The sequence below is a fragment of the Cavia porcellus genome, unplaced genomic scaffold (genome assembly GCF_034190915.1).
Source record: "Cavia porcellus strain 051 isolate PalLab524CR breed Dunkin Hartley unplaced genomic scaffold, mCavPor4.1 scaffold_5, whole genome shotgun sequence".
NCBI classification, from domain to species: Eukaryota; Metazoa; Chordata; class Mammalia; order Rodentia; family Caviidae; genus Cavia; species Cavia porcellus.
The window spans coordinates 80445053-80589231 of record NW_026947488.1 but is presented as its reverse complement, the minus strand read 5'-3'; the positions used below and the strand labels follow the sequence as shown (position 1 = coordinate 80589231).

Sequence of the window (144179 nt, the reverse complement as noted above, 5' to 3'; positions counted from 1 at the left end):
TTGTGTAAACCCCAAATAGTCTGTTTACTGTTCACATGAATGAGTCTATATTTGGTAACTCCTGGGGCTACCTCAGTAATTAAAAAACCACAATGTTCAAACTGTCCTGTGAGGGAAAGATTAATAGGAACAAAGAGTTAGCTAATCTTGTTTAATTGGGCCAGCATAAGAGGCTGAATAAAAATGGAAAAGATGAGTTTAGTAGCAGACAGGGATGCTAAAGTGGTGAGAGTGCAGATTGTGTATTGTGTTCCCAGAGCTTTAAATGAAAATGGGTACGATATTTGGCAATAATCCATGTGTCTTTAGGAACATGAAAGATACACTGCAATGAGGCCACAGTGAAACAAAAGTAATGGAAATACCGAAGCTTCACATACTTTAAAATTGTGACATTGTTCATGGGCACATTGGCAGATGGGGAAGAATTTAGTTTATCTAGTTTGATGTCTGGAAAAAAAACATAATCACAGATGAAAGTAAATTTCTCCTCAAATGCAGAATTCTTTCCTCTTTCATTTTGATAAGTCACAATTTTTAGTTATGTTTCAATTTTCCCTTTAACTTTGTTGTTTTACTTTTTGAAACGTTGTATCATGTGAAATGAATTATCCTTTGTGTGTTCATGCAAAAATATATTAAAGCCACATTGTGGCTTGGCATAGCCTGTTGCTTACTTTGAGGGGGTGGGATATCTATAGTTTATAATTTTAATAATCAAATACTCAATATTTGAGTTTTAGGAAGAAAGATCAAATTATGTTTTCTTGTGTTTCTATCCTTCCCTTAACCCCTACCACATCGACCACAAAAATTTTCAAGAAACGTTGCCTTGAATATTTACCAAAGCTACTATATGAGATAATAACACATCCCCAAATACAGTCCTTGCCACCACAGGATGCACAGTTTCTTGGTGTATCCCACATATATCAGATATCTACCACAGCAAGGAAGACTGGTAAATGTTCTGATGGGGACAGGAAACTTGAGACCCAGAGAAAGGAGAACTGAACTCTGCTTGAGAGTAGCAGGGAATAATAGCACAGAGGCAGTAACATCTGAAAAATTTCAGTCTTAAAAGCTTAAATGAAAAAGGAGTGATGGGGTTTTATGGTACTTAAAAGTTACATACCCAGTTAAAAGCATACAAATCTAATTGAAAAACCAAACAAAACACAGACACACTGTTTCAGACTCAGCCTGTGGGCTGGCATTTTCCAGTCTTTGGGTTAAAGATCAAAGGACATGAGATCACAGTCAACAGGCCCCATCCACCACTCAGAGCTTTAATCTGCTTTTTAAATTGCTTTATTCTTAAAATGAGCAGACAATCAAATACCTCGGGGAAACCTCTCACATGAAAGTTGAAGACTAGAACACATACAACAGACAAAATGTGGAGGAAACCAAATCTATGCAGAAAACATGAAAACCTGGAGAAGAAAACTACCATTAACATCCTTAGGGAGACAAGAAACAGTATGTGTCCTTGAAGCCTGAGAAAGATGCTATTACAAATGGAACGCTAAGAAATTTAAAAAGAGACTTTTAAAAGTACAGGATGTGATAGTAAGTATGAAAAAAATTTAGGGCAATTGATGGAAAGTTGAGAAAAGCTCTTATAAAACACATTGTACCAGCATCCTAGGGCTTACAGAGCAAAGAACTACTGCCTGGGTGTCTTTTTTATATTTTTAGTTTTTTTATTTTTAAGCAAAAAAGGATAGAAATAATACAGAATTTCAAAAAAAAACTAAGAAATCAAGGTTAGTTAATATATCACATATTGTTATCTTAGAAATAGTTGTTCAAGTTAAAAATTCTAAGCATAAAAAAACAGATAATTAAAGAAGGACAGCAGAAATTATTTTTTTAATAAGTTAACAGAATTGGTAGTATGGTTATCTATTTTGCATACTTAAACATATATACAGTAGATTTAGTGTTGTTTTTTCCTTTCTTTCTCTTTCATTATTACAATAGCTATTGTATATTTTTGTTCTTATTACTTTGTTTTTTAATTATGATTATTTTTTTTTACACTGGGAGATAAAATGATATTTACATATGTGAGTCTGATCTATTTCACTTATGAGTATAGTCTCAAGTTGCCTCCATTTACCTACGAAAGCCTCAAAATAATCCTTTTTTATAACTGAGTAACATTCCATTGTATAAAAATACCGACTCTTTTTTATCCATTCTGTGGTTGATGGGCATTTGGGTTGTTTCCAAGATTTTTAGCTATTACAAATTGTGCTGCTATAAACATGGATGCATATGTATTGCCGTGACACGCCATTTTCAATTTTTCTAGGAAAACACCTAGGGAATGGCTGGATTGAATGGGACTGCCAATTCTAGTTTTTTGAGGAATCTCTACACTGATTTCCCCAGTGACAACACCAGCCTACACTCCTACCAACAGTGGAGAAGTATGCCTTTTCCTCCATAGCCCGCCAACATTTGGTATTGGTCAATTTCTTGACGGCAGTTGTACGTTCTGGAGTGAGATGGAATCGAGGTTGTTTTAATTTGCATTTCTCGGATGACCAGTGATCGAGAACATTTATTCATGGAATGTATTTGCCCTTTGTATATCTTCACCTGAGAAATGTTTATTCATCTCAGATGCCCATTTTTGAAGTGGGTCTTTGAATTTGGGGGACTTGCTGTTTTTCAATTTTTTATATATTCTGGATATAAGTCTTTGGTCTGAGGGACTGCTGCCTAAAATTCTTTCCCATTCTGAGGCTTTTCTTTTTCATCTTGTGTTGCACTTTCTTTTGAAGTGCAAAAACTTTTTAATGAGATCCTAGTTGTTGATTCTTTGAAAGTACTTTGTGTGTGGTTTGCACTTTGTTCCTGAATTCTTGGCCTATCCTTATGTCTTCAAGATTTCTACCTCTTTTGTCTTCCAGTAGACTTAGAGTTTCTGTTTTAATATTTAGATCTTCGATACATTTTGACTGTAGTGTGTGGTGATAGATATGGACCTAGCTTCAGTAGTTTCAGACTTCAACATGTGGAAAGCCAATTTTTCCAGCATCATTTATTAAAGAGGCTATCTTTCTTCCAGTGAGCAAGTTTGGCACCTTTGTCAAAGATGAGGTGGCCAAATGCCTTTATAGTTCTGTTTGCATCTTCTAATCTGTTCCATTGATCCTCAGGTCTATTTCTTTGCCAGCCATGCTGATTTTATCACTGTAGTTTTGTAGTATAATTTCAAGTCAGAATTGAGATATCTCCTGCCTTGATTTTGTTGCCCAGAGCTGACTTTGCTATTCTAGGTTTCTTCTGTTCCCAAATGAATTTTACAAATGTTTTCTCTAGATCTGTAAGGTATGTTAATGTTATTTTGATCAGGATTGCATTGAATCTGCATAACAGTTTTGAGAATATGGCCATTTTCACAATGTTGACTCTTTCTAACCATGAGCAAGGGATATCCTTCTATTTTCTAATATCTTCTTCCATCTCCTTTTAGAGGGTAGAATAATTTTCAGCATATAGGTCTTTTACATTCTTGGTTAGATTGATTCCTAAGTATTTCTCTTTTTTTGGATGCTTTGTGAAAGGTGTTATTTTCATAATTTCTCTCTCATTGAGTTTGTTGTTTGTGTACAAGAATGCTATTTATTTTTGAGTGTTGACTTTGTACCCAGCTACACTGCTGAATTTGTTTATTAACTCTAGTAGTCTTTTGATGGAGTGTTTAGGGTTTTCCATGTAGAGTATCATGTCATCTGCAAATAGTGATAGTTTAACTTTTTTCTTTCCTATCTTTATTCCTTTTATTTCACTCTCTTGTGTCATTGCTCTGGCTAATGTTTCCATAACTATATTAGATAAGAATGGTGATAGTGGACATCCTTGTCTTTTTCCTGATTTTAGAGTGAAAGCTTTCACTTTTTGACCATTTAATGTGATTCTGGCTGTTGATTTGTCAAAGATAGCCTTTGTCAGATTGAGGTAGATACCACCTATTCCTTTCATGATCACTAGCTGCAATCCTTTTGTAACTATTCAAGAGTTCCTTAAGGGATTTCTTGTTTTAAGTGAGAGGGATCTCTAACCTGGGCCATGCATAGATATCCATCCATTTCCTATTAGGAACTGGGCGGAAGACTAGGAGGTGAGTGACAGACAAGAGACTGAAGTTACGCTTTACACTGCATTGCTTGAATAACTATCTGAACTATAGTCACTGTTAGCTCAGTGGCAGTGTTAGATTTTCAGAGGGCCAAAAACCCTGCTGTAAACTGTGCATGCAATGAATCTAGCTTCCTTACAAGAATGATGATGATCTGAGCTGGAGTTGAAGCAGTTAAATCAGTGCTGGGGAAGTGCTGCAAGTATAGGGTAACATTAGCAGACAGATCTCATGCTCAGAGACCATACTAAAGCAAATTCTCATAGACTCAAAACCCTCTCAGTATGGCTTCAAGTTGCATCCATTTACCTGTAAAAGTCTCAAGTTTATCTTTCTTTATGGCTGAGTAGTACTCCATTGTATAAAGAAGAGCACGTCTTTTTTATCCATACCTTGATTGAGGGCATTTGAGTTGCTTCCAAGTTTTGGCTATTACAAATTGTACTGTTATAATCATGGGTGTACATATATCACTGTGATATGATGTTTTTAATTCTTATGGGAAGAAGGGGAGTATTGGATAGAATAGATCCTCTAATCTTAGTTTTTGAAGCTCTTAGTTTGCAAAAGATTTAAGTATAAATATGTTCATGGTAACATATTTTCTTTCTCCTATTTTTAATAATAAGGTATAATTAACTTACTACGATGTACACAACTGTGAAAGATACGTACTGTCACTATACCAAGACACAGAAAGTTTTTATTGCACAGCATGGTTTGTAATAAAGAAAAAAATGAGATCAACTTAAAGTAGGGTAGGAATAGCTTACATAAATATTTATACAATCATAATACTTTACTGTGTGGACTTTTAAATATTAAAAAAACTTAATGCTATAGAAATATACTATGATGTATTTAATGAGAGGAGAATAGTATTATCTCACTTTTCTTACATATATTTATAGAGAAAGGGAGAATATATTCAGATATTTTGATTATGTCTACAGAATTTTGGATGGAGAATATATTCAGATATTTTGATTATGTCTACAGAATTTTATTATTTAATTCTTAATTCTGTTTTCTAACTTTTTTAGAATAAATGTTGATTATTAAAAAAACGCTATCAGTAAGTGGTAAGTAATGATAATCTATCCTACCAGTAATGCTGTATCTGGTGGCAGGATTTATAGTGGCAAGTGAGCTGATGTACTTTAATTGTACAGTTGTTTCCAACACTTATTTTAATCCATGTGTAGCCTACTCACTGCTTTATTTACTATTTCCACTTATCCCTCTTTCTAGGGGAAAAAGAATCTTACAGGTTTGGTAAGCCCACAAGCTCATCTTAGGCAAAATGAATAAAAAATATACCTCACTGCAGAGAATCTTTGCAAAGGAGGAAAGACCCAAAGGTGAAACAACAGAAGATTCTAAGTATACTAAAAAAAAGACTGCATTTACAGCTGCATTTAAAGGAAAATATCATGTCTTACATTGTGCATTCATTGCAACCTACAATTCACATTCGCTAAGCCTGCTTTGTATAATAAAGTGGCCAGCTGTCTGACAAAGCCATAAAACCTTCAAAATATCTTTGCCATGTGGAGACTAAGCATTCTGCATCAAAAGGCAGGTCTTTGGAATTTGGGGAAGAAAAATGTGAACACACAGAGCAGACCAGTTATTGAAGTCAACCACTTCATCCAATGTGTCTGCACTGAACCCATCGTTCTTAGTGTGTAAACACATTGCTGAAGCTAAGAAGCTCTTTAGTACTGGTGAAGAACTGATTCTGCCTGCTGCTAAGGAGACTTGCTGTGGACCTGTAGGAGAGGCTGCAGTTCAACTAGACAAATTAATTACATAGCAGAGGATACTGAGGCATAATTGTGAGAGGAGATTAATGAATCACTCTGCTATGAAATCCAGGTTAATAAGTCTATTGAGGTTGGCAATGCAACAAGACTTGATTTTTTTTTTTTTTTTTTTTTTTTTTTTACTATATAGTGTTCAGGAGGAGGTACATGAGGATATGGTGTGTGTACTTTTGTTGCTAATGTCCTAGCTACAGAACTATTCAAGTATTTGAATCATTACATATTAGGAAAATGGAACTGATTATTTTATGTTGGCATATGCACAGAGCAGTGTGTAGGACTGGACAGCTTTCTGGTTTTATTATTCTGGTCAAAGGGGTTCATTTCTGAATGTGAATTTACACACTACATTATTCAAAGAGAAATGCTGACTAGTCTCAAAGTATCCCTTGACCTTAATGTTTTGCAGGATATTATAAAAATTATCAACCATGTTAAAGTGCAGGCCCTTAATTCATGTCTGTGAACACATATAGATTCAGAGCACACATGCCTTCTCTTACACACACAAGAGAGAGAGCTTTCTAAATATAAACCATAGGTCAGATTTTGAGTTATAAGAGCAACTTCAGATATTTCCTTTAAAAAAACAGTCACCATGGGCAGCACATTTCAGTGACACAAAATAGGTTTTGAGATATTTAACTTGTCAAATAAACTCAATCTATCTGTTCAGCAGAGAGTGACAAGTGTGTTCAAGTCAGCAGATAATGTGGCTGCATTCAAAGCCATAATTGAATTATAGTGCTAGTGAACATAGAATTTTGACATATTTCAACATTAGCAGAGCATTCAAAAGAAATTTAACCAGAGCCTTCTTTTCCCCAGTTGATGCATGATCACCTGGCTCAGCTTTGAAGAATCTGAGAATTACATTCCCGCCACAAAAAACCCTTGAACAGAGAAGAGATAGATCCACAAGACATTTGTGAGTAAGTCAGATAAATGGCCTTTGTCTGTGCTAGAAGAGGATCAATGACTTGAGATTACAGATGATAGTAATCTTAAAAGTATATATGAAACAACTTCAAATCTCTACATGTTCTATATTAAAGTCAAGACTGGATCTTGGGATCAAGATCCCCCACAAAAGCACCAAAAATCCTATTTTCATTTCCAGTAACCCATCTTTGTGAAGTAGAGTATTCCACAGCGTCATCAACCAAAATGAGATTATGGAGTAGACAGACCATAAGTAACACACATTGAGAGTTACTATTTCCTGGTGCCCCCAGATGGGACTGTCTAGTTGAAAGAAACCATGCTTGGGCCTCCCAATAATTTTGCATTGTGGTGAGTTTTAGAACTATTTTATTGTATAGTAAGTTCCCAATTTACAAACATTTGCATTGTTAACTTTCACAAGAGTACCTTATAAAAGTCACTATTGGCTTATGAATGAATCCAATTTAGGAACATTTTTCCCAGAGTGGAACTTGTTCATAAGCCTGAAAGTTGCTGTATATTAAATGTAATAATAGAATAAAATACACAATAAGCATAATGTACTTTAACCATCCTGAAACCGTTCCCCACCTGGATCCATGGAAAAAAATGTCTTCTGTTAAACTGATTGCTGATGCCAAAAAGTTGAGGACTGCTGTCTTTGGATGACAAAACTCTGGGAATGCTATACATGTAACTAAGTTTCATTCTAGTTGGCACATGTACTTAATTTTAATTTTTTTAGAAAATTTAACATTTTTTTAGAAAGTTGAAAGTGACAACTGAGACCATCTGTGCCAACAAGGCTATCAGACAACCTAAGTCAACATAATTTTATTGTTTGTTCCAGAAAATCTTTGTCTTGGGAACAAAATTTGCAAGGCAAGCTTGTATTTATTTTAGAGAATTCCTAGAAATTAATTCATTGGAGACAGCAATCGGCTCACCTGTGCAAACTCTTGTGTCTCAAACTTTTACATATCAAGCTGTGCTTCAAGACTCTTGCTTTTCTGAGCCCACCAATGTCTAAGTATTACATATAAAGTTTGCTGAATCTCAACTTTCCTCCCACCTTGAAAGACCCCCATACTTGTGTTATTTGAGCCCAAAACTGCAACCCCTATAAAATATTCGAGTTCTGATTTTAACTTCTTAAACTCTGCTAAGAGTCCAAAGTTCACATTCTGAGGATGACCACAAGGGAAAGTTCAGAATTTTAGTACAAAACGCATATTGCAATTCAGAATTTCTCAACAGTTCTTAGCTATAAAATATCTCCCTCGAGGACCATGTTCAACTATTTTCAATTCTCCAAACTTTCCTCTACCCTTCCTTGATAGATAGTTCATTGTAGAAATTGTTTCCTTCTAAATATTTCTTATGCGAAATCTCTCCTCTTTCACCTCAACCCCCATAAGAACTCAATAACTAACATCTATTTGATTATACCGCATAAATAATTGCCAGGACCATGTGCTTTTATCATCACCCCATGGATATGTGCAATGCTGTCACATTCTTCTGCCAGTTATTCCAAGTGGTATCCACAGCATTTTTCTCATGGGTCACAATATTTACATTCCACATGGATGTTAATGAAAAAGTCCGTTGTGGTTTGGGGGACGTAGGCTGAGGTCCTGGCCACTGCAGTTCCCTCCTCATTGACTAAAGACTGAAGACATCAATATCCTGATGGATGTACAGATGCAGGTAGTATTTCTTTCCTGGTACCCCAGAAGGAAAGCCCTACCCTTAGATTTTTCCAAAATATCAGCATTGTGAGCACTTATTTATCTTAAATTATCAATTCTTAGTAATATGCTTATTGGATACTAAGTAGCAACTATGTGTTGAATTGGCATAAATTCTTAGAGTAGATATCTTAAAATACAGACTAGTTACCTCATGAAGAGTAAAAATATTTGGGGATTCATAGTATGCAACCCTGTGCAAACTCTTGTGTCTCAAACTGTTTACCTTATTTCCATGCATCATATTTCAAGTCCTTCTCTTTCATTCACCACAATATTACTTCTCAATCTGACCTAAAATTCTACTTGAGGTATTCTTGGAAAATGTCACTTATGGGTCCTGACCATAACTTGTATTAATTATTATATATTTGCTCTTTAAAAAATTTTTTTTGAAATTTTATTTTAAAGAGAAAAAAGAAAAAAAAAAAACCCAGAAAATCAAGAAACAAACAAACCCAAACAACAACAAAAGCAAAATGACAAAAACCCAACAATAACTATATAGGTTTTCAAAACAGGATGATAGGAATTTAACAATGGTTACTATATTGCCTGTTGTTACCTCCAAAATAGTTGCTCAGGTTACCAGATACAAGAATACCAGGTAGAGGAATAAAACAAAACAGTAAAATGGAACAAAACATTGGATTTAAAAAAACAAGACAGAAGGAAATCCTCCACAGTTGCCAGAGTGCATACTGCCATCCTCCAAATGGATGCCCAGACCACCAGCCCTAGGCCTGCAGAGTCAGTCAAATAATACCAGCATCAAACTTGTATTCCTTTCTCCTCAGTTGCTATCATTCTTGAGCTCCTCTGGATCACTCAATTGCTTGGTGAGTGGGAAGAAGGGTGAAGAATGCTCTTCTGGTTTCCCAGCCTGGGCACCAGCAGGCACACAGGAAGAAGTGGTTTGGCTTTTTGCTGAGTCTCTTCCTGTTCTCTATAGTGAACCCTGGTTTACCCATATTTTCTTATGAGATAATTTTCACTAAGCATGACATTCATCTGTCAGAATGAGTCTAAGGAAAATGTGTTAAACTTTAGTAACCCAAGTTAATACTGCCTGCTCACTTACGTCTCCTTCACATGACTATTTCCTTTTTATATTTTTCCAAAGTTCTTGACTAGGAGTCTCTTATAGAAAAAAACCCGACTTTATCAACAGATAATCAAAGGTTTCCTAGGGAAGAAATTTCTCTTGTTTAAGAAAAGATCTTATAGTCTTGCAGGCTAGTACTAGCTTAGAAAAGATCCGGTAATAAAACAAAAGGGCCAATTGTTGTGCATGCAAAATGGATAGGAAGTGACAAGGGCAGAGAATAGAGAGAGGGTTGGGGAGAAGCAGCTGCATGACATGGCAGACTAAATTTTAGACTTGGAATAGAGATAACTGCTGTCCAGTTTTAGAGTGTTGGTGTCATTTTGGTAGCTGTCCAGTCCGTAGCTTTCAGTGAATTATGCCAACTATTTAAAAGCCTCATAAAAATAAAGTCATTTTATTTATTTATTTCTGAGAGGCACATTTGGTTTGAAAATGCTGGAAATTAAGTTACATAAAAAAGGCACAGAGTATACAATAGTTTAGCAGGGTGGGAAGTTGAGGCTGAAAATGTTGATGAGTCACAGGCAAAAAACCGGGGTTTATGTTGTCAGTCTTTTCTGGATCTTAAGGGACAGAAAGACCTTAGCTGTTATGTGGATTTTGTTTCAAGTATTGCAGTTATTATAATTTATGTGGATTTTAAATGATTATACGTAATGTGCTTGCTCTTAGTGGTAGGGTCACTTTGAAACAGCTGCGTCTACTATGGCCATGAATGTGAGAGAGGGCCTGGAAAAATTCATAGAAGAAAGGGTTCTAGGCAGAGAAGCAATGGGCACCAGAGGCAGACAGTTTTCATTACTTAGCTCAGATGTAATTGTTAAGGCCATGATTGGACTCTTAACCCTGTGTCATATACATTTTGTGATTTGAGATGTTTTGCATAGACCTGGCCACTATGATGCACCATAACTTCATATGGGAATACTGAATTTCTAAGCATTTCCTGTGCATCAGACAAAAGCTTCCACATGAGTCCAAGCACAGTTATATGAGAACAGAAATTATACCTGGTCTGTTTAGTACTGCATGCTAGGACAGCATCTGGCCTCCACTAGAAGCAAAATAAATGTCTGTTGAACAAATGAAAAATTAATAGATGTGTAGTAAATTTTTAAATAGTTTCTTGAATAATGCATTCCAATGAGCTGGACCTAGAAGGAATGCTGGTTGGTAATTAATGAGAAATAGATACAGAAAAATTCAAAATGTACAGATCTATGTAGCCTATTATCATGGTCTACTTTTCTTTTCTTGGTGCCAACTACTCTCTTGTGATATACAATGGAAGCATGATTATCTCGACTGTCTGGCTAGAATTAGTTGCTAACAATGAATGAATATTTGCCAATAAGCTAAATTGGGGTGATTAAAATGTAGTCTTACATGTTTTTGAATTTTTTCTTTTGAGCTTTTAAGCAAACTAGTAGTAGATACAAAATATTAATTACCATGTATGGCTCTAGGTTGGGTTGTTGGAAACTACTAGGGATTCTAGAAAAGTTACTCGTGAAGTCTATATCACTATTCCCCTGATTGACAGTGTTACAACCTGTTTTTAAACTTATGACTGATTTTTATTCGTTAAACATCTTTCAGTTTCTAGGTAGTATCAATTTCACCTGTGAATTGAAAATAGGCTTGTTAGTATCTCATGGATGAATCTTAGAGCATATAGTTCTAGAAGGTTTTAAAATTACTTACTAGGCTATGAGATTTTATATTTTGACCAATTCATGTAATTAAAAATACTTGGTTATATCTTAAATGGCTTTGTTTTCTGAATATGGTAGTGATTTGAGTAGAATAAGTTTATATTGATCAAATATTGGATATTTTAACCTTCTGAATTTTTATTTGATTTTCTGAATAGTTTTGTGTCATATAATTTTTAGCTTTTTTTTTTTAATCGCTACTGGGGATTGAGCTATACTGGGGATCGAACTGTACTGAGGATCAAACTGTACTGGGGATCGAACTCACGACTGCCTGCTTGCAAATCAGGTGCTTATGCTGCTGAGCTAAATCCCCAGTCCCCAATTTTTAGCTTTTTTATGGTTGTATATATTATAGTGTTTACCAAATGGCAGTTGTCTTAGTTTCCTGTGGTTACATTAAAAGAAGTAACTGAGCAGATTAAACTTCAGAAAATTATTATCTCACATTTCTGCATGTCAAACATCCAATCACAAGGTGTCTGTAAGATTCTAGGGGTGGTGAGGGAAGACTTTATATCTGATACCCAGTTTATTTCAGTGTTTGCTAACATCTTTGGTGTTTCATGGCTGGAAGAAGAATCATTCATACATTATGTTTGTATGTTCAACTTTGCTCTGTTATAAGGGCATCAATCATACGATATCAAGGCCATTCCAATGATCTTAACTTGAACATGTGCAAATGTTCTATTTCAAAATAGTATCTCATTTGTGGATACTGGGGGTTTAGGAAATCATTGTCTTTTGGGTAGATATGATTCAACCATAACAATGGCATATCTTTGTCAAGAAATAGTGTGAAGTAAGGTAAATAATAAATAGAAATTCTTAGGAGTGTTGACCCAGGTTTCAAAGAGGCAGAATCCAAGATCTGGTGGAGAAAAACCAAATACTTCATGAACCAAGTGGATACAGATTTACTGTGATTCTTTTTATTGTTGTTTAAATCTGAGTCAAAATAAATGAAAAGGCTTTTACATAGCAAAAAAGCTAAAAAGACCTGGATTTTAGTCTCATCTTCGTAAATTATCCAGATAAGGAACTGTGTATAAGCAAATCGACTTCTGCAAACCATATTTTTCTTGTCTGGAAATGGAAACTAACAGCTTGTGGTTTCAACGAGACAGTCTAAGTAAAGTACTCAGAACTATACCTGTAATTTAGCAGAACTAAAACAAATGGCGATTATCTTTTCTTAGCTCCTTTTCCAGTCTCTTTTGTTCTACTCTGTACATCTTAAACTATATTAATGCCTTTAAATAAGTGAAAAAAATCTATGGCATCATAGTGTAATTTTACAAGATAAATTATTGAAGGGTGACGCTGCATGTGTAGTAAAAACTAGGGTCTGAGATTTTCTTCTGACTCCCATTTTGAGTCTAGAATTTAGATCTGAAATATTTAGACTTAGCAATTTCTTCTCAGATGTTTTCCTTTGACACAGGGTACTGTCACATGAACACAAGGGCACCCACTGGCTTTTAGGGAAGGTTATTTTTTGGGTGTGTCAATATTGTCCTGCAGTCTTTAATAAGTTTAGTTTTGTTAGGTTTAAAAATTGTGGAGTCTTCCACCTAGAATTCATTAAGGTTTTCCTCTGTGCCAGGCATTGTAATTGATGCAGCTGGTCTGCCTTTGAAAAGCCTGCCTCTTCCTCCTAGGGACCCCTGGGAGGAGTGGGGAGCTGTCTCCCAGGTATCTTCCTATATGTATATATAGGACGGGGTGAAGGCAGAAAGAAGGTCTGAGGGAGACATGCTGCTAAAATGTGGGTGTGTCCCCAAGAATCCACTTCACTTATATTTAAGTATTGGTTCTGAAAACCAAACCAAACCAAAACAAACCAAAACATCTGCTCCTTAGACAGTAATTACAGGGATAAAGTAAGGGTAAATTTTCTTGTTGTTGTGGCTGTACAGTGAAGATTCCACTGAGAAATTACTAGGGACTTTTGCACGGTGTCATTAAGTCTGCCATATTGTTCAGTAGACACAAGAAACAATGTCCTATAAGGAAATTAGGAAAGCACTATAAATTTAGGGCCTACAGGTTAATTAAATGATTAAAAAATATAGAACAAGCATTGGCTTTCCTCAGGCTCTTGTTCTTATTGTGCATAGTAACATACCATTCCCTCGATTTAGTCATGCTGAGACTTCAAAAGAGTTTTAGTGAAAATGTGATGTTGGAACTGGAACAGATTTTAGATGTCTTCTAGTCTAAGTCTCTCAATTTAGAGGAGAAATTAAAGATGAAGGAGGCTAAGAAACTTGTTCATCTTCCTTACTTCCTTTTGCAGTCTTTAATGTGAAACAGCAATAAAGTCATTTAAGGTTTTAATGGTGAATTTCTGTCTGTATGCTTATACGTAGGACTTAGATTTTCTATTTTGTCTCACACTATAAAACTCAGGTAAATATTGGTGCTTGGATTGTTTGAGTTAGAATTTATTAGTTTAGCTGAGTTCTTTCCTTCTTTGCAGGGTTCCTTCTTTTTCTGTAAATAGTTGTCTTGACACATCACTCTGTGCTTCAACAATTTCTCTAGCTATTCTTACCATTTGATTTTGGTTTTCATTAACTACCAGGTGTTAGGCAGCTGGTATCCTCTTTTGGGTTCATTCTAATTTCTGGGTTCTTCGTTTATTAGCTTGGATTGTTTTGTATAGGCTATCTTAATGGCTTGGCCTAATTCCAAATTCCAAAATAGGTTTGTAAATGGTTAGATGCTTGCCAAATCCAGTTGATTTCAGAATGGGGCCATGGTTTTTTAAAAAATATGTTTCACTGATTTTTAATGCTGTCCTTACGTGACAACTTTATGTAAAATCTTGGATTAAAAATAATTATACCATAAAGTTCAGGGCTGGAAATGTCAAGTAATTCTGTTAGCTCTTCATGGTTCATAAATCAGCATTTAAACAAAGGGATTATTATGTTGGTTTTGTATTTCTTAATAAAGTTGGTATCTTGCAGGCATTTATTGCAGTAAAAAAACCAGTTTGATTAGTTTACAGTGAAAAGCAGTCTCTATTTTCCATCTAAAGACAGGATCAATAAATGAGCTTATCAGCCACCAGGTCAACTAGTGGCGACAGACAGTTTGGCAGCCTGCATTGTCACAAATGTTGATGTACTTTGACTGTTGCATAGCCCAGCAAATCTAGTAACAAGAATTCCTTGATTGCCAAGGAATCATCTGCATTGAATTCCTTGATTGCCAGGTCAGATCATCTGCATTGACGCCAGGATGATTTATCAAGGAAGAGCTGGAGTTTAAAGATGTGAGTACAAATGGATGATTGCTAGGTCAGTCTGGGTTTACCAGCTGTGGCTTTCCTGCTCTCTGATCAGAGTCAGGAGAAGATATCAGAGGAGAAATTCCTCTGTTTTTCTTCTTTCACAAGTCTCTTGATAGTGTCTCCAGCTGGAAGCTCTCCTGGGTAATATGGCAGCTCTACATTTTGGTAACAATTTCTCTGAAAAACTAAAAGAGGGTCGGTAACATAGAGTATTGATTGAGCAAGCTGCTTAACTTTTTGTAGGGAAGTTTCAACCACTTAATGTCTTCATATCAGAGATCATGTAGTCTAGTAGCCTACACTTCACAGTATTTGTTTCCCATTCTCTTGCAGTACAGCTACTATCAATAATGCTTCTACATAAAACCAAACTCTCTGTCAAATCTTTAGACCTTTTTATATATGATACACCCAACTGTTTCCATGGCTATGTTTGAGAGCACATAAGAGTCATCAAGGCTTGAAGAGCTCTGGGCTTCTGCATCATGAAGCTGACCTTCAGTCAATCTATACTCCAGCTCCTTTGGTTTCCCAGATGAGTGTAGTGACTCATGTGAGGTTTAAGGGAAAAGTACTTCAATATGTGTTCCATTTTGTAGGAACTCTGGAGAGCAAAATCTATTATTAAGCCATACTGAGAGCCACTTTGTGGGAATCTGGAAAGTAGTTGTTTGGAGAACCAGTGTATCACTGAGGCCTATAGAGACAGTGTTAAGATGCAAAGTTGGTTTAGATTTGACAAGAAAGTTATCAACTGTAAAATATGAAAACTTTTGAATAGTTACACATAGTTATATTTTGTGTAGAATCTGAGTGTATTTTAAAATGTTTAATGTGAAGTATGTTGGAGCGTCTAAATGTAAGAATACCCAAGATCAAGGGTGTTCTTAGTGTGCCCTGCTTTCTAGGAATATCAACAGTATTGACGGCATCAAATTTTAAGTTACATATCCATTATATACTAAGTATGGCAGACATTTCCCAAATCATCTAGTTATATTCCTGCATTTCTAGTATTTGGTGTTTTGCGTGCTTGTTTACTTTCAGAGGAAGAGATGTAGCCTACAGTGGTGATTCGCCCAAATCCATGCAGCCAGTGGGGGATTCAGCCTTTATGAGAGCTCAAGTCTTCTGTTTACTGGCCCAGATTTTTTGAAGTGGTTTATTACTGACCACAATATTTTATGAGTATATCTCAGACAGGACAACTAAGTTCTGGGCTGAAACTAAATTAAGGATGTATTATAAGTCCTTTCATAAAGGATTCCAATAACATAAAAAAGTGAATTGTAACCTTTCAAAGTCCATAAACTTAGATTTAATGTTGTAGTGTGAGGACTAGTCTAAGTCCTTCACTTTGGGGTGTTATAAGTTACACTTTAAGAAAAGGAGCAGGAATTAAAGAATCAAAAAATTATAAACAACATATTTAGGTATGTTGCTTTTCAGAGTTGTTAAAATGCTGCTGCAAAAGATATTCTAAAGAGTAATGAATATCCAAGAGCTCTTTACATTTCTCAATCTTTCATGTGTCTAGTTCTTATTAAACCAGTGTGAGTGAAAAATTTGGCTCCAGCTTCTAGGCCTTAGGTGACAATATATAATCTGTGTCTCCTGCAGACACTTTTTACCTGCTCTTCATTCATATGGTTGGAACATAGAACTGTAACAAAAATACTGGGAAAAGCCCATGTATTATAGATTAGAGAATAACCAAGGAATTCTGATTAGTCTGCATCAGATTTTGTGTGAATAAGAACAAAACTTCTATTATGTTCCCAAATATTTGAGTGCTTCTTACAATGGTTTGTAAATGAGCCCTTTGTGTCCACAGGTTCAGCGTCCACAGGTTTAACTGAACACGGGTTAAAATATTTCTGATGTTATGCTTACGAAGGCTGTACTTAACATGAGTAGATTTTGTTCCTGAGAACCCAGAAACAATACAGTCCAAGTATTTACATGATGTTCACATTACATTAGGTATTACATGTAGTCTAGAAGTGATTTAAGATAGACTGGAGGATATATCTTAGTTATATACAAATGTTGTTTATTGAAGGGACTTGAGCATCCTTGGATGTTAGTGTGCACTGGGTCCTGGCACCAATCCCCATGGGTACAGTAATGCCAAGGAATGAATCACCTTGACAAATCCAACCGCTTTAAAAGTTTTATTTATTTATTAATGGTATTATGATGGGATGGGAATGCATATAAGAGAAGTAGGTACAGGCCAGGGATGGCTCAGCAGCATAAGTGCGAGATTGTGAGTTTGATTCCCAGTACCAACAGAGAGAGGAGAGGAGTCGGAGGAGAGAGAGAGAGCGCGCGCTACGAAGAGTATTATCAAGAAATTGCATTAATATAATTCTCTTATGCCACATTTAAATCTTGAATGGGGTTCATTTTTAGCCTGCCATGTAGTTTGTAATGTATAACATACAAATTTAAAGCCTACAGTTTTTCTTCCCGATAGTCCATAATGACTTGAGGTTCTACCATGCATTTGCCTATCACTCACATCAACATATTTAAACTTTTGCTTCTTCTTTTCAGAGACTGAAAGCATTACAATGCTTTTTTTGTGTTTGTTAGCACACAGACTAAGCTGCTATAACAGATACCCCCAAAACAAAATAATGCTCAGACTTAAACAAAATAGGAGTTTATTTTTCTTTCCTTCAATAGCCCAGCATGAGACTGACTGGGCACCAGTGATCTTTGTATGTTGTTACTTCTCACACCAGCTTGAGTGTGAACACTCCCATATCTTTCCTATCTGATGTGACTTACAGTTGTATATGCAGCTTCTTTTCTCATTCTAGTGACTGAAACACAATTACATGCTTATCCCTGCCTGGAAAATGTAGCCTCCAGCCAGGTGATCAGTGCTCAGGTAAAACTTGGGAATTTATTTACAAAGAGGAGTAGGGAAATGGGTGGTACTTACCTGTTTTTTTGTTTGTTTGTTTGTTTTATTTTCTCAAAGTACCATACTGAGACTGTTCAGTCACATTTTGGTATCAGAAAAGATGAATTTTGTCATATGCTGTACTATATACTACAGTATATTTACTTGTAAATGAGACACATTGATATCTTCTCAAATAATAAAAGCTTTACTAATAATATAGCATTTTCACGTTTTACTGTCTTTAAATAATTAAGGCATGGAAAAATCTTCCTTTGTGATACTTTCTGGTAACTTTTTTTCTAAACTGCAGCTCGTGGAGCCTCAATTTTGTTTTCTCCTTGGGTGAGTGTGGCTTGGAGACAGCAGATTCCAATCACGACGGATGCCAGCTATAAACTCCTGGCACAACCACGCAGGCACGCTGACTGGCTGAGGACCAGCCCTACGGGGTGCAGCATGTACAACAGAAATTTCAGACTGAAGTGAGGCGTCTCAGGAGAAATAATTATCCTAAGGGACACGAGCATTGATATGCAAAAGTTTTTGGGGTGCAGAAGGAGATTCTGAGTTCAGTGCCTTTTCTGTCATTCAGAAAGTCACTGTGAGTTAAAATGTGAGCCCTAGTTCAAGGGGTCTGCAATAAGACAGATAGAGATATGCTTGTTTCCACATATGTATCTCTGTGGGATATGAGAACAAAAGATTTCAGTAACATCGCAGTTGATGCAATGGAAAAAATTTATGCTGGAATCCTTGGCAGTAATAAGAGACAGCGTCCTTGGGTCAGATGACAGTGTCCTCAAAGCCTGGCAACATCACACTCAGAACTGTGTCACTAAGAAGTAGGAGGGATGGTCTCTGATGAGGATTAGTAGCAGCAGCCTCAATCTGTAGCATTAGGGACTAGCATGAATAGGAAAAACTTCTGTGAAAACTAGAGCCAGAGCACAGGGAATTCTTTAGTGATCAGAGTCCAAGGATGTTGGTTGATACGGCCTCAAAACCATAGTAGGAAGCTGAGAGACTGGACACTGTGTCCGTGTGACAAATGGAAGTTACGACAGTTTGATGGCATTTCCTGCAGTACTTTCTCCACTGACTCTTTCTGCCTGTCTTGTTGCTTGTTTGATGAACATGGTTAATACTCTTTCATCTACTGCTTGCAGCCATATCAAAGCTAGTTATGTTTACTTCCCACCAGTTTAAACTGGCATTGATTCATCAGTATTCCCAGAAGAAGGGAAGGTACTAGTGTAGCACATGATCTGTTCAGGAACAGGGAACCCCGAGGTTGAAATCAAACGACACTCTTCAAGGTAGTACCTCTCAATTTCCCTTAGCTTCACATTTTCTATTTCGCTGCCTTGATCTCACTTTGAGTAGCACTTGGGGCATTATACTCGAGGGCCTAAGAACGGGAAGTACACTATTAAGCAAGTCTCCCTTGCTTCAGTCTTTTGTTAGTAGGTAGAAAGAAAATTTATTAATCTATTCACATTTTGTTTGTTATTAATCTTGCCTCTTAACATTTCAGTCGAGTAAGATATCATATCGTATGAAAGGATATGGAAGGAAAATGACTCAAGAAGTGATTTGGGGTGCGGTTAGTTGGCATGTCCTGAAAATATTTTAATAGGTATATTTTGTGATATGTGTATCAAGGACAATTGTATAACTTTAGCTCTTAGTTTCTAATGAGGAATAAATGAAGCACTTAGAGATACAAGGGTGAAGAAAACAGTCATAAACTCTGTTCTGGTGATTATTTACTAGACCTTTAATGTCATGTTAGTACACTTCTCTTTTTGATTGAAAATCAGGCTTTACAATTTCAAAGATACTTCCAGAATTAAAACTTCTCAGTTTGGAATTCAAAAGGCTCACAGTTTGGCTTGAAATTACCACAAGAAGTAATTTTTTTCTTTTCTGGTTAGCTTGTGGTACCTGAATTGGCTCTTTGATGAACTATCTCATTGGCTGGTGTTATTTCAGATACTTTGCTCTTAGAATTCTCATTTTAATATTTTTCACTTGAAAAACAATCTGTCCAGACTTAAACATCTGTGAAAACTTTTGTAAATGTTCACAAATGAAAATAACTTCATTTGAATGCTTTCATCATTTGTAAAATGATTAGATCTGTATCATACTCTAATTCTCAGTACAGTCTGCTACTATAGAATAAGCAACACGATTTTTTTCAGTAGTGGGTATTAGGAAGCCCAAGATCAAAAGCAGATTCAGTGTCTGGTGAGACCCTATTTCCTGGCTCGGAGCTGGCCCATTTTCCATTGTGTCCTCATACAACAGAAGGAGTCAGTGTGCTCTCTGAGGTCTCTTCTATAAGGCTATGCAACCAAACATGAAAGCTCCATACTCACGACTTAATCACCTGTGAAAGGCCCCTCCTAATACTCTATCCTTAGGTATTATGTTTCAACATATGAACAAGATAGGGCAAAAACATTTTTTCTGTAGCTCTGACTTAGGTTACCCCCACACCAAGTTTGGATTAGTCTGTGTGTTGCTAAAGAATAAAGAGGAAAAAGCATCTCTCCCTCCACATACTTGGCTTTCACCTTTTGGAAAATTGCAACATATTATTTCTGGTAAAATAGGAAAACTCCAGCCATCTGAAGGAAAAGTTACAAATATGCAAAGGTATTATATGTAGGAGATTTAAAAAGCGCCCATTAGATTAACTATAGCTTTAGAATGGTGACCCTGGTTTCAGTTTTGGGATTGTGGATGCCCTAGATCAGGGCTAGCATTGTGTTAGTAAATGCTGAACAGCTGCTTTTCTGAGAAAAAATAAACACCAACCCTGATTTGTAATGTTGGCAACTTGAAGCTACCAATCTGACATCACGAAATTCCTGAAAATTTGACAAATAACTCTTGATGAACTGTTGTGAACTGATTTCAGCACACTGAGGGTTGGATTTTTCAAATTCATTTCGCTACCTACAGTACATAATAAATATTGAAAAAGCTCTGAGCAATGTAAACATGCAATTTAGGGACATTGTACATTAAAAAACCCAGAAATGTTCTCTATGTTGCTACCAAAAACAGCACACACTTGCCAGTGCGGTTGTCTCTATTTTTAATGTTTAAGCATTTGGGTAATATATCTTTTTATGACATACCCCTCAAAGTTGAAGTGCAAAAGTTACTGGGAACATAGCAATTCATTATTAGCTTGCCTAAGGTAAAAATAACACCTATGAATAAACTTTCAGGGAAATTTAATGTGCCAAGAGCAGAGAAATCTCAAGGCTCATGGTCCTTGGTTTCTATTTTCTTAAAGCTTTACTTAAACAATTTATGTTTTAGCTACATTAGTGGATAATGTCATAAACATTTTTGACACATTAGTGCTTATCCAAGGAAGGCCTTCCTGATGCTTGGCTTATATGTTGAGATGAAAGGTGGCTGACAGGCAAGGCTTGTTAATTGCCAAATACTTAACTTCTGCATGATGAATTATGTTTATTTTATAAAGGGCAGTGTTTATCTCTGCATAAGTGAGTCACTTATGACTACTTTTTTATTTTAAAATAAAACCAACTCATATCCAGTTATCTCAAATTGATGCTCTATCCATATACTATGTAATAAAAGATAAGTGAAGAATAGTATGTATTTTGGCTGAAATTTTTTAGTGGTGTGAAGATAATGTGAGATTAGTGTAATGTGAGATAAACATAATTTTCAAAAGGTTTAGGTGACTTCAAAATATAATCTACTAAGTATTTACTTATGTTGCATATTTTCTATAGCTTCTGTAACAACTTACTATAATCTTAGTGACTTAACACAGGTTTGTTATCTCACAGATCTATAGGTCGTAAGTATGACATATATCTTACTGAGCCAAAGTCAAACTGCTTAAGGGGACATGCTCCTTTCGGGGCTCTAGGAAGAACCCATCTTGTTATCTTCTCTGTCCAGCTTCTAGAGGTGCCTACATTCCTTGGCTTATGATGCTCTCCCTACTTCTGTCTTCAAAGTCAGTGAGGACCTGTCTAGTCCTTCTCACAGCATACCACTCGGCTACTCTTCTGCCTCTCTTCCACTTTTAAGAACTTGAGTGGCTGGTATGGGGTCCACTAGTGTAACTTAGGATAATTTTGCTTTCTTAAAAGCAAACTGATGAGCAAATTTAATTTCATTCTGTAACCTTTAATTCCCTTTGCCCTGAATCCTAACATTTCCATAGGTTTTGGGAATTAGCATGTGGACATGGCTGAGGGAGGGGCTCTATTCTACGTAACACACAGCTGACTGACCAAGACAGCTGTACCCTTTACTTCTGCAGAAATGAAGCTTCAAAGCAGGTAAACAGTTTTCCCAGTATCTTCGGTGTCAGTGACTCTGAGTGAGGTGAAGATACCTGCACAGTGAGCTATAAACTGCCCCCCAATCTTTACTTTTCTCAATATCCAGTTCTGTTTTGACTGCCTCCTCATTTTTTTTCTCTTTTTACCTTTGAAAATGTCTTTTACTATTTATAGGACTGCACTTTTTGTCTTTTCTTTTTCAAGATGGTATACTGAAAATGCAAAAGACTCAAGAGTGATCAGGTAAGCGCCTCATAGCAACGTGAAAAGAAAAACATCATGGTGAAAAAAAAAAGTCTACCTTTTTAGCCAAACAGTCTTGTGTTTTTAAATATCTGCAGAATTTCATTATTACCAGGGAAATAAAAGTGTGCTAAGTTTCGATGCAGTTGAAAGCACAATTTGTCGGTGACTGGTTCAGCATCTATCCCCAAGATGTGCATGTGAGAATGACCACTTTGTGGAAGAGGAAACAGGGCTTAGATGAGCTGAATGCTTCCTATTTACCCATTGAGTTGCTCTGTGCTTTGACTCGGAGTTTCCTAGATCTATTTGGCTGCCTCTAGATTCAGATTTTTCTATGACTCTGTACCCTTTCCACACTATGCTGACAGAGTTTGTTATTTTTGAGGAATCTGGTGAAACATTCCATCTGTCTACCTTCTGGTTTTTGAGAAAGCCTTGATCCTAACTCTGATTTTTATTCTGACACAGTAAAAACCCAGAGAACTTCATTATTTGCTTAGTGCAGTGAGCTAGCAAGAAGACCTAAAATAGAACACAGTTCGAAATTTCCAGGAATAGGATAAAATGTTATCTTTATCACACAACTGCTTGCAAATCCAAGAAATCACACGATATCTCTTAAAGAAGAAAGACAAAAAATAGACTTTGAGAACAGTATAAGATGCTAAATGAATGAATAAGGATGCATTTGTTGTTACAAGGCGTCAGAAAGCCAACGGGGAATCCGGAGTAACCGTGCTTACAGTGCGCACGCCCTTTCTGCCCTGCTCTTCTGAAGCCAGCATTGCTACAGGGCTTGTGAATTCTTACTCTTGTCTAATTTTAAACCAAAATATTTCTTTATCTCCTTTAATGGTCAAAATCTTAGCCATAAACAAACAAAACTTAAGTACAATTTCTTTCAGGGTCTCTGTAGCATGAAAGAAATGCCTCTGAATTCTCAAATTTAGTTTTCTATACATGTTCGTGTATACTTGCAGTGTCTATATCACATGAAAAAGGCAGCTATTCTCATTACTTTTTATCTTCTAATGATCCTGGTGCAGTGTATCACATGCAGGTGGTACCTAACATTTGATCCTGTGAGAACGGCTCTGTCTCTTCACCAAAATCCATGCACTGGGTCTAAATGGCCTGAAACACCAAAGTGAATATCACCTTACATAACCTAACAAATGTAGGGAAATCATATTTTTTCCCTTTGATCAATATTTGTCCTGATTTTGTCCCCTTTCATATTGTCTCTTTTCACTTTTAGGTAACATTGTGAAAAATGATTTTTCAATACTAACATTTTCTCATCACAGAAAAGTTTAAAATTTAGACTCTTCCAAAAATTTTTGAAAATAGGAATCACCTATCACACAACCATCTATAGATAATTCTAATTAACTTTTGGCATATATTCTTTCAATTCATTTTCTGTGTGACAGTATTTTAATGAAATGGAAATGATAACACATATTTAACATTGTATATTTTTACTTAACAAACCTAAACATTTTCTAATATTTAGCTTTTTGAGATCCCCGTTTCTTTGACTGCCACAAAACTGCTACAGATATTTTAACATTACACTCAGATGCTGCATATCAAGGGACATAGAGCATTCGTAGCATGTGTGAAGGATTTATACCAAGGTATAGATAACTCAAGTACTTAAACCTGGTTGAGTCTTCCTGGATGCAGAGTAAACTTCTAAAATATACATAACTTGAAATGATCAGCTCTAAGATGATACAGTAAGTGCAATTATAGGAATGCAGTAAGATGTTAATATGTCTGATACCTGCAGAATTTTTAGTTTCTGAGTAGAAAGGAGGTCCTGGAGTATAAAAATTAGACATACTGGAAAGGCTTTCCAGCCTTTCTAGTCTTCCTAGCTGAGAGCTCATGATTACTTCTGGCAAGAAGTTTATTTTTCTGCCACACTTCTTTTATATTACTCAGATCTGTTTTGTCAAACAGAAAATAAGCACAACACTTTGTCTATCAGGTTGAAAACGACAAGAGTGTTCCTTACTATTTTAGAGAAAATGCACAGCACAAGGGAGCTGCAACTAAGTAAACAATGTTTAAAGAAAACTGACTCGAATGAAATAAAAGTGCCATTGGCAGCAGATATAACCTGATAAACCAACCGGCCAACTTCCTGAGCCCAGAGGCACTGCACTGCTTTATGCATGTTACCCGATTGTATCAGTGATTCCTTACGACATTTTGCAAACATTTTATTTATTTTTTGAAAAGAAATTTCATCAGAAAACTAGTTATCTTTGGAAGTGGGAGTGATGAAAACAAGAAAGTATTAGTGAAAGTTTGTCATTCATTTTTTCACAAAATTCATTTTGAAGTAGGCAGAAAATATAAGACTGTGTAGAGATAAAAGCTCTATCTAGTCTTAATATTTTTAAGATGTATGTGGACATATTTGTAAGGGTTTAAATGCAAAACAGGAGTTTGAAATAGAATGTACTAGGTATAAAAATGATAAATGGTTATTCTGTATTCTTGAAACTTGAATCTGATTTTAAAAATGTTGATTATGGTTCCTTGACAGAATAGAATCTTTTCTTCTTTCCAAACCCATAGATGTTTTTATTTTAAGGCTGGCCGTGGCAAGAAGGAAGATTTCCTTATCAAATGCGTAATATTAACGAGAGCACAGACCCAAACTGAAAAAATCTTGGTCCTTGTTCTTTGGGCTAAACTGTGGTCTAATGGAACTCAGGAATTTAATCGGGGATTTGAGATTATGTTCCTCAGGGGTTCTTAACAGGGACACAGGCTAAGGGGAAGGAAGCAATGAACACATTCTTTCTTGCAGTGAGAATGAGTTGAATCTAATTCACTTTTATTTGGGTGGCAGAAGCAGAGACCCAAAATAGCACACGAGTGCCCAAGGTCACCTTGCCAGTAGTAGAGGAGGGCTAGAACAAAGACATTTTCCAGGTTAACATCTGTTCCACCTGTACTTAGAAATCACACAGACAGTGAGGCATGGAGGTAGATTCCTTACTAACATGTGCTACATAGAGCTTCTTCCAATCTTTATTACTGAGTTGTATCAATTCCCAGTCCTGGTGTCTTGGCTGCCAAACACCAAACTCTTTCCTTGACTAGAACTCAGTAATTGTGGATATATATATATATATATATATATATATATATTCATATTCTAATGTGGCAATTCCACATGGTTAGGAGTGGTTGAGAGAGATCATAAGGCTCCATATGACTAAACAAGAGCACCAGTGTGGGAGGGAGAAAGAATTGATATTTTGACTTTTATCTATCTCTTGGCTCCAGAGAATTCTTACTTATACATACAGCAGGTATCCAAGCCCTGGACTGGGTCCTCCATAGAGATGCGAGTCTACTGTTTTAAAGAGTTAGCAGTAGGAATACTAATTTGCTTTTATAATCTATACTACTCCCTATTTCTGACTTTTCAGTAGTTTTGAGAAGATAGAAGTAAAATAACTCAGTGACAGCTGTTTTATTAATCACTAGGAGCTCCTATTACTTCAACTACAAATGTCACTGAAGTATATTTATTTTAGAGAAATATAGACATAAAATATACTTTGAATTACCCATAATGATGGAGATTGTGTTAAAAGGAGAAAAGATAAATATAGTCATGCTTAGCTGAAACTATATTTTCAATATTTGTAAAAAGTCTTGGAAAGATGTGGAGAAATAGCCCACTAAAGCTTCAAGGAAAAATATTAATATGTAGACATAGTTTGTAACTCATAGGTACATTATTTCTAAGGGTCTGAAACAGGAAATTTCTCAAGGTGCCAATAATAATAGGCTGTATGAATCACATTAAAATAACACAGCAGAGTATTATTCAGCAAGAAATAATGATCCCTAATGAATGTAACAATATAGTTGACTTTCACAAATGTAAGGCTGAAAGATCACACATGAAAGAATGTACGCTGACTGATTCTATTTATCTAAAGGACAAAGATAGGCAATTTAGTGTATGCTGTTAGAGATCCAGGTAGTTGTTTTTGGAGGACTGAAGTGAAGGGTGGGCTTCTAAGTCAATCTTCTGTTCTTTATAGGTGTTAGCTATAGGTTTTGAATGTTCTAAGGGAGTGATTTCAGTGACCTCTATACTTCTGCTGTATGCACTTTTTAAGAACATGAGAGGATGCCATATTTTAATAACATTTTTTAAAAAGGAAAATGGGAGTTTTTAAGAGGAAAAAAACCCCAACACCTAAATTGTGGATACAAATTGTCTTAGATTTTACCATTTGTTAGAAAAATTAAAGATTATGGAACTGTACCTTTTTTGTAACATATTCACCAGGTAGTGAAATGAGCTAAGCTAGCCAATAAGACAGGGAAAGAGAAGAAATAAAAGCTCAAGAGACGAATCCTTCTTACACACTAAATATACTCCCTTCCCAGAAATCCGTCTGACTCAGAATTTCAGAAGCAGGTCTACCAGAGGCCTCCCATTCCTTGTTAGAAATAAATGCACTTTCTAAAGCTGAATGTCTTGTACACAGGCTTAGTGAGTAAAGGGCTCAAACTTCAATTTATTATCAAAATATTTTCATCTGTGACAAACCTGAAAAGATAAGAGGTCACAGAGCTATATGCCACTTTGCCTTTATATAACAGTCACTGTTAAGGACAGATTGTAAACCGTAAAATTTACTCTACACAAGTGTTCAATGACAATTTTTACTCCAAAGTTTGTGCTTAAAGCTTTTCATCAATATGATTTATAAGTTTAAAAATATCTCAAATTTTCATCTGTACATCACTTTACAGATCTTAGTTCATGACAATATTTCTTGGTCTGAAACTTCAATACTTAATGATTACCTATAATTACAGTTATTTAGTTATAAGTGTAGTTAATAGTTAAATATAAAAATCATTTTTATACATTTCTAAAAATCCTTTAAAAAGACCAAGTTTTGAGAAACAGAGCAAGAATTGTTAGAAAATTGTAGGGGTCTTAATATCAGTGAAGCACTACAACACAAGTTTTAGGCGTTTGTTTTTGTCCTAATAGTGCCTAAAATAAAATGATGACAATAAACCGATGTGTGGCAAATGAGTTTAAAGCTATGTAAGCCTGAAGGCCCATTATGTATAAGAGTTCTTTGGAAGAGATTTGGAGGATAATAAATATTGCAAATACAAGTAAAAACAAGTATTTCTGGAATGTGTTTAAAATGATCATATAACCACTGTGATTTTGGTGCCCAACTGTATGAATGCAACATTTTCATTCATTCCTTGAATAGAAATCCTGGTCAACCACAAGTGGTTAACACTATTTTCTAGGGAAAACATCAAAGTGACAGACCATATGAGATAGAAATGAATTGAAACAATGTCCATGAGAATTAATGATTATTTACGAGAAGTGACTGATTTGACAGAATTTAGGTCCCCTCTTCTTTCCATACTCTTTGTAGAAAACCTAATTTCTCTTATATTATGGTGCTTTCATCTGTTATTTAGTCCATGGAACTGCCGTGACATCTGGGGCTCATTTTCTTTGGGTCAGAGAGTTCCCCATTTCCATAGTGTTGGCAAGTCCAGCCGAGGGATGTGCTGCCTCCTGAGAAGATCACCAAACCCGGCATTTCTTTTCTGGATTCATATATGCATTCTTTTGGCAATTAAAAGCTTCTGAAAACTCGGCAGAATTTTGCAAAGTCCCAATAATCCTTTGAAATAAACAGACAAAAAAAGGTTACCATAAGCATTTGATATGATGTCCATATTATGCTGAAGCCCTGAAAACTTTCTCAGTGCTGGCCAAGTGAGTGGATCTGGAATTTAACATTTAAAAGGAAGAAGAGAAGGCTGGGATAATGAGTCAATTTCTTTTCATCCACAGAATTTTAAAATAGAGAGTATCAAAGTACAGCAGTTGACAGCAGAGATTTTGGAGACAAACGGCATGGTTTGAAAGCTGATTATAAGGCTTCTCTGTACCTCAGTTTCTTCATCTATAAAATAAATATATGAATAGTGCCTGCTTTTAAGTGCCTGCTATTAATGGAGAATTAATAACTTACAAACACTTTATGTATGTTTTAAAAAATAATCAACAATTCACATTGGGAATTGCAGTTTTTGTAAAGAGTTTAGTCAAAGAATAAAATGATTTCTTGCTCATTTTAAAAAGACTCCCACAATAACTTAAGTGCAAGTGGTTTTTAATAGATATTTATTGATTTAATTTAGTACGGAAGTTACAGAAAATTTTTATTCTCAAAAGACTCCTTAAATATCAGAAATTGGATTCAGCCTGAGTAACTGGAAAGGACTGGAAAAGTGCCCATTTCTTCTTATCTCTGACCCCAGTGGGCAAAAACAACATCATCTAACTCACTATCAGCACAGTGCAGTGTTGGAGGGGAGAGACAGGTCAATATGGTGATGCAGAGGGGATGTGTTATGCCAAGCTGAGCCAGCTTTCCCCTGCTTCTCTTGCTGGGACCAGAGCCACACCCAGCTTGGGTTGAGATGAATGTCCTGGAGTCAATGGTACCAGAGTGACAGGAAGACCAGGAGCATGAGTTGGGAGTCCTCTCATTTTTAGAAACTGCGATGGGTACCATGGGTAGAACTCAGCGTTTGAGGTGAAGTGGTGTCAAAGCCAGGAATATTTTCCTGTTAGTTCACTTGAGGGGGACAGAATTAGCTTCCATAGGTCTGGACTGCAGCGAGACTGCTGTGTGAATGAAAAGTGCCAAACCCAGAGAGGACTGCATGTGCCTGTTGGTGAACTTGACAGGAGGAGCGGAGGCTCTGGAGACCTTGCCAAAGCCCACCAGAAGGAAACAGACATCAGACTCAGATGGAACCTCAGACTGTGAGGATCCAGTGTAAAGGAAAAGAGGTTTAGTTTGGCTCATGTTTTCTTTAAAGTTGCCGTTCATAGTCTTCTTCAAGGCAGAAATAACAAGATGGAAGGGTGGAGGTGGAGGAAGGCTGTTCACCTACGATGGACAGGAAGTAGAGAGAGACGGAAGGAGCTGGTGAAGGAGACGTACCCCTCCAGGTCTCTTAACAACAAAAAGCTACGAACTCATCAGTGTGTTAATTCGCTGATGAGTGCAGTGTGAACACAAGCCAGTAACCTTCCAAACACCCCAAGTTTTGGGGGAAGATTCCTATGTAACCCTAGAAAGTACTAGAGGACATTGGAAAACTACTGAAAAGTAACTTCTTACCTTCTAGCTTAGGCTATGAGCTTGGAGCCTGGCTTAATTTGATTTGATTAAGTGTCCATTTCCTGTATCTGAAATGTTCAAGAACAAGTTTATCCTTTGATCATGTGAAGACATAGAAATATGTAGTTTTTACCTGGGAAGATAGTGCTCATCAGAACCTATCTATGCCAGGGCCTTCATCTTGGACTACTATATCCATATCTGTGTGAAACACATTTCTGTTATTCATGGGCCAGAGAAACCAGTGTTACTCCTATAAATGTAGCCAAAATGACTGTATACATAGGAATCAAAACACATTAGTAATTTTTATTGGGCTTTAGTGTCTTAGGTTCTAGGTTTAAGACACTAAAACAGAAAGATTTTTTGATTCATTTCCACCAATCTTCATCCCAATTCAGGAAGTATCTATCTGTCCCCAGCTACATACTGGTTCGGGACAGTCATCATGGTGGCTTGGACATTCCTCGTCCTAGGGAACAAGTTCCCTGCTTTATAGTTTATTAAAATTTTATTAAAAGATTGTCTTTGACTTAGTTATATGAGAGCAAATATTTTGTGCCCAAACTCATAACTTAATTTTACAGTTCTCTTAAATTGAAAACAAAATGAATAGACCAAAAAAAAAAGTTTCTGGAAAACATCACTGGAAATTATGGACACGGAAACCCTCAGCCTAATATACACTCAGCTATCCATCTCTATTGTATCTCATTTCCATCCAAAGACTTCACTTAGATAATGTGATTCTGAATAATTAGGTCAACAGCACACTAGGGCTTCGCTTACTTTCCTAGGTTTCCAGTTAATGTTTGACGTTAATAACATTAAAGCTTTGGATGGTGATACCAATAGTCATTTGAAAGTGGATACATTATTTATACAATGAATCCCTTCTCAAAAAATGAGATAATGTTTCATTAATATTACATACAATGCTGCATGAATTTCAAAACTTTGTAACTCTTTCATTTGCAAGTTTAATAACAAAATTAAATATTTTCACTATTTCTTAAGGTGATTTACTTGAAAATTTTACTTCAATATATAAAATCATGCGTTATGCCGCTGCTGTTTATTTCCTTAAATAATGAATTGCATTAAAAACACTTAAAAGATGAAACTGAACATGCACTGGCCAAGAACAAATATTTTGACCTCTGAAATATTTGATTATTTCTGTCTACAAGTAAATGGTTATTTGAATTAGTGAATAAACTTTTTGTAATTAATAGATCCTCTGACAGCTTACTACTTCTTTAAAGCAAATGGCACGACTACAAAATTTAACTGGCTTCATCCATGAATAAATCACTAATTTTTATCATTAACTAAATCATGATTCTTTCAGAGCAGTCACATTAATGAGTATGTGCTCATCATATCGTCTTAAAGAGATTAGGGCTGGCAGTGTAGCTCAGTGGTAGGGCACTTGTCTAGTATGTGGAGGTCCAGGCTTAATACCCAGTTATGGAAGGCACAAGTGAGGCTGGGAGATGTGGCTCTGTGGTAGTCCACGTGCCTAGCATTTGCCTCGCATGTGAAAGTCCCTAGATTTGACACTCACCACCATGGAAAAGGGGAAAAAAAAAAAAAAGGTGAGAGAGGTATTTAGGTAAATAAGAAGCTAACAAGAATTTAAAAAGTTCACCAAAATATCAGGCATCAGTGTTAATATTTAAGGAAAGCAGAGAAAACATGAAAAGTTAGCTTAATCAAGCTTTGTTATTATAAGAAACATGATAGTTGTCTACTTTGTTGGGAGATATTTATATAAAATACAATAAAGAATATTCTTTTAAAGATACTGAAAATTAAGCTGGGAAAAGCATTATTTGACAAGTTAGTGGTGTTAGTTTTTCTCTTCTTTGAGACAGCAACTCAGATTTTATTTTTAATTTTTTTCCAGCTTTTATTTTTTTATTAGTACATATTTCTAGTACATACCAGTCACACTTCTCATGGGAAGCTGGAACATGTACATAACACATCTTAATTCTTTTTTTTTTTTTTTTTTTTTTTTTTTTGGACCTGGAATTGAACTCAGGATCCCACACTTGCCAGGCAGGCACTATGCCACTGAGCTGTATCCTGGGGTCTACAATTTAATTCTTTTTATCCAAGCCTTCCCTCTCCTTTTCTCCACCTCCCTTTATCTTTTGGGCCCTTTCCTAAAGGATCTCTCTCCGTCTTTGCTATTATCTGCTTTTTACTTTGCTCTTTATTTATATTTTGGGTTTCTAGCAAGTGCTTTCCCTCCCACGTGTGAAGGGTAATCCTGGGCAACAGAACCATTTAAATAACTTTTGCTTACTTTAACTTGCTTTAAAAAATCATCAAACATGCATATAATGTAGAATTACATCTAAATAATTTCAGAAACACATTTCCTGATTACAGAGTGTTATTATGTGATCATAATAAAACTAAAAAGTAGGTTTCCAAAAAGAAAGCAATGTTTAAATTACAGATTTAATATTCATGAGAATATTCATGGGAAAATGTTTTGTGTTTTTTACTCTTGGAGGTTTTAAGGGCTTATATTAAAATAGGTAAGGTTTTTGTTAGGAAGAATGAAATAATCATAGGGAATGCATTTTAAACTCTTAAAATTTATAGCTTTATAGTTTTCATCTTTACATCAAGTATATTTTGGTTTTTGTTTTTAATATTATTGCTATTTAAGTGTATCATTACAAGTCTCTTTCTGCTTTGGAAATATTTTATATATATACCCCTAAGCACAATTTTTGCTTGGTGAATGTCTATTAGTTTTTTAAGTTCCTTAAAAACTGTTTCACTTTGTATAGCCAGGAAATAGCCTGTTTCCAAAACTAAATGTAACCTTAGCCTTTTGCCAAGGAAATTGTTTTACCTCCAGGGAAAATAATAATTTCCTTAACAAAAGGTTGGCATTCATTCACCCTTAAACAAACACACACACACACACACACACACACACACACACACACACACTTCTGCTATTATCAATGAAAAATAGTCAAAGAGTTATCTTTAGAGTCAGAACCAAAAAAATTTTAAAACATAAATAATCTCATATATTTATAATCTGTATTGTTTTCAGTTCAGATCTGAGGGTAGAAAACAGTTACATGTTTACCTGTGCATCACTAACCACTAATCAATTATTGGTATCATGAATCATGGTGAATACATGAAATGAACAAGAAAAAGCACTTGAGTTTTAGGTGATATGGAAATACTTTAAAGTCTATAACTCTTTTCCACAAAGATTTTTATTTTGCTCAGTCTGCTGATCTAGAAATAATCTTAGTACTATTTTCAAAAGTGTATTTCTAATAGGGACTTCACATGCATTAGTATTAATCCTCCAGCAACTCTCACAATAATTTAATTAGCATTTTATATATCAAGAAACTGAGGCACAGAGGTTAAATTATATTTAGTATCAGGGAAGAAATAAACTTACAAGAAACTCCCCAAAAAGTCAGAAAACAGCATCCCCACTGGTATGAGAATAAACAGTTATACATACAATAACTTTATAAGATTTCACTAAATTAATAAACACCAGCATCATTAATAGTCAAAATAATAGCCTGTCACATCAAAAAATTTAAGTATGATTCAAGATACCATGTTCAGAAAGTAGGGAATGCATTTTAAACAAAGAAATTTGTAATACATACTAGCAGAACTAAATGTAGTTTATATTATGCAGAGAGCAGGTCTACAATAAACAGTTTTCAGATGAATAACTTTTCTTTCTTTCTTTCTTTTTTTTTGTAGTATTGAACCCAGAGCCTTCGTGTTGAGCTACATGTCCAGTCCTTTTATCCTTCATTTTGAGACAGTATCTTGCCAAGTTGCATCAGACTCTCAAATGCTAATCAGACTACAAAAGGCCAAATTCCAAATGTGGAAGCAGTGGAGTTAATCCTAAAGCACCCTGGTTCATAACAACGTACCTGAAATTGCCCGGACTGTGCACATCTGTTTTAATGGAGTTGACGGCATACTCTGGTCTGTAGATCCCACACCACACCTAGAGACAGGTTCGGGAGAAGCACAGCAGTGTGTTCAGCTCTAGTCAGGGTAATTTAGGATGGTTGGGGGCAAGTAGAATTAAATTCCACAGCCATTGTTCTTCAAATAATGTTCAATGAAAGGCATTAGGAACATAATTATTTATCATGAATACGATCTGACATTGTGATAAACAATGAAAGTCACTCAAGTCAAATGTTCTGGCACAACTGATTAAAACAAGAAAACAGCACATAATACCTAACTTACAGTGAAGTTATAATTCAAAATGATTTTCAGGTTTATCAATCAAGAAGGATGTAGTACCTGGGCAAAGTTCAAGAAGAATAGTTGTTTGTGATTTAGGTCAAGTCCAGGAAGTAACTTTTCTTCACCATTCTTTTTAATATAATTCTGATAGGCCTAGGAAGTTAGTAAAATACATATACAATGTTTATAATTTTTAAATTTATATAAAAACCTACACAGAAGAACATGTTAACTAAGTAATCTTTTATACCAAAATCACCATAATAATGCATTTAGATAATGGCAACCTACAACTATTCTCTGAATTAGGAATAAAATTAATATTTACAAATGCTCTAAAAGAACACGATTTTGATTAGTGAGTAACAAGAGTCTGGCATATTGTCAAATGGTCAATAAATGTCAGTTGAATGAATGAATGTCTTACAAAAGTGATGAAAACCTTATGTAAACATTGTTCTAAAGATAGACTGAACCAGCCAGCTGGAGAAAGAGATGGCCAAGGAAATCATCTGCAATTGCTATATTTAGCACAGTTACTACTGTTACCAAAATAGACTCAAACCAGACTTGGTTTGAATGACTGTTGCCAAAAGTCAAGTGATTCTCTTGGGATCCCTTAGGGACTTTGGTAGTAGTCTACGAATCTAAGGTAAGGATAAGCAACTAAGAATAGTTGCTTATCTATTCTGGTCCTCTAAAGTTAGACCAAAGTAAATAGAATCTTATTTACATTAGAAGAAAGGAATTTAGATAACTTGATGTCAGAAAAATGTTCTCAATCCTATAGGATTTCTGGGTATTACTGAATAAAATCTAGTTGTGCATTACTAAACCTATTTAAGAAAGGGACCAACAAACTTTCTCTACCGTGTTACTTTTAATTTCTTACAGAGAAAAGTGGTCAATTGGGTAAGCAGTAAGTACATTTCTTTTCTTTCTACTTAGCATCCACAGAATTTTATTGAGCATGTTACTGTATAAAGATTCTGTAAATACAACGAAAGCTTACACTGGCTCCTTCTTAGAGAGTTCATAGCCTAGCAAAAGGACAAAGAATTACATGTAAAGAATTCATGTTGTTTCAAAGTGTAATATAATATTTACACAACTGTAATTGCTTCATTATTGTAATTATGTGTTAGCTCTAGATGAGGATCTTTATGGACATACCATCAACCCAAAGTGGAACATTTCTGAGCAGTAATTCCTGATTTTTCAGTATATCAGAATCACAAAGAGACTAGGGAGGGTGTTAATGCTGCCACTTCCAGACAAGACAGAGTGACAGAGAAGGATTTACCCTTCTGTGGAAATCATAAAAGGATGGACAAAATATATGAAACAATGCTTTTCCTAACATTGGGCATCAAACAGAAAGAAAACCATCCCTGAGAGATGGTAATTAAACAAAGCAAACCCCATGATTGCTGGAGCTTACTGTCCTTGAATTTTCAGGTGAAAATGTAAGGAAGGAACAGTGCAAGCCCTCTGAGAAGGTGATGGCTCAGGGACACTAGAGATAGAGGGGAAATTCTCAAAGACAGAGAACCTCAGTGATTACAGCTGAATAATCAGTATTCATGTTAGTATTAGGAGTGTGAGTAAACTATTCAAGGCGAGGGAAAGACTCCCCCAAAAGATCAAAGAGAACAGGGTTGGAGCTTACACGGGACAAGGATGGAAAGTGTCCAGCTTCACACCTTAGAGTTCTGCCTCAGGAGTGGGCTAATAGTCCCTACACTGAGAACTACTCCAATGCCACGTGACATGCTGCAAAAACCAAGAGTCAAAAGATCAAGCTATTTCTAAGGCATTTAACTGAGAATGAAGCTCAAGAATATTTGTACAAAAATAACCATTCAGGACACAAAGAGACAAAATGCACAATGTCTACCATCTACTTAAAAAAGGAATCTTAGCATTCAAAATAGTGGCAGTTGACCATCTCCCAGGACCGGGTTGGGATTCATGCTTTTAGAAACTTTTAGATGCTTTAATCTCTCAGGCATCAAATGCTCATCAATTTTGCTTCCTGTCCCATCTGTCATCTCTCTGTATGATTCCAATGCTTCTTCTCTGATACAGTCACCAGTGTGCTCCTTCTTGCTTTTAATTCAACATTTCTGTGGTGAACGAATCACACCATATCCTCACACACTCCACGAACATTCTTTGAGACATCTGGTTCTATCCCAGGGGCACCTCGTTCCTTTTATATCCTCAGGTAGTTTCTGGTCATTCTTCTCTCACATGTGAGCTACTTCATGGTTGAGAGAAGCAACCCAATCTGATCTTCATTGCTACTTGTTACTTCAAGAGTTTCCTCTATGCTTATAAATCCCTGTTTTCTCTTGTTCATCTGGTATTCACTAGACATTTTACATTTGCTTATTTTTATTAGTACTTTAATGTTTGCAGTCTACAATGGTTACATTCCTTGTGTGGAGGTGGCACATGTGCATAACTGATCTTAATTCCTTTTCTATCCCTTTTCCCTCCCTACTTTTTCCTCTCTCTCCATCTCTTGAACCCCTTTCCATTTGAGAAAGATCTATCTTCCTATTTTCTATTATCTGTCTTTCATTTTTCTCTCTACTTATAACTTGGGTTTCTCATATAAAAGAAATCATGTGATAGTTAAGCTTGTATGTCTGGTTTAATTTACTTAATATTGTGGTCTCAAAATACAAGCATTTTTGTACAAATGACTCAAATTTATCTTTCCTTATGGCAGAATGGTACTCCATTGCGGGTAAACACAGTTAATTCTTACTCAGATCATCAAATAAGGACATCTTTAATGAAAACTTTGTTCTTTTATCTGCAGCAACAGGAATAGTTAAACTCATAGCAGAGCTCTCACACGCACAAAAATTTGCTGAATGTAAGGATGAGTGCAAGAGCAAATGAGATTCTAAGGCATGCTCCGCTGGTGACACTTCTGTGAGTGTGCTATCTGGGCGAAGGACAAAGCCACGTCACTTCCAGATCATAACTATATCATGGTGACAGAGTATGGTTTAATACGCTAAACTTGTGGTTTATACTGTCCCCCCAAAACTACCTCTCCTGTGGGGGAACTAAACTGAGGGTCCTGTTCATTATACTGACCAAAAACCTCCTTTCATGGGACATGTTTTCGAATAAATTGAGTTCAGTGATTCTTTCTTTCCTTTTTCCTTTTATTTCCTGGCTCTCCCTACCAAAGTGTCACTAAGTTACTAAATTACCCTCACTAGACTGAACTTGGATGAAATAGATTCTCCTGCTTCAGTTTCCCAGAGGTTGAGATTGCATGCACACACTACAGGACTTGTATATATCCTCATTTCTGTTGATATAATATTCATGTTTCCTCTTCTTGGCTTCTTTTAAAACTTAAAGAGAATGGTATTTGCTCTCTCAACTATGTTAAGCCTATGGTTACATATTTACAATGTAATTTCCTCTTCACTTTTAATTTTCTATTCCAATTTACTGCAAATATTACTAAAATGTCCTTTTTAAAAAGTATTTAAATGAATGATTAAGTATAATAATCTGATTACTAAAATGGAAAGAAAATTACTCACTCTATATGCTTGGCCAAGGCCACCATTATCGGCAATGTTTTCTCCCAATGTATTAATTCCATTGAGCTGTTAGAAAAAGACCTTCATTAGATTGTTGAAAACATCAGCAGTGAACTTATAATTGAACACGTCTACAACTTTTCCAGAAACGGCCAGTGACATACATGCTGTCCACCTGCTAGGTCCCAGGTGAAATTCCCATACTGGTACACCATGCACTGGGATTGGTCCTTGAAGTTATTTGCAGACTGTTGAGTCCACCAGTCAACCAGGTCTCCATCCTTGTTAAAATTTCTGCCTACGATATATTTATTTAAGTAAAATGGAAACTCATTACAACAAGAATCACAGATATCTTTCACTAAGGTACAAAGACTAAGATACTGCTAACCTGGAAGAACATTAAATTGGACAGGTGATGAGAGAAACTGGTATCATCTAACCACTGGGAGAGACTGAACTGCCAAAGCCGCCTTTGCTGATACATCCTTAGTATTGATTTAGATATTACAGGCACTTGGTTCTAAGTATCTTCAATGAAGCCACCAGATAAGACAATCGTGAAATTATACCTCATTCTGTTGGATGGTTTTATCTGAATAATTTGTATTCTGGGACTTGACAAGGTCAACAGTTTTATACTGAATCTCATTTTGTATTTCTAGGCCCTTGATGAGACACCAGGATCATAGCTTCCCTTTATTTCCGTCACACACACACACACACACACACACACACACACACACACAAACACACACGTGTGTGTGCACAGACATAAAGTTTCTTTTTTCTCTAGGAGCTTTGGAGCTTTGTTGGTAAACTACATACATCTTCCCACATTGAGATGTGGTTGCAGAGGTATGTCAACAAGTGAAAAAGGTGAGAAAGGAGATCAAGAAAATAAAATAATATGTGATGATTTTTTAAATATTACCTATGATGCCGTAAATAGAAAAGGGCTAGGAAGCCAAACTGCTTGAACTCACATGCAGATTCCATCAGTTCCCAGTGCATAAACATTTTATGTGCCTATATTTGTTCCCATTTGAAAATGGAAATATTGCTAGTACCTATCTGTTAAGAATGTTCTATCATTTAACTGATGTAATAGGCATGTGGAAAAAATTGTACCTTCCTGTTGTCCCTTTATTTCTCTGGCTTTTTAAAATTGGTTATAATCAATGTTTATTTTCTTGATCTCTTTTCTCTTTACTTGTGGACAAAATTTTTATTATAGATTCAACTATTACCTCTTAATTCATTTATTTTTGCTACTGAGGATCGAACTCATGACCTTGCACTTGCCAGAGAACTGAGGGTCCTGTTCATTATACTGCTTATTCTGCTGAGCTAAATCCCCAGCTATCACCTCTTTATAAACCTCATGGCTTTACTTCTATTCCTCTCAGTTTCATCTGAATCTTAAAATTTTCTTAATAGCGTAATTTTCTTAAGGTGAATATGTGTTTTATTCATAGAATACAAGTACACATCACTTAAATATTAATTAAGATTTTTTTTTCTTAAGCAACAGTTTAAACAAATCACAAAGTGTAGTAAAGTTAGGCCTACAGTCCACTCGTGAAAAAGTGAAGTTAAAATACGTTTCAATAAAAAAAAAATACGTTTCAATCAGATTGGTGAGGATATATAACAAAAGGAAAATATCAATTGCACTTTACCATTGTCATCGAAGCCGTGAGTTATTTCGTGTCCTATGACCATGCCAATTCCCCCATAATTTAGAGAGTTTGACTGCTGGGCACTAAAGAAAGGGGGCTGCAGAATGCCAGCTGGGAAGACTACAAGGAGAGAAGATGGTTACAGGTTGTTTGTGGCATTATTCCATGATGGAAGGACTAGAGTTGGCTTCTTCCTTATGAAGCTATTTTCCATTATGTTAGTTTCACTTAGGTCTATATAAAAAATCTTTTATGACAGAAACAAATGAAAAGGTTTTATTATTAATCAAGTAAATTATTATAATGGAATGGCATCATAATCTGTGATTTATTCATCACAGTTCACTTTGCAATATCTTTTAAGATTGTTTTCTGCTGTAAAGAGTTTAGGGCAACAAAAAGTTATAATATACATTCAGAAGGTCCTTTCCCCCTTGAAAATAACTTGGAAGGAATAATATTTCTTGTAATGTCATCTCTAAAAGTTTATTCATCTACAATAGCATCTTTTTTTTTTTTTTTTTTTTTTTTTTTTTTTTGTCTTTTTGAGACAGGGTCTTGCTATGCACTTCAGGTTGACCTTGGGCTCATTTTGTAGCCCATTCTGGTTTTAAACTTGCAAGGATCCTCTTACCTCAGCCTCCTGAGTGCTGGGATTATAGGGGTGTGCTACTATGCCTGGTTATAATAGCATTTTAAGTAAACAGAGCCACTAATTCAAAGATATCTCCTTGTCAGACAACTTTATTTTCATTGAGCATATATGATCACTTATAATCATTTTATTTCTTTATGATTTAATTCCTTCCTTTTCCTATTGCCCTACTCCCACTCTAGCACTTCAAATATTAGTTCTTTAAGAGTAGAAATTTGCATATATGTGCATTCATTTGCTTGTTTGTTTTACTGGTCTAATTTTTTTTTTTTTTTTTTTTTTTAGTTCATTAGCTCTAAAATCTAAAATCAGAGTAGTACCTGGGACATAATCAGTGTTCAGGAAATGCGTTTATTCAACAAATAATAATGATACACTAATTAATAGTAATCTTAATTTACTGTGTCATAACAAGTTTAGTAAACACATGAACAAATTGTCATTTTTATTGTGTCTACCCTGACATTTGCAATAATTTGTCAACTTTCTCCATTTTTAGGTCTCATAAACACCTCAATGTCTCACACATCAAACTGATTGCCCTCTAAATTATCACTTTCTTGATTTTACTATTTCTGCTAATAGCACTTTAAGGGTCCCCACTACCCATAGTGAACTTTTTTATTATTTCAGATGTTCTGTCTCTTGTACAGTCCTTTGTGGTCTACTGAGGCCAAGCCTGGCTGACACACCTTTGTTCCAAAAGCACTCTTCATTTAAGTTCTCATGCTCATCCCTCACTTCAAAAATTATTTGCTTATTGTTCTTCCACCTCTTGTCTTTCCAAACTATAATTTATCCTAAATTACATCTATCCTGTTAATACATTCTGTAGCCAGGTTAAAGTTTAACCAATCATTGCCACTCTCTTACTAAGACACTCTGGATGGATTACCCTTGCTTTCCAGCTAAGTGCATCTTCTTTCTGGCCTTTGTCTCCATCGTCCTTTCCTGCTGCTCCATGGCCCTCCTCTCCCTGCCCTTCTCCTTATCCTCTTACAAGAAACACTGCAGCCCAACTATACCTTCACTATTTGTGAAATATATTAATAATGTGCCTTTATTCTCTTCCCTAGAAATATAGTCCTGTTGTTTAATAAATATTGTTTTGGGACAATGTTGTTTATAGCTGATTAATCTTTGCACTTATAAATGAATTAAAATTATGGTTATGTTTAAGAACTTTTATGTTTCATGTTTTAAAGCTCTAATACCCAGCAAATAACAAAAACATTATGGTCTTTAATTGGGAAAAAAACCCCTAAAGTTCGATCTTTGGGATATCAAGACTGTAAGACAAGGTCCCTGATTATAAGAAACTTAAGATCTGATTAACACACACAAACAAATGTTATTTGCCTTTTAGATAAACTAAATATAAACCAACTTTATGTGGATGTCAGGAATATCAGATGTTTGCAGTGGAAAAACACTATGAACAATTTAATTGCTCCTCAGCCATTTAAAAAATTGGAAACTTGCCATAACATTTAAATGACAAAATAATAAAAAAAAAACTTTTGTCCTTGGAGAATTGTAATAAAAGTTATACCTCACGTGTAACTGCCTGAGCTAAACAGTGCCAAGAAATTATTTTTAGCTTAAAAGATAAAAATTATGTGAAGCACTTTATTAACTTAAAATGAACACTATCTCCCACACTATGTACTTTGTTTAAAACTCACCCATTATGTAAAATGCTCTTATGAAACGTGCTATCAAGACTAAACAACTATCAAGATCCTGTTGATTTAATTATGCCTTCACATGCCATTTTTCAAGCAAATGATAAGATTTTTTATGGCTCATATTAGATACTAGTCTTCAAGTTTAACATTGAAAATGGTGATCTATCTGATCTATCCTTTACATTGTCAGCTAAATTTCGGTAATGAAGATTTTCCCCATCAGCCTTATTGGTGCTACAAGTAAATCTCACAGTTGTTTATAACCAACTGCTTAGTAGTGTGTTTTTTATGTTCATGAACACCAAAAAGTTAATTAAGCAAATCATTAGTCCATGAAGCAAATGTTTGTAGTTCTTCTTTGTCATCTACTTTTTCAACCTTGATCCCTAGTTCGTTTTTTAAGGTTGTACTCAGTTCAACTTTAGCATATTTCATGTGATAGTCAAGTGTGCAACCAGGAAAAAAATTTCTGGAAAATAAAACATTTTCTTTGTATTAAGTAGCAAAATATTTAGAAACATTCACTAACTTTCTCACTCTTAACTCCTAAGAATGAAGAAAGCATTTGAGAATATGTAACTATCTCTAAGTATTCACAAACTATCCAGGTTGAATACACTGGAATGACTCAGACATCTCAGAAATTGAAAAAAATTGCTTTGAGAGTCTTACTACAAATTTAATGAAAAAAGCAGAACACAGAAGTGTTAGGATTTTTTCTATTTGACCTGAAGATTCTTTCAGATTTAATAAGATGATCAAACTGATGGCAAAACATTTGACAAAACAGTCTAGTACAGTTTTCCTAATAACATAGCTATGTCATTAGGAAATAAGTATTCAAGGGAGACGGATATTGAATTAAATTATCTTAGTATGCCTTCTTGTGCTAAAATTGAGTTTTTTGTCAATATAAAGTGGTAGAGGTGCATACAGATTTGAAAGTGGTTCATATGAAGACTTCTGACTGAAGATGGTGATTCAATTAAGAGTCGAAATGACTGACAGGAGTAGCTCAATAATAGGAAAATAAGCTTTTTAAATGTAGCAACATAAAATGAACAGCCTCATGAGAAACTGCATCCAATCTAATGTGAGGTGTTTCATATATCTGTGTCTTTATGTGACACATGTTTCTTTATTAACTCAAATTTCATAATGGGCCTCATACCAAACCTCGTAAGATAATGTCGCTGACAAATATATATTCATGTACTGGATCTCATTTTCTATTTCTAGGCCCTTCATGAGATACTGGATGATAGCTTCCCTTTATTTCCAAGATACACATGCACACACACAAATACACGTGTGCACGTAAGACATAAACACACATATTTCTATCAAGGAGAAAGATGATCTGAATACGTGGTTAGTTTTAGTTAAGACAAACCCCACTTTGAATATTGAAATAGTTCTCAAAGAAACAAAGTGCACATTTCAGAAACTTGTCTTGCATAACATTTACCCTCCTCTGAACTGCTGTTATCAGCAGACAAACACAAAAGAGGTTAGCAAGCTTTTTATTTCATATTTTCATCTGCTGAGTTTACCTTAAAATGTGTTTCTTATATATTAAGAATGTGAATTATTGCCAATTCTTGATTCAGAATGTAACTGTCCATTTTGTTAAGTGGTAGACCATTTTTACTATTTTCTGTATTTAAGGACAAAGTTTTTGTTTTTTTTTTTTTTGGTACCAAGGATCGAACTCATGACCTCGTGCTTGCCAGGCAGGCACTTTTACCACTGAGTTTAATCCCTGGCCCTGTTTTCTGTATTTAAATTCAAATGAGAACATTTCTAGCTCCTCTTTGATCAGAAAATCTCTTATGTGAATCAATTCTGAACCTCCAAGGACTTGTCACAATTAAGAATCATGCAAGTTCCTGTCCTGTGTATGTTTTACTGAAGATCAAACCCAGAGGAGCTTTAACACTAATGCAGTCCTCTTGTCTGTCAGTCTGTCTATCTACCTATAATTCTTGAGACAGTGTCTTGCTAGTTGTCCATGTAGGATATGAACTTGCAGCTCTCTAAAATCAAGGCTCCCAAAACGCAGGAATTACAGGTATGTACTCCCAGGCTGCGGTGCATGCTCCTGTTTTTAGAGTCCCTGGGGAAGGGCTGAAGATAGGAACATGCTATACTGGTCCATAAAAATCTCCCTGCCCCTTTTCATTGAGGATGAATTAGCACTGTCTGACAGGATCCAGGGTCCTCCCTGAGTTGGACTAAAATGAAGGTACATTCTTAGTCTTTCCTGATATAAAAATAAGGGACTATTCCCCTACTTTGCTCAGGGACTACACTCATGTTTAGTTATGATGACTGGGTTTCAGAATAGAATGAACTGGATTTTATAATTACAGAATTACTGAACATTAAACGAAGGTCTCGAAGGGCTGAGGTTATGTCTCAGAGATAGAATGTGTGGTTAGCATGCATCAAGCTTTGAGTTCAATTCCCAGAATCATTTTTTTTTTAAAGAGAGATCTTCAAAGTGAAGATATTCCAAACACAAAAGCATTTCTAAGGAAAAAAGTGTCATTGTTTTCTGGAAATACATAACATGGAACTGATGTCTGAGTTTTGAAAAGGTGATCATTAAGCAGATTTTGTCTGAGTTTAGATATTCTCTGTCTGGAAAATGTGTTAGCTTAGACTTTGAGCTGACTGATTTTAATGTAGGTGTACATCTCTTACTTATGTGATATAAAGGTAACATTTTTGATTACTCTACATAATTCATTTTCCTGTCATGTATATCAAAGTAAATTCTGGATTTATGAAAATTTTACTCCAAAAAATGGAAACCATGAAAATATTAGAAGAAAATGTAAACAACTTCTTAATACATCTCTTTTTAGGCTTAAAAGCAAAGAAGAAAGGGCAAGCTTTAAAATAAAAATATACATAAAAGTTTGTTTTTTAATCAATGATAAATATCCTGAAAGAATTTCATAATTTCTAGGCAAACTAATGACAGAATTTTAAAAAAGATGAGACCCTGAGATAAAAATGAGCCATTTAATCTACCATCCCTCTTGATTCTGGACCACACTTAAAAATAAAGTGGAGACTGAGCGCTGGTGGGATTCTGTCTACTGTACATTCAGCATACCTCTGGCAGTACTGAATCAGTGGGATATTGTTATTGACCAAAAATCCTTTGAAAATAGAGGTTTGATATATAACAAAAGTGAGTTTAAAGATACCCACACCTAATCCATAAAAGAAATACATAAATCTTTGTCATAAGAAGTAATTCAGTTACTCCTTTTATCACTTATATATTGATCTTATGTATATCTCTGAGATGTCATTGTTAGTGAATGTACATTCTTGCTTTTTAAATCCAGACTGATTAAGTAAATATAATTTCTCACAATTTAACCTAATGCAATTGAGTTTTTAAATTTCTGAATTCCGTGGTGGGATTTTGGGTTGAAGATGTTATAAAATGGGACCGCTCTATCAGTCTGCATACATAACTACCAGGAGATTTGGATTTACAAAACTTTGGCTCTTAGAAGCTTGAACCACTTTAAAATGCTGATGCTTAATGAGTCTGAAAGTAATAGTATTTCACAGAAATATATGAAAAAAGACTTTTAAAAGTAATTAGAAATAAACTACGTAGAAATAAGATGAACCATTTTCACTATAAATGAGAATGTTGTAAAAGAAACAAAACTATCTAATACAATTTGTGCTAATTAAAATATTCCCACTATAGTAAAAACATGTACAAGATGTATATTTAATAAGTCAGTAACACAGCCTCAGCTCAAGTTTTGTTTGCTATTATAATATATATAAATTATATATATATATATATATATATATATATATATATATATTGGTCATACTATACATTATGTGTTGGGAACAATAGAGAAATATTAGAGAATTATTTAATCAATATAGCTTACCTATCTGATTTCTGCCTGAAGAATAAAATGCATTAACTACAGCCGCTCCACTTATCCACCTAGGAGAAGCATAAAACCATATTAAAAAAATACATCATTTGATTTAATCAAAGTATTACTATTCCTACGTGGATGTTAACTTTTCATTTGAAACATGGTTAACAAATTAAAAATAGCTTACTGGTGAAAGGTCATCTAAAATTATTTCCATTTTTTGAAAACTGAATATATATATTGGTCCAAAATTTGTTATTTCATTTGCATTAGTTTTATAGAGGCATCTTACAATGCAAAACTTATAATAGTCAATCTCTTCAGAAACTGTAATGAGTTAAGACCATATTAAAATGTGTTTTGCTTTATGTTCTTAACTAAATAACTATATCAATAATTCTGGAGCAGTTGACAAAATATTAAAAAGACTGTCATTAAAGCTTCACTTTCAAGTATCTTTAAAAACTTTGTATTTTCTAGTTTACAGAGTGTCATCTTTGGGTAAAAAATATAACTCAGGCAAGTATCCTGGAGCAACATGCCTTTAATTGTTACTTTGTAAAACTATTTTTTAAAAATGCAACATCCTAATTGATAAAAAGTATATTTTTATATGACTCTAAAGTAAAATCCAGCTAGTCTTACAGAGACTTTGTTTCTTTGTCTACAAAGAATTTGGCACTGTAGAGAATTTAAAGACTTTATAAATTATAGTCCCTGACTGTAAAAGGGTATAGTTTATTTGAGATGAGAAAGATACATATGAAAAAATGAAAAAAAGTAATTCACCAATGATAATCTGACTGAAGTGTAGGAGCTATTTTTCTCATACTTTTGTGCTTAGCTATTATAAAAGTAGCATATCCATAATCATATGCTAACTACTTCTGTGCAACAGGAATAATATTCTCATCTTAATAGACTATAATGTATATACTCAGTGAAAGTGGACACTTTTTCAGACAATTTCTTAAATGTCAGCACATACATATGCACCTAAGACAATAATATATTATCTAATGTTTTCATTGTAGCTATATTCCACTTTCAGGGCCCAAATTAATGAGACAGTTATTATCCTTTTCACAGAAAACCACATAATAAGTACAAAGAGGGTAAATGAAGACTGTTTCTAGAAACGGTTTTGCCAGGTAAGCAGTGCAAAGTCAGCCATCCAAGGCAACACGTTAGTTGCAATGTCAGTAACTACTGTGAATGGCAGATGTAAGCACTCTTTTGATCTCTTAAAAATGCCTGTTAGAGGCTGAAGACTTGAAAACTGACTGATAAACTCTATGTATTTTGTCTCCAATAAAATGATTAAAAATTTTTATGTAAAGGATGTGGAAAAATTTAAAATCCAGTTATGAAGTCTGTGAACTTTTCTTTAGGAAGATAACAAGCTTGGAGAGGAAGAATGGTTGATCTGTGTTTTTGCCTTACTGCCGTTGTTTTTAGTACAGAAAAGCATGTTTTTTAAAAACAGGGTGGAATGAATGATTATTATCAGTCTTCCCTAATATCATCGCAGCCAAGATATCAATATTTCCTGGATGTCGAGATTATGAGATCATAATTTTATTTATTTTAATTAAACTCCACTTGCTTCCCACACAATGTGTGGTGACTAACAAGGAAAATATGTACAATATTTGTAAATGCAGGGATGTTAGACTAAATTGAGAGTTCAAAATTATAATGAATAAGAGGATTTTATTTTTGTGACAATGAATATTATAAAGGAAAAGGTTAATATAAAAAATCATGATTAGAAAGACTATAAACATTCACACCAAGCACTGTGACACAGATCCAGATATGGTTCCAAGAATGTGGGAAAAGAATCAAAATGGAAAATGGGCTTAAAGTACCCCTGAAGAAATACTGTTGCCTGTGTGAGTTTAAGTGGTATTGCTGATGTGTTCACAACACTTTGATAGCAATTATGGCAACAAACTTTATACACAAATAGTTCATATTTACTAAAATTGCTGTAAAAGTTTGTTTAACATTTTACCAGATCTCAGTGGGTTTAGGGTTCAGTTTCTCACTTATGAACTACTGATTTAGTGACAGTGAACTCTGCATGAGTTTTGATGGTAATTACAAATAATACTTGCAAATTGGCACTGAATTGGTGAAAAACTCTGGTAATGCAATAGGAAAATTGCCTATTCAAATTATTTTTAAATTAAATGTTATTGCAGAAGAGAGGAATCAGATACAGAGATACCTCAGTTCATAAACTTAATTTGTTCTATGATTTTGGGAAAGACAGACACTCCTGTTTGTGTGAGAAAGATGGACGTGCTTGTCACCAATGCAGAATTTGCAAACAAAAACAAAAGTTTGCCAAGTGCTTCCATTGGTAAACCAAACTCTGCAAACAAAAAGCATTTGTGAACTGAGGCACCCCTGTACATGAAATTAATTCCTCGGGACAAGAACTGACCTCAAAACTAAAACATAGAGAAATGAAGTTTTACTTTATCCATCTTGTGTTTATTACTTTTGTAAAAAAAAAAAAAAGTCGTATTTTTGTTTTAGAGCTTTTCTGCTCTTTTCTTACATTACTTTGAGAAGCTTAAGACTGCAGTTTGATGAATGTTTATGACTTTCCAGCAGGGACAATTTTACATATTAAAATGTCAATTGTGAATTATACTTTCAGGAAAACTACACTTTCAGGTAACTATTTACGATCATAGAGCACTCTTAGAATTCTGGTATTCAGTTTACGCAGCACGAGTGTATTTTGTGAGATCTTTCATGATGTATCCTCGGACCACACTGGGGAATTATCCAGACTCAAAGGTATGTGGCATTTTTTTCCTGGAAATGTGCAGAACTTGAAGTACTATCTTAATACAAAAACTAAATTAGTAGCAAAGAAAATATTTTTCAAATTAAACACTGATATCATTAAAAACTCTTTAAGTTCTCTTAAGAGTATCTTCCATTTATGAAATAAAGACAAATTTGACCCTGAAGACAGCAGCTCACAGAAAACAAGCACAAAGAAGAAAAAAAAAAAAGATGCTGTTATGCTCCAGAAATAACTGATAGTGTAGGTTACCAGAAGATATCCTTAAAGTGTGAAGGTCACAAACCAATAGCTTCCACAGAGAAGGAGCAAATATCGTCCCATTTCTCCTCCTGTGTGCAAGAATCTGTATGTGCGTGAGTGTGGATATGCGTGTGAGGTGAGGGCCAGTGAATGTAAGCCCTCAGAAAGTAAAATACTTTATTTTTAATTTCTGTGCTGTAACTTGTCAAGTTTATTCTTGTTTGGGGTTATTCTGCAGGAGAACACAAAAGGGTCACTACAAACTACTTGGTCCTCAAAGCCAGAACTAACAATGTAGGTGGAAAATATAACTTGAATATACTTAAGAGAGTGACCAGGTGTTTCTCTTCTATTTCTTATTACTCTGAATAAGTTGAATAGTGATGAAATGAAAGCACATGAACATCATTTTTATAGCAGAGAAGAAAAGCAGATACAGTTAGATTTTGTACACTGTGGATGTAATAAACCCATTGGATTGCAAAAAGCAGTTGGAATAAAATGTCTCTTTCATACTTGTGCAACTCTGAAACTTAAAAAGTTAATGCTTTTCCTTTGCTAGTTCCATTTCTTAGCATCTAGTAGTCTCAAAGCAACTCTTCTGAAATCAGCAATTCAACAGATTTTCTATAGCTTCTTCAGGTATCCCTGGGTGGAATGGAGAATTCTCATCTCGTAGTCAAAATAATCACCATAACATTTTCCACTTATTCATATCCAACCATCAATATTTCATGTTTTCTATATGCTTTCATTCATCTTTCAAATAACTCTTATATTATAGATGATAATCCCACATGCAGCTATAGAAATTGAGGCACATCGTGGTTTCTAAACTATGATATAAATACAGGGATATAACTGGAGAAAGAACATTTAAATGAAAGACCAAGAGGGCTTGTGTAAGGTTTTCCCCACAAAACCTCATGCACTCATAGGTGGGACTTCTGGGAGGTTGGTTAGACCATGAGTGTGTGATACTGGGTTATGGATGTGCTAACTGAATTACTCCATTGATTGTTTTATCATAGTTCAAAGTATGGACAATGGAAAGGCCCACCTTTGCGAATGGGTGGCACCAACTAATAAGCTTGTAGTCTGAATGGAATAAAAAGAAAAAGCAGAATCACAGCTTCTTACCTGCCACATCATAGACTGCTTCCCCTCTGCCATGGCCTATCCTGTACTGATCTGCCTTGGAGCCAGCCAACTACAGACTGAAACCTCTACAATGAGATGAGGTGTAATAAACCTTTCCTTCTTTAACTAGTCGTGGTCTGGTATTTTGTCCCAGCAAGAGAAAGTAACTAAGATAACCTGTCCATCTTCCTGTAAAATTCCCCATATTAATCTTGATATGCAGCATACACAAACCTTTATTAAAATCATTTATACCATTATCTTATAAATCTCTTTAAAAATAAGGATAATAATTTCTAATTACTATTTTGTACTCAGTATCACCCTTGTTTAACAAGTTTAGAATACTGGTTTCTACACTACCCTGACGTAGCATCAGAAGATTCATCATGACCAGGCACATTATAAAACACACAGCATAACAATCATACCATTGTTTACATACCAAGGAAATAAAACTCATTTACAAAGCAAAATCAAGCCTCAGAGGTTATCTTCAGTCACACAACTTTAGTAAGTGGTACAGTTGAATCTACTTTAGTCAGCCCTTTTCCCTCAACTTCTCATGGCCTCTATGACTGCACCCTGATTTACAGAGCATGCTCTTTCCAGTACCCTCCTTCTGACAGAAAGAGAATATCTACTTCTCTTTCAATGAAAAGTAGTAGAAATTCCCTACTCTGACTTTTTCCTAGACATCATTAGCTACTTTCGTGCAATTCTAAATCTGGAAACAAGGCACAATCATTTTAGCCTTTGAGAACTTTATATATGTGTACACACACATGCATACACACACACCAAAGTGCAAATTCAAATACAGAGAAATTTCCAATTTCAGACACATAGGGTTGGACCACTTCAATCAAAATTTTCTTTTTGTGACTTCTCTTGATTCAAAGTAACTCTGGGAACTTGTAAGAAAGAATTAAAATGTCTTCCAGCCATATAGTTTATAACACTTGCTTAACTTGCCAAGAGGCGATGGCCTGACTATCTCCTTACGTGAAAATCCCATGAAGGCAGACATGTCCCACAGATTGTTCATAACTAAATCCCCAATGTTTAGGACATTGCTGGAAACATACTGATGAGTCCTCTGTGTCTCTGAGGGCTGACTCAGCTCATCTGAGACCCAGAGAATGATGGGCACTGCTGTCCAGTGGACCAAAGAAGGCAGTGGCAAATGGACTTATGAGCCACTTGAGCATGGTCCACCCAAGAGATTAACTACAATGAAAGTACCAGAATTCTTGCGGAAATCCTCTCATGCAAATGGAATGTTAGAACCTTTTGATTATGTTGTTTGTGGATGAAAAGGCCTTACAATTAAAAAAAAAAAAAAGAACCTACCTCAAACTACCACCCTTAAATTATTCAGCTTCTCTCTCTGTATCATCTATCCACGCTGAAAACAAAACAGACCAAAAGTCTTTCCTGGGTGCTAATTAAAAAGCAGAACTGTTTTTACACTTAAAATGTTTTGCTTACAGACCGGGAACACACTGCAAAAGCTCTGCTGGCTTAATGAGAATATAAAAGAATCAAATCTAAAGTTTCAATCTATTACAGCATGTGCAGAACACAAGCCGGCCATGCCAGCTACTGCCATGGGAAACAGGTGAGTTGTCCAATGTAGTTTATCTAAGTTTTATTTGACTTTACTGGTGGAGCCTGAGTTAGATAATCTTTTAAATATTTCTTTGCATTTTACATTTGTGGAGACTGATTTCTATCCCAAGTCTCCAGAGCTCTGTATACTCACCCAGGACAGATTCTATCTATTCTCTACTCTGTGGCACCAGTTTTCCTAGTCCTGCCTGACTATTTTTATTTTATCCAAGTTGAATGATGCAGTGATTCATCAGAAAGTGTTTCTAGAAACACAGGTGAAGGGTATCAAGCAGACAGGAAAGTGAGGCACTTTCCTGCCTCTCAGGAATCCACCCTTTTCTTCTTGGGTCACTCAAAGAAGGCAAGGTGAAAATGTTGTCACTGTTATCAAAATTTCATAGCAAAGATCTTAGACTTTAGGGCTAGAAAGAGCCTTCAACACATTATGCAGTGCAGCACAGGCTAGCAGTGGTAAGGACAGAGCAGGGACACTAAAAGAGTCCTGGTGACTCATCACAGGGCAAAGCTATGGTTTCGTTTCCCAGGGTACCAACTGCCTTGCCAGTTTTGGTGCTGCTGACCTTTCAGGAAGACCCACAGAGCCAAAGTTCTTGGGTTCCAGAACCAACAATTCCACACTTTCTGAGGTTTGCCATCACTCAGGTACCTCAGATTAGAAGATACATCAGGATTAAAGCAACTAAGAAGACATGAATCAACTATTTTTGGTTTTGGTTTTAGGGGATTCTCTGTTCATCTCAATTTTTAAAAAATTTTAGACAGAGTCTTGCTATGTAGTTTAAGCTGGCCTTGAACATACTACATAGCCCAGGCTGGCCTCAAACTCATGGTGACCTTCCTGCCCAGCCTCTTGAATGCATCACGATGCTTAGCACCTCATTATCAAATTAAATGATGACATCACATTTCCAGAAAATGTTTTTAGAATGAAGGCTTAACTGTGGTATTTAAAGAAACTGCTATGTTATCACTTTGTTTCCTTCTAATAACACCCAATAAAACTAGTGTTTTCTTGGCTCCTTGGATTTCAGTTTTACTACCTGTAGATTCTACTCCACTGTGTTTAGCACCAGGCTTTGGCACATGGTAGCTGTTTAATAAATATTTACTCAGTTGTATTCTGTCTCTCTTGGTGTGGTTTTATTTTAATGCATAACAGCAGGAAAGATAGAGCAATAAAAAAAAAAAAACCCTTGTAGTTTAGGAGAAATAACTCCAGGTTAGACAGTAATGACTCACAAATACTGGCATTTGGTAAAGTGGTAACTTTACCACAGGAAGGTCTGTCCTGAGAAACTACTAGAAAATCAAGTCCAAACACAATGAAAACGATTCATTTTATTTTGTTCTGGAACGAAGAGCTTTATATTTGCTCCATAAACTCTTAAGGGAATAATCATGTTACTGTAAGTAAATAATTTTATATATATTACTAAGTAATTTTGCCAGTGGATTTTACTATATTTCTAATTCAGCACTATTTTTATCTGACAACCTGACATGCTTGAAATTCTTTACCAACTGGCATCAAATTCCTAGAAGACACAATACTTGAGATAACTCTTGAAAAATATGCTAAGAACTCAGAAGACATATAAACTTTAAAAACTGAAGTCCCTGTCTTTCGTACCAGCTGCTCGTAAGATGCAAGGCAGACTCTTTAGCTAAATAGTTAATTTGGATGTATCACATGATTTTCTAATCCCTTCAGTTTTTTGAATTTGTTAAACAGATAGCAGTAATGATGGTGCTGTATAACTTTACTAACCATGGTGGGAAAATGCCTGGATATAGCATTATTACCGCGGCACCCAAGTTAACTTTATTGGCATTTTTACAAACTGACCATGTTACCATTATTTACCCCATGGACATTTATGAAGGGCCTGCATTCTGCTCATGGGCGTTCAATCTCTAGTGACACAAAACAGAGTTTCTTTTTTCAACAATGATTTGTCCACTAATAAAAAATTTTGGTACTTCTGTGAAAATGTGTGAGGTGTAATTCAGGTACAGGGACCTATGAGTAAAGAGGTAAATTTAGATCGGAATTTACATTACAAAGGAAAATGTGGAGCTTTGTGTTAGATGAAGAAGGGGAAAATGGTTGTCTAAGGTGAGAAAAAGAAAGGAGAAGGATGGAGGAATGATTTGGAGGTGGTTTGGATGGCTAGAGCTTTGGATGATGGTAGCAGGAAGAGTACATCTGATGGAATACTGGAGAGATAATGAGAGCTACAGAGACTGGGATTTCTTTTTAAAAGGTTTGCTCTTCGTGAAGTAGGCCACAGGGATCCATTGAGAGGTTTTCATCAGGAAACAATGTGACCCAGTCTGTGCTTTCAAAATTATCTCTGGGACAGAGAGTGAGGATGAACTGAAGGTGTGTGAATAGCTCTGGTGATCAATGAGAAATGTCTCAACCAAGGAAATGGTGCTGTGGACGATGGGGTGGAGATGCTTCCCTCCCCTGCAATGAGCTGTTTACCGAGTAGCTAGTAGACGTAGACCTTTTCTTTGGATAGAGGCTTGAGTTAGATGTTAATGTAGATGGAAGAGATCAGTATAGGATAATTAAGATGATTCTCTGGTTTTGTCTTGGCAGTAATAAGATGAGGTTTTTAGCAAACAGGCAGATAGAGGGAGAAAACATCACTGGCTTTTGCCTAAGTGATAAACACTGTATGATCACTGAGACATATGGTACTTAATAATCAGATAGACATTTAGGTCCAGAACTCAGCAGATGAATGTGGGTCAGATGTAAATATTTATTTGTGATAATAATTGTAGGATTTATCAAGAAACTATGAGTTTGTCCAGAGAGAATGTATAAAGAAAATATCTAGAAGTTTACTATTGGCTAATTCAGTTGGTACCTTGAAAATTCAGTGTATCATTATTTCTCTAAAGTGCATTCCAATACAATTCTATAGGAGTTAATACCAACTCTATCCCTTCAATTTTGGGTATGGGCATGCATTGTTCCTATAAGATCTTGGGACTAAAGATATTTAAAAACTTGATTCTCTGAAATGTAGCTGCAGGCTATGTAGACAAATTAGAAACAACAGGTATTATTTGTTTCAATATACAGAATGAGAACTTAAACCTGATGCCACATAAAAAAAGGAAAAAAAAAACCCATCCGGTTTTCATTACTATTAAGCAGGTGCAAAATAAGTCAGACATATTCACTGCAAGAAACCACAATAAAATAAGAGGAATTGTATTACACTGTATTCTGTAAGCTCAGTCCTATTTGATGCAAACATTGTTGAAGTGTTTCTGACTGTTCTGAAGAAAATGACACGAAAAGGAACTAACATGAATTCTGAGATTCCCACTTGGAGACTGGTATGTACTTATACAGGAAACTGGGTGCCAGTCAAAGAGCAAATACATCACATTTCTCGCTGCGAAATGTGTTCTGCCCAAGAGATTCCAATATGCAGCGAGCTTTTTTAACCTTTGCATTTAGTACAGACATAGAGTGTGGGGAAAGAACAAAAGCCAGCACTGCGTTGTACAGAAGACCTGAGAAGCCGTAATACAGCTGTGACTTTGAGAAGGTGATGGAAAGGACCCAGAATGTACTACTGAAGAATTCACGTGATTAACCAACCTTTCATTAAAATGTACCCATTTTGGCTTTTGACTATCTATCCTGAAGAGAGGACTTAGAAAACAATCAGCATGGATAAGGACATGGAATGAACAATGTAAACAAAATTACAATATGATCATAAAACTGAGACTGTATTAACCTTAGAAGAGAAAACACCAGATGCTAGCTTAACATTGATCATTAAAATAATAATGTTTTTTCTATGTCTTATGTGTGCAAGTCATTTGAAAAGACTAAAAGTCATTTCAGGAAAACTATCTAGCCATATTTGTTTGTAGATGTTTATATATATGCATACATGTAATATTCAGATGTAAGAAATATCTTGGATGATAAATTTACTCAGTAGATTCTTTATAACTTTTTGTGGATTTCTAGAGACAGGATTTGATAACTTGATCATGCCATTAACCACATATGTCTACACTCAAAGAACAAAGGTTCTTTCCCAGACACTAAAAATGCATTGATATTAGCAGCCCTAGAAAATGCAACATTTACTGTAATATAAATCCAGAAGCCAGTAAGCCAGCCTGTTTTTCAGGACTCTCAGTGCTGCAGGAGTTCAAAAGTTGAGTAAGAACTGCAATGTACTGACAACTAAACTAGTAAGTTCGTCCAAACTGTACTTGATTTACTTGTCACTAACCAGTCCCACTGCATGTTGTACCCTATACCTTTCTTGGCACATTTTTCACTTTGCTGCATCGTTTACAACATTATGTCTTGACTCCTTCGGCTGTTGTTTACTTCTAGTTTTCCCAGGGCTTAATGACTTAGTATTGCAGCATAGAAATCAAATAAGCAAGTGAAAAAAATGATGGATGAATGAAACAATGGACAAGTGCACGAATAATTCCAGCATCTCTCTGCCAATGTGTCATGTTAATACCAAAATCAAATTAGTATATTTGGTTTTCATTTGTTCACTCATTCATTAATTCTGTTTTAACTGAACAGAACTTAACTTTCTGCATGTTGGCGTCTGAGGAGTTAAAGTCAAAATGCATAACACCTGTTCTCCAAGGGCTAGAAGCATACGAGAAAAGCATCAGCACTACTACAGATTAAAGTGCACACCATACAGTTGACAAATGTGTTAGATGTATCCAAGCAACTGACAAGTAGATACTACACTAATAGTTAATGTGAAGCCCTGATGTCATTGGTAAGCAAAGATTAAGAGCATTTAAACACTACTTGTAAGACTGCTTCCTGGTATTTCTTGTTTGGCAACTTCAGAGATAAGAAAATGTTATATGGGGTCATGGTGGCAGGGGATTTAGCTCAGTGGTGTAAGTGCCTGCCTGGGAAGTGTGAGGGTATGAGTTCAATCCCAGGTTAAAAAAAAAATGAAAGAAAGAAAAAAGTTATACAAACTAGGTGGATGCCTGGCTAAGCAAAAAAGGTGAGATTTCAGCAAAAGAAAATCCTGGGTATATGGTAAGGCAGAAAGTGGACTTGAAACTGTGGGCTGCTTAAATGAAGGTGTTCTTAAGAATACGGTCCATGAAATAAGAAGGAACTAAAGAAACAGGTTAAAGAACACCTGAATAAAGAACAATTAACTTTCTTTAGTTTCCTGACCCATGTTATCAGGATAATATAACTAGATGATTTTAGAGGTTCTAGTTTTTTCTTTGTACCAGGAATCGAACTGAGGATTTTGCACTTGCCAGACAGGTGCTGTGTGGCTGAGCTCTAACACCGACCCAAGGTTCTTACTTAAGACATTGTACTTTTTGATATTTCTCTAAAAGCTCTCTTGTGAGAGAACACGTCAAAAAATACGATATACATACTCATTCTTGTCCACCTTTTCACGGAGCTTCTTTAGTTGCTTACTTTGGCTGAATTTTAAATTTTGAATTATGTTCTCAAAGTATTCATCTTCTTTGTAGTTCAACTATATTACATAAAAGATTTTGGGAAAAACATTAAAGCTAGCATCTTCAAAACTTTTAGCAAACAACATACCTTCTTAAATTTTATCAGTTAATAAGGATAGACAGTATTTAATATACACCAAAGAAGGACTTAATTCTAATTAGCCCCATTCTGTACTGTAGGTTAGTAATATTCTAGTTGAATTACAACTTCAGTAAATTTTTTTTAGCCAGCCAAGTGAAACCAAATGTCAGACCAGCCTCTCACAATATTGTACTAATCCTCACATAACAGATGAGTGTAACAGCACATTCCCATTTAGATCCAACTGGAGTTCCTAGTGTTCTTCTCAGCATTATAAATACATTCATGTAACCCTTACTATAATTCTATGGACGAAGGACTATGATCACCATTTCAAAGCTGAAGAAACTATTTAGTCACTTGCCCAAGTTTATGAGAGTGGTGGAAATTAGATTTGGGTTTCAGTCTCTGCTCTTAACCACTCCACGACTATTGTAAGGGTCCCTGGGACTACCAAGGTGTAGAAAGTTCACATAAAAGAAAAATATTTTCTCTGCATATGGGAAGAGGACAGAGCACTTTGACTTGGAAATCTCTGTGTTAGGCTAATAGACAACGGGTTATAAATCACTGTCAGCCTTGGATGTAGGCAAGGGTCACCTTGCTCTCATTAGGGTATCAGGGAGTGGTGGTGGTCACAGTCAGCAGTGAATTGTTAGCTGAGTCTGAAACCAGAGCTACAGTGACATCAGTCTATTCTCCTCTTTTAATTGTTATACTCTCAGGGAAGAATAAAATAAATAAAGCTTTGTGGTTCTCTAATATCAGATTTACTTTTGTTTTTTAAATATAGGAGGCAAGACCAAGTTTCCACAATGGGGGGAATAACTGGAAAGTGAAAGAAAACCAGAGGGTTGGTCTTTCAGACCTGTATAAAGAGATGGCAAGGAGCCCAAGGGTGGCCTGTTGTTGTTCCTCACCTTGATATCTACTCCCCAGTGCTCTTTAAAGGACATCAGATTTTCCTTACTATTCTTCAAATGAAAACCACTCTATGGTTTCCATACACTCAATTTGATATATGGTTCACTCTAATGACTTTGTGACCACCACCATTACCTGATAGACACCCTAATGATAACAAGGTGACCCTTGCCTACATTATACATCCAGGGCTGACAGAAAGCTAAATAAGAAATATCGTTGTAGCACCCATATTAAGATTTTGTGTAAGAAGGCTTACAGTTTTAGGATAGTTTACATAATGTTGGGCATCCTGAAGCTAGAAATGACACCGCCGCCAGGCCAGATATCATTAGCCAGAGCCTTTACAGAGACTTACCTCAACGTATTCATTATTCAGTTTGTTATCATTGGAAACAATGTCATCAGGATAGCCTATCCTTTCTTTAATTGCTAAGGCCTGTGGAAATCATAATATTGAAGATGAGGATGATTATATAAGTTTCAAACACAAGCATTATAATTTGCCCAAGATGGGCAGTTGAGTAACACACTCTACATGAGTTACAAAAGGAATATCCATCAACACTCAATCAGAATTTTTTTTGCAATAGATTTTTCCTGGGATTAAGAAAGAAAAGATTTAAAATTTAGCTTCTAGTGTTGTACTCTTATTGGCTGTAGCTTTCCCAAGAAAACTGAAATCAAAACTGACAAAAGTCATTGTTTCTCATGCATTGTGTTTTTATGAACTTTTCTCTCTGAAGGATTTCTCTATTTAATTTTATAGAGAAGGTAATATTTAGAGCTTCCATTCTTGCAAGATATAATTATCTTTCCACTTCATTGATTTGGTAGAGAAAACAGATAAGGGCTTTCACAGGTTTAGTGGTAATACTCTTTCTGAATATTGGTTCCTGGAGTTTCTGAACTTTTTATATTCAGTTTTATTTTTCCTTCAAAGTCAGTGTACCTATCTATATGGTAAATGAGTGATATTTTAAAGTGGAAAATAGGGTTTTTCTTTTTACTGTGGCTCATGCCTACTATAAGTTTTACTTTTATTACTTCAAAATGATTTCACGTACTTTTATTATTTAGTTATTATTACTGCCTGCCTGGTAAGCACAAGATCATGAGTTAGATCTTGGGTACCAAAAATTAATTATCAATACTTGCTTACTATATACTATTTCCATTTTTTTTATTTCTCTCTCATTTTGGTCACAGATGTTTCACTTTTCAATTATTGCATCCTATTGTTCTCAAATGATCTAATTAATTGAAGATCATAATGGAGAATGAAACTGGTGCTTCTGCCCACTTTCTTGTAAGTTTCTACATTATCCACTCCTTACACATTAGCCCTTTTTTAGTGCAGATTTACATCCTAGAAGATGTTGTCCCTTAACGTGTTCTCAGGGACACAAAATCTACAGAAAGTAAAAGGTACTACATAAAAAGGTTTAGTGTCAAACACTTTGGGTAAATACTACACAAAAAAGACATCTTTCCTTATTGCAAGATTTCTTACAATTTCAAAATGGTTAGATTCTAAGGTTAGAATCTAAATTTTGTGTAAGTCTCCAAGAAGACAAATGAATTTAGCAATTTTTCATTCAACGTATGTTCAAGTGTCCTGCAAAAGCCAGGTACTCTGTCAAGGACTCAGGGAAAAATGCTAGGCAAAATTTTCTGTATCCATATAGCTTGCTGAAAAGAGTCATGGTAGGCAGTGACATAAATATATTTTAAGTCTGGTGCCATTTGATCCCTCCCTAGAAGTGTACTACTTAGCCCAGGGTAGGATCAGACGAGATTTCTATAGTAAGTGTTTCTTAAACTGTTTTGACTATGGTACTCCTTTGTGGAACAATGTGCGGGTCCAGTGTTTTGTGTCACATTGTGGAAATTCAGATCTGGAAGTATTTGGTTGTCTATATCAAACTCAGTTGTGTCACAGACAGCTAAGACACTAAAGAAGCAATATGACCTCCATGTCTGGAGGAACTGGCAAGAATGACAGAAGGACAGTCAGCTCTGGGCCTAAAATCTAGTTCTAACCTTTTACTTGGGGCTCCTTGGAGAGCTGGCAAAGATATCATTTCCAATTGGTTTAAAGCTGAATGAGACCTGGACCAGCGATTGATTATCATAGGTTTATTATGGACTCCTGTTTTAGTCTAGAGAATGTGTGTTCTTTCTTCTACCCTAACCATAGAACAACAGTCAAAGTGGATACTCTGGTCAAAGCAGGTTCACAGACTTCACAGAATATGTTCCCAGAAAGTTTTACATAACTTAAAGGACAAATAGTCATAATAATTTTAAGCCTAATATTTCCATAGAAATCTTACTTTTATTCATGCAGAAGATATTAAAAATCTCAATAAAAGCTGTCCACTAAATGTAGATAAAAATAACAATAAATGGTACCCATTTAACCATAGATCTTATAACACACAAAAAGATATACCACCTTATATTTGCTTGATGAGAAATTTAATACTTTTTTCTTGTCTGGTCATGCAATTAAACTTAATAGAGCATGTTTTAAAGGTTTAACTGGAATTTTATATTACAGACTAAGGGGACAGATTTTGAACCACTGGTAGCAATCTTTTAGGTTATTTTTTGTGGGAAGATAAAATATATGAACCATTAGTATATTAGCCTTTATTGCTTTATTAATTCACATAACATTGCCCTTATTTTATAGTCTTCTTTTAAAGAAAGGAAAAAAGGAAGGTTTTAATTAAATACAGATAGTGCTTCTTGCAGAGATAAAAGATGAAAATCAGAAAAAGTCTTTATCTCACTTATGAGCAGTTTGATTTTTAAAATTTTCTTTAAAGTTAAAAAAATAATAAAAACCAAACAAAAAATGTCTTTATCCATGAAAACTGTTCCTGGACACATTTTTTCCTAAATGTGGCTAAGCTTTTCTCATAAGAAAACTATGCTTTGATGGACCTGCCTGGTCCTTACCTTTTCTTCAGCTTTCTTTTTTGTTTCAGTATCCATCCAGGTGAGCTCATCTAAAGTCTGAATGAAAACTTCCCGAATCTGTGAGATCAAATCTTCAACCTCAAATCCAAAGTACAGGAGCAAATTAGGCCATCCAGTTCTGTGTCACAGTGATTTTAAAAAGTAGAGCTATATGCTATATTTATATGATGCAATATGCTAACAAATATAAAATTATAGACAAACTGAAATGCAGATCAATAAACCTTTGGGCTAATTATAAAGTAATGTTGTTATTATCAACACTTCTTATTAAATGGTCTTAAATATGTTCATTTTAATTTAAAAAATATTCATATATAATGGTCCCTACCATCTTCATAAAAACACGATATTAGCTGTTAGTACCATTAATGGTTTAGTTAAATATGAAGTAGCATTTCAATAAATTCTTCATCATGTTATTAATCTCCACAGTCTTTGTTACAGTAACAATGAAAAATAAGGTATATTTCTTACACTTTAAACCTTGATTTACTTTCTAGCTATTTAAGACAATGTTATTTTTGGCCAGTTGGATAACAAAAGTTTACAAATGACTATTCAATAGAAGATTTGACTAGGTATTCTAAATACGTGGTGTCTGAAGAATGGATAGTTGGTTTTGAAAATAACAAGAGAAACCAAAACCATAATTAGATACACGAGGGATAGAAGGTGAGATTTATTAGTGAACAATTATGTGTTATTATTTGGAGTTTCTCTGTCTAACTGATAAAACTTCAAATTATGGACAATTACAGCTGCCCATCAGTGGAAACAAACTGAGTGTATTGCAGAGTTAATAACGTATTATGTTGAAAACATTACCACGTGTTTACTCTCTCCAGCAAATGCTGCTTTCACATAAAGCCTTCCCACAGCACTTTCCATATTCCCATTGACATAGTTTGCACAACGTCTCCAAGTTGCTGTTTCTGATGTTGTGCCATAAAGGGCCTGTAAAAGAACAAAAAAGAAAAAGAAAATGGCCAGGAGTAGAGGGTAGGAGGACGAATTCTACATGATTCTATTCCTTACGTCTCATTTAAATTCTTGTACTACTCATCACTTCTCACAGAGTAGGTATCCCTAGCTTATGATCAAATGCAACCTGATACTTAAAAGTAGTCTGAAAATAGGGTGTATTTTCAGCAGTATGTCCTGGTAGAGCTTTTGGCTATTACAAGTTAATATCCTTGTAAAAATACCCTTTAGGAAAAAACACAACATTGTACTCACTGCATAAACATAAATGTGAAGCAATGTTCCATAAATGTAACAGGGGATAATTTACACACAAGAAAATGCATTTCTGCTTTTTAATATTTTAAGTGAACTTCAAATACTTTATAAAAACTAAATTGCATAAGTTTAAGTACAGGCAAGGGAACTAATGTAGGTAAGGAAAATTTAGCACAGTAACATTTTTATATTCTTTAATTTTAAAAATATATCTATATACTCTTTTTAAGGTTTAAAAATGGGAATTGTTGACCACTCACAGTTATTTTCTTTCCAGAACATCAACCATTAAATTACTAGAATTTCTCCTTCCTCAACCCCTGCTGCCACTCCCCTTACAATGAGACTAAAATGCTGACTACTTAAATAACATAGGAACAGCCTAAGTAAAGGCTCTCAGTCTGTGCCTCCCTCCATGAGGGTGTTCTTTCAATGGAAAGCTTGTGTCAGTGTAGTCCAAATGTGTATTTCCACTGTTCTATGAGCATCTGAAAATCAAGTTAATTGAGGAAGACACCCCTGAAATATCTTTAAACACAAAAACAATAACAATAAAGACAATAATACATCTATGCAGTATTCTTTCATGAAATGTTCATTTAACCAATGGCAACTCCTTTCAGGGCTTTGTGATCATAATGTCACAGGTAATTATCATAAAATATGGAAGGCCATAATGACTGACCTTCTTCTTAGGTAACATATACCATAAATATGTGCAAAATAGCCAAATACAGCTTTGTGTCTTTTGCAGAGTTCACCACATGCTAATAGTATACATGGCAAGCCTTCATAACCATGTATCTCTTTATGCTTTAAGTCTTAAGAAAAGAGAGATTTTTTCTTCACCTTTCGGAAAGCATTTCTGGACTCCTTGTAGGTTCGGCTGAGGCTGCTTACAAGATCCATTATGAACCTCCAGGACATTAAATTTTGAAGATCTCTGTATAAAAAAACCCACCACCCAGCAACAGAAAAGATGAGGCTGCAAAGCATCTAAAGAGTGATATGAAATGTAAACTTTGAGGACATGGGCACTCTGACATACCTACCTGGCAGAATATTTGGTAAGAATGGGTTTAAGTTTGATTAAATACTCTGGAGCATACACAACCACCTCTTCCTCATTTGGAATACTAATATTCACAGTTGACATGATTTCATTTGTGAAATTTGACCAGCTGAATGGCTGGGGAAAGAAGCAGGCACAAAACATTAAGTAATTATAGATTTCTTTTCGTGGTTCCATGATTTCATTATAGCAAGGTCGGACATTAAAGGGTGTCAGCTGCATCACTAAATAATTATCCCAATATTTAGTTTTGTGTTTGTTTGGGATATTTCCCTCATTTTTCAATCAGCTTTTTAATAAAAATTACTTCTGCAACATGTTGTTTAGATAGCAGAATTATAATAACCATCTCAGAGTGAAAAATAAAGCTTCCAAGCTTTCAGAACATACAAATTAGAAACTAGGCTCAATGTCTTCTTATTCTAAACAATATTTTAAAAAAGAAGAAAAAGTAAATTAGCTTGAAAAACAAAACTTCTTCGTTTATGCAAAAATGAAAACGTATGTCAAGTATTGGACTTTGTAAGTAGGTGTTACTAAACAATTCAAACATAGCATTGAACCACACCAGAGCTCCTGCCACAAATTCAAGCATAGTGTTATGAAGCAAACACATTTAATAATTACTCTTGGTCTATAAGCATACAGTTTTTATACTTCAGAAGCAAAAGTATAAAATCTTGTCTACTACTCTTTACATGAGAATTGAGAGTATTTCAGATTATCAGTATTTTAGATTAATATCTATCTAGATACACAGAGAGATAGTTTATTAAGTAGGAAGTATAATGCTATATTCTTGACTTCTTTTGATGGTTTGGATCAATTTTTCAAAATTGATCCAAAATTTTGTTAAACACATAGTGTATTAAAAAGTTCTAAGTAAGAAATGTCTAATTCAGTAAGTTACATCGTTTTTTAAAAAAGATATTTCCTATTATTAGTGCAAGAAAAATTCTACCACTAACTTTAATAGTTCATATATTTTCTATGAAGATTGTTTCTCCTCCCAGCTTTGTGCATTAACTAATGTGCAAGAATAAATTTGGAGGCCAGAAAGAGAGATTACTAGATAATCAAAAAGAAGTCTATAATTAGAATATATGAGACAATTTCTTATTTTTGTATTCTATTTTTCTGAATGCTGAAGATGTCCTTGATGAGGACACAGAAAGTCCTATGAATATATTATTCTGTTTTACGAGTTAAAAAAATAGTTTTTTATTATTTGACAGTTCAAGTTAAATGAGTTTATAAAGGGCTCAGAATTTTTTTCATTTTTTCCAAACCCTTTTTTACAATAATTTCTGATATTATTTTACATCTGCCTTGAAAAGAATTTTACCATTCATTCTAACTAAATATACATGCTTTTAAATAACCTCCCCACCATCTTGTTATGAAATCAAATGTCTGATGTCATTTAAATTCATTTTGAAATTCAATTTATTTCAACAAATTATTGATGACTTTAAAAACCAGTATTTTAATGTTATAGCTTTAGGAAATGGCAGAGTAATATGCTACATAAAACTTAATACTTACCTTTCCATTGATCTCCAGTGAAAAATTATTTTGGAGCTGAGCCAAAGTCATTTTGTTATAAAGAAGCATTGGGTCATTTCGATCTTCAGATTTAGTTGTCGCCTATGGATATAATTTTTGATCACTAATTTAAAACTGTGAAAAATACAGGTTTATGTGGGTTAAAAAGAAACATAAGAAAAATAAAACACCATTTGACTTAAGTTCTATTTTGTATTTGTTTTGTAATTTATTTGGGCACATCAAAAGAAGAAAAATTTAAGAGATTTAATATATGCAATATGATTAAAAATAGTTAAAATTTTACTATTATTACAGTAAAATATACATTGCCCCAGATAATTTTCCTATATTTGAATACACCTATCTCATCATTTTGCCACTTTTTGAAGGAGTCCTGAATTCCTCTTTTGTGACATTAGCTGTATTGTCATGGTGGCCTCAATGCTCTGAATCTATTTTAAAAGTTTACTATTCATCGTCATTCTGACATTGAGAAATGTCCAGGGATTTCCATAGTGCCAGATCTGGTAAGTAAAGTGGAAAAGGGCGCACTGTAATGTTTTAAGAGTTGTCTTTTTGTTAGATGGTTCTGGGCAGCAGCATTTACTACATTTTTGCTCACATCTTGTAAAGTCACTCAAAAAGGCCTCGTACAACTTCTACAGAAAGTGGCAAGAATGATGGCACAATGTGTTTGTAGGGAGAGTATTTTCAAGACTTATGAAAAAATTTAAATATTTACTATATTTTTATCATTCCATGTATATTCAGAAACAGTTACAAATACTTGGCTTCATGTCAAATTTAAAATTCTTCAAAAATCTTTTCAAATTGGGTATGATGACACATGTCTCTAAAGCCAGCACCCTGAGAGGCCAAGGCAGGAGGATTTCAAGTTTGAATCCTGCCTGCATAACTTAGGAACTTAAAAAGACTGTCTCGAAATAAAAAGTCTGGTACTATAGCTCAGTGCAAAAGCCCTACATTCAGTGCCTCATACCACACACACACACACACACACACACACACACACACACACACACAGTGTTTTCATATTTTCCTATCTGCCACATCACATAACCATGACTGATGGGCAGTTCAACTGCGTCTGTAACTATTTTGTATTATAACCTCTCTTTGGACAGACTCACCTCTGGGTCACCTCTCAAATACTCTATCTCTAATACCCATCTTATCATTCAATGCTCTGATTAAAATTCAGGTGCACTAGTTTCCACAATAATATATAGCAAATAACAGAAAATTTCTAGTATACAGCACAGTCAGGTTGCAGGCTAGCTGAAAAAGAATGATAATGCTTTCTATTTTAGTGAATGCTCTTGAATTCTGCCTAACTAGTTTTGTACTCAACAATATCCAATTGTCGTGTTCTACACTGAATCTAAACAGAAAAGAAAATAGCAAGTCCAGTTTAAGTGATCAAAATGAGTAGGAAGGAACAAAAGATGAAGGTTTAAAGATGGGACTTACTACTTAATGACAATGTTTAAATCAGTACAATATACCCTTTAAGCATTGCATCTGTTTATTTACTAAAACAAAACAATTACTGAAAAACATTTCCTGTGGGCCCTGTTAGAGATATACAGATGATGATGAAGTAGCGAAAACTCTATGCCAATCTCAGACTCGAAAATAGGGGAGAAAATATAATCACAGATAATTCTGAAGTAAAATGAAACCTCTACAGAGCCAAGGATTGTCAAAGGGAGACACAGCCTAGGAAAATAGGAGTGGTGTAATAAACTGTTCTTCAACAATTCTGTTCGCAACACAGAACCACATGCAAACCATCAAACTGCTATTCATCCAGCTGCAGCTCCAAGCAGCCTGGCTATGATTAGGGTTCCCAGTGGCCCCAGGAAAACTAAAGTTGCCCTCCAAGATCTTTACTCTTCAGGATTCTGATGAGGCTAGACAGTAGTGGTGAGCAGATGAGCACCTAGGAGTGGCTGTTACTGTGTGCAATTTCAGAAAATTCTCTGGGTTCTAGACTAAAGCTGTGCAAGAGTTCCATCAGTAACCTGGATGTACTTAGAAGTTTCTTGCTTGGGATTGTGGGTTCTTATCAAAGAACCATGAGAGAAGAACATGCCGATGCAGACTCCAAGAGTTTGTATGGAACAAGAGGAGATGCAGAAACATGTCACTGGCTTTCTGGCTAAGTTCTTCCCATCTGACCCTCCCTGAGCTCGCTAGTTGACAATCTGAACTCAGTGGTATCACACTGCTTTATGACCATCTTCAGGTGCTAATATTGCACAGCACAGGATAGAGATAATCTTGTGATTACTTTAAATTTTAAAATAAACTTACTAGAAAAACTAAAACAATTTTGTATGTGTCATGAGTCTCAAGGATATCTAACAAAAGTTTGACAGCAATGGTAAAAGTTTGATGTAATCTACTTATAAGAGACAATTAGGGATATCCAGTTTAATATTTGGCAAATTTAGTTTGTCAATTGGATGTCAGGATTCTAATTTACTATAAAATTCTATAGTTTTAAAGATTCTTATGAAGTCAATGATCCATTACCACGCTGTGCTTTTTTGTCCCTTAGCTCGGAGTTACACTTTTATCCTTAAAAATATAATAAGAGGCAATTAAAGAAGAGCAGCTGACATTATTCAGTATATCAGAAAAATGTGTTTTACATTGGCAATTTCTTTTTCCAATTCCATAACTTTGTTCATTTCCAAAGCAAGTTGTTTTTCATCAACAGGCAATCCTTCGTCTTGACGAATTAATTTGGCCACAGAAATCATAAAATCCACGTATGCATCACAAGCCTGCAAGAAATAAATAATAAATTGTTGGCTAACGTCTTAAATATTCATAATGGTACCTTAAGATAGAATATTTTTCTCAATTCAATATTAAATCTTGGTAGCAGAGAAAGCACAGTCAAATAGAAATCTTTTACTAAGCACTAAAAGAAATGGCCTCGGACAATCAATGTATATTTTAAGTACAGCATAAAGCAGAGCCGCGGAGTAGCTTGAAAGTACTAAGTAATTTATAACCATTCGGTTATGGAGATTATGGAATTTTCAATTTGCAATCAAGTTGCTTTCCTTTATAAGAAGGCAGTAACAAAACACTTGATAAGTAATTATAATATTTTCCTTAAATAATGCATTCATTCACTAAATCTGTTTTTCTAGGTTTTCTGTGCTCACACATAATTATTTTTTCAACTAATTACAAAGGGATAGCCACAAGTTCATATAACATGATGAGGGCATCTTCATATCTGTCTCCTCAGGTTAAGCAGTAATTTTTTTAATGAGATTGCTCTTGGAGCTGCTCCACACATGCCTGTGGCATTTAGTTAATTCCCCAATGCTCCCATTAATGTTGAATTGTACCACAAGACAGGTTTAGATTTCAGGTTTCTTATGAGAACTTGATTTGTTTATAGTTTAACTTCATATACAGTTAGTGTACAAAAATAAACTACAAACTAGTTACACTACCAATCTCTTACAGAATATATAAATGATTTAAGTTCAGTGACATTAAACCAGCAAGTATCATTCACTTTTAAGTCTCAACCATAGCTAAGTATTAGTCATTATCATCCATCATCAACTAAAATAATAATTTCATCTAACTTTACTCAAAATTTAACATCCTGGCATCAGCTTTACTATTTGTAAAACAAGCAACTATGATTACAAAAAATAGGCCACGCAACTCGGAGATACATGTTTTTGGTATCAGAGAATTTTATATCCCTAAAGCAGAAGGGACAGTCTTATATTCATTGTTGACTGCAAAGACACATCTGAATTTACAGTGGCTTATTACCAAACCTAGACAGATAGAGAAATGAAATATGTTATCAAGCAAGAACCGAATCAAAAGGTTTCAGCTGCCAATTTTAAAGTCTAGAGGTTTACATACTGCCATTTGGTGACCTTTATTAAATGCTATCAGATAGTTCCCTGAAGAGAAGCACTGTTTCTTTTCATGAACATCTGTAATGCTAGAACTTGCTATGTCTCTATCCATGGATCTGCTACTCAATAGGATGAACAATTTTTTGGCTGTGAATACATGTTAAAAACCTAATCATTAAGGTAACAGGAATAAAAAGATAACTTCATATATATTCTTACCAACTATGGTTTTGCCTACTAAACGGTAATCAGAATTCTTGTCTTACTTTGAAGTAAGTAAGTTCATCTGAGTTCATATCTCCTGAGATCAACTATTCCAAAGAATTAATATGCAGCTTTTTGAAGAAACCATATTTCAAAGGATATAAATCTATCTTCTTTCAGTGGGGAATTACTACTACGAAGGATTTCATTTGAATTTTCCAGTATCATCCTACTGAGATTTTCCTTTACTATATGAGATGCCTTATTGTTAATGAGGCAAGAAAACAATAACAAGAATCCTCCTGTGGTACTTTGTTGACTCCACAAACGGGTTCTACTTCAATGTCTTTATCTTTCTAGTTACATCTAAAGCTGTAGAACTTTGGTGCAAGGCAAACCCAAGAACTCTGGATGATACTTCTACCCTGGTCCTGCAAAACTGCTAACACTGGAAAACTGGAAAACTGGTAACATTTTTTGGGAAATTGGTAGCATGTGATGGGATTAGTTTCTGATGTGCTTGAATATTCAATATAGTCACACGTAATACACTTTCTTTTAATGTGTTCCAGCCTGGTAACCATCCCATTGTGACTGATTAAAACACATGGTTTAATATCCTGCAGCTTCCAACAGTATCAGATAGTTGTCAAAAACCAAATTTACAGTTGCAGCTAAATCCATTTTACAAGACAAGGTTTTAATTTTTATTCTTAAGATACTTTTGAATATGTAACATACTAAATGAGTCTAATATTCACTATTTGGGGCAAAAGTAAGTGATACATATTTTAACACTTAAATAGTACACTGGCCAGAATACTTTTAAAACTAAAATTTAAATTTTATTTTTTATGACTGAGAGAGCATTCACTTGTTAGCACAGAGGCTAGATTAAGCTGTCATTCTGACAGTCAGAAGTCAGCTTCTTCTTTGATGGCAGAGTAAACCAGTGATGCTTTGTGTGTGAAAGAACCAACAACTCCCACAACATCTATGCAGCTTTTTTCTTTTAAAAGGAAGTCCTACCACTTGTAAAGCAGCTTCAAAGGGCTGTTTTCAACAGTTACGAAAAATCCATGCAGCAGCAATTTCATGTTATTCTAAATCACATACTATTAAAAGAGATAATATTTATGATTATTAACAGCATGGGCCTTTATTTTTATTGGAACGATCTTCGTTTTGCAAGACTGGCACTGTTATTCATAAATTGGCTCTTTCGAAGAGGGAATACTCCCACCTAGACAAAAGCTAATGACTGTTAAGAGTCACCAAAGAAGAAGACAGCAATGTTTTTTTACTATTTCCCTTCACACTTGAGCATCATTAATCTTCATTAATGAATCACAGCAAGACCCAGAGAAAAAGCGAAAGCTTTCCAGTTGGACTGATGATATCTGAGTACCTTAGTGAGCCAGCTACTTATGGATCAGTGATTTCATTTCTAGACACCCAGCTTTTACTATTTTTTTGTCTTCCTCTTCCTGAAAAGAAAACCAACATAATGTACAGCAGAAAAGTAACTGAGAAGTCACAGAACTGTTCTATTTTTAGCCACCGACACTAGAGGATATTTAAGTATTACACAGGAAGTTTTCTGGGGGAGCACACAGGGACACCAAGCAGGAAAGATATTTCCTGTGAAAGAGGTTTGAGAACCTTTTCTAGTTTAAGCATCATGTTAAACAACATGCAACTGCCAATACAGAAAAACTTGCCCCTCACACAAGTGCTGCAAAAATACACAGTCATATGGCATTCCTAGGGACCCTAAATGAGACACAGCCTGAACCCCACCATAACTACAGGGCAGAAGAAGACTCAAAGGAATCTGCCATGGACAAGCACAAAGGCTGAGAATCTGGAGAGTCAGACAAAAAGTTCTAAGGTTTATTGCATGTATTCTTTCCTACGAATGTCACTAAAACATCTTTATATTTTATGAATCCACATATTTTAGAAGCTGTATACAGACTTGTTCACAAAATGGGTTCAGACAACCTCCAAATTTTCTTGTCATGTTCTCTAGATCGTAGTGAAAGTGGCTCTGTGTGTTTTGTTAAATACAGATACATGAGTTGGGTAAAATCTTGTGGGTTATTGATCACTTGGTAGCCAGAAAGGAGAAAATCAGGTGACTAGTTTCTCTTGTGGGTTATCTCTAATCAAATCATAGCTGTTTTAGACCATGAGGCTTAGTTTACGCATTTATAGACACGCTGGATAGGTAGTTTAAAGTACAGTTAAACTGTACTACAATAAGAGACACTTATAAAAGCCCTCTTAGAAATTCCTTAGAAAGTGTCTTAGAAAACTATCTTAGAAATTTCACACTTCTGTACGTTACTTGCTGCCATCTGAGTCCAGAGTCACTTTTCACCTAAATTAGCACATGGTCTCCGCTGCTCTCTCTGCTACCATTATAACGCATTCTACAAGGCGTAGCCAGATGCTCACCTACTCCTATTCCCAATCATTAGTCATTATACGATTCTTTCATTTCATTTACAACACTATCTCAATTTATCCTACTGCTTTAAGTAATTCACTTGTTTCTTCCTTGTCTATCTCCTCCCTTAGAAGATGAATGCTATGAGAGCAAGGATCTTGTTTCCTTGAAATTTTTTTTTTTTTTTTTTTTTTTTTTTTTTAATGCCAGGAATCAAACTCAGGACCTTGAGCCTGCCAGGCAGGTGCTACATCACTGAGCAATATCCCCCGGCCCCAGCTTGGAATCCTTAATGCCTAGAAAACTCTGTCACATGGTAGACTGTCATTGAATAGCAAAGAATAAACTTAAATTTCAAGTATATAAAGCATTTTTCACTCATTTCCCATTTCTTCAACACTTCTCAACTCCAGGCCTGAGCTGAGTCTTTCAGTTTGTATTTTGGGTGAGCAGAAAAATAAAATTGATACCTAAGGTCTAATCTCAGTTCCCGTTTGCAATCACTCATATAAAGGACTGCCAATCACAGCTTGTACTCTTTTCTAGGTATATCAGCAAAGCATCTTCCTACGTTACGAATCATAGATTTTGGAAGAGCTCTAAATTTACCCATATAGCATGGACCTTCTCCTTTGTCATAGAATGCAGTATCATATCTCATAGATTCTAATCTCCAACTCCCATGTTTCCTCCACAGGCTCCCATCTTCTAACTCCATGGTTTTCTCCCTTTTGCTTTAGCCATGAAACGCTCTGTTCAAGTATATCTTTTGTTAGTGTATAAACAAATAAGTAAAAAGTCAAGCCTTCTTGAAACATGTATGTATGTGTGGATGTCTCTACATGAAGGCCTGCCATTGGCACATATGAAATAGCCCCTGAATTCTGAAACTGCCATATCCTATTTGGCCTTTACAGTTAGACATCAGTACAGAACATAAACATATCTGTAATCTCTCTATAACTATAATCATGCTCAAATATTTTGGATTGCTAATTTCAGATTTCGTTATTATAGAAGGACAAAGTAACATTTAGCCTTGATGAGCTTAGAACGCAGAGAAACCAAAACTTTAAGATCAATTCCAGTTCATTGCCAACACAGAGTTCAGAAGCTCTTCTGAAGATGAATGATATTTTTAACAAATTAGGGTCATCGTTCCTCTCATAAAAACTGTATTATGTGTGATCATTGGTTGGCTGCATTTTAAAATTTCAAGAGTGGCAATGATTATCTTTTAAGGGGCAATGTTTCATATTGCTTTCCTAACCTAGAAATGTATATCTTTGTTTTGAATCTCAATACTTTCATCTTTTGGAAAGTAGTGAGTCATTAAATTATCTTTCAGATAATCAGAATACCTTAGAGCTCTGTCTTTAACGAGGATTCAATATAAGAGTTTTCTTGATGAACTCATTTTACTGAATTTTTCATCAGGAATAGACATGGTGAATATGTGTCCTTTTATGAGACAAAGAGTATTCTGTATCACTTGTCCTTATGCTGATTGTGGTAGTTCATCTATAGATACTATAATTTGGATTCAGTATGTATCCTTAATCTTAAACAGAGAATTCTATCTCAGTGATTTTTGTAACTGGATAAACCTCTTACTATGATCAAGGTACTCTTATAAGGCTGTTCAGGCTATTGAGACAAATAAATGCTCTTCTAGACTTTGGGAGATTGAACCAACTGGGGACTGATGGTACATACACTGGAATGTTAGGTATGGTACAATCCAATGATTTCAAGCTGGACAAGGGGGCAAAAGACTATTCATAAAGATATAGATATGGATCAAAATTTCTAGTGCTTGCTTATTGAATTGTTATGGTCTTATGTTGTACTTTAACCCTAGTCAACTATCTTAGCATTCTCTTTACAAAGGGACCAAAAGGGTAATGACCGAATTAGTCTGTTTTTCTCTTATAGTTGTTCTCTAGATTCTATAACTTCCCTACAATTTTGGTAACAAAATGGCCAATATTACATTATCTGTTTATTAAAAAATGAATTATCACATCTATACTTTTAGAAGATCTATCTGAAATTTTAGGGCACTCAGGAAAAACAAGTTAAAGTATCTCAGTTTTGGTAATTTCATCATTAAATTCTACTAAAAATGTAAAGACGAACCATTATTAGTCTTTCTCAAATTCTTCCAAAAAAAATTGAAGAGGTGACATTTCCAAACTCATTTTATAAGACCAGTCCTAACACCAAAGCCAGATAATGACACTACAAGAAAACTATAGGCTAATATCCTTGATAAATATAGATGCAAAATTCTCAACAAAATACTAGCAAAGTAAATTCAACAGCACATTAAAAAGACCAACAATCATAATCAAGTGGGATTTATGACAGTGCTTCACTCAGTACACATAAATCAAAAAAGGAGGCACAAAAACCTGTTTGAGATCTCAAAAGATGTAGAATAAGCATTTGACAAGTATAAGAATTGACTGCCAGGGCTGGGGATTTAGCTCAGTGACATATGCACCTGCCTGGCAAGCGAGAGGTCATGAGTTTGATCCCTGGTACCAAAAAAAGAAAAAAAAAAAAAAAACAAAAAACCAAAACCAAAACAAAAGAATTGACCAACAGCTATACTTTAATATAAGAAACATAAAACTGTGAAAGATAGTGAGTAAAATCTGGGGAAAAAACCTCATATTTAAGGTGACAATACTAAATATGAAAATATTCCAATTGATAATTAAGATCATACAGTATAAGAAGCCAAATTTTCTCTATCAGTTTCAAATCTGATGTAGGAGCAAGCTGGACATCTTTTAAAACCAATAGCTCCAACCAACACGGTAACTAGGTAACTCAAATATCTCATACCTGTTTGATTACCTGTGATATTAATTTTGAAAATATACAGTATCATCTTCACTTCAATGTTGTATAGCCATTCAAAAAGACATCTTATTCCATATTAATTTAATAATTAGGCATAATAGATGCTAGCAAGACATATTTAGCTAATAGGTTTAAGAAGTAATTTCAGTCATACCACCACAAGATGACCCATTAAGATAGTCTAAGGTAAACTTAACATATGAGAACTATAAAATAACTATGAAAAAAATAATTATGAGGAAAGCATCTGAGAAACAAATATCTTCCCTAGTATCTAATAATATACAACATTACAGTTTTGTCCAACAGTATCAAGAACACATCAGCGTCAGCCTGTGGATGGCATGAGTGTGAGCACTATAAGATACAGTTCTGTGGGGCGTGACACCCATGGGTTCATTGACCGATACGAGAAACAGAAGGTGAATGTTCCTATCAGCATAGTCCTTGGAAAGTGAAATCAGAAAGTTCTTGAAGCGGGTTTCTGAGTCTGTCAATTCCTGATCTTCAGTGCTATTACTCAATATTATAATAAATCAGATTATGTTTAAATGATTCATTTTGCAGATGAATTAAAACAAAGTTGGCTTTGATTGATTGATCATTTTTTGTGTCTACATCTTGTGATTTGAACAACTACTTTTAAAATAACAATATGCAATATATCAACCAGTATTAATTTCCTATTTTTTGAAATTTTGTATCATTTCTATCCTTATTTTTTTGTTTTGCTTTTTAAAATAAAAAGATTGGTCATGTGATTCAAACACTAAAAATCAAGACACACATAAAGAATTTCAGTTTTCCTGTATTTCTTTACCTACTACTCTATGAAGAATGTTCATTCTACTAATGGTAGTCCATTATTATGTGAGATTTTAATTTTTCTGAGAAAATAATATAAAAAGGTTTTTAAAATTTGGCTCTAGTCTTTTCTAATATTTATAGTTTTACACCATATACTTCTATATAGTTTGTTTTTGGTTATTTTTCTTTCTCTCCTTAATTTACCTCTTTATATATTCCAGTGCATTCATAATAGTCTCTGGAAGGAAGTCCAAGTCGAGGTTGGTCAAACTATAAAAAAAAATCAAAGAAAATAAACCATTCAGCAGATATAAAATAGTTGAACAAAACATAAGCATTCTTGTCTGTGAATGCGCAAAGGCCAGTCTTCTCAATATGTATGAGGGTAACAGTCAGAAACTAAGTACATAATTAGGAAATGGCTTTTCTACACTACTTATAAGTGTTAAACTCAGTAGCATTTAAATAATCTGGAGGAATTGTGCTGTGCATATTAAGGGAAATTGGAGGAAATTTAACAAAATACATATTAGGAAGGATTTTTATTGCAGAGCAGAAGATGCAAGTGAACAAAAACACATCAGACTCTAACATTGGGAGGGAAAATTGCACATTTACAGGACTTGCCAGCTTCAGGACATTCCAGTATGCCCTCGGGGAATACTTTAATTTATTCCCACCCTTATTTGGGACTCATTATTATTGGCTATCGTAGGTCATATCCTTCAAGTTTATTCGGATGGGTTCTGGGGATGCCATAGAAAACACATATGGTATCTTGAAGGCTTTTAGCTACCTTAAATATTACTACTAAAAAGTGTACTGAGATCCTCCACCATAAAAGAATGGAGAATATGCCTTTTCAGCACTCTTCGGAGTCGCTCTGCCTGAGAAGGACTTCAGCAAGTGCAAATAGCAACTGAATGAGAAGACTCACTGCTGCTGTAGTAAGTAGATAGCTATGGAAGAGCAAGCTGAGCTCGCTCAACTTTGTGAGCAGCTGTGGGAAGCCTAGACCAATACACAGGAAACGACCCAAGGAACACTGTGGAAAGAGCCAAAAGGCATCTCCACATCAAGGGTTTTGCTCTTTCCTGACCCTCAAGGTGATCGTGGCAGGATGCTGGCATTTGAGAACACAAGGAAAGTGTTTGTAACACGGAAAAGAATTCCACTGCAGGAAAGAGTACAGCTTAACTCCTTTCAGGATTTTACTTAAAAATGACCATAAAGATCCGTTCAATAGTGACATAAATGTGATTTTGTGACCTGTAATTTTTAGTACAATTTCTTCCACAGAAGACTACATGAAAATACTACAGAATATTTAGTTGATTCCAGACTCATTCATTAACTCAGATGATTCCAAAATTAATGGCTTAAATTTCAAGCAATCTAAATATAGCTATTTAAGAAGAATGGTATTTTATTTATCTTAACTAAGGAGAATATACAGATATTCTATAGTGAGACCTAAAATCGTGTTCAAAATCCCTTTTTATTCTTTTTCTAATCAATAAGAAGTTCTTAGCTTACAGACCCACATTAATTAAGTAAATGAAAGCATGATTACCTTCACAAAACATACAGAGAACCCAGGAACTTTTTCTCAGTATAAGGGGCCAGGAGCATCTCTTATTTATTTAACACAAGAAGAAATATCTAAACCAGAGATAGTAAAAGAGGCAAATGTCGAAAATACAGCAGCAAAAAAATACTTTCAATTTTGAGACCCTGGGTATGGGTATTAGAGAGATAGAACATGACGTTATAACCTCTTTGCCTTTACACTTAAAATGAAAATAAACATTACTTCTAAATATCAGTAGCAACAATGTGCATGGATGTTTTACTACAATTTAAGACAATTCTGTCTGACACAGACTTACATGAATTACATGGTAGGTAGAGTTCTTATCATCAGTGCCAACAAAAAAATTAATAAGAACTTTTTTCCCATATTTAGAACTCAATTGTGCCATAGATTTTTCAACTGTCCAAGAGGTACCTGAAGCAAAGAAAGGTGAAAGATGTCTTTAGAAGCTTTGTTTCATGAGTGATTCTATAATAGACTTCATGTGAAAAATTATCTGTTTAAAAATGGAGGAAAATTGGGGCTGGGGATTTAGCTCAGCGGCATAAGCACCTGCCATGGAAGCAGGTGGTCATGAGTTCGATCCCCGGTACCGGTAAAAAGAAAAAAGTGTAAAAAAAAAAAAAAAAACCAGAGGAAAATTGCCTTACCATATGTTTGTTCCCAGTTTTCTGAGGCCACTGGCCACCCATATATATCTGGCAACAGTTTCAGTAGAGGTTGTCCACGTCTACTATCAATAATAGCTTTGAAAACAAAGAAAAAGAATTCAATATGAAGTCTGTGCAGCCTTTGGCTCAAATACATGAACACTCCTACTGCCATCAAAATGAAGAGCACTTACATTCATTTATACAAGACCTGTACAATGTTTTTGCTTTTTGCACTGCAATGATATCTTCAGTTTGGGGTTCCTCGAGGACATCTGAAATAAGGAATTTTGTAAAAAGCATCAATACAATTTTTGACTTGTAGCTGAAATTCGCATTTTCAACATAAGTTCAGTAAAAAACTTGCTTTTATCCCTTCTTAGTACAAAACTCCATCAGAAAGAACAAATTTCTTGCCAGACAGATCAACATCAAGTAGTTAGTTTCATTAGGCAAGTTAGCTTCAAGTCTTTGTGCCTATGTTATCTTTCTGTGTGTGTGTGTGTCCGTGTGTCCGTGTGTAATGATATGCACTGCTCTGTCATAGGTAAGTTAGTTTTCTTTTGAAATTCAGATTATAATTCGGATCAAAACAAAATAAATAACAATTCATAAGAATGTATGATTTCATATGGATAATACTTTCTATGATGGGAAAGAATTAACTTTGTGTGTTCTACTGTTCATATTACAAGTCAACTAAATGAATCATTCTGTTTGATGAGATATTTAAAATAGTAAATATATATATATATAAAACAAAGTAACTTCTAGAGGATGGAGACAGTAGGGACTAGAGCAAACACTCTCAACTTCCCAGGGAAGACAAATCACAGTAATGCGTTACAGCAACTTTAACACAACTTAGGAAACCTGCAGGTGTAGTTTTTAGTATGTTTTTCTTCTGTGTAACAGCACTAAGACACCATCATTGGGGACGAAAGATCTTTATCTTGTATGTTCCTGCAAATGAAAAGAGAACTGCTAATTCCAACATACTCATTTCGGTGTTTACTGCTCTCAGTGACTCAGTGGTGATCTGCCAATCTTGTAGAAATTATCAATTTTTTTTACAATGTTTCCTGCAATGGCTAACAGTTGCATCTTAAAAAATGGATTAGTGAAGCCAGAAATCTTTGACACAATCACCACTAACCTTTCAAAATTACTTCTAGCTCATCTCTTAAAATGTCAAAATTACTGTAACGGGAGCTGGTCTCAGGAATGACGTTGCGTTTTAACCAGCCTCCACAGGCATACTTGAAAAAGTCTGCACAAGGTTCAGCGGTTGGATCCATGTTCTGGATGAGTCGAGCGGCTGTAAGAACAGAGAAAGGGGATATTTCTTAAATAGTTTAGAAAGGGAAAAGAGGGACACAGTGCTGCCTTTTATGATCACATCAACTATACTGATGCTCCTTTTTTAAACCTATATAATTGTAAGTTCCAGTGGTATGAGGATTATTATCTATGTTTAATCCTTTTCTCCTTTACTATAGTTGGTTCATTTTATTCTAGAATGGTCTTTATCCTCTCATCCTAAATCTCTCAGCCCCTCCTTGCCCATGTACATCTCCAGGATCTTTCCACTGCCAAATAACTGAGTTTCTTGCTAGTGGTCATTTCAGAAGGGACAACAATACAGGCCGACATTGCTTTGGTCATTTTGGGCCTAGGGTTAGCATAGTAACATTTGCCACTCTTAAAACCTTTAGTTGTCAGCATTCCTCTTCAAGGTGATTTTTGCAGTATTTCTGAGACTTCAAAGGATAAAGGCTTGTTAATGGATTTTTATCATTCTAGTAAGGATCTGAAGTCAGTTATTACTCCTTGGATCGTGTTAATGAAAATGTTTGCAATTCAAATTTATATCTGATTTACATTTGTTTATGTAGAGTCCATCTTTATAAAATTGGCTGTAAGCCTGTTAGTTTTTCTTATGTCCAGTCTTTTATTTTTGAGAACTATAATAAAAATGCAAATTAACTGTCACTGCTTATGCATAGGGTGCAAGACACTGCCTTTGGACAGTGCTGCACTGACAAAGAAGTGAAATATGTGAATTGTCATGGTTGAAGACCAGGATACGGCATGATCCCCACAAAATTTATGCCTGAACCAGGAAACTCTGCTACAGTCCTCCTATCTTTCTCACAAGCAGTTGAAATGTTTTCCAGTGGAAACAAAGGGTGATTGAGAATTCATCCATATCAAGAGAGCATAAACTCTCTTCTGAAAGAACTATACTTTCTAAATAAATTAATTAATTTAAAAACTTCAATTGCTGAGCTGTGTTGGATTTTTTCAAGTTGGCATGCTCAGTCTGCTCTCCAGCTGAGCTGCATCCCCTCACTTCTAATCGCCTTTTGGACATACTTTTGTGAATATCTCAGGCTCAGCTTCTTCTTCTTTTTTTTTTTGGTACCGGGGATCGAACTCACAACCGCCTGCTTGTAAGGCAGGTGCTTATGCAGCTGAGCTAAATCCCCAGCCCTAAGCTCAGCTTCTTAACATTAATGTTAAAGGAAAGTTGCCTCCAAACCATTCACCTCTCAAGTTTTCTGCTTTGGTGTGCAGCTAAATTGTTACCACAGCCTCCCAGTTATGAAATTTTGAGTAAAAGTCTGAATTTTTCTCTTTCCCTAGGCATAATGATAATTTCTTCACCTCTTTTCTGTAATTTACCTTCCCATAATCAGTGTTAATAGAGTTTGTATCTTCATCCTCTTTCAGTTAGGTCATCCAATTACTCAGCTTGCTAGTACAATCCCATCCTTTTGCATATGCTTTTGCCCTCTGACAGATTAAACTTCCATTTCCCAAAGACCTTTTGCAGGTCACAACCCTGTTCAAAACATCAGTGGATTATCATTTCCCATGTTAAACTGGAAACTCTTTAACTTGACCTTGAAACTTTTACCAGACCAGTCATGGGTCTCTACCCCTTTTTCTTTCTCTGCATTTTAATTGAAGCATTCTGTTCCCAGCGGCATCTCTCATGCCTTTGCTTATGTACTCCTCACACCACGGATTCAACCTCTGCTCCCCTCCTTTCCAAAGTCTACCCATTATTCACGGCTCAGCTCCTACCCATCTCTTTCTGTAAGCTTATAAAGATGATCTCTTTTTCTGAGTTCCTCAAGGCTCATTGCCTGGGTCTTTCAGGCTTACATGAGTCTATTTTGTGTTTTTCATTGTGGACATATGCTCTGTGTATCTAACCATTCTGTGGGTGTTCTTAATCTTTCTGTATGCCCATTACATAGCACGTAGGTAATAAGAGGTAATTATGTTTAAGTGCAATTGAGTCCTCTCATTCTTCCTCCTCCACATCCCTCTCCCATGTTTCCACAGGTCAGATCAGCTCTTGTTTTGTTATCAACAAAGTCCTCTCATTTTCACTGCCTCCTTTGTCTCCAGCATCAAATCTGTGCTCCTGTGCTAACTGGAGCCCAGTGTCTTTCCACCCATTCATCCTGTACTTCACAGATAAATCTATCATGAAGCATTGCAGCATGTTCTTCCCCTGCAAGGGTTTCAATAGCTTCCTTCTATATTCATAAAAAAAATCCAGATTTCATAGCATGTTCTAATCCTGATGTATTTTAACATTGCTATCCTATGCTTTTTTCAATGACAATATCTCAATGAAATGAGTATATTTACTTTCTGTTCAGAAATCTCTTAAGATTTCCACTTTTATAACTGTGACTGTGCTGTCTCAGCCACTGCTAGAGTATCTTTTTATGCTTTTCACTTTTTGACATTTAAGAATTTTTTTAAAGTACTAGGCATTGAATGCAAAGCCTTAGCACTGAGCTATATCCCTAGCCTTATATTTTTTATTTTGAGACAAGGCATCACCAAGTTGCAAATTTTCCCAGGCTGGTTTTGAATTTGCAATCCTCCTGTCTCAGCCTCCCAGAGTACCAAAATTACAGGCAAGTTTGGGTATTTAAAAAACTTGATTCAAATTCTCCTTCTGTAAGACCATCTCATGTCATTTTGTATCTTATTCATTTAAGGGTATAAATTTATTATCTTCCCTCCTGACCTGTGGTTCCTTTAAGGTAGGGAATGCATTGTTTAGTTCCTTCCCAGGGCTTCACCAAAATCTTTTGCGGAAAACTTTAGGGCTTTAAATAAAGAATACAAAACTGAGAGGAAAAGTCCCTTGAAAAATAAAAATGATGATTCTATATACATAGATTATCATGCAGACTAAAAAACAAATCAAAACAACCCAAAAAATTAGTCTTCTAAGAACACAACTTTAGTAATTTTATATAAATTTCTTTGAAAATTTAAAATGAATGTGGTAAACGATGGTACCATTTGAGGAGGATTTTTACTTTCTTTCCCTCTCTAGGGAAAGGGATGATTTATAGCACAACGCCACAGAGCTCGTCAACTCCTACTCAGAAGAGCACTGAACAGGTAATGAACAAGAATGGACAAGGAGAATGAGGAGCACATCTTATTGCCTATGTGGAAATACCACACTCCCTTTAACACATCCTGCATGAAAAAGATGCAGGGTGGTTACAGTTCTGGACTCAGAGTACAAAGTCACAATCACTGAAGGCTACTGCACATCCCACATCCCCAGAAAGAAAAAGGATTAGGTTTCACCTCTTGTGTTAGTTTCCTCACCTGATCCCTAGTCCAGTCAAACGCCTTGCATCTGCCTAATATACCCAAGAAGCAGTGTTCAGGCCATTGGCTGAGCCCAGTCAGGAAGGGCCAACCTTGCTAACTCCTCCTGGCAGTCTGTAAGTTCCCTTGGACCACAGAGCTCATCTGAGCATGGTGCTTCTAATTACTTCAAAGAGAGCTCCTGTTCTGATGAATATTTTGGGGCCATGGGCCAAGGTAAATCTCTGGCTAGCACTTTTATGGTAGGTCTTTGATCAACTTCCCTTTAATCTCTTATCATGGGCTTGATTCTCATTTTGCACCTTATCCTCCGACCTCCTCTAGGCTGACTTTTCTTTGAAGTCAGCAGTAGACTTGTGGGTAGAAGGGCTATAGGAAACAGACACATAACTGTCAAACTAGTTGTAATTGTTTTTCTGTTTTGCACTTTGTTTTGAATTACTCAACCTCTTCTCATGGCCACACCTAGGTTCTTCAGATGTTTCCTTATCTGTGGATTTCTGACTTCTGTGTAAACAGATGTGGTTTAAAAATCAAACAGAATTATTCACCTTAATAAATCAACATAAAAATGATGTAGTAAGGGTAAATGTATTGACATGGGATATTATTAAACAATGTTATAAAGTAAAAGAAAACATGCTACAGTTTTTAAAATAGAGAAGCACAGAAAGTATAAAAAGATATACTAAGACTCAGCAATTATATCTAGGTGAAAGGGTATGGAAATGTTTAATTTTATAGATTCGCTCATCTTTATTTTCCAATTTGTATTAGATAAACATGCTTTGCTTTTTCAATAAAGAAATGTTTATTTTTAATTTCAGAAAATAGTCACATAAAGACAAGAAAAGTAATCTTCTATTAATAATGAGCTTACTTCTTACAAATGACAATTCTGAATGTTCTGGGCTGATAATAAATGACATGCCATTTTTTCCCCAGCTAATCTTCTTGTAACATTGTCCCAACTCGTTTGACTCTAAGAATTTAAAAGCAGGTTCAGCCACCATCTGGGAAGTTATTAATTACTGTATTCATTACTGAGCATATACTGAAGATATAAATTAGAAGATGCTACATAAGCTGGGAAAGCATTTGGATTCTTCAATTAGACAGACCCATTTTGAATCCCAGAGTTATTCCATTTTTACAAGATTAAGTAATTTTGTCATGACCAAACACCTAATAAATGATGAAGGCCCAGAACATGCCCTTGGCTATGTGTGGCTCTGAGCAGGATGGGGTTGGTGAAAAGTAGAGCCTGCTTCTTTCCAATGACTCTTTACTGTCCCCAACCCTACCTTCTTCATCTCTTCTCCTCTGCCACACAGCTTCTGTACTTCCAAAACATCACCCTTACCACCAGAAGTTCATACTGGGCAAAGGCAGGTGATAGTACCGGGACTGAGTGTTCAGGTGACTTCCTCACAGTGGGGCAAGCCAACAGGGAGTGCCATGGAGCCCCCTTGTACATTGAAGAGGGCACATTTTAGAAGTCAGTTGCAGCAGAGTTCTTGCCTGACCTATCTTTGGAGTACACTGGATTAAGAAGAGTGAAAAATCTCAGGAATATGTTTTGGGGGTAGCACTTTTCAATCTTGGCTAAAAATGTGAACCATCTGAAGCCTAGGATCCTCTCTTAATCATCTGGGCATTTTATAAAGGCTTCCATGATAGTTCTGATATACAGTTGGGCAAACCACCCAGATAGACAACAGACAAACATAGAAACAAGGAGTGGAAGATGTACAAAGATGGGTCCACACTTATGTGAAATAGATATATTTTCTCTTGCCTTGTCATCTGCAAGTTCAAATGGGCCACATCAATGCAACATATATTTGCAATGAGTTCACTCTCCTTTAAGGCCTGTGAAAGTACTTCTTGAGCCTCACCCATGTCTGGGGCATAAACCCTCTCCTCTGGGCTTCTACTGCTCCATTAGCTTTATTCTCCATAACCTTCTGCCTAGACCCCATCCAGGACCCAGTCCCCTCTGAGTGCCAGCGCCATCTGCAGGAAAAATATCTGCTTCCTCCGTCTTTCATTTTTCTAGAGGGTTCTCATACTTTCATGGCTCCTTACCCTACAAAACACAAGCACCAGTACGCCTGTTTGGGAACAAATTATAAAGCACAAACTATTCTATTTAGAATTAGTTTTCTGATGGCTGACAGACACTTTTACTGACATCTCAGGAGGCTCCTTGACCTCTCAGAAGAGACCCTAGGCACTCCTTCCCACCCATCTGCCAGCTGTGAGGAGTCACGGTGGAATTTCAGTTACTGGAATTCTGCTTCATGCCTACCTTAAGAAAAGGAAGGGCTGGGGCTATGCTGGGTTACAAATAAATTTTAGTGAGCAAGCAAATTAGCAAACATGGAATTTACAAATAATGAGGATATGTCGTTTGTTTTCTTTGAGGCTTTCTGCAACATCTAAGAAAATGTACAAAACAGGCAACAAAATCAAGTATGAATGAGACACATGATTCCTTTCTAAATTACTACTGTACTTTAAAACTTTCTGTCATTCTATATTGGGCACATTTAAAATAGTTTAGGCATCTATTACAATGGAAGAATCAAATAAACACCGCTATTTTCATGGTAAGATTTCTCCAATGAGAAATGCCACTAAAGTTTAGAAAATGGTACACGAACAAAGATGTTGCAGCTACTTCTCTCTAAATTGGCCTAAGCCCTCAGCTACCTGACCCTAAACACACAGTATTTTGATTTTAGGATCTAAAAATAATTATAATTAGCCTGACTTAGGACTATTCTGGAAGTGACCGGAAGAGGTCAGAGAGTCTTTGGGCACCCAGCAGCAAACGCTGTCATGTGAAGACTTCAGTACAACCATTATTACCAAACCTTCTGTCACAAGCATGTTCAGTATTAATTGACACTGAGCTCATACTACTTGTTAGGCAGCTTTTGACAGTTTAAAACTCTCCAATACCATCTTGAAAGTCCTGCTGATCTCATTTGCCTGATCCCATCCTCCTCGCACCACACCAACCAAAGTTAAGGCGAACTCAAAACATTTTGAGAAAAGCACATGGAAAATGCAATGCAATCCCAACAGGTCACAGCGGATTCCATCCGAAAGGCAGTGATGTGGAAGCTAGAATCTGGGGGACGATTTCTGAAGAGAAAATGACTGAAAATTAGCAAGCACATGGTCTCTGGGGCTAATAAAAACTGAAGAGCTTTCATTACAAACAATCTGCATCTTTCCACTTTTAAATGAAAATCCCTCCCCCATATTACTTTTGTTATGCTTTGGTTAAAGAAACAAAAGGAAAGGAAGCCACTGGATGCTGACTGCAATCTGAACTTCTGGCTTATCATTTAACTCAAATGCTGCCTACTCCGTATCAACCACTGTTCAAGATCCAGGTAAGCAATGACCAAGTCTTATGGTGCCTAGTTGATCAGGAAAAAAAAACCTTCACTACACAACTGTTCCAAAAGCTGTCTGTGGATTTTCATGAGTAATGTGGAGGAAGTTTCCAGGCACTGTAAATTTACTCTGTGTATCTGTGCTCTCAAGTAAAGAGATCTATTACGGTGTGATAGTTTGAAGAGTAATTAGTTTATAACTCTTTCATATACAGAGGCTCCTTGACTTACAATAGCTTGCATCCTGTTAAAGCCATCATAAATTAAAAATATTTTAAGTCACAGATGCATTTAATATACCTGACTTACCAAGGATTATCACAGTGCAACAACACTGTCCAGGGAGAGCACTGGCTGTCACAGGGTAGCTGACTGGGAGCTGCGGCTGCTGTTTCAAGAGTGTGTTTGTTGTTCAGCCCTTTGGCTGCTTGATCAAAATCCAAAACCTGAAGTACGGTTTCTAGTGAATGCTTATTGTTTTGCATTGTTACGAAGTTTGAAAACTGTTAAGTTGAATTATCATAATCTGAGGATCATCTGTAACATGTGACTAACTTATCTTAAATACATAAGCCCATATACACAATAAAAACATACGGCACAAACCTATAGTTAATACGCAATTGCCTATAGTTAATAGGCAATCCATCTGCCATTCAGTAATCAGAGTGTAGGCTTTTCATCTGAGTTTAGGCAAAGATGCTTAAATGTAATAATAATAATAATATAATAATAATAATAATAATAGAAGAAACCAATGTGAACCAATCATTCACTGAGTACTTAATTCAAGTGGGACACTTTTGTAAATGAAATGTTTAGTACTTGTTTTAATTTAAACATGTGATTACATGTATATAACTATATGTGTGTGTGTGTGTGTGTGTGTGTCATAAAAAAGAAAGACACAAAGAGACCCGCACAGAGAGAGAGAGAGAGAGAGAGAGAGAGAGAGAGATGCATATGTACTTGGTACTGGGGGTTAAATGCAGGCCCTTCACACAGGGCCTTTTTCATTTTGAGACAAGGTCTCATTAAGTTTCTAAGTTGCCCAGGCTAGACACAAACTTGCAATCCTCCTGCCTCGGTTTCCCAGAGAGATGAGATAACTGACTTAGGCCACTATGCCTGTGTTGTTACCATTTTTGAGATCTAGAAACGTAAGAATAATCTGAATTGAAGGTCATACAATTAGTAAGCAGCAAAAATGAGTTTGTATTCAAATAGCCTAATTGCCAGAGTCTGGGCTTTTAACTACCTTGCAAAATTGCCTGGTTGGATTTAATTCATTTTCTTCTTTAAAACTGCTGTACAAGGTAGAAAATACTACCTTAATTTTAAGAAAACATAGTCACTGAGTGCTTACATGCCCATAGTCATTAATATGAATTTAGATTGAGTTGAGGTCTAATACTAAACTAGGGCCTTTGCTATAGTATCATACTACCCCAACTCAAAGTCACACCAAAAGGTTTTGAGCTTTGTAGAATGAAGAAGAGAATTCCAGTTAAGTTATAGACCAACCATTGTTTTTACTGACACTCCATTAAGATTTTAATTGCTCTATAACATGCATGAATTTATGCAAATTTTTTCACCTCACTTGGCCCTGGATTTTGGAATTCTCAAACCTAATAGGCTGACAATAATAATCTTTCGTTGGCTCTCTTCAGAGAAATTCTTCAGTCTTATCGCATAGCCCATTTCAATGAATGGCTCACAGCCAAAGCAGGACTGGCAATACTTTCCCAGGAGGAATTCCTCCAAAATTTACAACAAAACCATCCTGTGTTAATAAATAAAAACACTGTAGCAGTGTTACAGTTACATTAAAGTATGTGAGTCTAAAAATATTTCTTTTTTAGGTCCAATTTGCATTTTGAATCCTAAAAGATTCTGTAAGCAAAAAGCTATTTAAGGACTATACTATAATTTAAATATATCACTTAAAATAAGTTATCAGGTTTGTTATTGACTGTAATCGTAATAAATAACAGTATTATTTTTTCTTAAGTTATAGGAAGTTGCGAAAAGGCTACACTGTTCGCTTAGTAATATTCTTTGGGTACATCTGAAGGTCCCTAGATGCTGACGGATGGTTTCTGCAGAGAAAGTGCTGAGATTACACAGCTACCTCTCTCCTGTTCCAGACCCTAGTGTTGGTCAGGAAGCACCAACAGGCTGCATGATATGTAATTACTGAGAGCCACTCAAAGCACTGCGCCTCTGCTTCAATTTTGGTTAGGCAGCAGCATAAAAAGAGGACAAGCTAGGTCAAAGGTGTTTTTTAGAATGCAGCCTAAAACGAAGTCAACTTGTAAAAAGGCTCTCGTGAGCACTACTAAGTGGGATACCTATTAATAAGCCACACAGTTAGGTGACACAAACAGTGTTTGGCTTCACGTTTGCTTTTTTTTTTTTTTTTTTAACTGAGTAAATAACTCTTTTCCATTACAGAAGACTCAGAGGATTATGTTAAGTCATTTGTCTTCTCCAAAAGATTTTCTCCTTGTGAGCCATGAAAAAGACCGAAACTTTTCATTTTATTTTGGCAAACTTTTTTGAGTACCTGTATGTAGTTGATATGACTTGGAACTGAATATACCATAGTGAATAAACATATATAACAATTGTGCTCACAAAATGTGCAAGTTTTCTCTTCAAAAGACCAATTTCTTTGTGATGCAGGTGAATTCTTATCAGGTATATCTAGCTGCAAATTATTCGTTTGGTAATCTCAGGTCTCAGTTTCAATTCTAAAATTTATTTAGTGTTGTGGTAACAAGAAAAGTTCCCACTTTATAAGTAACCCAAAGGTAAGGGGTCACTTGCTAATACTTCCATAAATGATTTAAATGCCTGTATGTATCAGTTGACTAGGAATTTGAATATCATGAATGAGACAACCAAGGAAAGGAATCTTAGAATATGACAGTTGTTGAAAATAGCAACACTTGGCTAAATACTAGTGTCCAAAAAGGAGGAACACAGATATTTAATTAAAGGAGAACAGAAGTAACACTGAGAATGAAGAAATTAAGAGAAAAACAGGTTTCGAAAGAAATCAGACTTGCATAGAGTTTAGTCCTAGAATTGGAAATTCTTACCCAAGTAGGAAATTAGTTGAAAACCCTCCCTAAAATAGGAAATACATATTGAAACTTCTTCCTCATTGACCTAATTCTATTTTAAGATGTGAGAATTAGCAAGGTAAATTAGACAATAAAGATAGAAAGTAATTGACTTTACTGTTAGCAAAGGAGACGAATCAGACTGAAAGGGTCTAAACCTAGGAGTCTTAACAGAAACATGTAGAACTGAGAAATCTGATTTACATAACCAGGTCGAAGTCAGATTGAAAGCATTTCTTTGCTGCTATATTTGTATATTACTTGCTCTGTCAAAGTGCCTTGAATAAGCAACAAAGACATTGTGATTTCAAGACAATAAATCTGAGAATATATTTGCTTATTCAACTAATACTTACTAATAACTTACTACGTGCCAAGAACCTTGCTGGTTGCTGGAAATAGAATGATGAAAAAGAAATAGTAAAAGTTTACAATGTCTGGACACAAAATAAGTATTCGACAATTAATAACAATATATGAATGTGCCAAAACAAAACCTGTTACCTTAAATAACTAATATGCATTAGTAAAACATTTAGAAAAATCCAAGTAGGATTTATGGAGGAGGTGTCAAGGTGCTTTGAGTCAAATGCACAGGGCAGAGCATTTGACTCCTTGATTCATTCATTTTTTCAGCCAATCGACAAACATTCTACTCAGTACTAAGACCTGTTTTCGGCAGAGAAAGTGAGTGACAACCTCGGCAAAAGAGGTAAGCAAAACAAAAGTGGTACATAAAGTGGGTGTCTGTAAAAGTGGAGAAGTAGGCTTTCATCTAGAGTGAGGGATAAAGGGCACAGCTCTCCACAAGTCCTGCCTGCCTTTGACTGGTATCCAAATAAAAGGGGGAGTGCCTGATCACAGAAGGAGGAAGATTTATACTCTGATGCTGAAGGAACTAGCTTGCCCTGTCCTAGAAGCCTGTGTCTTGTGAGCATACTTTTATTTCAGATTATCTTTATGGTCAGTCATAAAGCTCCAAATCTCTTTCACACATGCCCTGCCATATCAATTCATGTTTTAACAATCCAGACTTGGGTACATTCGCTCCATGTGTCCAGACAGAATGCTTGTTGCGTGTAGACAGTCAGCTGCTCTAGGTTCATGCGTCTTGCCATGTGTGTGTGAACACACGGTTAAGAGAAGGGTTGAAACTTTTGACCGTCAACCACACCGTGGATTATCACATCAGCATGGGATGTGTAATTTCTCAAAATAACTCAAACTACATTTTAAGGTGATCCATAGAACATAAAGGCAACGATAATTGTAAACAAACTCCTAGTTCAGGCCAAGGATTCAAATCCCAACACATAATGCAATAGCTGGGCTGCAATGAACACTCTTAGAAGGATCCTTCATTCTCCAAGAAGCCTTTAGTTACAGTAAAGCATCACAATTTGCTATTTACAAAGCAAAATGCACCATGCCTTGTGTCAGAGCCTAAAACATTTTGATATTATTTTCCTTTTCCTGTTACTATTCAACTAGAAATTTAAAAATTTTATTGCTCAATTAAAGTCAGTATCTGAAAATATTAGAAATTTCTACTCATAATTAGATTTTATTTTATTAAATAAAGTGAGACAAAAAGGACTTTCTCTCTCCTTGAAGCTTTTTAAGTTAATAAATACAGTGAAAGACAGAGAAACAGGCAGGGACCTTGGCTTTCTGTGTTGGTGTACATAATTAGAAAAGCTTTTCCTTCCTCAGAAAATGAAGAGACCTTTCCCTTGTGCGTTAAGTAGGTGGGCAGATGGGGTCTGACCAGGCCAGAGACTGAATCCCGTCCAAATCAGCAAGAGGAAGTTCTCAGATCAAAGCACTGGGAAGTGGCGAGGCGAGCAGGGATATGCAGGCAGCTGTGAGGGAGCTGCTGTACCCAGCTGACCCTACATGGAGACCCAAGAGGCTGCAGTTCTTCAGCTTCTGGCCAAAGGTTATGAGGTGAGGAACTAAGCTAAAGTTAGTCCCAAAAGACAGGAAAGAAAAGCAGAAACTGTTTCCAAAATTGGAAAATGAACCAGAAGTGAAGTCCCCAAGGGACAAGCAGAAACCTGGCTACTAGAGCTGGGGTCACAAGCAGATCACCAAGCCCAGGGCGGACCCTAGCCCACTGACCTTATGCCCAGTAAGTGGCAGGCTTGGACTGGGGCTCACCCTGCTCTCAGACCCACATGGAATTCAGCCACAGTTTGTCGACTTTGTAAATCTTTTCACTATTTTTATTGTTTCACGATATGACCCAGTTTGGCATGTACCATGCAAAGATTCATAGTGGCTATTTCTATCTTTTAAAAGATTCATACTGGCATAGGTATAAACTTGTTACAGACACCTTTCAATGTTTCACTTGCACAATTTCTCCTCAAAATAATGTCAGACACTTGCTACAGAATATTACATACATTGTTTTGAGAAATTCACAGTTAATAACTGCGTATATTGCATCTTTATTTGATTCACTCAAATAGGATTAAAATAATTTGTCACAAATGTCTTTATTGCTATTTTGTTTCTTGTCTTCTAAATTAGTGAAATCATTAATTGCTAAACATATGTGGTTTTGCTATACTGAATTCATTTGGACTTTACCCTGACTGATGTATCAAAAACATTTAATTTCATCTAGCTAAATTTGTTATGCCAGAAAACTAAGTTAAACAATGTATCAAAAACTTGGGGAGCGCTATTTGTAAGTAAGTACTTAACCATAGGCACATCTTATCAATCTACCAATTTGAGAATTAAGAATTTCTATGAAGTTCATTTGATTTTAAATAAAACCTACCACCACCACAACAAAGCTGCTGCAAAATATGACCTTATTCACTATCTTATATTTAGCTTAAGCATCAAGTACAGAGAAATTACTGGTTATTGGTTTCTCCCATTTAACTTCTATTTGGCTTCCAAATCACCCAGTCTAGTGGACTTAATCCTCTTTCCATTAGTTTCATAGCTGAGGTGTATTTAGATTCCTCTGGATTGAATAAAATTAAAACAAAAAACGGAAATATTTTACATCGGCATTTTCATGGGAATCTATCCCACTCATTAGTATATTTAGCTCAGTAGGCAATCTAACTTTGGAAATGGGACAACTCTGTTTTACTTAAATTTTAAATTTTGAAGAAAGATTATACCTCTGAGAAATGTCTAAACAAAGCATTTCGTTGTAAGAACTCATTGATTCATTTTGAATTTTTATTTAGGCTAGTGGAAAAATCAAAATAAACCTTAGTAATTCTAACTCTATCACATTAACATAGAGCTCTATAATAGTATGTCAGCTAGGTGACCTTTCTACATCTCCTCTTCCTGGGTACTATTTTACCCTCTTGAATGATATAATTACACATGGCAGCACTTGAGCCAAAACCCGAAGACTTACAATAAACTAAACTCTCGATCAGGTGATATATCCTATGATTCCAGGCTCTTACTCAGCAAACGTACCTTCATTCAGAAAAGCATATCCTGTAAAGCTACCTCTAGAAAAAAGGAAAGAGAAGGGTCTGGGCTGTGAGAAGACCCAGATTTGGAAGAACATTTTGGCATCAGCTTTGGCAAGAAAACGAGAGTATATGAAGTCCTGAGTCTCTTCACCAAAGGCTGTCTCTGCCTCTCGGTTTAACTGAAATGCTTCTACTGGAGCCTCTATTACCACTCTATACAGAATCCAAATTGTTCCTCTTTGAGGTGTACTTCGGCTTCTGTCAGTTGGCCTTTCTATCCTCACTTCATCTCTGTTATCTACTAACTTCCTAGACATTTACTTTGCTTACTGAAGGGTCTGACACCTCCATCCAAGTCTGCCTTTCCACACAAGTGACTGTCTTCCCAGGGATAAGTGGATAATTTCTGCTGCAATCTCACATAACGACTTCTTGATCTTCTCAACTCTCTTGATCTTTACTTTCTATATTGATGCAAGTGCTTTCATGGCAGTCTGATTTTTTCATGAGAAATTTGACATTGTCATCACCCAGGTCAGTATTAGCCTCTGAAATCTGCAACACAAGTAACGCCCTACATGACCTGTGATTCAAAGTTTCTTTCATTTCTTCACTCCCTCTATACTTGCTTTTTAGCTTGAGAGCTTTCATCCTGTGCTCATCCCATGTTAAATGTATCTTTCTTTTATTTCATCCTAGGCTACATTCTATGGTGTCGTCACTGAATAATCCTCTTCATATTAACGCCCTTGCTCTTGCTTATGAACCTATGCAAATTGACCCAGCTGGCTCCCCCTTCCTTTTCAACTTGGGCTAAGATATTTAATAGTATATCTTATGTATTTATCGATTTGTCCGTAGTCTTGCCTCCCATTTTATTGTGAGACCCTTTTCAGCAGAGACTTTGCCATGTTCCCTTCTAGATCTGTAGCAGCATTTAAAACAGTGGTCAGTGATAAACATCTGTTGAAGACACTACCAGTGATGCTGGGGGAACTCCACCCAGACTGCTTCCTATCTTCGTACACTGTGGTCTTCAGCTTCACCACAGCCATCAATTCCGTGGACACAGTCTACCCCTAACACTTTGTAGTATCACACTCTCCTTACTTTCTCTTCCAGCTCATTCCCAGAAGTAGATTTTGCCTCTTCATTTAGCAAACTTATGGAAAGGGCTGATGGCCTGCTCAGCACCCCATCTTTCCTAGACCCAAAGGCATGTGGACTCAAGCTCTTATTGCCTCTTTACCCTTGTAACAGAGGAATAAGAAGCCACTTCTTTCCAAAGGTAGTCTTGGCTTCTTTACTCAACACACAATATCCATCAGTTTTCCCATTTTGCACCTGAAACTTCAACCTCTTCCACTCCGTTTTCAATGTTAGTCTCTGCACCTCTCGGCTGTGTTCAGCTGCAATGATAATTCTGTCTTTTGACATATCTTCTACTTTCCTTGGTGACTTTACAGTTTGCTAATTTTCCTTTAACCTTCTCAATCACTCCTTCTGAGTTTCTTTTAGAGTTTGTTCCATTTCTAATTTTTAAATGTTGATTTGTACAATGTCACTTTGGGCTTTCTTCTTCATTTTCCTCTTAGGAATATCAACCATGTCTTCCAGACATTGATGACTCCTGAATTCTTACCTTCATTGCCAACTTCTCTGAACCCACCAAATAGAAGACATAGTAGGACCTCAAATTTAAGTTGTCTGAGGTTATCCTCCTCACTGTGTTGGCCCCACCAATTACTCCACAAGTCTGTGTTCTCTGTCTTGCTGAATTGGCCACTTTACTACCCTCTTTTCTAACCCAGAAAGTTGAAGTAACTTTGGTCAGTTGTTTTCTCATTCATTTACATAAACACTGTGCCCTATGATTTCTGCCTTCTATGAAATATTTCCCAAATTTATTTTATTCATTTTATATAGTCTTTGGGAGGAATTACCACCCATATACCCTGGAATGTCCTTTTTGACCCGATCCTCATTTATTTCTTTTTCCTCCACTCTGTCTTGCTAGACTTAGTGCATCCTATGCTGTACTCTATCATGAATCACTTGCAGGTCCTGAAGTCACCAACCTCTCACAGGTCTGGCAATTCCCCCATGCCCATCAGAACTCAGTGAACTATGTTTGCTCTTGGAAAAGCCTTACTGACCTCATTGCCATTGCTCTAGCTGCCTACTGCAGTCTGCTTTTGCATAGGCACTTCCCCTCTGAGTGCTGGTAGCACATTCTGTTCATCTCTGTCATAGCACTCACCAAAGCATATGTCTCATTTTACTGATCAGACTGCCATTTTCCTGAGGGAAGAAGACATCTCAGTTCATATTCCTTGTGCTTAGAAAAGGGTTTAGCACTTGGAAGGGCTTGATTAATGTTTTGGAAAAGCAAATCAACAAACAAGTAGATGAATGAAGAAATAAATTAGAGGACAAGTAAAGAAATTGGTTTGAGGTCTCTATGGAAACATTCTTGCCTACATTACACTGAAGGAATCCAGGAGGGTATTCCAGGTTCAACTTCACTCTGATTGGAAAAGAAACAGACCTAGTTTCTCACTTATTCTAACTAAAGTCTTCACTGGACACACAGCCTGAAATTACATCTGTTAAAGCAATCACTAGGTTAACACATACCTTCTTTTAAAAATGCAAATGTACAGGCAATTCCTATAAACCTAAATATCGCTTTACTTTCTAACATAACAAAGAACACTCAACTGAAAAGATAGGAATTTTGTGTGTCTAGGAGGAATGGAGGTCTGGCAATATGGATATATTTTTAAATCTTTCCAAATAATTCTAATAAGTGGACATAGCCAAAAATCACAATTCTTCAGTGCTTCTCAGACTTTACTGTGTAGACCAACCTCTTGGGGACTCTGCTTACAAAACAGCTGCAGATTCAGTAGGACTGAGATGGGATCTGAGAATATGTACTTTTGCAAGTTCCCAGATGATGCTGATGCAACTGTTCCATGGGTCAAATTCTATATAGCAGGAATTTATTCATTCTCCTCTTGCTGTAGGCTTCTGCCTTATCTACTTTTGGAATTTTGTCACTGCTAAGGTAAAGGGTTCTGTCAAGGGCTGTCATATGTTAGTACAGAATAGTAAGGTTTTCAAATCAAAGTGTGCCTGTTGCTATGTTTTGCTTTCCAGGAAACACAAAGTGTGCTCATTTTAACAGCTTCTAAGTCTCAACTTTTACTCTCTATACTAGGATACAACAGAAGTGTGAAAGAAAATGTTAATAAAGAATGACACAATTTTCATCTGATATCTAAAATGTTCTACATTCTTTCTCTTCTCTCTCCACACCTTCCTTCTTAAAAAGGTAGAGTTTATGTTTTGATTTTCAGTAAAAAGTTTTAAATAGTGAAATTTAAATACACAGAATAAAATGTTAAATGAAATATATCTATGTGTTGCACCTGTGAAAGCTCTCCTCGAAGGACAAGTGATGTGAAATAGGCTGTCATTAGTCTTTGCTATTTTTCTGTAAAATAAGACACTTTTAATTCCAGTGTTGTAGATAAGCAAAATGAAATGCTGACTGCTAAAGCGAGTTAATTAAGATCACATACAGGATGTGGCCAAAACTTACATTCTAAAAGTTTAGTGGAAAAAAGAAATAGTAACCTTTCAAAAGGTTGTCCCTTAATTATTCATGACATCTGCATCTTTCTGAAACAAACTTCACACTGTAACAATTCTTTTGCACATTTCTCTTGCTGAAATTTATCTCTATTACAATAATGTAATAATTAACCTATATGGCATCTAAATATATCAATGAAAAATCAGCATCCATCAAAGGATACACAAAAGAAACACTGTGTATTAGGTGAGAAAGAAAAGGGAGGCAGGAAAAATGCTAATCAGTCAAGTCTATAAAGAGGTCCTATAATTACAGATTAACAACAAACAGTTCTTCACTTCTATCAGTGAAGTTGAAAAGGGAAACATTTCACAGCACCTGTATAAAAAAACCAAAACATTTCAAGTAGGATTATCCACAGGTGCTGCTCTGTGGTAGACCTAGCGGGCTGGTACTGACTCAGTTCTCTGGCACACCTGGTCATACAGCTCTCTGACTTCTTCCGAGAGTGAAATCTCAGGGATGCCAAAAATGTTCCCACTACTTAACCCTGAAATAATGTTAGCTTCCTATTTCTATAGATTGTTCATGAATCTAAGCCTAAAACCAGACATATATCACTTAATAGCTAAGACATGTTCCAATAAATGGATGTCTAGGTGATTTCTGTGAATATCATAAAGTGTTCTTGCACAAACTAAGACACCTAGTGACAGCCATAATGTCATTGGGTGACATAATTTTTTAGGATGTAGATGTGTATATGTGGCCCATTACTGAATAAAACATCACTATGCTACACATGACTGTAAGACTAGGAGATCCTTCAAATTAAAGAGTTTGAGTTGATTTTTTAAAGTGAAAATTTGGTTAAATTGAAAACTACATATAATCCTGTGAACTGTGACAATGAAACTCAGTAAACTCAACATTTGATAGCAAAAATGTCACCAAAATAAAGGATAATTAGTTAAACATGGATATTAAAGAAATTGGAAAAATGGAGGTGGCTGATTGGCTTAGTTTTAACAGCTTTGAATGATTAACTTAAAGGTTATTAAATCTACTTAATGATTTCTGCTAAATTTGTATAGTTGTAGAAATTTAATTTTAGAACCTTCCATCACCAGGAAAAGTTCCCTTGTACTAATTAACAACCAATTTGTGTTTTACTCCCTAGACCTGGGCAGCCACTACTTTGCTTTCCGCTTCTATAATTATGGTTTTGTCTTTTCTAGAAATGTAATACAAATGAAATTGTAAACTATGTAGTCTCTTTGTTCTGGCTTTTTTCAATTAGCATAATAGTTTTGTAGTTCATCCATATTACTGCATGTACAGCCAGTCTGCTTCTTTTTATCACTGTGCAGCTTCTCACTTTATACTTATGTCTCATTTTATTTATTCACTTGATAAACAACTTTTGGGTTGTTTGCAGTTATTGGCTATTAGAAATAATGTTATAATGAACAATTATATAAGAGTCCTCAGGAGAATATTTGTTTTCATTTCTCTTGGGTAATACTTAAGTGTGGAAGTGTGGCATAGTATAGAAGCTTTATATTTAGCTTTTGGTAAAAATTGGAAAATTGTTTTCCAAAATTATTCTTATCTTTTAAGCTGGAATGTCCTGAAATTTACATTCCTGTCTGCAGTGTATTTCTCCATACTCTCACTAATACTGGTAAAGTCTACCATTTTTACTATTGCCCACTGTTATGGATAAAAAACTGATGGGCAGCTTACAGCAACTGAGATCCGTAAAACAGACTGGTGTGAGTCCTTCTTGTGGGCTCTAGACCTCCAGTTGGATTCATGGGAAACATTGTCATGGGCTCTGCATTTCCATCTGGACTCATGCAGGATATTGCTGTGGGATCCAGGCCCTTGGCTGAATATTCTGGGTCTTTAGTGTTGTGGACAGATTTCCTGCACTTTCTTTTATTTAACTCTGGGGGACCATCATTAAATAACATAATAAATTCTGTGTCTTGATTCTAATCATTTTCACAACCCCTGACTACAACACCTACAGTAATTAATCTTATGGTCATTGAATGTGTTAGGGATGTCCAGACATTTGATAACATATCTGATTACACATTATCTTTGGATGTGTGTGGGACAATGTTTCTGGAAGAGTATGTGAATCAGTGGATTAAGAAGATTTTCTTCACCAAGATGTGAGTATCATCTAGTCCACTGAGTGCCCAAACTGAATAAAGATAAATTTTTCTCTCTTTTGGAACTAAGACATCCATTTTTTTTCTCCCCTTGGACCTGGACTGTCAGACTTGAACCTAGAACACTGGTTTTCCTGGTCCTCAGACTTTGAACACAGACTGAAACTTGCACCACCTGCTCACTCTCCTTGTTCTCTAACTTGATGATGACAGCTCATTGTGGTACATTTTGACTTTCATAATCTCAACAGCCATTTCCCCTTTCACATATTTATATATCTATAGAGGGACATGGTCTATTGGTTCTGCTTCTCTGGAGAACCCTGACTAATACATCCTTTAACAGGATGCCTTGCATAGAAATAGCATCAAAATAAAAAATCACTGTCCTCCTTACCCCCGGTATCCTTGTCTGAATGATATTAATAATAACTTTAAGATATAAGGGCATGTGCAATTTTCCTCTTATGGTCTTTATAACTGCATATTTTTCATTTTACCTTAATCTATTAATTTTACCAATTTGAGCTTCATATCAAACCAAAAGCCATGCTGCTACCCAACTGTTGAGCAGACAAAGCAAATGCATTCCATTACAGAGAAATCTCTGCACACCTTCCACTGCAAAACATTAAGTATAAAACCAGGTCTTTGTGCCAGGCTGAGCTAGTACAACCTATTCAATCTCTTCACAAACAGTTATTTTTTTTATAGCTGTAAAACAAATCTTTGAACTCCCAGTAACCTTACCCATTGGCCCCACCACCACCACCACCACCACCATTTAAAGTCTTAATTCAACTTACCTCTTTTCTATTCTTTGAATATACACATCAAAATGAATAGCTCTGTATAAACTCTCCATAAGGTAAAAATATACATAACACACATAAATCATATAATCATATACATATCATATAATCATATTTGTCACATATGTAATTATATATATTAACATATATATTATATAATCAATTCTCATTCTTGGATAGGATTTGACTGACTGATGTTAATTTTGACTGAAAATTATTTTAAGGCAAGAATACTACATGATTTTCTTGCAAACTGTGTCAGGAAAGCCACCCACAGCCAATTTGCATATGCCATATTTAAATTAACAAAGATGTGCCTCAGTGGTCTTTTCACTAAACCCTCTGCTGTGTTCCTATGGCCTGAAGGGTTTTTTCAAACTTAATTACATAATGAAATAGCCCCAACTCCTATTCTAAAAGCTAGCAACAGAACTGCCACCCCAAAAGTCAGGCTGCATTCCTCAAAAACACTAAATATAGAAATTTCATCTGGCTCAGCTATACCTGTTTTGAGCATTCCTGAAAGAGTTAAAAGATATCATATAGTGATACATGCACATTCATGTTTATAGTAGCACTATTTGTAATACCCATATTATGGAAACAACCTGTGCCCATCAACAAATGAATGGTTAAAGATAATGTGATATATATGATATATATATATATATATATATGTATAAAATGAAACCATAAATAAGGATAAATATGAGTCATTTGCTAGGAAAATGGGTTCACCTTGAGCTCATAATGCTAAATGAAATAAATCAGAGACAGAAAGTTAAATATTGTATGGTTTTTATATGAAAAACCCCAAATATAAATAATTTAAAGATAAAAAACAAAGATGATAGAAAAGAAGGAGACAGATTTTGTAGAAATGAAGATACAGAAAGGAGAAGAGGGGAAGGGAAAGTAAAAAGGGTCAAGGTACATTATGAGCACTCATAAATTTGCTCTGTTCTTAGGAAAGGGTATGGGTTTAGAGGGCTAAGAGGTTATTTCTGGATTTAACTATTTTAACTCTCAGATCTCTCTTGTGTCTCTTAGCTCTACTCTGCAGTGGGAGGAGAGGCAATGCACTCTCAAACCCTGTACCCAGGCAAAGAATGTCAAAGGTTGGAAAGATTCCTGGTCCCTCTGGAGAAGTGGCTGAGCGCAGCTTCTGGAACCATGCTCCCTGCACTGGAATCACAGTCCAGGTTTATTCACCTGTCAAGATAATGTAAATCAAGTTGTTTCACATGCCTGTAGTCTCAACTACTCAAGAGGGTAAGGCAGGAATACTTAAGCCCAGGAGTTTGCGATCAACCTGAGCTGATAATTGAGTGGAAGAAGAGAAAAAAGAAAGGAGGAGGACAGGAAGGAGAAACAGAGGATGATGATGAGGAGGAAGAGCAGGAGGAGGAAGGAGGAAGGAATAGTAATAATGGTACCTATCTCATAGGTTCCTTGTAAGAATCAAATGTACCAATATATGTTAAGACTTAAAATAGACACATAAATATTCAGTAAGTGTTATCTATTACTATTCTACTCTGTTTTTATTATATTTTATTATTGTATTGATATCCTCCTGTAATCTATTATCATACTTGGATCTTGTCTTTTTTTTTTTTTTTTTTTTTTTTAATCGGTACCGGGGATCGAACTCACGACCACCTGCTTGTAAGGCAGGTGCTTATGCCGCTGAGCTAAATCCCCAGGCCCTGGATCTTGTCTTAATTGTGTTTTGTAAAAAGTTGTTTGGGACTAGATAACTTATACAGAACCAAAATTTACTTCCTCCTAGTACTGGAGGCTGCTGCTTTCTCACCAAGCAGAAGGTGGAAAAGCAAAGAAACTGAATCCCCTCCATCACATTCCTTTATTAGGGCCCTAAAATCTGCTCATACAGGGAGAACACCATAACCTAATCACTTAACTTCCTGACCTCTTAACATACACTGGCAACATCTGAAATTTGGAAGGATACTTTCAAAACTAAAGCACTCCTCTAGAGATCCACTTAATGTTCCTCCCTGTCTTTGTATATTACAAACCTCAATTTAGCAAAAAAAAAAAGTTTAACAGCATATATTGATGTATGTGCGTGTGCATGCTTTAAACTCTTCAATGATTGCCTTAAAATAAAAGAATTATGGTAGGATATTCTGGTTTCCTATTATTGTAATAAATCACCACAAGTTCAGTGGCCTAAAACAAGATTAATCTATTACTGTCTAGTTCTGAAGGTCAAAAATGCAAGAAGGCTCAGCAGAGCTGTGTTTCTTTGGGATGCTCAAGAGACAACTATTCATTCTGCTTTTCAGCTTCTAGAGGAAGCATGTTTTCCCTTCGACCTCTGCTTCTGCTGTCACATTTCTTTCTCTGATTCTGACACTCTGCTCCCTGCTACCCACCCCAACTATATTGGTCTGTCTATCTGTCTGTCTGTCTAACTATCTAGCTAGCTAGCCAGCTAGCTAGCTGTCTATGTTGGTACTGGCAACTGAGTGCCAAGGCCTCCATACTGCACTACATTAGCAATTATTTTTACTTTTTATTTTTGAAATGGAATCCCACCAAAGTCATTAAGTTGTCCAGGTTGGCAATGGACTTGTGATTTTCCAGCCTCCAAAAATACTAGAATGTCAGGCACCATCAAACTCAGGTCTCCTTTCCACTTATAAGGATTTTTGTGATTATAGAAGGCCACCAAAGGCATTAAGGGTAATCTTCCTGTTCCAAAATCCTTAGCTCTTTAAAAGCTCTTTTGTCTTATAAAATAATGTATTTACAATTTCTAGGAATTGGACGTGGACATCTTTGGAACACTATTATATACCACTACAAAAAAGTACAGATAATCTCTTGACATCATTTAGACAAGTGGTACATAGCCAGAGGAGATTCTGCTGCTCTTCAGGGGCATTTGGTAACACCTAGAGACATTTTTTTGGGAGTTATAAACAGAAGGTCTGGATAAAGGACCAGGGATACTATCTCATAGTGTCAGCTCCCACAAAAAGAATTATCTAGCTTAAATTCTCTACCATAATGAGATTGAGAAACTCTCACTTAAAGCATATGATTTCTTCAAATTTCTTAGTTATGAAGACTATACTAAAATAAAAGTTAGCTTCAGGATTTAGACCTACAGAGCAAAGTCTAAAAACTGCATATAAACTCTGCAACTCCAAGTTTTTGACACTCAAAAATGGTAAGTAGTACTTTAATATTAGAGCGTAGAACTCTGATGTCAGTTGTTAATTAAGTACTGCTTGCTCCATTTGAGGTCTGGTCACTGTGACCTCTATTCCTTGACTTCAAAACATGAAGGAAAAAAATACATGTACCATGATTTTCCCTTCTTCTAGGAGAAAATTCAAGTTGGAGCTCTCTTGCACCTCAACTAAGAGCTTAGGTATCAATATTTTTACAAAATTCTCAAGAATTTCTGTGCTCAGGTATGAACTCTCCCAACCTTTTAAAATGACTGCAGAATTGCCAGTAGGATATTTTATGTTTTTCTAAGACACATTTTTTTCCATCTTTATTTTATTTTCCATCTACTCTATTGCTCTTTATTACTTGTTTCTGTCCAAGATTTCCCTCTAGAGTTTTCCTAATTTGCAGCAATTTATAAAAGTAACATTTGTAGTTTCTGTGGTGAAAAGATTTCTAACAGGCCAAAGTTGATGTGTGTATATGTATGTGTATGATGAGAAGAATGCTTCATTTCTTTCCCCAGGAAAAAAAATGTAACTATGAATATAAAAGTGTTCTAACAGCTTATAAGATTATAAAACAAACCAAAGAAAAACACACAGCTATACTACAACTTGGTGAACCACTAATTTCTGCTGTGTACATTTCTTTGCCAAGGTGCAGTTCTGGAAGGTGTTTTATACTTGGTGTGATCTTTAAATTACAATTAAAGGAGGCAGGGTAAATACATTTTCATGAGTTAATTGCCAAATACCATTAAAAACCACATCCCTAAACATTAAGTAACCTACTTTCTGTTGCTTGATGGGCTCCTACTGTCCTTCTCCATCGCTTGTATTTTTAAAATGGAGTATCATTTTCTACTCATTCACATTCTTTGTTTCACATGACGACTCAGGTCTACTGAGCCATCCAGGTCTTCATTCCTGTTCCTCAATTTTTCTGCCAGCCTTTCATGACTACATGTCACTCTCTTAACCTGTATCTCTTTAATGATTTAGTACTGAAAGATATGCTCACTGTTCAACGGTTCATGTTCTTTCTCCAACTACATGGCAAGCACCATAGAAATAAAAGTATAGTTTTTATCACCTCGCCATACAACCAAGGGCAGCCAGTGGATTATTTTTCAGACTATAAAATGAACCTCTTGCTTAAAGACATTTTAAGGTGGGCATGATGGCTTATGCCTATAATCCCAGCATTCAGGAGGCTGAGGTAGGAGAAATGCCATGAGTTCGAGGCCAGCCTGGGCTACATAGTGAGTTTAAAGCTAACATGAATTATACAATAAGACCCTGCCTCAGACAAACAAGGATATATGTGTGTGTGTGTGTGTGTGTGTGTGTGTGTGTGTGTGTGTATTTGAATTTCCTTGACTGTAAAATGAGAACAAATAAGAGTATGAAAAAGCAAAGGCAGAAATCTATTAACAATTGATATTTAAATGGTATATTTTAATTATAGACTTTTAAATGCAGAACAATTTCTCACCTGATTTTATGCAGTCTGATGACTTGCAGATACCATCTAGAAAAACAAAGGTATATGTATAAATATTTGCAATACAAGTTTTCTAATTTCTCTTTATCTTTTTTCCTTAAAAGCTACCAAATAAATAAGCAACCTCATAAAGTAAGAACTAAAAACTAAATACTACATATCACTATCAGTAGTCAGAAAATAATACAGGGGAGAAAAATAGGGAAGTCTTAAATTTGACTTTGATTGTGAAGAAAAACTATTGCTATCATCTCTGCAAAATGGGCCCTGAGCCTATCAAATTAAAATAATCAGTTGTTCCAACCATTATGCAGTAATCACTGTTTCCCATTAAAGAACCAATCTTTACTAATCCCTATTGTGAAAACTTCTAAGCCTCCAATTAGACTTCTTAAATTCCTGCAAAGCCTCTCAGAATTTCAATGGCACAGCAAAAATTGCCTGATGACTATTACTGAAGTTGGCCGTAAAATTGTGTATATTTTAATCACATAAAATTACACACTCGAATCCTCATAAAATAAACACAAGTCAGTAAACATCCTAGGCAATTAATAACTTAGTTCAAACATAAAAGACATTGTACTTTAGTCAAAGTTCACTGTTTTGACCTACGTTTAACATTTTATAAATACATCTTTGTATCATCCATGAGTTTCTATCCTTAACACACTTGTTAACTGGGTGGTGGAAGGATAAGATTTGCTCCTTTTTTGCATTGATGATTGAGCAGATGTGGAAGGAACTCACCATCGTAGGTTGCATAGAGAGCTATCATGGTCACAGCAATGATAGTAAGGAGCAGGACAAGGACTGAGAGACTGATCTCCAGCGGAGTCCATCGCTGTTTCTTCTTTGGCTTTGGAGTGTTGATATCAGTTATATCCATCTGACTTTCAGATCTTCCCATTACCTAATATCTGCAAAAACAGCATACAAATAACAATGACTAAATGGATACAAAGAAAATCTATGCATAATTTTACAAAAGCATAATATGATGGATCATAATAGAAGATTAAGTATTTTAAATTAGAAATAAAAGTTTTAGGCTGAAAAGTCAAAATTTTGACACTGAAAGCAAAATTTATTAAGCCATAAGTATTTGAATAGTCTCAGTCACAACTATTTTTTTTTCTTTTTGATATATCACTGAAAATCCTAACAAAATTAAAAGAATGATTTGGTTATACACTCATGTAATATTACTTCAGAAGATTATGAGCAAGTAATTTCTGTGTTGTTATTAAGAAAGTTTTAAATTCACTTTTTGAACTATGGATAGACGTTAAAGGTTAATTTTGTATATTGCTTCAGTGATTTATGAGCTCAAAAATCAATGAGTAATACACTGAAGTTTTGGCCAGGCAATAATTTGAAATATAAATACAAATAATACTCCAAAAGAATAAATATTTGCAGTGTTTATCTCACTTGTAAAAACATTTGTTTTTAAAGCTCAAGATGATGACTCTTGCTGATATGAGTATCCATTAACTGGTTAGACAACGTTCTAAAATGATTATTCTGTGGTCCAAAAGTCACTGATTTACACCCTGGAGTGAAACTGCCAACTACATCAATGTTTGCGCAATTTAAAGAGCAAAAGAAACATCTGATTAGAAAAAACTCCTACCTTGCAGGTCAAGGTATCAGTTGTTAAGGTGTATGTTTAACTTATATTTAAATTCATAATGTCAGTACTTCTACTACCATACTAACATTTACAGAGCTCTCTCCATGTTCCAGGTGCAGCTTTAATTCCTACACTAAGATTTCATTTCTACATTTTAGAAGCTGAGGTACACAGAAATCTGGTAATCGACTCAAACTTACACAAACATACAAATATAATTACATAATCACACTTAAAAAGTAGTTTTATTGCAGAAATTTAGGATAGAAAATTAAGAGGTCATAAGCCAATATATTAAATTTCATCACTTCTTTTAAGGCCTAATGATTGTATATAGACCACTTACCAGAGCCAAAATAAAAACCTCCCAGAAAACCCCAAAACTTCAGTTTTTCTATAGGACTATACAAAATATCTCAACCAAAAATTTAAATAGATTAGTTATTGATAACTCAATACAAATTAATCATACAATTTAGTTTCTAGATGAAGAGACTGCTCAGAAATACATTTATTGTTAAGATCTTTGCTGAATGCACACAATTTCCGGAAATTGTGTTTTATGAAAACTAAGGCACCAGAGAAAGTAGACTCCAACTCTATATTTGAAGTGTCATCTGGGATATCCAGAGAATAACGAGACACTTGTTCTTTCCAATGAGTTAATAAGTCAGTCACAACTGGACTTTAAGTTACTATACAAACTCTTAAGCATGTGGGCCTCCTGATTGCATAATCCTACAAACAAGAACAGACTATCTAATAAATCTTTTTATTGGAAAATGAAAATTATGTCTGCTCAATAAAAGTGGAATGTCATGTACATGAATGCTTAAATGCCTTATTTAATGATTATGTAACTCATCTTAACTTAGTCTCCCAGATCCTGGGGTTATAATTCAGAACTGCATTGATTTCACTCTTTTTTTAACAGGGTTGGTGGCTGGGTGAAGGACAAACAGTAATAAGTTTAATATTCTGGACATCTTACAGAGAGATAAACAATAAAAAGAAGAATTTACTCAGTCCCCTTAGATTTTGAGATTGATATTTAAAAACATAGAATATTAATTACATTTCCTTAAGTATGTCTCTTAAAAGTATCTTTCCCTGCTCTAGTAATTTCAGAACATAATTTTGAGAAATAGTTTACTGGTATAAAAATCCACTTCTTTTTCTTCTTAAAAGTTCTTTCTTAAAAGTGTGACTTGTAAATTAGAATTGAGGACTGGGAAACCAGGACAGCTCAGGGTTAAATTAGAGTTGTCCGTGGAATCACCAAGCTTCTTGGTGTATAAAGCTAGTAGCCCAGCATTATTTTTTTTCTTCTTGGTACTATTTCTCAGTTTCCTCTCCTTAACTGGAGAGAGGACAGCTAAGGCAGCTGCATTAATAGTTATGAAAAAATTAAGGCAATGATTAAAGCTGCTTAGTTCTTTTACCTGCAGCAAAACAGTATCATCTTTGAATTACCTGCAAAGTCTTTGTCTATCTGCTGGTCTTTTAACTGCTTCATAAATTCTCTAAAGAAGTCTTTTTCTAAGCCGCACTTTGCGATAGTGTCAAAAAAGCAGAAATGCCATAAGTTTAACCTCTTAATTAACTTTATCATTGACTTCCCGTTAATTGTAGATGATTCGTTATTTTCTTTTAAGAGGCCAGAAAGTCTGGTATAGTGTGGAATGTGCCTGTAATTTCCAGTTGGGAGGCTGAGGCAAGGGGATCACTAGGAGTTCAAGGCCAGGAGGAGTTACACTGAGCTCAAGGCACTAGCCTGGACTATGTAACAAGATTCTGTCTCAAGGAAGGAAGGAAGGAAGGAAGGAAGGAAGGAAGGAAGGAAGGAAGGAAGGGAGGGAGGGAGGGAGGAAAGAGGGAAGGAAGGAAGAAAAGGAGAATGGAGGGGTCAGAATACTGAACTTGAAGAGAGAACATAACTCTAACGCTGCAACTTACATGTCCAGTTTAACCACACACATTCAGCTTTAGGAAGGGCAGGGGGAAGAGGGGACAAGAAAACAATAGAATAATTACATTTTTAAGTCCCATATAAAGCAATATATGCAAAATCATCCTACATTTTTAAAACAATTCACCTCAACTGGAAATATGTTGAAAAGTGCAAGCTAAAAAGTAAATAGCACTACAGAAGGGAATAGAGAATTAGGGGGCATAACCCAACAAAAACTCTAAACTTCAACTTTTCACATTATCAGAAGATTAAACTATGATTTTGTTTTAGTATAAACTGAATTTCCTAGGAATGTGAAGCAACAGTTCTATCAGCTGAGCATAAACTTTATCACTTTACCAGATGGTCAAATCGAGAAACTTGTGGGTAAGTGACTCGTTAAAGGCAAAGTTGAGCCTACACATTTTTCATCTTCACAGCATATTACAGTAACTTAAGTGTACAAGTCTCTGCGATTGTGCTCCTTGATTACAATGTGCATAATGGAAACTGAGGCACAGGAAAGCAAAGCAAGCTGCGTAGGACAAATCTGAAGAAATGAGGTGGAAGCTAGCTGCTCAGGAGAAATCATCCTGTTTTCTGGACCTTAGTAGGTGTTTCCCTGGCCTCCAGGAAATGGGCAGCTCAGGCCACCGAGTCCCAGCTACATTACTCCCATGTGTAGTGGAGTCATACAGCCAAATAGACACAGCCAAATACACGAGCTCAGGAAACTATCGAACATGTTTCTAAAGAGCCAGAATCCAGCAAAAATGCAAGGGAGTGAAGTTACACGCCCTCCGAGCCTATTTGCCGATTAGCAGCTTCCAAACGCTGACGCTGCAACTCAGGTACTAGTTTTCGCTTACTAAAATTGCCATTCGAATCATTTACGGAGGAGGAATAGGTTTGATGGAGAAGCGAGAGAGGGATGTTCCGGTGCTAGCACCTCTCCTTTTAAACAGTGCAAATAGACGAGATCGGTTAAGCAAGGAAAGGGTCTTTGGGGGAAAACAAAAACAAAAATAAAAAACTTCCATTTACATGAGAACACCCCCACCCAGCGCCAACCAAGCCTGGTGCGATTTAAGCATAAATTATATAATAGGAAATCAAGGTTCAAAGCATAATGAAGAGGTCGATCATGAAAAGGTCTTCAGGTTAAGAAAAGTAAAAATAGAAAAGTGAGTTAAACCAGGAAAACCCACGACAGAAACCAAAATGAAAACAAACCTGGCTTTAAAAACACCCAGTGTCTGTACAGCGGAATGGCAAATTCCCAGCCCCCAAATCAACCCCGGTGCAATTTGGCAGCGCAGATCTCGGTAACCAAACATAACTCCCGGAGGCAGAGGCTGCAGGGAGCTATGGAAATGAACCGGGAGAGGCGACCTGACATCACTCGCAGAGCCCTCCTCCAAGTCACCCTCTCGGCCCCTGCCCTCCCCTCACTCCTCAGGTCTCACTGGCGGCGCCCGCCCGGGGCACGCCTCCCTCGCCCACAGCCCGCAGCCACCACGAGGCTGGGGCGCTGGCGCGGCGCCGGAGCGAGCCTCGGACCCTGCCCCGCGCCCCGGCGGCGTCCTGCCCAGCGCGTCCCGCGGGCGCCCGGCGCCCTGGAGACCCTCGCGCCCCGGCTCCCAGGTGCCGCCTCGCCCGCCCGCCAGCCCTCCCGGGACTCACCAGTGGGGCTCGGGAGAAGTTGGAGGCTGCCGAGCAGACACATCCCGACCAATGAGCGCGCGGGGCCGCGCGGCGGCGGGCAGGAGGGGCCGGGACCCGCGGAGCGCCCGCGGGCGGTGCGTCCCCGAGCGCGCCCCGAGCAGCGCGCGCTCCGGGTGGACGGAGCAGGCCGGACTCGGCGAGCTTCCCGGCCTGCCTCGGCCCGGGCGGGGACGCCGGGGAGCGGGGCATCCCTGGACCCTCACCGGAGAGACTCACCGTGGCCTCTCAGCAGGTCCCGCGCGGGCACTCGGGCGGCTGCTCCCGCCGGCGCGCGGTCCGGCTTCGCCACTTGCTCATCTCCGCGCCCCGCGCGTCCTGCGCTCCCCCACCCCGCGCGCCGCGGGACCCGAGAGGGGAGCCGTTCCCGGGTGACCTGCAGGTTCCCCGCGGGTCTCCCGAATCCCGTCACAGCATGTGAGGGGGCGGTGAGAAAGTCCCCCGCCCAGTCCCCCACCTCGGCATTCCCGAAAGGGCTTTGCCAAAAATTCTTGGAATTGCTTAGCTTCTGGGCTTTCAAGAAAACAGTGCGCTATCTCTCCGAGATTGGGTCGTGCTGGGGAAGGTTCTGCCTCTCTCCCTAGTGGACCTCCACAATACTGCTTGGCTCTTTCTCACACTCTTGCTTCCCTTCTCGCTCCTTTCCTCCTGCCTCCAAGCGTCTTTCCTTTCTTGATTATTAAATTTTCTCTTTCCTCTTTTATTCGTCTTTTCTTCCCTTTCTCCTTTTCTCTTTTCCTCCATTCTCCTTTTCTCTCCTGCTTTCATTTCCTTCTTTACTCTTTCATTCTTTTCTTCTGGTCAGAGCCCTATGATGTCAGAATCTGTAGTGAAACTCGACTCTCCCACCTCCTGCCTGGGGAATCTTAGGAGTATGGTGTGTGTGTGTGTGTGTGTGTGTGTGTGTGTGTGTGTGTGTGTGTGTGTGTGGTGGGGGTGGGTGGGGACGGGCCGAGAATGGGGAGCAAGGAAGACCAAGCACAGTCAGCTGAAGTGTGTCTACCTACTAAAATCAGCCATAAGTGACTGGACCCTTGTCTCTTTGCAGGCAGCCAAGCAGCACACCATTTTAAGACACTGAAATTCTTTCTTAAGAAGTGAAAAAAGCCCAAGAAAATAATTTATGCACAAAAAGCTGCCTTTTGTAGCTATAATTGTCAAGGAGCCAAGCAACTCAGAATTGAACTTCACTTATTTTTGCTTCTTCCTCCAGGATCTTTCAGTTCAGTTGTTCAATGCTAAATACAAAATAGTTTTGACACCCTTTTCCTCCTTTAAATCATAGGTTGGAAACACCCATAAACACACACACACACAAACACACTCGTGTACCCTAGTGAAACAACACAGCTTGAAATACAACTGGGTTTTTATGAAGTTGAAATTGTTTTTTAATATCAAAATGACTTACTGCTTTAGAGGAGTTCCTTACACTAATGCACAGGTAATATATTCTAATGAAAACGTAAACCACAGTGAAAAGGCATTTCAAGAAATAATTAATCTTTAAATAAAGGATATCTTCATGTTGTGCTTTTTGGGCGTGTTACAAACATTACTCAGTTCTCACAACAGCTCTCTTCACAAAAGCATAAGGAGCTTGGCTCACATCCTTTGAAGCATCCCAATAGGAACTGGAACCCAGTTAATTTTTACTTAAATGCCGAGTTACTATTTTATGGTGGATTGATGCATAGAAAAATGATTTGCTCAAATTTATTTGGTGGGAAATCTGGATCTAACCCTCCAGCACCTCTCAGTCAAATCAGGAAAATGTAATTTTGTTTTACATAATCAACAATGAATTAAAACAAGTTTAAAATTCCTCACTTCTTTTGATATACTTTCTTCATTGAAGTCTTGTGCACTAAAAGTTTAATATATCTCTGATTAGCATAATAATGAATCTGGGTGGAGGAGGTGGCTTAGACAGAATAATTAAAAATTTCTGTAGCAACTGGAAATTCAGACCAAGATCATATGCCTGATCTTAACCCTTTTATTTGAACTTTTTAAGTTAAATTCTGTTTTCTAATTTGCAAAAAAATAATAAAGTTCATTGGAGCATAATATAGTATAGCATAGCAATTTGGTAATACCTTTTTTTTTTCTTTTCTGTGCTGGCAATTGAACCCAGAATCTGAAGCATGCTAATAAGTATTTGCTCTGCCATTGAGCTCTTCTGCCTCCAGCCCTCAGAAGGAAGATCTCATTTGTTTTCATTATAAACTTGTATATGAACACTAAAAATGTAATTTTTTTGTTATTGTTAAAAGAAGCATTAACAAAAACTTTTCAAACTAGCTATGAACTTTCATTGTAGTTGCATTTCAGCTTTGTTTCAATAAAAAGAAAATTTTAGGAATCCACTTGGTGGGGGCATTTACAGGAACATTCAGATTGAATATCAAGAGGAAAAAGGCCTAAAGTTACTTTTAGGCTTTGACTTTCAGCTAATAAGTCAACAGTAGGAGTGAATAACTCCCTTGCTCCAAGTCTTAATCTCACTGAAGTTCATTAGAAATACAAGGGTTTTATCAAAAAGGCTAAATCTTTTCTTTAAGGAGTTAAGCAGTTTTGAGATAATGTGTCATTTAAGGGATCTGATAAAAAGTCCCTATGTTCTGGTCAGTAAAATGGTTGCCAAAGTGAGGATTATTGAGGTTTCCAGGGTCATTCAGTTTAGTCAGTTATAGGAATGAGAAATAGTTTTCCTTATGGCCACATATAACATATCAGTAATGAAATACAATGGTTCTGCCCACAGGCTGACTAAAGCCTTCAAACGGTCCCTATGTATAATATTCACAAATGCTTAATAAACAATTTTTTGAGATTTTAAAGTAGCTAGCAAGAAAATAAAAGACAACTACAAAATCTAAGGATCTAGAAAAAGGTGTGTGAGTGAAAGGTAATAAGTCAGTTCAGAGATTCTTACTTAAAACTAGAACACTGATAAGAAATATATATAATAAAAGGTGATCCAAAAAAAACCAACTCAAACCCCTTCCTACTATGCCCTTCACCCTCTACCAACTAAGAGAAGAATTGTTGGGTTATGATCTATTTGCTTCAACACCTCTACAGAATGTAAACATTTTCCAAAATGGGTGCTAAAGTGTAAGGCTTCTCTTTTGAGACTCTGTTTCCTTTAAAAAAAAAAAAAAGACTCATGTTAGTAAATTTACAACAAATATTTTCTGTTAAAACTCTTGATCAGATCAGTAATCAGTAGGATGTAGAGGCAGAATTTAAACTAATTATGTGACCCCAATGTTGCCCAGTTAAAATCTGTGGTAAAATAATCCTAGTTAAGCTATATCCAATGAAAATATAATTATCACCATCCTACTCTCATTATAAGAACTTCTTGGGAATGAATGTATGAAACAAAATAACAATCAGTGGAAAATTTGATATACAAAAAGGAACGGCAAATAATATAACAACCACCCTACTAAAAAATGTAGTGTTTAACTATTAAAATTATTAGAGTAAACGATGCATTGCCATTAACCTCCCACAAAATACTCCCTCTCACTCCTCATACATTTATCCCGACATTCCTCTACTTTCTGAAGCAGCTCTGGAAATCCTCTTTAGCAAGTGTCCTTGGATACACTGTCCTGGCTACCTCTATGTCCTGAATAGACTGAAAACATTTACCTTTTATGGTTCTTTTGACTTTGGGGAAGAAACAAAACTTCCATGACACCAAATCTGGTTAATGAGGTGCTGGTTAATAAGGTGCATGAGAACACACTTTGATGTTTCTATTTGATTGTACTTGTAAGAAATTTTAATTGATTCATGATATTGAGGCAATCATGAAAGGACACTCATAAAAGAGGACTTCTAGAAGAACTGCAGAAAGTGGAGGAATGATGGCGTGTGTGTTTGCAGGAAGGTAGAGTATGCTGGGGAGAGTTAATGGCAATGTGTCTTTTATTGAAACAAATTGCTTTATTTAAACATCCACTGTGTATTTCAATGGTACATTGTAAATGTAAGTAAACATTGATCATGAAAAAGTGGTGACAAAAAATTGATACACTGCACAGTAATTCTTGGACTTTAATAAACCTGAAGAAAAATAACTTTAAAAAGTGTACATTTAGAAATGCTTAAAGGATTCACACAAATAAGTCAAAATAACAAATGAATACAAGATGAACTCACAGTGGAAGTTTAAAAATATAATTGAATGCCAGTGAAAACATTGCATAGAAATATCATCATTTGAGATGCTTAGAAAAGTGTTTTTAGATTAAGTAATTTTATTTTTGAGGAAAAAAACCAAAATTTTTTGAAATGAATCTCTAACTTAAGAAATAAGAAAAAGAACAGAATAGATGAATTATGAGTACATAAAAGTTGGCCAAAACACACTCTAGAAAGTAAATTTGTTTACACTAAGTATTGTATTAGGGCACCTAGACATTGCAGTTACAAAAAAGAGGCAAAGATGGAAGAAGAAAAATAGAAAAAAAGAAAATTAAATAAATGACAAAACTATCTGAAAATAGTATGAGCAACAATATTCAAAAACTAGAGGAATATACACAAAATTATTCATATTTATGAATAATATGATTTTTTGAGAAAATATCTATATTTTAATATTTTTATATAGTAGAAAATGTAATCTTAAAAAACTTTCACAATAACAAATATATCTATAGATAATGATGTAAACATAAATATAGATATTTTCCAAAAGTAAATCCCTAAAGAGACTTGCTAGTAAGTCTTCCTTCAAAAATACTGAAGACCAGGTAGCTGAACGACACACCAGATATTTGCAATTGAATGTTCAATGTAACAAAAGTAGCAATACAATAAAAATATGTCTTACTCAAATTGATCGATAAATTGTATACCAATATGTGCTCAATAGAATTTTTAAAAATATGGTAAGTGACTTCTATAATACTTATGGAAGAACAAAGAGAAAATTAGGGCCAGAGTAAACCCACAAGCAGAGGGTAGGGAAAAAAAAAAAAAAAAAACAGTGGAGAAGGAATTTAACCTACAAGATAAGAACACAAGCATATAACAATATTCAAAACAAAGCTGTATGTAAAAGTACTTGAAAATGCATGCCAGGGCAACTTCTTATTGTGTTAATAAGAATGCTTCATATATACCATATTGGTTATTTTTTTTTTTTTTTTTGAGGAATGCACTGGAGTTTGCCAGATGAAGGAGGTGGTAAGGATGTCTCTCCCAAAACAGAACACAGCAAATGTTTTCTGTGTTTTGAATATAATACAGGGTACAGAAAAATATTTTGATGACTTGAAGCAAACTACCAAAAAGAAGGTGATGTTTTAATATGTAAGATACGAGGGGAAAGAAGGGCTGGGGGCAGCTTCACGAGAAGGCTGAAATGCAATACAGACCATGAAAGCACTAGTTTGTGATGCAAAAGTGCTTACATTTATTTCATGCAGCTGAAAGCCATGCCGGAATTTTGTGCGAAGGAGCAAAACTGTCAGAATTCTTTATCACAATGCCTATGCTTCATTGATGGGGGAAGGACAGGTGAAGGGGAAGAGTTCAGGAGGTGAGGAAAGCCGCCAGAAAGCTAGTGCAGTAATTCTTATGAGAATTGCTTAAAAATGAATGTTATCTGAAACAAACAGAAAAATAAATTGTTCAGGTGAAATTTACAGTACTTAGTGATTTTCATGTTTAGAATAATGAAAAAGAATCTAGAAAGATTCCTAGTTTTGAATAACTGGCTAATTCTGTCACTTAACTGAGAGACAGAATGATGGTATTTAAAGGATGGAAAAAATGTTGGGTATTCTTTTGACACAGTAGCATTTCTGTCATATGATAGAATGTAACCATAAGAGGTTTGTAATTTCCAATAATCTGACAAATATTATCCATGTGCCAAATACAGTCATCAACTGTTACGATGGAACAGACTCTAGAAAGACTACTCAAGAAAAACTAACCAATAATCACCAAATGATTATTTTGAAAAGTCACTCACAGGTTTGCTTTTCAAATGACCATAACTGGATGATTGAAAATTAAATTGCAAAACATCAATTTGAGCCTGTTCTCAACACAAACTTCTCATGTGCTCTGATATTACCAGAGAGGAAAGTCCCTATGAAACACGCTGAATTTTCCCCTCACAGGAACACAAGACTCAGATCCAGTATGGAGACACATCATTCTGCAGGTCCTCGAGCTTATTTGTCTCATCACTGCCACATACCCAGATCATCTAACTGGAAATGTGGAGAGAAAGAGAAAGAAGGTGATTTCACAGTGCAACTTGTGGACAGTTGGCATTTACAAACCTGGAACCAATTCTAGCCTGGAAGGAGGGCTGGATTTCAGGCCTTGGTCTGCCCAGCACCACATACCAAGGCACATGTGCATCTAATTTACTTTCATTAGACCCCTCTGACACACTTCCTGTGAGCATCTGTTGCCCTGACTGTGGAGGTAAAAGCAAGGAATTGACTATTACAGAACAGCAGCCAAAAGAACACAAATGCCTAGATTTTTGCCACGGGAATGAGTTGTATAGTTTACTTCCGGCGTGGTTAACCTTTAAATTTCTGGTTCTTTCTGATCTTGGGCAGAGGTGCTATCACAAATAGTCAAAATTAGGACAAGCAATATGGCTTCTAAAAAACCTTTGAGTTGGAAAGCTTATATCTTAGATTACATATAGAGTAATCGTACTCCACATGTAATCAATTCTCAATTTTTTGGATCCATAACATTTCCAGGAAAAGTGCCAAGTGAAATAGAAATATCTGAATTTGAGACTCATGTTTTATGCTTCATTTATATGCTTCGTGTCATACCAACCCTTTTGTACAGAGGAAGCCTATCATTGACTCCATCATTTTTAATCCCTTCCATCAGGCAATCATTCCTGCAGCCAGAATTCATATCTGCTTAGTTTATTACATTTAATTTCATTATTTAAGACTTGGTAGAATGACCACTTTTAAATCTTCAACTTAGTTCGTACTTACTGGAGTATGTTCACAGTGGCTTTCGGTGTACTCACGCATTCCTTGGTAACCATGGGGATTTGTTCCAGAACTCCCAGCACACTCCAAATCTTAAGATGCTCAAGTCCCCTATATAAAAATAGCACAATATTTACATGTAACCTATATATAATATTCTGCATACTTCAAATCATCTTAAGGTTATTTATAACAATAAATGGATTGTAAATTTGATGCAAATAGTTGTTATGCTGTACTTTGTATTATTTTTAATGTTTTTGTGTTGTTACCTTATTGATTTTTCTTTCTTTTTTTTTTTTTGTCTTTTTCTTTTTTTATCGGTACTGGAGATCGAACTCACAACCACACACTTGCGAGGCAAGCGCTTATGCCACTGAGCTAAATCCCGAGCCCCTACCTTATTGATTTTTCAAGTATCTGTAATACATAGTTCACTGAATGAATGGGTATGGAACCTGAGGCTATTGAGAGCTATCCATATTTTTATATAATAATAAAAACATCTAAATATCAAACATTAAAATGCTTATTGCTACAAGATATTTTCTAAAGGAGTCTATGCAAATAAAGTTTTTTCAAGTATAGTGATGGTATTTCACAAAGTTTATTCAACATATATTAATACATTATAACTTTAAAAACTAAGAAGGCCAGAAAAGTATTATTAAGATTCACTTGATTGACGCATAATTGTGTATAACACTAACTCAGCTACAAAAACATTAGACAATGTGAGCTGTCTTGTTTTGTCCCTATGAAATTAACTGTGTTATGGGAGAAGAGTGTCTGTTCCTTCTGTCCACCTGTGATATCTGATGATTATTGGTACAGGCAGGCATAACATTCCAAAGAGAAAACACTGTGTTCCTGCTGCCCTGTGCCCATTTCCTGCAGCTGGTGGAGCTGGGCAGGCAGGCAGTTTTCAGGGAGGCCTTTTTTCTGATTGATACCTTAAAAGTAAGGGACAGGTTCAGTGATACTCTTGTTCAGTTGAGTGAATAGCAGGGTAGTAAAATAGTTGAGGATAGTGAAGTCTATGCCTAGTCTGTTAATTTGATGGTAACATATTCTATCCCTGTAAATGGACTGAATTTAATTCTGCTGGGAAACTCAAGAAATACTAATTTCTCTATTAACTCTTTGAAATAGATATTAATAAAAATTTTAAAAGATTTATCCATAAAGTATAGTTTCTCTTGCCTTGTAATATCACCAATAAATGACCAAAGGACAATTTTACAGCAGAGAATGATTAATATTAGTTGAGGTTTCCCAAAGAAAAACAGATCTGTTTAATACTCCTCAATTACTGGAATGCTTGTCACCCCTCCAAATCAGTCAGCCTTGTTCTAGGCTTGGACAAACCTTCCTAACTTTTCTTGTCCAATTTAGAAATGATTCTTACTGAAAACATTCTTAATTTCTAGCCCTGTACTTTTCTTAATCTATCACACATACGTTCTTGACCTTTTATTTCTCTCAGCTTCCCTACCATTACGGTAACACTGATCTTTTTTCTTTTTCTCCATTTGCTTATAACTAACACATTCTCTTTTCTTTGATCTCTTTTTCTTATTTTCTTCTTGGATTATTTTATCCATTCTGACTATTTTAGCTCCAGACTTATGCAGGAAATTCTTAAATCACATCAGTTAGTCCAGAATGTGGCTCACTTTTCCTTCCATGTACAGTATGTTTCACAAATCAATGAACCCAAGAACTTTATTAACTCAGCATTGTCTCAACTTTTCTAGGTTTGACACATCCAAAGGGCCTTTGATGATTTATTACTTGCAAAAAAAATGAGTTTCTACATCCTAACATTTTCATTTTCTTGCACCAGTATTTCATTTCCAAAGATAAAAAGCCATCATGAACTTGAGTCTCTGTTTTCCTAAATGGTTATAGTAACACTGTCACCATTACTCTTTACGATCTATTTTATCTTTTCCTTGTCTTCAGTCATTGTTCACATTACTTACTAGTTGACTGTCTTAGAAGTTCAGATTCTGTTACTCACTCAACTGTTCAAAAACTTTGAATAACTTCCTACGGCCACAAAGCTTTATATTGCCGAATTTTACTCACACTAAACCAAAGTTAGAAAATGGTGCTAGTTGAATGAAGTATAACTGATTGACTGCACAAATGACACAGTATCAGACCACCATATAATATCCAATTTATTTAGGAAGGATATTTTAGTTTTTACAGTTTTCTTAATGCATCATTGTACGAAACTGCAGCCAAGTGTACAACTTTATAAATTTTGACATATGAAATGAATCAAAGATCTAAATACTAAAACAGAAACATTGAACCTACTTGAAGAAAAATTAGATTAAAATCTTAAAGGCATAGGAGTAGGCAAAGAGTTCATGAACAAAACAGAAACTGCCCTGGAAATACTTCAAAGAAACAACAGCTGGGATCTCCTCTTATTAAAAAGTTTTGCACATGAAAGAAATCATCAGTAGAGTGAAAAGAAAACCCATAAATTGGGAAAGATTTTTGTCAATAGTCCCTTAGACAAAGGATTTTATTCAGAATATATAAACAACTGAAAAAAAAAACCAGATCCCCAAATTTAAAGACCCAAAAAATGGGCATCTGAGATGAATACATAGTTCTCAGATGAAGAAATACAAATGGAAAATAAATACATGAAAAAATGTTCACTATTATTGGTCATTCAAGAAATGCAAATTAAAACAACACTGAGATATTATTTCACTCCAGAAAGAATAGCAAACATCAGGAAAGCAACGAATAATAAATGCTGGAGGGGCCATGGAGAAAAAGGAACCCTACTCCACTCTTTCTGGAAGTGTAGACTGGTACAGCCACTGTGGAAATCAGTGTAGAGATTCCTCAGAAAACTAGGGTTAGGGATTCCATTCTACCCAGCTGTTCCCCTTCTGGGTATTTTCCCCAGAAGAATTGAAAACATCGTACCACAGCGATATATATGCACCCATGTTTATAACAGCACAATTTGTAACAGAACAATCTTGGAAACAACCCAAATGCCTATTAACTGAGGAATGTATAAAAAAGATGTGGTATTTTTGTACAATGGAATACCACACAGCCATAAAGAATGATAAGCTTGAGGCTTTGACAAGTAAATGGATGAAATTAGAAACTATACTTATCAGTGAACCAAATCAGACTTGCATGTGTGAACAATGCATTGTCTCAGTAGTGTAGGAAACCAAAAGAGTAAATAAGATCCAAAAGTTACAATAGATAAAAGTAAAAGAGAAAGAAGATACTCAAAGGGAAATTATATTGTTTGATCAATCTTGCATGCCTGTATCTGGTAACCTGACTAACTACTTTGAAAATAACAATAGGAATATAACAACCATTGTTAAATCCTATTATCTTGTTTTGAAATCTTATTTTACTATTGTTTTGTTGTCATTTTGCTTTTATTGCTGTTGTTTTCTGATTACTTGCTTCTTGATCTTTCTGGTTTTTAGTCTTTGAAATAAAAAATAAAACATTTTGACACTCATGAAAATTACTCTAGTCAAGATAAATTTAGTCAAGCATAGTGTTGTACACCCATAATCCAAACACTGAGAGAGGCTGAAGCAGGAAGATCACGCACTGCACTGCTACATTGGCAAGTTAGTGAAATCTTATCTCAAAGTTACAAGAGCTGGAAATGTAGGTGAATGATACAGCACTCTGGGATTTGATTCCCCAGAGCCCAACACCCCCCAAAGCCCACAACAAACAACCAAAAACAGATAACAGATTTATTCATCACTGTGGAAAAGAACCTCCTGTCTACTTGATGGTCTCTCCTACGTGCCCTTCCTCACTCCTCTCTCTCTCTACAATGCAACACAGAGTTTGCAAATGCTAGAGTTTTAGATCTCTACACTCTTAGAAAATGTGTCTTTTTTGAGGTCTGGATGTCTTTCACTTAGTATAGTTTTGATATTCATCTTCGCAGTAGCAACGGTTCATTCTTTTTACCTTTAGGTAGTATTCTATTGTGTGATTGTCCTGTGATTTGTTTATTCATTTACCTGTTGATGGAATTTGTTGAGTTTTCAGTTTGGAACTGATATAAACAAAGCAACCATGAAAGTCTATAATCTGGTCTTTATATCAGCATATGTTATGATTTCTTGTGAGTAAATCGGAATACAGTGTCTAAACCACGTGAAAGTAATGTTCAGTCTTTTGGCAAACGGCCAGACTATTTTCCAAAATGGTTGTATCATTTTATATTCTCACTAGCATTGTATGAGAGCTGTACTTACTCCATACCTTTGTCAATACTTGGTATGGTCAATTTTTAATTTTAACTATTGCAATGGATGTTTAGTAATTGCTCACCAAGATTTTAATTTACGTTTCTTTAATGACTAGTGGAGTTGAAAGTGTTTTCAGGGGCTGGGGATTTAGCTCAGCAGCATAAGCACCTGCCTCGAAAGCAAGCAGTCGTGAGTTTGATCCTTGGTACCGGTAAAAAAATGAAAAAGCCAAAAAAAAAAAAAAAAAAAACCGAAGTGTTTTCACGAGTCTGGTATCCACATAGTTTTGTAAAGTGCTAAAAAAGATTGCAAAAGGAAAACAAACATATAAAAGCTTTTATATATTTAAAACATATTATAAACCTCTGCATTTTGTCTTTGAGCAAGGATTTTCTTCCTACTAATAAATGTATTTTCTCCAAAATAATTGTTGGAATAATGATCAGAAATAAAGTCTCTAGGAGAATCTGCAAAAGCCTACCTTTATTTAACATTGCCTACACCCAGAATGTGCATTATATGTGTCCAACCTAAATATTCTGTCCTATCACTGGTGGTTCCTCTTATCTGTCAGCTAATTTAAAAAACTCAGTATGAGTTCTGCTAGTGGTAGGAGGTACATATGGGTTTTAAATAAGGCTAAATCAAATTGTGAGATAGTATTTCTATTCTGACTTCTTTAGTTATGTTAATAAAAATGTCTCCAGTTGGAAGTCATGTTTGTATAGCACCTCTCAGCAAAGGAAAAGCAGTTCTCCGTCTTAGAGCCATAAGCAGATGAGAACATTCAGCTAGGATTCCTTTTTTTTTTTTTTTTCATTTTTTCCACTATATTTACTTTTATAATAGGTGACATAGATAACTGAAACTATCAATCAATGATAGTAATAAAAAATTTATTATAATATATAAGGTAAAGCAGATCTATAGAAAAATAATATGCAACTCTAATTCAATTGGTACTTTAGTGACTGTTTTTTGGGGAAATGTTGTAATATTTAGCCTGATTACCTTAAAACAATACTGACTCCTTGGAAAACTAGAGTTCATAGTTCACTGCTGGATTGAGATCAAGAGGATGGAAAGGCAAGGTGAAGATAAGTGGAACCCAGCTCTGGAGGCAACCAGAAAAAGCTCAAAATATGTATTTATAAGAAAAAAGAAACTTCCAAAAATGTAAATTAAACAGCAAAGATCCATATTTATATCTGCTATCATTTCTTTTCAGTGAATGTCCTAATGTTTTTCCGAGTTTGTATCCACTAAAAATTAGATTATATCATGACTTTATACATTTCTTAAAAATTTAGCATTGTAGAATGCTTGTTTTCTGTTATTGAGAGTTCTTTACAAGTTGGATTTTGAACTGAAGAACATTTCCTTAAGATATGAGGATTTGTGTGTTTCAGTTCTATAAAATGAAAGTTGTGCTACGTGACATCTAGAACACCTATCCAATCCAGTCATCTTTCATGAATTACAGAATCAGCCAGAGGTTCTTAAACTGCTGAAGTCATTAAATATCTGTCCTCTTCATCTTGAAAGACATTCTATGGACTTCCCAGATAAGAAGCAGGTTCACTACAAAATTTAGTTCATATTTGGAAACACTCTTTTCGTAGGACAACAGTGTGCTATTATGTATAGAATGCTTCTCCTATTTAGTCACTGGCTTTCATTATACATCAACTTTTCCTGCTGAGATGGATACCAACTGCCTGTGGGAAGTCTCTCTCAGGGCTTCACAAAGCAGGAATACCTCATGTCATCAAAGTCATGCTGCAAGTTAAACAATCTAAAACTTAGTTTGAATCTGGAGGGGGGGCGGGGTTTATTATGCTCCTTTTCACAAATGTAGTAGTAACAGATAAAGAAACAAAGTTTCACTTTATGTCATTTTCAAGCATTCTGGATAACCGTAGGATGCTCTTTGTTGAGAGCTTTGTGTAACTATATCCTTTCCCATTTTTCTTCACCTGGAGTTTTAGGGAAGACATCTCCATTTCTGCTTGTGTCTGTGGAATTCTTAGAATCTAGGTAAAATTTAATTAATTATTTTCATTTCATAAACCTTAAGTACATACATGTTGCACATGGCTAAGACAAAGATGAACAGAAATCCATCCTCTTTTTCAGACTCTTAGCCTAGTAATGAAAAGAGCAAGAGACTGAAACAGTAGCTACGATTACATAAGTGTTGTGATGAAAGACTGCCCAGACTGGTGATTGAAAACACACACACACCTACTCCACAATGAGACAGCCTTTGAGGAAACTGCCTACAAACACCCTACTGTGTTGAGTATGTTTTCTCAACTTGTAGATCCTCCTGGAATCTCAGGATGTGACCATATTAGGAAATGAGGTTAATGAAGATGTAATTAGTTGACAAGAGGTCATGTTGGAGTAGGATGGCCTTTGCCCAGTGCAACTGGTGTTTTTTTATGAGAAGAGATATAGAAACATAAGCACACAAGAAGATGGCCATTGGAGGACAGACATGGAGATTGAAAGACGAATTTGTAAGTCAGGGTCACTAGGGATTGTTAACAAACTGTATAAGACAGAAGAGTCAAGGAAAGAATCTACTCTACAGGGAGCATCACCCTGTCAACTCCTACCCCTCACACCTGTGAGACAAAAAATTCATGCAGTTTTAAGTCACCAGTCTGTTGTACCTCATGACTGCAGCAGTATAAAATTAAGAGAGTCATACAGGAGTTCCTTAAGTGGATGGAGGGGAAAGATTCCCTCATGGAGGAGTCCGTCCATATGGCATGTGTTGTTCATTAGTTAATATTGCTGGTCATTATTCCAAACAAAAATTACTTGCCTCAGAACGCATAAAAGTAACAAGATACATCCTACTTTTCTTAGTCCCACTCAGTGCATCACTCAGCCTCTTCCTCACTGTGCACACGGAAGAAAGCAAGAGTGAAATAGTATCAACAGTTATACAAGTGCTTTCGCTTGTGCCTGTCATTACTGAGTATTTTGTCAGCTGTAGCAAAATTTAACAGCACAGTTGTTAAATATACTTCTCAAAAATATTTCCTAGACATGAGCCAAACACTTCATCTGGTACTATGTACTATAATGAGTCAGAACAATGCGTGCATTTTAATTACTGAAATGTCTTTTTCAGGTTTCAAATTTAACATTTTCCCAATTGGATTGTCAAGAGTAATTTTGTCTATACATTGACTTGAGGACCTAACTTCACAAGTCTACCCACTGACAGAAATTTTGTCTGGTCACTGGAGGCAGCGAGATTAAACATCACTATAAAAGTTTATATAAATTTTTCTATTTCTGTGAGTTTCGAATTTGGATGATGGATTAGGGGCTATTCAGAGATACATAATTTTACTTTCTTCTTTACCAGGTATATGAATTTTTGAGATAATTTACAGAGCTAAGTTTTAGATTATTCATGTCTGATCCTTTCAAGTGTAAAAAAAAATCCTGTAATACACCTTATGTACTTTATATATTCACTCATATTTACATAGCAAATGCAAATATATTTGCATAAATGAGTATAAGCATATAGTAGAGAAAATGAAATGGAGAGAAATCAAAGAATTTTCAGAAGTTCATAAAAGTAATAATGGGAAATATTCAAGTTATTTATTTAGGTATCAAAACTAAATTTAGCATTCTTCTCTAGATAGAGTGACTATTTTTCTCTTTTTTCTCTCTCTCTGTCTCTGTCTCCCTCTGTCTCTCTCTCTCTGTCTCTCTCTCTCTCTCTCTCTCTCTGTCCTTCTGTCTGTCTTTATCTTTCTCCACACAGAGGTCCTCAATGAATAATTTTCTTGCTTAGGCAACATTTAGCAAAGTTTAGGAACATTTTTGATTGTCATACAGAGAAGATACTGCTGGAATCAAGTAAAGAGAGGCCAAAATGTATATAAACCTTTTTATGTTCACAAGAAAACCATTAAAAGAGTGTTGTCTAGTCTAGAATGTCAATAAAGCCCAGGTTAAGAAATTGTGGCATAGTATAATGGCTAGAGCTTAATATTTGTTATTAAATATTTACTATACTCTAACAACCATGTTAAATAAATCATACAAATGTTCTATTAATGTTCTTATTTTATACATTATGAAATTAAGTGCTATGAGCTGAATGTTGGTGTTTCCCTCAAGATTATAGGAACAGAATCACTGATGTGAGCATTATGTAGGAGTGTAGATTTAGGGGGTGATTAGGTTATGAGGGGGTCTGCCCTCATTAACAGGATCAGCACTATTACAAGTCTTGCAAACAAACAAAGAAAAATCTTTTAAATTTTTTTTTATTTTAAAGAGATTAAGACAAATGAGGACATAACAAAGCAAATCAGAACAGAACAATGTAAGCAACACAGTATTTCACCAGAAGACAACCCGTAATTAATAATAACTACCATAATGTCTCTTTCTTTGAAATAGTTGAGCATAACTTCATATACAATAGTATAAAACATAGCAAAATAGTACAAAGCCATTCAAGAGAATGAAAGTATTACAGGGCATTCAGAACCAAATAACAGAGAACGAACAATGGCTACTATATTATCTCATTTTCCATTGAAAATTACAAACAAAAATCTTGAGAGAGCCTATTTGCCTTTTCCACTCTGGAGGACACACAGAATGTACCGTCTACAAAAAATGAGTCTTCACTAGACACCAAATCTGCTGGCAAATTAATCTTGATCTCTCCAGCATCCAGAACTGTGAGCAATGAATTTCTGTTTTTTGTAAATTAACCATCAGAGGTATTTTGTTATACCCTCTAGATAGGACTAAGACATTCAGATTGGGGAGATTAATTTGCCCTGGGAAGTGACAGGGTTGAAGTTTAAAGCCAGATAATGAGGTTGTAAAGAATTTCCTTCTAACCACTACCTCTTAATTATTTCCCTAACACTATGAAGGTCATCATAAAGACTGATAAAAGTGATCCTAAATAACTTTCAATTAAGTATTAGTTCATACTTTGGTTACCACTAACAATAATAACTATATATGCTATAAGATGATGACACGGTAGGAAATGTGCTAATATCAGTTTGTATAACAAACTTAGTCATTGAGTTAACAAAGAATCATTTTATCCTGCCTGAAAATATTCCTTTCTTCTTAAGTTATATTTTAGAAAACTAGAATTAATTTTAAAGTTGTTCGCTTCTTTTAAGCTAAAATGTATAAAATATATCTGTGGTTATTTTGTTAATAACTTTTATCCAACCATATGATTGAGGAAATTTAATTTTGTCCATCCATATGAGTCAGTTGTTGATGTCTTTGGCCATTTTGATGATTTATGACATCTTTGGTCATTTTGTTATTATAATAGAATATCACAGACTAGGTAGCTCATACAAAGGAAGAGTTTACTTATTTACTTCATTGTGTACTCCTTTCCTTCTGTTTGGTTTTTTTTTTTTTTTCTTCTTGGTTTTGTTTTATTTCCTGATTTGGACTTAAAGTCATTTATTACATAACTGATTTTGACTTAGTTTTCCTTTTTAAGTTTGCAGTTTTATGTCAGTATTCTCAAGCTTGTATTTGATGCCTTAGAACATAATGAAAATAATTATTTTAAAATCAACTTCTGATATTTCCATTATTTTGTGCTACTTAATCTGGTTCTACTTTTTATTCTTTTTCTAAAGTTTTGTTTCTGTTCTTCTGATAAAGTACTTGGCTATTTTTGATTGAATACTTGCTTTATATATAAAATTATAAAGCAGCTTGCCAATCCCAGTATTCCTGCACAGAAGGTTTATTTTTGTCTTGTGTTTGTGGTGAGGGACTGAGATTCATGATTATTTTAATCCAATTCTAGGGATATAGATTTAAACTACCACACAGTTCCTAAAAGAGGTAGATTGCTTTCAGTACATCCTAATCCCCAAGGTACAGTCTTTGACAATTCACTCAGGCTCTAAGTCACTCTGATTTTGGAATTCCAAACTGTAAAGTTGTAAGGAGTAAATTGTAGCCACGTGGTCCATGGTGCTGTATTACAGCAATCTGAATAAAGATGCTCTTCTCAAATCATGCTCCATTTCCCAGATCACACCAACCATATTGTTCCTGTGTTATCTCAGGACTTTGCTTGTATCACAGTCATAACCATTTATTCTCTGGGAAGGAGCTGAAGCAGCTAGAATCACCTTATTCAAAACATCCTTGTTTTATTAATGAATAAATTGAAGATCGAAGAAATCAATATACTTGTTCTAAATTTCTTGAACTAAGTAGAAATGCCTTTGGAATATTAGCAGGCTGTCTTAACTGTATTTTCTTTAATAAATTAAGAAAGCTTCCAGGTAAAGAGAAGGACTTTTATTAATGGAGTTTCACATTTTGGTAAGTCCAGAAGGAGGTCATTTACAGATTCAGAAAGCGATCCCATCGGCGTGAAGTCATACCATTTTGGTTCCATCTCTCAAAGTGTAAATCTTGTTCCCAGCCTCCCAAGTAGAGGTATGAAGAACTATTTTTGGTGTTCATAACTTATGACCTAATGGGTCAAAGTAATTTTAAGTGGCAAGTAAAATATGTTCATTATTCAAAACAATGATCAACAAACAAACAACTACTTTGAAGTTCTGGTCTAATTTGCCTGTGAAACAGTCTATTCAATACTTCTTGTACCAAATTTCTCCATTGTAAAATTTGTAAAATTGTGTTTGTAAAATTTTATTTACGTGTGTTTGTGAATAATGATCATTTTTGCTTCATATATATTTCTCAGTACAATATATATTTATCTTTTCTGATTGAATAGGCTATGTAAGATTTTTAATTTACTTAATCTTTAAAATTATATAAGTAATTTTGTGTTATTAATCTATCTTTGAGTTTCTTGAATAATCTTTACGCTGGTTATAGTGCATATTTTTCTTTTTTCATTTATACTATTAGTATAACTTTGCAAGTAGATTATCTCAGATGATAGCATCTTCATTGATAAATGAGGCAAACTTGTAGTTTACATTTTTATGGGATTGATGTGTATTTTTATGTAGTGGTTAATATCTTGTCTTCTAGGAATATTATCTGAGTTCTTCCATGTACTAATTTTGGAACTTTGTAGATGTTACTTAACCTCTTTGTACAAAAGCATTTTTATCTTTAAAAGAATAATAATAGTGTCTTAACCATTCCATGAAAATTAAATGTAGTGACATTTCTAGGACACTTACAGTAAGTCTTAAGTATAGATAAAACTCATATGTATTGGTTTTTTAATGCCTTTTCCAGCTAAACTTTCGATATCAATCTACTAACCTCATAAAATACTCTGGAAAGTGGTCCTTCTTTTTCTATGATCTGGAAGTATTTAAGAGACAGATGAATTATTTATAACTTAAGAATCTGAAATAGCTCAGTTATGAAATCATCTAGAACCTCTGCCTTTTGAGAGAGACAATTCTTTGACCAAACTACATATTCTTCCTCTTGAAGAAGTTTTGAAAAGGAGAATTTTATTAGAACCCACATTTACTATTGGCAAAATACTGAGTGTTTCAAATGCATCAACGTGAGCTTTCATTTTCAATTCTTTTTCAAATGAAGCTTTAAAAGGAATTTTTTCATTCATTTTGTGGCATTTTTCATTGCTAGGTAGTGGCTTTATCAACTTATTATGCATCTGTTTTTCATTTAATTTTGACATCATTTTTAAGTTATTTCTGTTCCTAGGCTTTCATTTTTCTTAACTCATTAAGCTAAATGGCTGTTATCTTTTTGCTACAATGTTAGCAAACTGCTTTGAAAGTGCAAAGAAATGGGGAGATGTTTCTTTTCTTTTTTTCTTTCTGACGTTGTCATACTAAGTTTATATCTTATGTCATTCATTTATTTATTTTCTCAGCCATAAATATCTCTTCAGAATTTAGAGTTTGTCCAATATTCTAGTGGTAGGGATGGATCAGTGAACAGTAAAAAAGATGCTGTCATTGCCTTTGAGAAAAAAACTATATAGTCATAAACGTCCTTTGAGGACAGGGAGATGTTATTCCTCTTTCTTGGGATCTGAACTAGTGGAATTCTACTACATAACACCTAACAATTATTGTTGGGGATCTTCATTAAAATTTTTATAATTTAAGCTTGCTATATGGATGTATTACTACTGTTGTTACTTTTACTATATACAGGGATTTATGCAATTTTTAAGTTGACGTTTGATGCCTCTTACAATACATGCCAGCTTTTTGGGAAACTTGGCGTGGGCTATCTGGGATGAGGTTATGAGAAAAAGTTATGTCGTAAATCTTTCTCCAAAATAAATTTAAAACTAATGTTTAAAACTGTAGCAACTGTATGCATATGCACCAGGAAAAAAAAGACAAAATATGATAGGTGTGATGAAGATTTTCTCCTCTACCTATCCTAAAGCAATTGGGGATAGAAGATTAAACATTAATTAAATCCTATAATACTTCACTGATCCTTACCCTTTGACTCCTCCCTTCCCCTCCCACACACGGTCATCAAAACTTAAAAATGAGTGTATAAATATACAGTCGGCTTGAGCAAGGTATTACAATATTTTGATAGTAAAAAAAATGCGCCACAAGCAAGCAACTCTACAAAGACTTACCTTCCAGGAAGCAAGCTGCATAAAGGCTGACAAATCATAGTAACCATCCAAATTAAGTGATCTTCAAAAGTGTTTAAAGAGCTGGCACAAAGAATGTCAGAAGAGAAAGTAAGGCAACATCATTTGAAAGCAGGGTCACTTATAGAACTGCAGGCAAAATCCAATTTCCCTTTCTATGATCTATAGTTAAAAACAGAGAAAGGCGATTGAAAGTGGCAGCTCAAACAGCTAGTAAAGGAACTGATGAGCTATATCTTAAAAGCAGCTGACATGAAAACATACAAACAAAACGCAAGCAAGTCATAGCCTGATTCAGAAAAGCAAACTGAGGAACTGAGCAAAACTAAATGTTACAACTCTTTGTTGCAATATAACATACGTTTAGAAAAAATGAATAAACCATAAGCATACATTTTGTTTAATTTTCATAAAGTTAATATAGCCAATAAAAATAGCAATCACATCTAGGTTAAGATTGATAGCATCTCAATTCTCTGCCCCAGATTTTCCACTTCTTCCAAGAGTTATTATTATCCTGTCTTCTAATTCCGTGGATTAGTTTTGCCTGGTTTTAAATTTCATATAACTGGAGGAGTCACATGGTCATATAGTACATTTTCCTTTCCCTTAACTTTTTCCTCTCTCTCTCTCTCTCTCTCTCTCTCTCTCTCTCTCTCTCTCTCTTCTCCCTTCCTCTCTCACTCCCTCCCTCTCTGTTTCCCTTCCTTCCTCCTCCCTTCCTTTCTTTTTTCTGTCTGTTAGTTATTTTGGCCCAGCATTATGTTTGTGAGGTTCATCTGTATCATTAAATGTAGTTAAATTTGATCATCTGCATTACTGTATGATATTCTATCATGTGAGGCTAACACTTTATTTTCCATTTTATAGTTGAAGTATTCGATCAGTTCGTACAGTACTGTATTTGGAAAGGTTATGTGTAAATTTTCTAAGCCTTTTCAGTGAGTAGCCATGAATCAGACAAACTAAACATTGGACTAGGAAAGATGATTCAAAGAAAAAATGAGTATTTTTGTAAGAAGGAAAAAATGAAACTGCAGATCAAGAGACCCATCACATCCTAGGAAAAACTGATACAAGTTGTTCAGTACAAAGAACTGTTTGTTCTGAAGAATTTACTGAATTTCAAAGACAAAAATGGCTACGAGGAACTATACGTAAAAAGGCTATATATGGGTGATTTCAGACTTCTTTTGATTTTTATAGCGAAGCAACATTTATAGATCTCTGTTAGAAACAGTTAATGTACAAAGATCCTGCAAGTTTTGTCATTTAAACACAAAGGCAAAGGGTGATTTTAAACAAATGCAATAATCTCAGAAAATAATCTCATTGCAGCATATCTTTCCTACCAACTGCAATACAGAACTCGGAACTACAAACAAATAAAAATATGCTGAATTATTCCAGCACTTTAAAAAGACACACAGTAAAAGAGAATGGATACTAAATATAGTCTTTCATATGGGTAAATTTTACGTTTGGTTAGTAATTTTTTTTCTTTGAGGCACTGTGCTAAGCACAGGACTGATAAAAACCAAGAATATGTCATGAATAATGCACCTAGAATAATGCCTAGAATAAGACCCAGACAAAGGCCTCAACAGCTAAATAAGAAATGAAGCTACTCACAACATTCTCATACTACCCAGGAGCCACAGATCAACGGTTCCCATTAGCGAAAGCTGAGGATATAGAACATAACTATTTGAATTACCAACCACAGAAATCAGATAGATATTAATGTCTGAATCAAATTAGATTCAGAAACCATAATGTAGATAATAGCTATCATAACTGAGATGTACCCAGATACAGGAACTACGGAAGATTTTTTAATGCGGCTTTTGTAACTATGCAAACAACTGATACAAAAGAAATCCTCATGTAACCAGTAGAGCTTTTTAAGAAGAACCAAGTGAAGTTTTAGAAATGGTAACTACAGTATTTTTATTTGAAGAAAAAAAAAAAAAACCCAACTTCCTGCATAAACAAACTCACGAACTGAATGGAGTCACAAAATCACTGGTCCACACACTTGAAGATTAAGTGAAGAGTGATTATCCAAACTGAAGGAAAGAAAGACGAAAGATGGAAAGAAACCTTCAGTTAAGGTATATCTGGGACAATAACAAAAGATCTAATGTACATGGATGGGGTCTCAGAGAGCCCGTGCAGAGACAAAGATATTCATATACACAAAAGTTGAAGAAAAAATAGCTGAAATTTTTCAAATTGCTGAAAGTCATAAGTTTATAGGTTTAAGAAGCTTGTCAAACCCAAATTAGAATAATTCAGAGAATATAATGGAAAGTATGAGACACTTGAAAAGACTTTTGGAAGAATTGTAAGCTGGCACCATGTGAAAATTTATATGATAAATCTAAAACAATGATAAAAGAAAACTTCCACATGATTATGTAAGAAAAATATCTAAAACCAGTGGCTAACATTATACCCTAAGAAACTAGAAAAAGAGCATATTATTCCTGAAGTTGATAGCAGGAAAGAAAAATGAATAGAAATCAACAGAATATTAAAAAGACAATGGAGAAAACTAACAAAATGAAAGATTTATTCTTCAAAAAAAAACTCCAACAGAATTGATAAACTCCTAGGTATAGTGATCAGGGAAAGAAAAAGAAGATAATCAAGATCGGGAATGAAAAAGAAATTATTGCCACAGAGCATACACAATGGAAGACATAATTAATTTTTCAAAATCTAGGCCACAACTATCTAAAAATTTACACTTTTGCTTAAAAGACTTCTGATAGTGAAGAAATCAGAGCAAATTTGTGGAAATTATTTCCCAGATAACTTTAACTTGATTCAAGATTCAGTGAATTGAGAAAAAGACAAGACTCCAAATACTGTTTATTGGTTAAGCAGAAAAGATGACACAGTGATACTTCAATCACTGAATTCAGTTAACTCCAAATTAGTGTTCACATAACAAAAAGTTCTAGAACTGAATGCATTTTTTCTATGAGAAGTGATGGAAAACCAAATAATAGATTCTCAGGCCCCAAAACTGCACCTATAAATTCACTTTTCCAAGATTTTAACCAATTTCACAAAGATTTTCTTTAACTTTATTGTAATTCTCAACAGTATTCCTCTTGGCCTTACTGCTGGTAGCACTAAACTTCTTTGGAGCTATAGTTATGATATTTTACACAAAGAAAGCGTGCACATGTACACACATACACACGCACACACACACACACACTCCACACAAGGACAAATGTTTTAATGCACTAACAGAAGCATTCTCTTTGGGAGAGAACGTCATTTAAACTAAATTGTAATCCCTTTGTGTCTGGGACAAGGCATAGCATGCCACTTCTCTCTGCCTGTATAGTGTTTTTCAACTCTGATTTTCTGTTTGACTATCAACCAAAGTCAGGATGAGGAAAATTTTGTGAACTTCACTGTGCAACTAGTGGAAAGTTCTAACTTGGAGTCTTTCAACAGCCACGATATCACTGTAAAAAGTTACAAAGTTAAACTCATACTATTGGTGCAAATATCTTTATAAAAATTTAAATTTAATTAAGCTGTCAATTAGGGAATATTCCTGGCCAAGTGAGATTCACTCTGCGAGTGCAGAGATGTGTATACATTAGAAAAGTAATTAATAAAGTTTCTCATAATACAGGGCTAAAAGTGGAGAAAATATTCTACTTCTACAGACACTGAAAGTGTTAGACAAATATCCAACATAATGAAACCACTTAATGGAGAAATAGTATAAATGTTCCAATTCAGTTTCAATTCAGAGTAAAGGGAAGGATTATCAGTATTAACACTAGTATTTACTGTTGCTCTAGACATAAAGGCCAACGTAAAGTAAAGAAGAAAAAGTTATCAATTGGATCTTCAGTTTCCTCCAAAGGTTCAGATTCTAAAGGCTTTGTTACCAGCCTGTGGTGCTAACAGAAGGTGGCAGAACTTTTAGAATGGGCCTAGTGGGAGGAAGTAAGGTCCCTGGAGGCATGACCTTTGCAGGGCCATGGGAACCAGATCCTTCTTTCTTCCTTTCTTTGCTGTGTGGATACCAGGAGGTAAGTCGCTTTACTCTATCACTTGCCTGCAACCATGAAGTTCTTCCTCACCACAGGCCCAAAAGAATGGTGCCTCCCACAATGGACTGAAAGCTCTGAAACTGGGAGATGAAATAAATGTGTCCTCAAGTCCATTCTCATAGGTATTTTTGTCACAGCAACCGAAAGCTAATACAAAGAGGAATATAGTTGAAGGAAAGAATAAATGGGAAATAAGAACAACATTGGAATCATTTGAAAGATGAGATGATTACTTAGAAAATTTAAAATAATTTCAAGAATTATCCTTAAAATTATTAATATGAGATAGATGATTAGTGGCAAAATTAATATATGACCTTTTCTCAGCAGTAAACAAAATTAAAGAAAGAAAAAACACATTTACAATAGTTTTAAGAAAAATAATGTGTATAATTTATAAGATTGTTATGATTACATTTTAAAACTGCATTAAATTTATAAAGGAAAATGGTACCTTACTTATGTATGAGTACAATAAATATTGCAAACCTATCAGTTAATGCTAAACAAATGTATTAAGTCGATCAATCTATCAAGATGCCAAAAATCATTTGTAAAGAATTAGATAAAATATTCCCAAAGTAAACTTAAAAAGTAAACATGTGAGTATAGCAAGGACAATTTTGGAAGACAATTTTGGAGGACAAGGACTATAGCCTGTGAGTATAGCAAGGACAATTTTGGAAGAAACAACACATTAAAGATAATTAGAATCTCAGCCAGTTTCTCATTGCTGGGACAATGACACTCAGAGCTAAATGGAGGAGAGGTGTATTTTGGTTCATTCACAGTTTTAGTTTGTAGCTGGCTGAATCCAAGGCAGAAACAGCATGGTGGAAAGGTCTAGGGAAGGAAAGGTGCCCATATCCAGGTAGGCAGGAAGCAGACAGTTAAGGGAGCAGCCCGGGAGAGATACTCTTCCAGGACCTGCCCCACTGACCAACCTGCATTCCTGTCTCCTGACAGTAAATTAGCCATGGCCCCCAAAGCACAATGGACTTTCAAGATACTCGCTTCTAAACACAGGTGGCCTCTAAGGGACATTCATATCCACACTGTAACAGTCTGCTAGATCATAAAATGTAAGACAGAAAAATTCCTAAAGATGTTTTTTATCATCAAAAAATAGATTAAGGAAGTATAATAAATTATTTATGAAAAACTTGTCTGTTATGAAAGTGGAATATCAAATCAGTGAAGAACGAAATCATAATATTGGAAAAATTGCTAACAGTTTAGACAAATAAAATTGATTTCTATGTTAATACTATTAAAATGATTTTTAAAGAAGATTTTTAAATGAAATTATAATATCTCTGGGAAAAAATTGGATTGATTTATGAAAAATCCTGGTACAGGGAATGTTTTCTAAGTAAAACTCTGAAGCCAGCAAGGAGAAGGTTAGATCATGTTTAAACAGCTTTCCCTCCTTCACTCCCTTCTGGCTTGGTTTCTGTCTGTCTGTTCATGTATTCATCCATCGATCCTTCCATCTTTTCATCTTTTTTTCATTCTTCTTTGTGTACTGGGTATTGACAAGGCCTTTGCACTGAACTACATCTGCAGTTCTCTTGTTTAATTTTTCACTTTATGATAGTGTCTTGCTAAGTTGTCCAGGCTGGGCTCAAACTCATGATGCTTGCGACTCAGTCTCCCAGAGGGCTAAGATTACAGGTCTGTACTATCAATCTAGGCATCCCTTTTATTTCTTGATTCATTTCAGTATCCTGTGTATTTTTATTCAAATAGAAACCCAGGAGTTTAAAGACCATGCTCAAAAGGGTTTTTGTTGCTTGGTATGCTTTAATTACCATGGAAGATGGTATGAACCAGCATCTCAAATACTAAAGCCATAGCTGCTTGTTTTGATTATTCTTTCTTTTTAGCTTTATTCATCTCCTGGCAAAATCCCTTTTTTTTCTAAAAACTTAATAGATGTTTCAAATATAAAGCAGCTTTGTATTATAATACATGCAATACAGTCTTTTAATAATTATTTTATTTTTATTATGGAAAGAAAATTTAATGTGAAGTCTACTCTTTTAAAATTTTAATTGTACAATAAATTAATTTTTACTATAGACACAGTATTATATAACATATCCTTGTAGCTTTTGCATCTTGCCTGGTTGAAGTCTTATGTTCATTTCTCCTTCCTTTCAGATCCTGGTGACCACTATTTCACTCTTTAATTCTGTGAATGTAGCCATTTTAGATACCTTATAAGGTAGAATCATGCAGTAGTTTTCTTCCTGTGACTGGTTTACAGTTTCATCATCACTGTGTCCTCAAGGTTCATATATATTGTCTTTTGTTGAAGAATTTGCTTCCATTTTAAATGTGAATAATAGTGCATTTCATGTCTATAATTTGTACATGGATATATGTCCATATGTTGACATCATTTTATGTCTTTATCCATCTGTCAATGGAAAATTAGAATATTTCCAGATCTTGACCATAGTGAATAGTGCTGATACTCACATACTGATATCATCCTGGGATATAGAGCAGGTAAAATTTAATTGTAAATATGATTGGCTTGAGAGTCACCTAGGGCATTAAAGTACATTTTGCGGTATGTCTGGGCGAGTCATAGAGGTGTGGCCTTGGGGTCTGTATCTGGCCCCTCACCCCTTCCTCTCCGTCACTGTTCTCTTGCTTTCTTCTTGGTTGCCATGAATTAAATAACTTTGCTCCACCAAACCCTTCTGCCACGATTTGCTGCCTTGGAGACATCTGATCATGGATTGAAGCTGTGGAAACTGTAAGCCAATAAGGCATTTGTTGTCATAAACAGGAAAGCAGACTAGTGGAGATACTGATTTAAAATTTGTTTGATAAATGCATAGAAGTGAGTTTCTGGTTCATACGATAGTACTATTTATTTCTCTGAAGTACTCCTATACCATTTTCCATAATGACTATACCATTTTTACCTTCCCATCAAACACTATAGAAATCTATAGAAAGATTTCAAGTTTTCTATGTCTTTGATAATACCTGCTGTTTTCCGTGTTTTGCTTTTGTTATCTATGTTTTTGGTGTCATATCCAAGAATCACTGCCAGCCCAACTTTCTGATACTCTTCCCTGTGATCTTTCTAAAATTTGATGGAATAGATAACTGAGAAAGCAAAGAGCTTCTGGCCTTTAAATATTTGTGGTTATTTTCAAGTATCTATTCTAGGTCAAGTTAAGCCTCTGCGTTCACTTAATCTGCCAGCCCATGTACTCAGTATCACATTGCCTGCTTTTATGTTTTTACAGAACCACCACTCTCCAAAAATATTTTGTTGTAATTGTGTATTATCAGTATCATCCACAGATTTAAAGCCACATTTCCTACGCAGCCAAGGAAGTTTAAATTTCATAACCTTTCTCTTGCCAGAGAGCCTGCAAGCATTGGGAGTTCAAAGAAATTGAGGGTTACTGAGGGATGTACAGAGGCAGGCATGCTGTAAACCCAAAGACTTCCTAGGCAGGGATATCTAGTAGACGCCCAGAATCTCTTACAGAAGGAAGCCTGGGTCTCTAAGGCTCAGAAACTTTTAAAACTTCTCTTCTTCCAAATAAATATCCACTTTAAAAATCTAATTTGCACTTACAATTGTGTTTTTTTTTTTCCTAAAAGAAGGATCCCAAATGATTTCATTTTCTATAAATCCTGGATATATCACCAAATAAAATGTAAAGGTGTATCTACTGTACTCACACTGTAGCCTCAGGGCCTGAAGCAGTACCTGATGCATAGGATATATATATATATATATATATATATATATATATATATATATCTCCTTGTGTATATGTATCTGTATTTGGTATCAGGAATTGAACTCAGGGCCTTAGCCCTTGCCAGGCAGGCACTGTGTCGTTGAACTACATCCCAAGCCAGACAAGATATTTTATAAATTTTTTGTGAACATGCACTGAAATGTGAACAGAGAGGAAGATATCCCACTCAGGCATGATTTATTTCAGGCATTGTAGAAAATTCAGTATGGTTGAAGCATGTGGAATGATAGAGAATGAGAAGTGTTTTGACTTGTAGTCTGGTTCAGATAATTCTGAGCATTTCAACCATAAAAACAAGACTGACATTTAATAGATGACTTTGGCTGCTGTGTAGAAAATGGACTGAGAGCAGGAGCAAGAGCAAAAGTAGGTTTTCGGAAGATAAAATATGATACCACGTTCCAGTGTAAGGTTGGTCACAGAGAAAAGTAAGGGATGCCTGTGGGAAGGGCATTGAAATCAACAGTATTCTTGGATAAACCAAATGGGGAAAGGGACCAAGAAAACTAGTGCTTGGAATTTTGGGTTGAACAAATTGTTTTTTCTTGTTGTCGTTGTTATGCAGCACAGTCTCAAGAAAATGTAAATATAGGAAAAGATTATAGGATTGTAGTCTAGCCATAGTCTGCCTTCATAATAGGAATTTATCCCTCAGTGACAAGCATCTCCTAACACTCTGAGCTACAAGTGAAAAGCAAGCTAGCTTCACTGTTGTTTGACTTTTTCTTAAATATGAGTTCTGAATAACTAACATTATATAATTAATGTATGTGGAAGACTGAAGGTAAGGTATGATGCTAGTAATTCAAGTGTATTTCATTTCAAAAAAAGGCTGAATATTTTGACTAGTTTTTTATATAATTTCAAATTTTCAGAAAATATACCAGTAAAATATAAGTAAATCCTGAATGTGTTAACCCATATTATTAGAATAAACTCACTTTGTTCAATCGCTTTGTCTAAAAACTGATTGGTATTATTTTTTCCTTCAGTGCAGTAGTTTTAAACTGTTAGTAAACAACATAGTCCTCTGACTTTTTAAAACATATGTTGCTTTATTTTTTAAGTGTTTTAATTACTTTGATTTAATAACTTTACTACATGTATTAAAATAGCATATTATATATTATAAGATATTCAATTGGTACTTGTCATTTATACCTTAATAAAGATGGAAGAAAAAAATATATGTCTAACTTATACTTACATATTGCTTTTTAGAATCAATTAAAAGTAAGTTTGCACACATAATTTCTCTTCCCTATAAATACTTCACTGTGTAGTTTCTAAAAACAAGCATTTATCATACATAGAAGTTGCTGTAAAATTATTAAAAGCAGAAACTCATAATATAATACTTGGCAAATTTTATGAACTTTCCTTTGATCAGTTTTTTAAAAATTGAATATATTCTTTATTATCTTTTTCCAACAAAGTTATTAGAATAAAAGTGGCCATTTAAAAGTGAGAGATACTCATTTGTATCATCTGACTGAATCTCATTTTAAATTCATAATCATTAACCTCAAGCTGGTACCCAGCTATCACCTAGGAATTCTACATTTTCCTGATCTATTTAACTCTCCTAATTCATGTCTGTTCTATTTTAATTAAATCCCCTTCAACATTTTTTGGGCTCTTTTTCTTCTCTGTTGATGGTCTAACTTCTTATATGACTGAGAAATCAGAAGCCATTAGAAGAGGACTTCTGTATAGTCCTAGTACAGTGTGTATCAAACCACCTGCTACCTACATCCTATGTCTTCATTTTTTTTCCATAATAGGGCATTTTTTCCTGTTTTCTACATGACTTTTCTTCTTGATGCTGAGCCTGGTCCCTGTTCTTACTTGCCTCCTCAAGAATTTAGAATCTTTAGTAGTCTGTATGGTTAAGGACATCATGTATATAATGGCATGAGTCACATCACTTATTACCATATAAAGACATTTCCCACTCAGTGCTCAGATAGATGAGGTTAACAAAAATATGTATCACATAGAACACAACTGATCAATAAGATGTGCTATCTACTACTGAGTGAGTTCCAATTTCATCTAAAATCCAATGATTAAAGTCTAATTACTCAATCAGAATGGAAGGAGGCCTCTGTGATCATAAAATGTATTGGAAATTTGAGGCATACCTTTCAAAGAGAGGTTCTCAGGGGAGATGGTTTGTCCAGCACAGCTTAGATCCTGAGAGGTCAGGCAAGGTTACTGGAAGCCCGTGAGCTGCTGAATCGGAGTTGACTGCCAAAGCTTTGGCAAAGACCTTGACGCCTGGCAGAGTGCAGACTTGACACAACTAGCCCTTCAATATGTCTGTACAAAATCTTGCATTTATATGAATTTTGGGACTGAGTGGTTGCGGTCAATAACACATATGTGGTCTGACAAGATGTGAAACTGCCTTTTTTGGCAAAAAAGGGTTAAAGCTGTTCTTATCACAGAAAAGCATGTCACTTACATATCAAATTGTGTAAGTGACCGGAAACATTTCGAGGCAACTTCTGCATCATTGCTATTGCTTTTTCAGATGTATCTGCTTTATTGCACAAATCTGACTTCATGTTTCTACCCACCATCATTCATTATTCCAGCACACACATAGAACTGAAAAGTTGGCTGTACTCAGTGCTTCTCTTTCTCGCCTGCCTGTTTGCTCTTCAACTCACTCTATTTGAACTGAGTTTCCCCCACAATTCTTTCAAAATACTTATCAGTAACTCATGTTGCCAAATCCAGTGACCATTTCCCAAATGCTTAGTTCACTTTGCCTTTCATCAGCATTTGACATAGATGACACTTCCTCTTTCTTGAACACTTTCTTCCCTTGGCTCTAGGATATTCATTTCTTACAGTTTTTCTCTTTCACTTATTGCTTTTTTCTAGTCATTTTGTTTTGATTCATCCTCATTTTTCTGGGCTCTCAATATCGGTACTCTCTGGCTTCCTCTATATTCTTTGTACCACCATTGTACATGGTTTCACTGAGGTCTAAGGTTTGAATATCATCTATTATGGTGCTTGCCAGCAGCAAAGCAGAGTGTTAAAGAGCAAAGCAGTGTTGAAGAGTGAGCTCCAGAGCCAGACTTCCTGGCTGTGATCCCTCCTCTCCCATTTACTAGCTCTATAAACATGGGCAAATTACTTAATTTCTCTGTGTCACAATCCCTCCTCCATAAAATGAGAATAATTATAATGCCTAGCTTTTTGAGAATTTTTGTTGGTCAGATTTAACCTGGAGAATATAAGCCATTTCAATATTTATAACAAAGTGGAATTAATACATTTAAGTATGTTAGAAGAGCTGAAAAGCTAATAAAGGACCAGGAGGATCCCGGAACATTAATAACAGCAAGCTATCTATTACCTGGAGGCACAAATCAAGGCTTATTGTAAAGCAGACAAGATGGTGTGGTTCTGGCCTAAGAATATACATGTAAATAATTTCAGCAGAATAGACTCTAAAAATAGACCTAAGGTCAAGTAAACTTTGAAAAAGGTATCAAGGCAATTCAATGAGAAAAGTAAAGAATTTTCAATAAACTTTGCTGGAGCAGCTGAATATTCATTTGTAAAAAAATAAATTTTACACCATATTAGCTTGTAATAAATTTCAGAGCTAGACTTAAAGATCAAAACTATGAAACTTTAATGAGCATACATAGGAGATAATTTGTACAGCCTTGTGATAGGAACAATTATTTTGGGGAGAAAAAGGACCACAAACTATAGAAGAAATTTCAACATAAATAAAAGCTTTGCTCCATACTATATTCTGCTGTTCAAAAGAAAAGAGAAGCATAGACTGGGAAAAATAATATTTTCTATACATATATTTGATACAAGAGTAATTTCTATGATACAGAAAGAGCACTTGTAACTCAATAATAGACAAACAAGCATATACAACAAAAGAAATCAACTACTGATACAACACAGATGAAATTATGAAAATATTACTCCTAGTGAACGAAGTCACTCCAAAAGATTACGTACTATATGATCACATTGATGTGCAGCATTAGAGGAGATAAATCTGAGCTCCAAGGGCAGAAGGCAGATGAGCTGTTGTCTAGAGACTGTCACAGCTGGGAAGTTGATTAAGATAGGATACAAGGAAAATTTGGAGAGGGGTAATGAAAAATTCTATATCCTGATTTCAATAAGTTACACAAATTTGTATGTTTGTCAAAATTCATCAGACTTACTACTTTAAATTGGTACATTTTATCATTTGTGTGTTATACTTCAATGAAGCTGGTTTAAAATTAAGAATTAGTGTATTCATAAATGAATTACTGATTTTTCTTGAAAGCCTAATGATTTCATAATTCTGCCAATTTTGACACGTGGCAAGTCTATTTCATCAGTTGCTTGAGCCATACCTACACTATTGAAGTCTTGTCTTTCACATCTAGCTCAGTCTTGTGAATAAATTGCATTAGTACCACCTTTACATATACCCTGAACATGATCACTCCTTACTGCCTCTACCACAGCCAAGCTGGTCTAAGATACTGTCCCTTTTGCCTGGATTGTCACCACAGCCTCATGAGTGGTCTATTTTCTTTCGGTGTGTTTCTTTTCCTTCTGTTTCTCCATAACATCCAGGACATTTATGGCATTGCTGTGTTCAGAACTCCTCACTGATAACTTTTTCATTCATAATAAGAGACAAAGTCGTTGCAATGGCTTGCTGAGCAGAGTGCCTGCTTTGCTCTCTACATGACCTCTGCTGTCTCCACTGCTACCTCATGGGAGCCACTCCAAATCTCTGCTGTTTCTCAAGCACGCCAAGGGCACACCTTCCTCAAAATCTTCCTACTTGCTTTCTGAAGATGCCTGTCCCTGCCACTGTTGACAAACTCCCTCAAGTGCTATCTGCTCAGAGCACTCTACCCTGATCTAGACTAGAACCCTCAGTAATCCCTGTTCTTTATTCTTGCTTCACTTTATTCTCAGTCCTTATAGTGCCCAGACAAATATTTGCTTGTTTAATTGATTTGGTTTTTTTTTTCCTTACATGAGTGTCTGAAATTTTTTATATTTCATGTAATACATCTAGCTCCTGGAAAATTACACTCAACAAATACTTATTATTTCATAATTGACACATAACATGTAACTCATATTTTATATTCACCTATTCTTTATGTATGTATATATGAATAAAATAGATTCCCATTTGTATTACAAATGATATAATTATATATAGAAATATGTAATTAACCTAAGTACCCATGGTCAGATGAATAAAGGAAAGGTGGCACATGTACATATGTTCAGCTTTTAAAAACAACATTCTGCCACTTGCAACAATGCAAGTAAAACTAGAAGACACTACTTTCAATAAAATAAGCAGGTACAGAGGAATTTATGCTGTGTGACCCCACCTACATGTGGAATCTAAAAAACTGAACTCATAAAAATAGGTGATTGCCAGATGCTGAGGATTTGGGATTGGGGGAAACTGGGAAAGAAACACAAAATTTCAGTTAAAGAAGGACAATAAATTTAAAAAAACCTACCAATGCATAATAGTGACTACAGTTAATAGTAATATATTTTACATATAAAATTGCTAAGAGAATAGATTTTTGAATAGTTCTCACTATAAAAGTGATAATGACATGAAGTGCAGACATGTACAGACTCTTCATTTAGCCATTCTACAATGTATATGTGTATTAAAATTCATGTACAACATAAATATATACAATTTTCATTTTTGATTAGTATCACATAAAGAGAAAATATATACTTATTGAAATGATGACTTTATACTCATTATATGTAAACATACACAAAGTATATTTTTACATTTGCACATTTTGTATCGAAATTTTATTGTTCTTCCATCATGAGTTCCTAAAATAATCATTTCTATCCCAGTTGTTTCTCTGAGTGTCTTCACCAGAGCCAGCACATGCATGGCATAAATGACTTCCTGAGTCTACAGTAAACATAAATAATCCATCATGGCTTCTTTCCCGCTGAGCCCACTTACTATGACATTCTGCTCAGCATACAATTCCAGGGAGCTACCACTAATTGAGTGGATCCAGCAGGAAACACAAAATCTGTTTGTTATCCTAGATGTAAATTTAAACTTTCTAAGGTTATTGTTTTAGGCTGAGTTCCAAAACTGACCAACAAAGGTGGACCCATGGGGTAAAGCAGAAATTTGGTTCTTTAAAGTTCTTCCAGCTTTTTTAGGAAGGGGCAGGAAAGGCAGAATGTATGTCAAAGTAATGGCTGCTCCATATTTTATTAAAACCCTAGGGGTTTGGTTTAAAAATGAACCTCCAGTTCACCTTCATCTGTGCTTTAGAAAATCTCAACTTAATTGAGTTATATTCCTTCTTAGCCTCCCAAAGTCTAATCAATCACAGTTCTCAAATGTATATACAAAAAACTCCTACAAATTGTTTGCTTTCTTGTTAAAAATGAGAGTCTTTTGTGAATTCACCTCTGCACCTCTATTGAAGTGAGACAGATTGTGCAAGAACAGGGAAACATTGCTTCCAATCTCTTGCTCAAATTGATAGCTACAGTCTGTATTTCTAATGGAGTTTTTGGACATAAAGCAAGATATTTATTATTGCCAGAGGATCCCTACTTCGACATGAACAGCACATTTGGAAAGAAAAATAAATCTCAGAAAATATTCAGTGCACATTGACTATTTCTTTGATTATCAGTTCTTCATGATTTCTGATTATGGTGCTAGAAAGAGAATGTGTTTCTATTTTAATTCCTCTCCAAAAATTATTTCTTCACAGCTTGCATCTTACTATTCAGTTGAAGAAGAAGTCACTATGCATAGACAGGACTCGGAACATAGTCTTTATTTGCATACAATAAAAAATCTGCAGCCTGATTCTTTAAGGAAATTGGACCATTTGCTACACACATTAATTGAGATAATACTCTAATTTCAAATCTGTTGATATATTAGCTTTAAGGAATGTCTCCAGTGTAGTTATAATTAAATTCCAAGTTACCTCCAGTTCATTCTGGTCCAAGGAAGGAAAGTTACATGGAATTTCATTAACATTTTAATTAGTCTTTTGGTGGTTGGTGACCTCTGATGGATTAATTTTTTAATAGAACAAAGGTATATCTGTTCATTGTCTTCACTACAAACTGAATATTCTTTTTGACATGTGCTCATTTGCTTGGCGATTGCACTTCGTTATTTATTTAATCTGTTATTTTAACCTTGAAGAATTGATGGAACATTTTAGCATCAAAAAAGGAAACATTTTTAAACACACAAAAGATGCTTTTTAACATTGAAGTGTTTCATATTTAATATTTAAAATTTAAAATATATTTGAGTAGCTCATAATCTAAGAATTTTAATTTGTGGTGTTATTTATGTCATAGACATTTAAACTTGATTTATTAAAATTGTAATATAACAGTTGTTCACATAGTATCAATTATAGATTTGAAAGGATAGAAAATATTCTTTGAAACTATAACTTGCAATTAAGGAAAAACAAGATAAATTTAGCTTTAAAGATGGTTTTTCTAACATTAACAATACAGTATGTGCTTTCACTGTATTTTTTTCTTATCACATTTACAAGAGTATTAACACACAATAAAGAGGCAATGTTCTCTAAAATCATTTTACTTTAGCATGGCATTTGATCCTGAATTCTCCAGACAGTTGGAATTCATCTAGCATAATTATTCTTTCCATTTTCAAAATATAAGACTTTGAGAAGATTATTTGCCTGCTCTGATGATTAGTTTCCTCATCTCCAAAATGTGAATAGCCTTCTTCTGAGGAGATAATCATATTTAAGTGTAGAAAAATGAGAAGCCAGCGGTACAGTATCTGTTATACCAGAAAGTCTCTTTGCTTACGATAGGAGTCCTCATTTGCCTCTTGGTTTTCTTCATTCCTTTCTTTAGAGCTTGCCCTGGGTGTCCTTGCTATGCCTCCCTTTACGTGACATGACTGCCTCCTTTTCAACACTGAGGTCTACCTCATCACAGAGGTAAAACCCAATCTGAAGTAATTACTA

The 144179-nt window shown here is 35.5% G+C and overlaps 1 protein-coding gene across 5 annotated transcripts; it reads right to left on the bottom strand.

Moving 5' to 3' along the window:
- Positions 1-25144: 25144 nt before the first annotated feature.
- Positions 25145-138407, bottom strand: Mme (membrane metalloendopeptidase). 5 transcript variants are annotated; one of them, XM_063249217.1, is made up of 24 exons: positions 138279-138407; positions 115347-115454; positions 103778-103947; positions 103019-103054; positions 78220-78381; positions 77258-77338; positions 77064-77159; positions 76709-76827; positions 75024-75089; positions 67238-67372; positions 64557-64658; positions 62992-63128; positions 62789-62882; positions 61526-61654; positions 60677-60775; positions 58068-58148; positions 56617-56720; positions 45351-45409; positions 39073-39192; positions 37555-37688; positions 37391-37456; positions 33873-33968; positions 33488-33564; positions 25145-28022 (listed from the first exon to the last, which is right to left on the bottom strand). In XM_063249217.1, the coding sequence occupies exons 3-24, from the start codon at positions 103935-103937 to the stop codon at positions 27923-27925; spliced, it is 2253 nt and encodes a 750-aa protein (XP_063105287.1). In that variant the 5' UTR covers positions 103938-103947; positions 115347-115454; positions 138279-138407; the 3' UTR covers positions 25145-27922. The 5 variants fall into 5 exon arrangements, with proteins under 5 accessions (XP_063105287.1, XP_063105289.1, XP_063105286.1 ...); XM_063249219.1 differs by lacking the exons at positions 115347-115454; positions 138279-138407 and adding exons at positions 29538-29605; positions 107848-108036; XM_063249216.1 differs by lacking the exons at positions 115347-115454; positions 138279-138407 and adding an exon at positions 108556-108805.
- Positions 138408-144179: the final 5772 nt, after the last annotated feature.

Bases quoted from the DNA above. Each gene is read 5' to 3' on its own strand.
- Mme (XM_063249217.1), bottom strand. From the start codon at position 103,937: ATGGGAAGATCTGAAAGTCAGATGGATATAACTGATATCAACACTCCA. The intron at 58,149-60,676 runs GTAAGGACCAGG...TGATTTCCACAG, and splicing joins AAAAGAAAGCTGAAGAAAAG to GCCTTAGCAATTAAAGAAAG. The intron at 28,023-33,487 runs GTACGTTGTTAT...TTTATTTCAAAG, and splicing joins CACAGTCCGGGCAATTTCAG to GATTATTGGGACTTTGCAAA.